Source organism: Danio aesculapii, chromosome 17 (assembly GCF_903798145.1).
Source record: "Danio aesculapii chromosome 17, fDanAes4.1, whole genome shotgun sequence".
NCBI lineage: Eukaryota > Metazoa > Chordata > Actinopteri > Cypriniformes > Danionidae > Danio > Danio aesculapii.
Genome location: NC_079451.1, coordinates 10,995,012 through 11,121,037, shown reverse-complemented (window position 1 = coordinate 11,121,037; position 126,026 = coordinate 10,995,012). Strand labels below are relative to the sequence as shown.

At 36.8% G+C, this 126,026-nt stretch overlaps 2 protein-coding genes and 2 pseudogenes across 2 annotated transcripts; 3 read left to right on the top strand and 1 right to left on the bottom strand.

Moving 5' to 3' along the window:
- Nucleotides 1-52,367: 52,367 nt before the first annotated feature.
- On the bottom strand, nt 52,368-85,207 carry exoc5 (exocyst complex component 5). The gene is made up of 18 exons (XM_056476727.1): nt 85,027-85,207; nt 84,544-84,638; nt 73,403-73,550; nt 70,520-70,714; nt 68,142-68,206; nt 65,213-65,241; nt 65,013-65,122; nt 64,864-64,908; nt 64,613-64,753; nt 63,688-63,770; nt 63,335-63,544; nt 63,103-63,250; nt 62,914-63,022; nt 61,269-61,389; nt 61,091-61,177; nt 60,902-61,010; nt 58,603-58,818; nt 52,368-55,326 (listed from the first exon to the last, which is right to left on the bottom strand). Exons 1-18 carry the CDS (start codon nt 85,051-85,053, stop codon nt 55,138-55,140), a joined length of 2,127 nt encoding a protein of 708 aa, XP_056332702.1. The 5' UTR covers nt 85,054-85,207; the 3' UTR covers nt 52,368-55,137.
- Nucleotides 85,208-85,392: 185 nt separating this feature from the next.
- Nucleotides 85,393-93,806, top strand: LOC130244997 (AP-5 complex subunit mu-1-like). Its single transcript, XM_056477619.1, has 8 exons — nt 85,393-85,678; nt 87,203-87,866; nt 88,920-89,147; nt 91,232-91,371; nt 92,058-92,143; nt 92,654-92,766; nt 92,857-92,953; nt 93,681-93,806. Exons 1-8 carry the CDS (start codon nt 85,611-85,613, stop codon nt 93,761-93,763), a joined length of 1,479 nt encoding a protein of 492 aa, XP_056333594.1. The 5' UTR covers nt 85,393-85,610; the 3' UTR covers nt 93,764-93,806.
- Nucleotides 93,807-104,321: 10,515 nt separating this feature from the next.
- LOC130244695 (N-alpha-acetyltransferase 30-like) lies at nt 104,322-105,115 on the top strand (annotated as a pseudogene).
- A 20,575-nt stretch (nt 105,116-125,690) lies between these two features.
- The window catches only part of LOC130244654 (AP-5 complex subunit mu-1-like), an 8,404-nt pseudogene continuing 8,068 nt past the window's right edge, over nt 125,691-126,026 (top strand).

Below are 126,026 nucleotides of genomic sequence, written 5' to 3'. Positions count from 1 at the left end.
CCCTTTAAGGTTTATATCCATTACAAATGGGTCAGATAAGTGAGACATCCAAAATATGTACTGTTATGTACAAACCCAGAAACAGGGTTGGGAAACACTGCTGTAGCCATTCGAAAAATGTATGTATATTACTTAAGGGGGCTAACAAAATTGACATAATTATTTTTTATTGCAGCCAAAAATAAAACTTTTCCAGAAGAAAAAAAAACATTACAGTAAATAATGTGAACATTTCCTTGTTAACAATAAGTTTCATTAATAGTTGAAAATAAGTATTCAAATTTCTCAGGAGGGCTACTAATTCTGCCTTCAACTGTATGTACTGTCCATGTTGTATTAAATTGCCTGGAGCTGGTCACAGGGCGCTATTTTGCAATCATCACATGGTCCAAACCCTTTGAAACCCACGTTAAACCTCCGCAAAAGCAACAAACACTCCTATTTCAATTTTAGTGCAAAAAGTGCCAGGAAGAATATGTGCAGATCACACTGCCTCTATTTTACCCATCTACGACAAAACACAGGCTAGACACTAAGCTTTATTGATTTTACAACCTGATAAAGTGATTACAGGAGCTCATGGGGTCCTTTTAAAACACATCCCGCTTATAGATTACACTCTATGCTTCGCTGCACCTGACTGACAGTCAGTGTAAGAGACTGAAATAGTACGTTGGTGATTTAGACCAATTGAGTAGATACTTTTAGTCTACATCTGCAGCTGTAATAAGTGGTATCTGTATGCACACACTAATGGAGTATCATGTTCTGTGCTTGTGCCCTAGTGCATGTGATTTTACATTGGAGAGAGCTGAAATTTCGCAACTCAAGCTTGTGAAAAGTATAATTTGTTGGCAAACCACCTTCACTACATTACATCACACAGATCTTATGTAGGTAGCATAATGGGTTTAGACTGCTGAGGGCTACAGGGACTCACGCACACTCTTTCCCCCATCCAAATGTTCCACTCATTTACCAACACCTACATTCTGTGGGTGGGCAGACATAGCTGAGAGACATGACTGTGACCACCCGGAAGCTGTTTGGGAGTCATGTGACAGTTAAACACTTTTTGAAGATATTTATTTCATATATATATATATATATATATATATATATATATATATATATATATATATATATATATATATATATATATATATAGAAAAAAAAACATAAAACATGTCTGTCGTTTTTGCTTTAGAATTTTTTTTTAATTTCCTCTGGCAGGAATATGTGTGTACCAGAATGACAAACATTTCTATTTGTATCCGTTTCAGAAATACATATTTATGCAACTAAACCATTTATGATATTTATAAAATGTTATACATACATTAAGATGATAATTTATATTATAAATTAAGTTCCTGGCACCATCTCTCACTGTAAAAAAAACTTCTAACTACAATAAATAAGACTTTTTTCAGAAGATTAAAAAAAAAGTTTAAGTCAAAAAGTCACGGTACAGCTTCATTTTCTACTTCAAAATTAGTTTGAGCAGAGATGAAGGGACCTGAAAACGTAAATCTTGGGATAAAGGCAAATTAATCAATGGATTTTTTTTAACAGTGCATTAAAATGGTCATAGATTACTAATCAACTTGTAACCAACCTCCTGAAACTTATTGCTGGATGTATAGGCAAATGACCAGTTTGTAAACATTCAGGACGCGTGCATATCGAGGTTGCAGAAAAAAAACAAGAGCGCTAGCGAGAGAATGACATCCAATGCGGTACAGAGTTTGTTGTTAAACAATAAGATATACTGATTACATATTATATATATAATTTACATAATGCTTTCGCCGTATTATAACAGCTTGTCACCCAGTGATAAGAACAATTATTCGGCAAAATTAACGTTAAAGTGAGCGGCGTTCGTCTGACAGGTCCATTTGCCATAGCACCCTCCCAATTGATATTGCATAAGACGAAATGGCCAAACATCCAGCCCGAAATATACAACTATCTCATTGAAACTCCAAGTGACTTTACAAGTGAGAAGTTAAAAGCCTTTAAGTCTTTGGATGCCAACAATTTTGTTCTGTGTGGTCATGTGCAAGAAATAATGTTCCATGATCGCCAGATTCAAAACTTTGTAGTGCTAAAAACCGAGGTTCTGCCTAGCCAAAGACAAGGAAAGAAGACAAAACTGTACAAGCCCTGGGTAATCATCAACAAGCAAAACAACTACATTCTGACTGCACCTGCACAGCAGGGTATGTGAACTTACTTCTTTACATTTCATTCTAAGCATTCAGTGTCCGCAGTTTAATTCACCATATTTAACTGTTTTTGCTGAAATGTGTATGATTCAGCATAGCGTGAACTTACCTGATATGAATTGAGAACTGCATAGTCGAGCATTTTTAATTAGATCCTCACTCTATTCAGCTCTTCTGATGGCTGTTAGCCAAAGACGTCTGCGGTTGGCATTAAAAGCAGTGTTGTATACGGTAAAACTTAAGTTTTCTATTTTTGAACTTTCGATTTTGGCATCCTACCCTACAACACCACATGTTTGCTATTGCAACCGGTCTTTTTTTGCAACCAGTATGCGTGGTTGAACCCATGTAGGTTGGTAATTCCCCAATAGTACTGACCAAAAGTCAGGTACATAAAGGTCATACATACTATTTGAGGTTTTTAATGACTTTAGAAGTAGTTTAATTAAACAATCAAAACATGAGACATAAGTTATATTGGCAAACTGAATACACTGAACTTGGTAGTGAAAGATATTTGAAAAATGTTTGGCAAAAAGGCAGTTCATCACAAAATATGTGTTTTGTTTTCTATGCATAAGCATGCAAAGAAAAACAAATATCTCACATTTTTGACTTTTTTGCAACAGTCTGTGAATGTATTCATTTTACTTCAGCTTTGTGTATATTATGAGAATTAAAATGCATGACTTTAGGTATACTTTGTAGAAATGTAAACAAAACAAAGTATTTGTTATTTTAAAGCAATGGTCTCAAACTCAATTCCTGAAGGGCTGCAGCTCTGCGTAGTTTAGCTTCAACCACCTCCAACCCACACCTGCTTAATAGTCTCTAGTAGTCTTGAACACCTTGATTAGTTGGATCAGCTGTGTTTGATCAGGGTTGGAACAAAACTATGCAGAGCTGCGGCCCTACAGGAATCCAGTTTGAGACCTATGTTTTAAAGTATTTTCACAATATTACCTGTGGCATTGTTTATTGAATCATTGTTTTGTATATTTTATCATTCATTTTCTTTTGGGACTACAAGGAACAAACAAATCAGTAAAGTTGCTTTAGCAATGTAAATTTACCAATATAGATTTTTAAATTAGGTGAAACCAAAAACGCATGCTATAACAATTTAAAATATTAAAATAATAACATGATCGGCCAAACTTGATGCTTTTTCAATTAGCTCAACTCATTATTTCTCATTGAGCCAGCCTGTTAACAGGCTGTTGCTACTACTGAAAAAAATCAGTTTGCTGAATTTTTACAGTGCAGGAAATAAAGTATACATTGACTATACACTACGGACAATTTAGCGTACCAAATTTATCTATAGCACACGTGTTTGGACAGTAGGAGAAACCGGAGCACCTAGAGGAAGAACATGCAAACACCACACAGAAATGCCAACTGACCCAGCCGAGGCTCGAAACAGTGACCTTCTTGCTGTGAGGCCACAACGCTACCCACTGCACCACCGCAACACCTCCCTGCTGAAAAATCCAGCTTAAACCAGCCTAGGCTGGTTGGCTGGTTTTAGCTGGTTGACCAGCCTGGTTTTAGAGAGGTTTTGGCCATTTCCAGGCTGGTTTCCAGCCATTTCCAGCCTGGTTTAAGCTGGACATAGCTGGTTTTGGCTGAGCTCCCAACCTGGCTAGGCTAGTCAAGATGGTTTTAGCTGGTCATTTTCCAGCCTGACCAGCTAAGACCAGGCTGGAAATGGCTGGAAACCAGCCTGGAAATGGCCAAAACCCCTCTAAAACCAGGCTGGTCGACCAGCTAATACCAGCCTACCAGCCTAGGCTGGTTTAAGCTGTTTTTTTCAGTAGGGCTACAATCTAATAATGAGTTATCAATATTTGATTGGTTCTTTCTACCTTGTATCTGATTTAGCAGCCATTCATTTTCATTCTTTTGTAAACATGTTTTATTTGAATCACAAAATGAAATATGCGTTTTACACAACAACAAAATATGCTTAGCAAATTGAAAACAACATAACATATACATAAAAGGGCTACAACATATTTTCGTTTACCAGACAATACTTTTGGCCACATCTCTAGATCCATACACCATCTTTTTCAAGCTATAAAATGCTGCATGTGAGGAATGAATATATTTCCATTATTGTACGGTATGTAAGAATGCAGCAAAATCACTGGAAAGTAATCACGTTGATATAAAGGCCACCTCTCTCCAATAGTTTTGAAAATGCTATAAATATGAAATGCAACATGTGTGGCCACAGCAGTGATGGATGTGAGATGTAGACGGGAGAGGTATTTTTAAAACACTTGGCATAAGTCCAAAATGAAGCCTTTGAATAGTGCTGACTCACCTCACTAAACTTTCAACCCTGTTAATGCAAAAGACAAACTACGAAAGACCTGATGGAAAAATCCGTGAAAAGTATTCTCAATTCACTGTAAGTTACTAGTTTATGTGATTTATGTAATGCAAAGAACTACTCCTAAACCACTAAATGCTACTAAACCACCAGCCAAAAACACAACATGAAGAGTTTTTACATAATACTGTATAACATTGTAAGAAATACTACCCTAAATTTAACCTACAAGTGTTATTTGTAGTTGCAAGTGTGGATGCAATAACTCCATAAAGAAATAATTAAATAAAAAAAAATCATCCCATAATTTACTCACCATCAAGCCATCTTCCATGATTATGGATTTCTTTTTTATTTTAGACAAATAAAGTTGAAGTTTTTATCCTGGCTCTTCCAAGCTTTGGCGGTGTTGGGTATTTGTCTAATTTTAGCTTCCAAAAGTGCACAAATATATTGTAAAACTAACATATACGGGGGTATTTGCATCTTATGAATTGTATTAATGTGTTTTTGAAACAAAATTAATTCAGATTTACAAATTATAAACTCAAAATCACTGTATGTATAATGAAAAACGCATTCGTAGCAGAAGATTCATGTTGAGTTTACATCAAACGTGAGTATTTAAAGTCAAAACTAATGCATGAATAGAGGTGAATCATTGTAGCACAGCATGAATGATGCAGGATGTGTTACCTGTTTGCTGTAAATGAAAGGAATTCACCTCAAACGCATGTTCCAATAATTAAACTTGAGCAGAATATTTGTGTGAGGGAAAAAACATTCCATGAGTAAACTAGATCAAGTGAAAATTTAAAACTACTCCTCTGACAGAAGAAAGTCATATACGCAGAGGATACATTGAGGGTGAGTAAATTATGGGGTGATTTTCACTTTTCTGTGAACTATTCGCTTAAATCTACAGGAATAATCTCCTAGCTAAAGCAACTTCTTTGTTTATTGTGTCTGAACACTGCTATCATCAAATGTTTAATCTAACTAAATCAAAAAATGTTTAATGCTGCGTTGTCACTATGGATGGAAATATAAAAATGTACACGTGTATACACTAGGAAGAGCCAAAAATAAAAAAATTACTTGATGACAAGAAATTGAAAAGAATAAAAATATGGACTAATCACTAATAAGCCACAAAACTAGCAGGCTGTTTTCAAAAAAACAGTTCACACAAAAATGAAAATTCTGTCATCATTCACTAGTTCCAAGCCTGTTTGAGTTTATTTTTTGTCAGCTGAATAATAACTGAAGAATGCTGTAAAATAGTAGTCATTAGCTTAAATAAAATCATTCATTTTCCTGCTATAGTATGATATGCATACACACTACCTGACAAAAGTCTTGTCGTTGACCCTAAGTTGTAAGAGCAACTAATAATAACTTGACTTCTAGTTGATGATTTGGAAAAGTGGCAGAAGGTAGATTTGATCTGTTGAGCTGTATCCCAATCATCACAAATACTGCAGAAGACCTACTGGAACCCGCATGGACCGAAGATTCTTACAGTAATCAGTCAAATTTGGTGAAGGAAAAATCATGGTTTGGGGTTACATTCAGTATGGGGGCGTGCGAGAGATCTGCAGAGTGGATGGCAACATCAACAGCCTGAGGTACAAGACATTTGTGCTGCCCATTACGTTACAAACCACAGGAGAGGGCAAATTCTTTAGCAGGATAGCGCTTCTTCTCATACTTCAGCCTCCACATTAAAGTTCCTGAAAGCAAACAAGGTCAAGGTGCTCCAGGATTGGCCAGCCCAGTCACCATAAACAGTATTGAGCATGTCGTGAGATGAAGGAGGAGGCATTGAAGATGAATCTAAAGAATCTTGATGAACTCTGGGAGTCCTGCAAGAACGCTTTCTTTGCCATTCCAGATGACTTTATTAATAAGTTATCTGAGTCAGATGTATGGATGCAGTCCTCCAAGCTCATGGCATACATACACAATATTAATTCTTTTTCTACTGCACTATGACTATATATTCTATACTGGACATTATTTCTGTTAAGTGACAAGACTTTTGTCTAAGCAAAGTCCTTACTGTCCTAATTAAATCCTCAAAAATCAAGGCATGATCATATTTTATTTTGGTAATTAAGCGTAATCTAGAGGTCTTTGCCTTGCATATAAGCCACTTCTGATACTTCTGAGTAAATGGTGAATAAATTGTAATTCTTTCGTAAACTATTCCTATTGCTTTAATGGAGTCAAACCTGCTATCAAACCAGACATAAACTTGAATTTATCATTCAAACCAGCCTTATGAATCAAATGAACTGATTCACTAAAAACAGCCTGAGGAGATTTGTTAATGTATTAAACATAAACATGCCAAGGACCATGAACGTGCCAGGAAAAGTGAACGTCAAGAATTTAGTAGTCAATAAAGGGCCTGTTTATCCAACAAATATATTTTTGGGGGACTTGGAATACAGCGCATTAGTGGTAATGCTACTGTTATGATATGTTACATGTTTGTAGTGCTTTTTGAAGTTTAAAGAGTCTCTTTTACCTCTAATTTCATGGAAAAAGAGTGACTGGTATGGTGTAGAAACAATCTTATTTTGAGTTTCATGGAAGAATGAAACCCATACGGGTTTACAAAGCAGCTGTGGTAAATCGTCACTTTAAATGAATAAAGACTCGAATATTAAAAGTAGACCTCACATCTTAATAAACGCACGCAGGGTTACGGCAGTGTGGGGTGTACAAATGCAACGCAGCCCTGATTCCTGACAGTGATTGATGTTTATATGGACTGCATCAATAAGTTTTAGAAGGGCCGCAGGTAACGCTGGTCTGAGCTGCTAGGGGTCTGTTTAATTGAAACCTGTCGGAGACCGGCTGCTTTTTTTTTTTTTTTTTTCCCTTTTCACCGCGTGCCTCACCTCATTCAGCAACGCTCACTCTCTGCTCTCGCTCCCAGCATCTCCCTGCCTTTTGTTCCTCAGACCTACCACCAGCCTGTTTATTTTCCTTCTCAAATTAATTTAACAGAAAGTAATTAAATCTTTGCTTCAACAACCAACCGTACATAAAGTAAATGCAGCGTGATGAAAAGGTGTGTGGAGGGAGGCAGCCGAAAATCAAGAGAAACTGGTGCCAAATGCCTGCTGGAGGCTAAATATAATACTAAAGGTTGGAGTCGTAGGGGTTAGGGCTCCTTAATAAAGGAACTGCACAATATGGCAAAAAACAAGTGCAGGTCACATTGTTGGAGGCACAGGCTGTGGTCAGACTGATGGTTTGGGGTCTGTGTGTGTGTGTACAGTCAGCACTGTTACAACCCACAGAGTCCTGCATTTGCCAACTAGCATGTAGAAGAAATGAGTTTTTATGAAAGTTCTTTGTTAAAGAACAGCTGGTCATTACAAACAAAAAGGTGACACGCTGATTGCAATTTTTAAAACAACATGTCTAGCTATTAATGTGTACCATAGAGCCTAGCAAACTTTATACAACATCTTTAACATTTTCAAATTCAATTGCGTGGTTGTGTTTAAAGAGTACAACTTTTGTTTTAGCTCTATATTTCATTAATTGTACTTGTTTAATGCCATAATTTCATTAAAAAGTCCAGCTGTTTTAAATGTTTAAAAACACACTGTTTTGTATGACAGATTCTTTTACTGTTTAAGCAGAATTGAATGCTGACACTGTTGTCATTTCTGGGACAAAAGTTGCAAAAATGTATTTTTAATCACCAGCAACTCAGACAAAGATTCGACACCAAAGGTGGTCCATGCTTTCTGCAGATTACATTGCGACAATTGGTCTGACAGACTTTCAATAATGGGTGAAACACTTCCCCTTGGTGGTCTCATCCATCAGCCGTAGGCATCGGAAATTTAAATCTTCATTTAGAAGTTATTCTGATTAATGTTCCCTGCAAATGCTTTTAAAGACAGTGTTGTGTAAGTGAGTTTTGAGTTTATTGTATTATCAGATTTCATAGCAAAAACATTTTATAATCAACATAATTTATATATATATTTATATATATATATATATATATATATATATATATATATATATATATATATATATATATATATATATATATATATATATATATATATATATAATTATTATTATTATTTTTATTTTTTTTCAATTTCTGCTTAACGGAGAGATTTTTTCAACACATTTCTGAACATAATAGATTTAATAACTCTGATAACTGAATTATTTTATCTTTGCCATGATGAATGTACATAATATTTTACAAGATATTTTTCAAGATACTAGTATTCTTAAAGTGACATTTAAAGGCTTAACTAGGTTAATTAGGTTTACAAGGCAGGTTAGGGTAATTAGGCAAGTTATCGTATAACGATGGTTTGTTCTGTAGACTATCAAAAAAAAAAAAAAATAATTAGCTTAAAGGGACTAATAATTTTGACCTTAAAATGGATTTTAAAAAACTAAAAACGGCTTTTATTCTAACTGAAATAAAATAAATAAGACTTTCTCCAGAAGAAAAAATATTATCAGACATACTGTGAAAATGCCCTTGCTCTGTTAAACATCATTCGGGAAATATTTAAAAAAGAAAGACCTCAACTAAATATATATATATATATATATATATATATATATATATATATATATATATATATATATATATATATATATATATATATATATATATATATATTATGGTAAAAACAAAGAAAATAAAATCCACAAAGCATAATGTACAGCATTTCTACACCCAAGGATTTTAAGAATTAACAGAGGGAGTCAAAAAACTATTATAGTTATTGATAAATATCTCAGATTATTATTATTTTTTTTGCTTTTTAACAATTTCACAGTAAAAATAAGAAAATCTAAATCAATAATCAGTTAATGTGGGAGATGACTTAGCAAACTTCTAACAATATATTCAAGACTTTTGTTGCATTTGTTTTCATAATAAAAAATAAAAATTTCATGTAAAATAATAACTAAGTTTTGTCATTTAAAAAATATATTTTGCTGGATCCTTCCAGAAACTGTTTACAACTTTGCATTCAAAAAATAAATGACAAAGGTTCTCTTTATCTGCAATACAGAATCTACAGATGTCCTCCGTTTCAATGTACTTTGACAATAAAGATTTTACTGGGTAAATTGTATGTAAACACATTTGTATACAAAAGGTTTATAACAATATGACATCATCAACAACAATAAATAATACCTAAAATAAGATACAATCCTAAAACAGCTTTTTAAGACTTTAATCAAAAATTCTAGAATTTTTGAAGGATTCACATTTTGAAATGACTTTATAATATTCACCAGATAACCATTGTTGTCTGATAACATTAAAAAAGGCTTGCAAAAGTTTGACAGTTAGGTTGCCATTGCAATATTGACTTATATTGACACAGTGTTGTGTATCATTCAAATGTTTCATTATGCTTTGGACAGGGATTTCTATAAGCTATAAGTAAAATACACCTCCTAAACTTTCTTTAATTCATAATTTGATGTAAACACATACCAAGACATTTAAAATTATGCCTAATTGTCAATGACATGACATATCAATGTTGGCTAAAGATTTCAGAAATAAAATCTTTCTTAAATAAAAAATACAAAATTACTTACAAAAAAAAAAAAAAGAAATGACTTTTTATACCCAATGACATTCTGAGAAATAAGTTTTTCTTTTCCATACATCAGAAGTGTTTAAAAATGTTTGGTTACCAGCATTACTAACAATATCTTAATAAAAATGACATGAAGGGGAATTAAGCATGACAGAAATTTTCCTTTTTGGCTGAACATTTTTCTTTCAGCATGTCTGCTGTTTGAGTTCGGCAAAGGTGACTAGGGTCTGGTCATTAGCAGACATCTAGAAGGTCTGTTGAGAAGCTGTCTGGGTGGGTATGAGGCTGGAGTTTAGAGGTCTTGCTCGAGTTCAACGAGTGTCTTTGAACTACGCTGTGGCGTTGATTCGGACAGCCATGGCAGGTATTTGCACAGCAAATATTTTAATCCCCAACTAATCACTTGGTTAGACCCCGTGTGTTAAGGGGGTGGGAGCTCGAGGAGGGTGTTAGCATGTTAGCTGGTGGCCTGGCACATTCCTCCTGTCAATGACGCCTTTGTTCTAAGGGGATTGTGGGAAGAGTCAAACATGGTGACCCCCGGAGAGGCACCCTCCGAATGCACCACCCTTCCCTCCTCCCATATCCCACCCCTAAACACATGTCAGCATCCTGATGGACCTGCATGTGTTTCTGCATAACGGCGCCACTAGTCATGTGACATATGGCACATGACACATGCTCTGGCACCGATGCTGGGACATTTAATGAAGCCCAATCCTTCAATGCAGCTCAGTGGAACTCTCATTCCCCTCCACCCCCCCACCTGCCATATATGGCCTGGCAAGTGCGCAATTAGTTTTCCGCACTGCATTAGCACCTGGTTCTTAGAAGTATAGTACAAGTAACCGACCACTGCAAACTGCCAAGCTTCACTGGCACTCAGTTTTTTAAAATGTTCTTGACTATGCTGTGAATATGAATGTACAATCAGATAAAACTTACAGATAAAACTTGATGAAAATGTTATTAATAAATAAATGTTTAAGAAAATATTCATTATGGAGTTTGTCTCTACACTTTTTTGCCAGCTGATTTGACTGTTGTGTTACATGGATATTTGCAAGTGTCGTGACCAATTGCTGCGCAATTATATTCAGTTGTTTGTGTTGTGACCATTTGCTGCGCGTTTCTTAAGTTGTTTGTGTTGTGACCAATTGCTGCGCATTTCTTCAGTTGTTTGTGTTGTGACCAATTGCTGTGCGTTTCTTCAGTTTGTGTTGTGACCAATTGCTGTGCGTTTCTTCAGTTGTTTGTGTTGTGACCAACTGCTGCGTGTTTCTTCAGTTGTTTGTGTTGTGACAAATTGCTGCGCGTTTCTTCAGTTGTTTGTGTTGTGACCAGTTGCAGTTCGTTTCTTCAGTTGTTTGTGTTGTGACCAATTGCTGCTTGTTTCTTTAGTTGTTTGTGTTGTGACCAATTGCTGCGCGTTTCTTTAGTTTGTGTTGTGACCAATTGCTGTGCGTTTCTTCAGTTGTTTGTGTTGTGACCAATTGCTGTGCATTTCTTCAGTTGTTTGTGTTGTGACCAATTGCTGTGCGTTTTTTCAGTTTGTGTTGTGACCAATTGCTGTGCGTTTCTTCAGTTGTGTGTGTTGTGACCAATTGCTGCGTGTTTCTTAAGTTGTTTGTGTTGTGACCAACTGCTGCGTGTTTCTTAAGTTGTTTGTGTTGTGACAAATTGCTGCGCGCTTCTTCAGTTGTTTGTGTTGTGACCAATTGCTGCGTGTTTCTTAAGTTGTTTGTGTTGTGACCAATTACTGTGCATTTCTTCAGTTGTTTGTGTTGTGACCAATTGCTGCACATTTCTTCAGTTTGTGTTGTGACCAATTGCTGCGCGTTTCTTCAGTTGTTTGTGTTGTGACCAATTACTGCGTGTTTGTTAAGCTGTTTGTGTTGTGACCAATTGCTGTGCGTTTCTTCAGTTGTTTGTGTTGTGACCAATTGCTGCGCGTTTCTTCAGTTGTTTGTGTTGTGACCAATTGCTGCGTGTTTCTTAAGTTGTTTGTGTTGTGACCAACTGCTGCGTGTTTCTTAAGTTGTTTGTGTTGTGACAAATTGCTGCGCGTTTCTTCAGTTGTTTGTGTTGTGACCAATTGCTGTGTGTTTCTTTAGTTGTTTGTGTTGTGACCAATTGATGCACGTTTCTTCAGTTGTTTGTGTTGTGACCAATTGCTGTGAGTTTCTTCAGTTGTTTGTGTTGTGACCAATTGGTGAGTGTTTCTTCAGTTGTTTGTGTTGTGACCAATTGCTGCGCGTTTCTTCAGTTGTTTGTGTTGTGACCAATTGCTGCGTGTTTCTTAAGTTGTTTGTGTTGTGACCAACTGCTGCGTGTTTCTTAAGTTGTTTGTGTTGTGACAAATTGCTGCGCGTTTCTTCAGTTGTTTGTGTTGTGACCAATTGCTGTGAGTTTCTTCAGTTGTTTGTGTTGTGACCAATCGGTGAGTGTTTCTTCAGTTGTTTGTGTTGTGACCAATTGCTGCGTGTTTCTTCAGTTGTTTGTGTTGTGACCAATTGCTGCGTGTTTCTTCAGTTGTTTGTGTTGTGACAAATTGCTGCGCGTTTCTTCAGTTGTTTGTGTTGTGACCAATTGCTGTGTGTTTCTTTAGTTGTTTGTGTTGTGACCAATTGATGCGCGTTTCTTCAGTTGTTTGTGTTGTGACCAATTGCTGTGAGTTTCTTCAGTTGTTTGTGTTGTGACCAATTGGTGAGTGTTTCTTCAGTTGTTTGTGTTGTGACCAATTGCTGCGTGTTTCTTCAGTTGTTTGTGTTGTGACCAATTGGTGCATGCATTTTCAGTTGTTTGTGTTGTGATTAATTCCTGCGCGTTTGTTAAGCTGTTTGTGTTGTGACCAATTGGTGCGTGCTTCTTCAGTTGTTTGTGTTGTGACCAATTGGTGTGCGTTTCTTAGGTTGTTTGTGTTGTGACCAATTGCTGTGTGTTTCTTTAGTTGTTTGTGTTGTGACCAATTGGTAAGTGTTTCTTTAGTTTTTTGTGTTGTGACCAATTGCTGTGCGTTTCTTCAGTTGTTTGTGTTGTGACCAATTGGTGCGTGTTTTTTCAGTTGTTTGTGTTGTGACCAATTGGTGCGTGTTTCTTCAGTTGTTTGTGTTGTGATCAATTGCTGTGCGTTTTTTCAGTTGTTTGTGTTGTGACCAATTGCTGTGCGTTTTTTCAGTTGTTTGTGTTGTGACCAATTGCTGTGCGTTTCTTCAGTTGTTTATGTTGTGACCAATTGCAGCATGTTTCTTTAGTTGTTTGTGTTGTGACCAATTGCAGCGTGCTTCTTTAGTTGTTTGTGTTGTGACCAATTGCAGCGTGTTTCTTTAGTTGTTTGTGTTGTGACCAATTGCAGCGTGCTTCTTTAGTTGTTTGTGTTGTGACCAATTGCAGCGTGTTTCTTTAGTTGTTTGTGTTGTGACCAATTGCAGCGTGTTTGTTAAGCTGTTTGTGTTGTGACCAATTGGTGCGCGTTTCTTCAGTTGTTTGTGTTGTGACCAATTGCTGCATGTTTCTTCAGTTGTTTGTGTTGTGACCAATTGCAGCGTGTTTCTTTAGTTGTTTGTGTTGTGACCAATTGCTGCGCGTTTGTTAAGCTGTTTGTGTTGTGACCAATTGGTGCGTGTTTCTTCAGTTTTTTGTGTTGTGACCAATTGCTGCGCGTTTCTTAAGTTGTTTGTGTTGTGACAAATTGCTGCACGTTTGTTAAGCTGTTTGTGTTGTGACCAATTGCTGCGCATTTCTTCAGTTGTTTGTGTTGTGACCAATTGCTGCATGTTTCTTCAGTTGTTTGTGTTGTGACCAATTGCTGTGTGTTTCTTCAGTTGTTTGTGTTGTGACCAATTGCTGTGTGGTTGTTAAGTTGTTTGTGTTGTGACCAATTGCTGCATGTTTCTTCAGTTGTTTGTGTTGTGACCAATTGCTGCGCGTTTCTTCAGTTGTTTGTGTTGTGACCAATTGCTGTGTGGTTGTTAAGTTGTTTGTGTTGTGAAAATCTAAACTCGTCAAACAAGGAATATTTATTAATCTTCTATTGTCCATGCAAGATGTAGCCTTAGATCAGGGGTGTCCAAACTCGGTCCTGGAGGGCCGGTGTCCTGCAGATTTTAGCTCCAACTGGCCTCAACACACCTGCACGGATGTTTCTAGAAAGCCTAGTAAGTGCTTGATTAGCTAGCCCAGGTGTGTCTGATTGGGGTTGGAACTAAACTTTGCAGGACACCGGCCCTCCAGGACCGAGCTTGGACATGCCTGCCTTAGATTTAAGTAAACTTCTTGACAAGATTTATTTTCCTGTGTTTTGCACGACTGTACATGTATTACATATAATGTAGAAATGTTGTCAAGAGTTTCCAAGTTACCTAACAACAATTGACTGGTGCACATTATCAAGCCACCTAAAAATACAGAGTCCCTGAGCTGGAAAGAATTCAGCATTAATAAACCCCTTGGAAAAAGGACAGAAAATAGCCGTTGTGAAAATCTGAGTCTGAATGGAGTAATGATACAATGGAAATAATAATAATAATAATAATAATAATAATAATAATAATAATAAGGAGACATAATAAGGGAAAAGATTCTTCATCCGCACCTCATTGAGAGCAGGAAGAATTAGCCAGAGCAGTGTGCCAGATCACAGCCCACTAACTGATGGAGAGGCCCATGAAGACAGCGCTGTGGCAGTAGATATGCTTCTGAGAGAGGTTTAAAGAGTGGAACTGATTGTGCATGTCTCATTCGAGCTCTTCACAGCCCTCGCCCAGGGGGCTTGGCTTTCAAAGCTGGGTGACGTGAGTGTGCGCACACACAGAAACACACTCCATTGACAAAGCTGCTCCGCTCTCAAATATATGAGCACACAAATCATTTTTAAGTAATAGTCCAAAAATGTACTTATGAGTCCAGCTTTCTTAATTGGTGCTTCCTGTTTCCTGTTCTATGCATTAGCTTTAGTATGGTCTGGACTGGTGTTCTCTACTAATTTTGCTTTAGAATACAGTTGATTAAAATGTAAGTTAAAGGTGCGGTATGTAAGTTTGACACAGTGGTTGAACTAGGTATTGCATTCCTGGATCAAAACACATGCAATCGCAGGAGCAAGCCTGACTATCGAGCCTAAATGCTGATTTAAGGCTGATTTAAACCGTGTTCTATATAAAAGCAATGATATGCAATAGAAGGAATATTTTCCATATTTAAAGGAGTTTTTGTCCTAACCAGAAATGTATATTTTAGAAACGGCTTTTATTTCTTGCAGCTGAACAGCAGAAAACTGACAATGATCTCCTCAGGTACACCTCATGTGCCATTTTACATGACATTCATTGTCATATACTGAAAGCAGCAGCAGATAGTTCACCTCAGATCTTGAAAATAAAATAAACTATTTGAAAATAAACTTTAGAACTATGAAATAATGCAAACCAACACATAAAGAGGATTAATATGTATTACTTAGATTACCATTTTGTTGGAGTGCAGTGAGTGCACTATTCTGTGCTTCTGAAAGGCTGTATTTAAATTCTGTTCTTAAAATTCTGTCATGTTTTGGCTGGTGCAAATAGCCCAACTGCTTATCACTGCAAATCTAGTCACACAGTGTTGTTAGGATACGGGGTTACAATGTAACCTGCTCACCTAATCTTACGTTCGTAGTATTTATATTATTTGCTAAAAAAATAATAACCTCATGTGGAACTCTGAATCTCCATCTCATTTCAGTGTCTGCTACTGTTCATCAGAGGTCTCATGGCCACGGACACACACTTTGAGAGCCTTTATGACTGAATAAATGAAATACGTGGTTTTCCAACAAGGCAACCCTGGGTGCTGAAATTAAACTAGCTAAACTGACATTGGGTGGGTTAAAGAGACCAAAACAAAGACAGCGATCTAGCACGCAAAGGACATTTTCAAAGCAGAATATCGGACTTCAGCATTGTTTTTCAGATGAACAATATGTTCACTTAGCATGTTTCTTAAATATCTGCAAACATATTATGGTATTTTTATGCTTTAGAAGAGTCAGAAACGTACACACAGCACCTTGAAAATGTAGTAGAAACAGTAACAATACATCTTACTTTTGTAGAGTGGATCTTAAAAAAACAACTGGCAGATCCTAAAAGGAGCAAAAGTGTGATTTAGGAAATTTAATAAGAGAAAAGTGTGGTTCAAGTAGACTTAGAGTGTCACCAGAGAGAAATCTGTCATTTTACTGGATATCCAATAGCCTATTGCCAAAAAGACATTGTGACATAATTATTGTAATGTTTACAATAAGACTAATGCACAATTCAATTGGAAAACAACAAAGGTAAATATCACCTATGGCCTAACGGTTAACTCCTAATGGTAAAGTATGCCGACATATAACACTGAGGTGTTAAATTCCGGCTCGAGGTTCTTTACCGATCCTTCCCCATTCTCTACTCCCCATACCTTCCTGTCTATACTCTCCACTATGCAGTCCAATAAAAGGTGAAAAAATCCTAAATAAAAGAAAAAAGATAGAGTTGGGCAGTGGTGTAAGGAGTATAATTTAATGCTGAATGTCAAAAAAAACAAAACAACAACAACTAAGGAATTAATCTTACTCCCAAGATCTGTGGGAAACCATAGCCCAGTGTTCATTCATGATAAGAAAGTTGAGCAATGACATTATACAATTATTTAGAGATTTAATTGGATTTTCAGCTTTGATGGGGTCATCACGTAGAGTATGCGAAGTATGCATTTTCTGTGAAGGGCAAGGGTTTATGGGGCAGATAAAAGTATCACGTTATTGTTGTATAAATCCGCTATTGAATCTATTATATGTTATTCTTTCACAATAAGGTTTGGTAATTTGTTTGTTTAATCTAGGACACAACTAAAATAATGGGGGTGGTGTCATGACATTTCCTTCAAGATATTTCAGAGACTGTAAAAGTATTAGTGACCCAAGCCATGTTCTCCATAATGAACAGGAGTTGATGCCCTCAAGTATAATATAGGGTGCCAGCCTGTAGGCTAAATAGGAACAAATTCTCAAAAATTCCATAATCAATTACATCACTGAATATTAGGAAATAGATTTTTTTCCCCGTCTCAAGGCTCTCTATCTGCCCATAAAAGAATTTCTCCTTACACCACCACCACCAGCCTGAATAGTTGATACAAGGCAGGATGGATCCATGCTTTCATGTTGTTGATGCTAAATTCTGACCCTACCATTCCGAATGCTGCTGCAGGAAATCCAGACTCAGACCAGGCAACATTTTTCCAATCTTCTATTGCTCAATTTTGTTGACCCTGTGTGAATTGTAGCCTCAGTTGTAATGAGTGGTTATTTGAGTTACTGTTGCCTTTCTTTCGGAACCAGTCTGGCCATTCTCCTCTGACCTCTGGCATCAACAAGGCATTTATGCCCACAGAACTGCCACTCTCTGGATATTTTCTCTTCTTTGGACCATTCACTGTAAATCCTAGAGATGGTGCATGGAAATCCAAGTAGATGAAGATAAATCACTTTTCTTCCCCACTCTGAACTGCAGCAGATCGTCTTGACCATGTCTACATGCCTAAATGCAACGATTTGCTGCCATGCTATATATATATATATATATATATATATATATATATATATATATATATATATATATATACATATATATATATATATATATATATACTGTGTATATATATATATATATATATATATATATATATATATATATATATATATATATATATATATATATACTGTGTATATATATATATATATATATATATATATATATATATATATATATATATATATATATATATATATATATATATATATACTGTGTATATATATATATATACTGTGTATATATATATATATATATATATATATATATATATATATATATATATATATATATATATATATATATATATATACTGTGTATATATATATATATATATATATATATACATATATATATATATGTGTATATATATATATATATATATATATATATATATATATATATATATATATATATACATACACAGTTGAAGTCAGAATTTTTAGCCCCCCTTTGAATTTATTAGATTTTTTTTTACTTTTTTTAAATATTTCCAAAATGCAAGTACTTTTTCACAGTGTGTCTGATAATACTTTTACTTCTGGAGAAAGTATTATTTGTTTTATTTTAGCTAGATTAAAAGCAGTTGTAAATTAAAAGGTCAAAATTATTAGCCCCTTTAAGCTATATATTTTTTCGATAGTCTACAGAATAAACCATCGTTATACAATAACTTGCCTAATTACCCTAACCTGCCTTAACCTAATTAACCTAGTTAAGCCTTTAAATGTCACTTTAAGCTGTATAGAAGTGTCTTGAAAAATATCTGGTCAAATATGAATCACTGTCATCATGGCAAAGATAAAATAAATCAGTTATTAGAGGTGAGTTATTAAAACTATTATGTTTATAAATGTGTTGAAAAAAAAAAAAACTTCTCTCCATTAAACAGAAATTGGGGGAAAAAAAATGAACAGGGGGCTTATAATTCTGACTTCAACTGTGTATGTATATATATATATAATTTTTTTTTTAAGATATGTGGCACGTTTTCATCTGTATCAGAAAAACATACATTGCCATGATATGGAATAAAGGTCTTATCTTATTTTAACGTACAGCATCCCTATTGACAGTGCAGCAGTAGAGAGTCAGTGAGTCGGAGAGAGAGAGCAGGCAGCTCTGGATTGAGATCTCTGGCCCGTCCCCTGCTGACACTCATGCAGGCAGATCACAGGCTCATCATGTCGCCAGTGTTTGCCCAGAGCCTCCTTCATCAAATGACGCGTTTGCCACACGTTTATCTTTATCAGATCTGCCGAGAACCAGAGATGAGAGACGGCGAGGGGGAGCAGAGGACGAGAGCTATTGCCTCTTTCGCGCTCTCTCTTTGTAGCCGCCATCGCCTGGGGGCCAATTACCTTCTCCTCTGACAGGAGCCCCCCTCACACTCATCTCCACAGCTTTCCCTTGCTCTCCTGTGCTACAACTCCCAAACATCTGCCCCTGAATATGCAATCAGCTTGTCAAGGAATCAAGGAAACATATATACATACAAATGTAGCGGTAGGTGGAAGGCTAATATTTACTGACATCAAATCTGACCGTACTTACTCGCCTCTTAAACTGCAGCTGGAGGAATCCTGAACTAGACTTGCACTACTGTTCTGAACCTGATGCTAAAACCAGCTTGGACTTCCTCTTGTAAGCTTATGGCTGTGCCATATTAGAAAAACCAAAAAGGATGATACTCATTTTATTGTTAAAAGATGAGTATTATTATTGCTATTTAGAATCCAATGCATTTTAGGCACTGTGTCCCCTTAAAAGGGAGTTGAAAATATCAATTACAATCATATACAGTTAAATTCAGAATTATTAGCCCTCCTGTGAATTTGTTTTTCTTTATCAAATATTTCCCAAATGATGTTTAACAGAGCAAGGAAATTTTCACAGTATTTCCGATAATATTTGTTCTTCTGGAGAGTCTAATTTGTTTAATTTCGGCTAGAATAAAAGCAGTTTTTAATTACTATTAATTAATTTAAATAATATTATTAGCCCCCTTAAGCAATTTTTTTGAACAATACAATAACTTGCCTAATTACCCTAAATTTGCCCAAATGACCTTTAAAAATTGATAATTTCAGAAACAGAAATTGGGGACACAAATATACAGGGGGGCTAATATTTCTGACTTCAACTGTAAATAAAAGATATCTTAACAAATTTGCTATTTTAATATTATTATTATTTTAATTTTTATTTATTATACCTAATATTTTATGCCTTTTACTGGTTTACATTTACATGTATGTACTTATTACGTTTCTGTATAAAACACATGTATACAGTTGAAGACTTCAGTTATTAGCTCTCCTGTGAAATTGTAATTCTTTTTCAAATATTTCCATGTGATGTTTACAGGGTTCCCACTCTAAGTCAAATGTCAAATTCCCTGACATTTCCCTTACTAAAAAGCAGAACTTCCATGACCTATAAAGAACAGAAAAACAGCCAGCTGTTGTGTTAAGCAGCCCCTCCAAAATATTGTGATTATGTGATCACTGGATTTAATAAAACACACACACACACACACACACACACACACACACGCGCGCACACAGTATAGAAAAATACATTTTAAGTAAAATTTTAAACGACAAACAAAAATCCTGGATATTTCATTAGTTTGACAAAAAAATATTAATTTGTGATTTTTCAATATCTGGAATAGGCCTATTAAAATTGCAATATATGACACATGTGAACTCGGTGTTTAAGAGAACACGGGAATTATTCCTAACATATTTTTCTCCTTGAGAATGTTTTATTTAGCTTGGTATTTAGCAAAATGTTTGACTTTAACTACTAAGGTCAATTATTTTTTATTATTAAGCCCCTTAATTTTTTTTTCAAATGGCTACAGAAGAAACACCGTTAAACAGAACTGGGGAAACATTTGAAAAAATATTTTACATTTCAAAGCACGGCTAATCATTTTGTCTTCAACTATTTTTATCTGAATGTATATTTATTTAGGTGACGCGGTGACACAGTGGGTAACGCTGTCATCTCACAGCAAGAAGGTTGCTGGTTCGAGCCTCGGCTGGATCAGTTGGCATTTCTGTGTGTAGTTTGCATGTTCTCCCTGTGTTCGCATGGGTTTCCACTGGGTGCTCCAGTTTCCCCCACAAGTCCAAAGCCGTGGTGTAGGTGAATTGAGTAAGCTAAAATTGTTCAAGGTGTATGTGTGTGAATGAGTGCGTATGGAAGGTTCCCAGTTATGGGTTGCAGCTGGAAGGGCATCCGCTGCGTGAAATATGCTGGATAAGCTGGGGTAAGAAACCTTAAGCTGAACTAAGCCGAAAAAAAAATGAATGAATGAATGTATATTAATTTATATGTAGTTTCTTATCTTGTTGATACGAATGTTGTGTGTCTGTTACAAGCTATTACAATGATAATGTTTATTATATGAACTTAAAAGGTAATATAACACAGCAGTTGTTTTAAACACTTTTAAAAAGGATATTTCAGAACAGGAACATTTCATTCAGTAGCATCATTAGAACCACTTCCAGCCCTGGCTTATGAAACCCTGCTCTGTTAACCTCGTATTGCTCAATATATAATGAAACAATGCAACATAAAATTTTATGGCTAGACGGTACAGCCTCAAATTAATGTGCTTTGTACCATTGTGGAAAAAGAATTATAAAGAAATAGTCATTTAATATGACTAATATTTAATATGCTATCTTCATAGGTTACAAATTCCATTCAAGAAAAAGCTTGATAGCAGCTGTTGGGAATATATAATATGAGGATGCGCAACACCAGAGCCTTTATGCAAACAGACAGTGTGCTGTCTTTTTATCCAATCAATGACCGTGACACCACAAACACAGAATAAAACTTGATAAGGTCCATTTCGGCATAACGGAAACTATAAAATGTCATATGAGCTTAATAATTGTTATACCAAATGTTATATGATGGCATGCGAATTATAAACAGTCTCTTATAATAGCACGAGAACTTTTACAAATCTATATTTCTAAAAATATTATTTGCTTTGGTAAACATTTCCCCATGTCATATTCAAATATTTTGATCAACTTTAATTAATTATAATGACATCCAAAATTATATGTCGGTTTGTACAACAAAAATATCCATCTGACATAAATTTGTTGAGTATAATATGTATAAAAACATAGACAGATATTTAAAATATTAACTGCATTCAAGTTATGTATCTATCTGACAACGTGAATACTGTCTTAACTGTGAAAACTTGAGCTTATTGAGAACATTATAACGTACATAGTCTGTGTTTTCACTTGATACACTTGTGCATTTATCATTCAGGCCAGAAACACACTGCAGCTAAAAATCTGTTGTCATTTCACCTTTTAGTGCTTAATCCTTCTCTTTACACACATTAAGCAAATGACAACCGCACTCCTGAAAATGCAGGTACTGTCATCTGCATTTACAAAAACTCTATGCAATGTGCACAGAACCAAATTAAACAATTAGTTGATATTGACATGAATGAATGTGTTTAGACACCTCTCAGAATTGTATCACTGTTGTGTATTAATGATGGAAGAAATGACAAGAAATCACATCCAGCAATTGTTGTCAAATCTTGCTATACAACAGATAAGATTAAGCTAACAGTAATCTTAAACTCAAGTACTCCATCTTAAAAATAAACAGGATACATGCAAAACATCCCAACATGGACCAGACTACTTTATTAACTCTAAAAAAAAAAAAAAAAAACTAGACCACATAAACTTAAAGAAGCTTAAACTTAAAGTGGAGATGGCAACCTTTCAAGTGTGCTCTTATAAACAAGCAAAACATGACTTATCTGTTGACAGTTATTGAAATGTACCGGGCTCTCAGTGTTTAACATTTATATACCCCAACCCTAAAAGTGATATCACTTGAGAGTGCAAGCCTGAGAATGCATGTGCAAGTCTGCATCCAGACACTACTGGAAAATCTGGATATACATAGGCATTGCTGAATAACAAGAGTTCAGTACATGGTAATATCATACCATGATCCTCAAACACCATCGTCTCCTTGTGTTCATATTAATCCTGTGAGTGTAAAATGACTGACTGTTATGCTGCACATATAGGATCATTAATATGCATGCCCCAGGATGTGTTTTATTGGCCAAAATTGTACCCTATAGTGCGATTACCATTATATTTTTCATTTTATTTTACGTTTATTAAACACACTGTAAAAAATGCCGGGTTCCACACAATTCCTATGTCTCAACGCAAATAGATTAAATTACCTTAATATTTTTTTCAACAATTATAAGTGGACTGAACATAAAACAATTAAGTTGTCCCCCAAAAAACCTTAAGAATTGCGTTGTTTCAACTTATTTTATGGATGCGGGACTGAATGAATCAAAATGCGGGATATGGAATATAAATGTATTCAATCCCACACCAAACACTGTAAAACTGCTGGGTTCCACACAATCGATTTCTGTTTGGACAACAAAGGAATTAAGTTAACTTATTAGTTAGTGCAAATTAAAGTAGATTGAACATAAACAATTATGTTGTCCCCCCAAAAAACTCAATAATTGTGTTATTTCAGCTCATTTTAAACAAGTAGTTTCAACAACCAGCAAACATCATTTTTTTGAGTGAGTCTAAATAAGAAATGGCTAAAGTAGGGCCTGCGTGACAAAGCTGGCCCATTGTAAGCTTTAATTAGGCCCACTATCTCATCTGAAAAGAAAGGGACAATGATGCAAAGGTGGTTGGGACGAACGCCTTTGACAGAAATGGTCATTTCGAATTTAACATAAGCTTTTGTTTTTTTGTTTTATTGCTGAGCTACAAAAAAGACAACTGAAATTAAATGTTTCAATTAAATGTTGTAAATGAATCAGACTTTTAAAATATGAATATTGTCACTTAACAGATAGAAGACACTGCACAAGGCATCGGTAGCAAATCAAGGCAAAGGCAGGAGCAGCTCGACTAGGTGTTCAAATTAGGATTGTTTAAAATGTTACTGCAAATAGTTACTGCATCACTGATTTAAAGTAACATTTTCTAGATATTTTAAAATATTAGCAAATAAATTATGAAATTTAATGTGGTATAATAATGGTATATTCTGCCCACAGCCCTAAGTCAAGGTTGTTTTTGGCCCATCATAAGAAAAAAAAGGGCTCCCCTGGTCTAAATGAATCTTTGTTTCATTCATCTGAATGTTTAAATTTCTCTTTTGTTAGTTTAATGTGTATATTGTGAAATTTGCTATGTAACAAAAATCAGAAGCATGTACTGTAAACTACAGAATAGAAGTGTTATGGACACTATGGTGCATTATGTCATATCACTCAGCTTTTTCGTTGATTTTTCTGGAGTGAAAGGAAGCCAGTAAACTTTGAATTACACATCTGTTAATTTGAAGGATGGAGCAGCAGAGTAGAGCTTATTGAAACTCATGACCCTGAATATGTTCAATAACATCTATATCATATTAGGGTTTATTCTTCAAGTGGGTCAGTCCCTGAAATTACTATGTACTGTACAGTGGGGAAAATAAGTATTCAACACCATTTTTCTTAGAAAACATATTTCTAAAGGTGCTGTTGATTTTAAGCTTTCACTTGATGTTAGTAACCACCAAATAAATCCATATATGCAAAGAAAACGAAACTAATTGGTTTAGAAATTAAGTAAAAAAGTAAGTATTAATAAAAATATCGAACACATGAAAAAAGGGAGGTGTAGAAAGGCAGTGAACGCCCAGACAGCAGCTGAAATCTCTCAGTAGTTCTTCAGCAACCCTCTGTCCTTCGTTAATTTTAAATTAATATTAGCTGTTTCAGTTCAACATCTACATTATCAGGATGATGAAGATGAAACCAGTCTGGACATTTCAGTAATAACACAAAACAGCCAAAGAAACTCTCAAATGCTTTCAGAGAAAGTAAATCAAGCTGTAGAATGGCCCAGCCAATCACCTGACTGGAAACCAATAGAAAATACAAAATAAAGATCAGATTTGATAGAAGAGACCCACAGAACCATCAAGATTTTTACACTGTTGAAGTCTGAGCAATTCATGTGACTTCATTATCCATATGAGAAGCGTCTATAAGCTGCCATCACCAAAATAAGCCTTTTATAAGCATTAAATACATTTCAGTAATTCAATACTTTCTCCTTGTGTCACTTAATCATTACACGCAACCATTTTTTTCAGATTTTTGTTTTGTTTTATTTTTATGCTTGTATTTTTTTTTTACCAGAATCTGGTTCAATTCCATGTCAACAGATCCTTTAGAAATAATATTCCCAAGAATAAAACATGTTAAATACATATTTCCCCACTGTATTTTTTTTTATCATTTACTCATCCTCCATTTTCACGAAGCTGTTCGGGTTTCTTACTTCTATGAAACACAAAAGATGACATTTTTAAAAATGTTGAAGAGAAGCAGCCATTGACTTTAAATTTTGAGCCACTGAATCTTTTGTTCATACTATAGATGTCAATGGCTCCTTTTCCCCCCAACAATCCTCAGAATATTTAGTTTTGTGTTAAACAGGAGATAGACATTCATAAAAGTTTAGAATCACTTTAGTGTGAGTAAATTGTGAGGATTTTTTTCACATTTTTAGAATTTTTCAGATTTTGTATCTCATGTTCAGAAGTGTTAACTTTGATGAAAAAAAAAGTCTAATTTCTCAGACAAGATTAACAGCTCCTAAAAATGGCTTCTGCTTTGACATCGCCAAAAATTAAAAACATCCTGTGGCGAAGTTCCTCTTATGACAACAGAAGAACTTGCAAGTTCCTCCTACGGTATATGGCACCAGACCGTGAAACAAAATTTGGTTAGAATTTACGGTTGTGTTAAACCCACTCTGTTGCATCTCAAACTTAGAAAACCGGTCATTCAAGTGCTGATTTGGGAAAAACAGAAAGTTTGGTTAATACTGTATGTGAACATTGAGAAGCAACACAGTGCGTTCCAGCTTGGAGCTTTTTCCCCCAGCTGTCAGATTGAAGAAGCAGAAGCAGAAAAAGAGGGAAAAGGAAACATAGACAGACATAGATGCAGATTATCCTCTCTCTCATTTCCCATCCAGAGATTGCAGGAGCATCAGCACCTCGGAGAGAGAAAGAGAAAGAGAGGGAGAGACAGAGGGAGGGCTGGGATGACAGGAGCAGCCCGTGTTTTGACAGCTGTCTCTTTTATGGGACCCGTCACAATCTCATCCTGCTCCAAGATTAGAGAAACACAGAGAAGGAGAGATGGGAAGAAACCGAAAAAATTCATATTCTATTCTGGTGAAGAGCATGAAGTTTGGGGACAAGTGTGGAGAAATAAAGGACAAGTGCAGAATGGTACACACATTTGCTGATGACTTTGTTCAAACGAGCTTATACAACACAATTCTTGAGTATTTTTGAGACAACTTAATTGTTTTATGTTGAATCAACTTAAATTTATCAAAATTATTAAGTTAACTTAATTGCTTCGTTTGTGATCAATTGTGTGGAATCCATCCATACAATCCATGTGTGGATTTACTTGTACAATCCATATGTACAATCTTTTTCAAATTTAAGTGGATTGAACATAAAACAATTAAGTTGTTTCCAAAAAACTGTGTTGGTTCAATTAATATTAAATAAGTAGTTTGTACAAGCACTAAAGAAATATATAGTTTTGCTGCTTATTCCAAGTACTTAAAATGACCTGAAATGACATAATTCAAAAAAGTTTTTGTTGTGACAATTGTTTTTTGTTCAATCCACTTAAATTTTTCAAAAAGTATTAAGTTAACCTAATTCCCTCATGTTTTTCTAACACAAATCGATTTTGTGAAACCCAGAATTTTTTACACTGTACAACAGGGGTACCCACACTTTTTCAGCATCCGAGCTACTTATAAAATGCCAAGTCAAAATGATCTACCTAATAGAAAAATGCAAAACACATATTTATTTATGAACATATTAAGAATTCTGTATTTGTATATTTATTTATTTACAATATTTATTATTGTACCTTGCATAACTGTATGAAACCTATTGGGTAGTAGCCTACAACTGTAAATTTTTTTGTCATTACCTTACTCTGATGACTTGCACTGAATGTAACGAGCCAGGGAAGCATCGTCTGGACAGTAGCTGCCAATAGCCAGCCTAAAACACATTATGGATAATCAGTCATGGTAGAATGATAATAGGACGTAACCGCGCCAACTTGTTTAACTAGTTTAGCTGCACTTAGCGAAACTGGCGCGGTTTTATGTGGTTACCTATGCGTCAGAAATGGTCAGATATCAGTCTGGCTGCCCTCTATGTTAATCAAGGGACAAATTTCAGAGAGGATGGATGATAGGCTGACTTATATTTTTTTATGCCATGCAACCTTTGCGATCGGCCAGTAGATCGCAATTCACATATTGGGCATTCCTGCTGTACAACATACTGGGTTTCATACAATTCCTTTATGTCGTCCCAACACAAATTAAGTTAATTTAATTGTTTTTACAAATTTAAGTGGATTTAACAAAACAATTAAGTTGTTCGTAAAAATTATGTTGTTTGAGCTCATATTAAATAAGTAGTTTGAAAAAGCAGCAAAAGTCACTGTTTGAGTGCACTGGAAAAAATATTTTTGCTGCTTGTTCAAACTACTTATTTAAAATGAGCTCAAACAACACAATTCTTCAGTATTTTTGAGACAACTTAATTGTTTTATGTTCAATCCTCTTAAATTGATCAAATTATTAAGTTAACTTAATTCCTTTTGTTTGTGATTGATTGTGTGGAATCCATCCATACAATCCAGCGATTGTGGTTTCACACAATTTCTTCATGTTGTCCCACCACCAGGGCTGTAGCGAACATTTTAAAAGTGGGGGGGACGGCTGTATGAGATCATACGTTCATATAATTATTAATCACCCATTTCTAAATGGTCTGTTTCTAAAAGTGAGGGGGACATATCCCCCCCGTCCCCCCCGGTTGCTATGCCCCTGCCCACCACAAATCGATTAAAGTTAACATAATCATTTTTACAAATTTAAGTGGATTGAACATAAAACAATCTAGTTTTCCACAAAAACCTGTGTTGGTTCAACTCATATTAGATAAGTAGTTTGTACAAACAACAGAAGTCATTTTTGAGAGCACTCAGAAAATATAGTTTTGCTGCTTGTTAAAAGATTAGATTAGATTCAACTTTATTGTCATTACACATGTACAAGTACAAGGCAACGAAATGCAGTTTCAGTCTAACCAGCAGTGCAATAGCAGCAAGTGCAGGATAAAACTACTTAAAATGGGTTGAAACAACACGACTTTTGAGTTTTTGTTGTGACAACTTAATTGTTTTATGTTCTATCTACTTGAATTTTTCAAAAGAAAATACTATTTTTTATACTGTACAACAGGGGTGCCTACACTTTTTCAACATGCGAGCTACTTATAAAATGACCAAGTCAAAATGATCTACCCAATATACAAATGTAAAACATATATTTATTTATAAACTGACAATTCTGTATTTGAACAATACATATAATTGTACCTTGCACAACTGTATGAACCCTATTGTGCAATAGCCTACACTGTAAAACCCAACAGTCCACTTTATGAAATGAAATATGTGTAGTTAACTCAAAATTTACTGAAAGTTAATTCTAATCATTTGAAAAGAGTTTTAAACTCGGTGTTGAAAGTAATGAGTTAATTAAATACCTCATTAATTTAACCTAAAAAGAGCAACTTCACAGTACTCATATAGATTAGTTTTTTAAATCAAATCAAAGTTTATTTCTAGAGCACACTTAATTACCACCTTTGGTCGACCAAGGTACTGTAGCAGGTAAAAACAGCAATGCACTACAATAAAAACAACAATATAAAAAAATAGAAACAACAGTAAAGGTTTCCAAGAAAGAATCAATTTAGTATAGTCTGGAACCGATCAGAAAGATACGGTGGCGCTAGGTTATACAAAGTTTTATAAAACTTAGTTTAGTTTTAAAACTTAAAAGTAAAACTTTTTAACTTAAATGGTTTGTAGCAATCGGTTTCCTCAAATGGTTTAAGTTGCCTTAACTTATTGAGTTTTACAGTACTCGGTTGGTTTGAGTTCTCTTCATGTATTGGGTTTTACTGTGCTCAAATTGCTTCTTTTACTCAAATGAATTAAGTTTACAGTACTTATTAGGATTAGTTTTTCAACCTAAATGGTTTGTTGCAATCGGTTTCCTCATATGGTTTGAGTTACCATAACTTATTGGGTTTTACAGTGTACAACTCGGTACATATTTTTGTCATTACCTCACTTTGATGACTTGCACTGAATGGAATCAGCCAGGGAAGCATAGTACGGACAGTAGCTGCTGATAGCCAGCCTTAAGCACAACACAAATGATCATGAGTGATGGTGTAACGATATTTGAACTAATATAGCCGCTATAGTTTTGCAGCACTTAACGAAGTTGCCACGGTTTTATACACATGCGTGGTTACTCAAGCATCAGAAATGGTCAGATATCAGACTAGCTCCCCTGTATGTCAATCAAGCGACACATTTCAGTGAGGATGGATGATAAGCTAATGTCTATTTTTTAATACCATGCTATCTACCCACGCTACCTCTGCAATTGATGTACTGGGCACCCCTGCTGTACAACATGCTGAGTTTCACACAACTGCTTTATGTCGTCCCAACACAAATTAAGTAAATTTTATCGTTTTTACAAATTCAAGTGGATTTAACAAAACAATTATAAGTTGTTCTTAAAATTTGTGTTGTTTCAGCTCATATTAAATTAGTAGTTTGAACAAGCAGCAAAAGTCATAGTTTAAGTGTGCTGAAAAAAAATATTTGTGCTGCTTGTTTAAACTACTTATTTAAAATGACCTCAAACAACACAATTCTGAAGATTTTTTAGGGAAACTTTGTTCAAATCCACTTAAATTTGAAATGTTAACTTAATGGCCAGCATAAATGAATTATGTGGAACCCCCGCATTTTTACCAGTGTGTACATTGCAGTTGTCCTGTGCAGTTTCTATGGCTTTCATTCAGAGCAGAGAATAAAAAAAACTATATAGAAAAAGAAAAAAAGAGGAAGAGCGGGAGAGAGGAGATATAGAGAGGAAGCATTTGCATAATGTCCTCCACCACAGTCGGACCCTGAGGCTACAGCCCGGGATAACAGAGGGCCAATACTCTTAATTCAATCTCGTTATTTTTTTTTCCTAATACTTGAGAAATTAATAATTCTGGCCCCCGCCTCCGCGAACCACCATGCGCGCTCCGCATCACAGAGCTGCCTAAGTTTGTAACTTTAACCCAAGCAATTGATGTGGGGAGGCCCTTCAGGCAGACCTACTAATGAATGGATTGCATGTGAGAGAGGGAAGTTAAAAGATGGTCTTTTATAAAGTAATTTAAGAAAATCCTGTTAGCTGGATCAAGTACAAGAGTTTAATTTCTCAAAATGGGGGAATAAGTGAAGGTTTTTTTTCCCCCACATGTCTCCTTCAGAGATACGCTGCATAATGTGCACACACAATGCTAATGCACACAGGCGCTCAGTTTTAGTAAATAACAAATTGGGGAAACTATTAATGCGTGTGGATATGTGGACGGTGCATGTTGAAAGGAAACCACTTAGTCTAGTAAACACTGGATCAGTCCCGGCTTACGCTACGACAGATAATAATCAGATCAGATTTATCATGTTCACCTTCTGTCTTGCTCTTTCTCTCACACACAAACACTCACATGGTGACGTTTCTGTATATGAATAAAGCATATTACAATTCGGTGCTTTCCTTAATCAGGACATCCATCGATTCAATATGTCAGTGTCATTACATTTAGCTGTCATTTTGCTCCTCATTTACAAAACATCGTCCTAAATAAATAAATCTAAACTCTATAATACAATAATTGCCATCTATGCAAGTTACTATCATTTAATAATAATACACGTGAGCTATTATAAGTTTCAATTCCCATATTCTTTGATCAAAAATCATTCTAAATAAATAATTACAACACTACACAAACAAATACACATGTAGTTAAATAATAAGCTTAAAAAAATTTGTAAATCCAAGGAATCGTCTTCATAGTATACAGTTACCACATTGTTATAATTTTTGATAATACTTTATAATAACTACACACTATGAATCATTTATTAAGCATTAGCATATAGTGAATTCATTATTTGTTAATCATTAACTCTACATTAATAGACGTCAATATTCAGTTTATAACTGCAACTACAAATGTTCTATTCTTGACTTATAAGTACATTTATAATGTGCTTAATGATTGTAATTTCATCATTTGTGACTGATTGATTTTTCATTATTAAATTAAGTATTGCAATATTTACAAACTATTTGTATTTAAGAGTAGATGGTGGTTTTTAAGATAACTCAGAATGAGTTAGTTAATGATTACTAAACTATTGAAGTCAACGTTTATATATCTTATTATTCAGGCATCTAGTAATCGTTGCTATATAAGTATATAAATGCTATATATATGCTATATAATCTAAAGTGAGGACTATTTATGCTTTATAAATGCCTTATATGTGACAATTAAAGGCTCAGTATCAAATGAACAATACATCTTTGCAAACTTATCTAAAAAATACAATTACTGTAAAGTTTAAACATTGCTGAAAAACAGGAGTGTCAAAATATAACATAAAATTGGATAAAAAAAACAACAACAATATAATAAATTAACAATATAATATGATGCAACATTTCAATGTTATTTAGCGAATAAAAAAAACTGCACAGTAGTTTTATTTTAGTTAAGATTGCAAAGATTTGTTTTTCATTTAACGCAGTTTCATTAGTGTATCTTCAAATGAATAGAAATTAATAAAGTTGTTTATTTTCTTTTTTTCCTGTTTAGAATTTAACTGAACCTTTAATTGTCATTTATAAGGGATTTATAAAGCATAAATAGTCCTCACTTTAGACTATTTAGACTATACAAAACTGGAAGTTGAGTTAATAAAGCATTTATTAACAAACAAATTAACGATTCGTACATGCCTGAATGATAAGAAATATAAATGTTCATTTTAATAGTTTATTAATCATTTACTAATTCTGTATGATCTTAAAATACACTCAACTATGTTTAAATAACTGGTTTGTAAAAAATGTAATACTTAATTTAGTAATGAAAAATTAATCATTAAAAAATATGAAAAGAAAATTATTAAACATAACATGTATATTACAGTACTTGTACATAAGTCAATACTTGAGCATTTGTAGCTGCAGTTATAAATTGCTAACTAATATTTATTAGTTAATGCTTAACAAATAATGAATTCACTATTTGCTAATGCTTAATAAATGGTTCATAGTGTGTAGTAATTATAAAATGTTACCTAATTATTTAATAATTGTACGCAATAAAGAAAAATTACATTGTTTACATTGCATTGATTTTATTTTTGACCAAATTAGCCTGAGGTCATATTAAAATGTTAAATAATTAAAGTTTACAATTATTCATAGTACTTATTTTATAATATAATTATAGGTAGTTGTACTGGCTATTAAAATATTATATCAGGCTTTAATTTAGTTGTTTTTGACCAAACACGAAACAAGACATACATTTTTTTAAATTAAGATCAACTATATTAACAACAACACATATTATTGTCATTATTATCATCCTCAGCTATTGTTTCATGATTAAAATATAACTTTACTATGTTTTCTGACTTCTTCTATAATAAGAGATTTCACTTTTACCTGCTTGATTTTGTGTTTTAAAACTATAATTCAACATTTTATTTTTCAAGCTGCGCCGAACTGCAATGGATAAATCTGTCACAACACAGCGCTCTGTTTGAATGATTGACCTTTTGTTTGAATGTTTGGACTGTAAATGTTTGACCTTCTGTTTAAATGTTTGGACTGTAAATGTTTGACCTTCCCATCATAATATCATACAAAATTACAAAAGTTTTCACACCATGAAAACAAGAGTTGGGCATACGAATTTTGGTCTAGTTTAGCTCCGGAGAAGGCGGTTACAAATATATACAGAGGAAATAAAGGTCAAACAGCATAACATCAATCCTGCTGTTACGGTTCCATAATATTGAAATGTTGTTGTTGTTTCTTTTCATGCTTCTTGCTTGTCAATGCCATACAGAAACTTAGAAATCATCTCCAAAGTTTTGTTATAATCATAATTCCTCAGTCTGTTTTATTCGCAGGTGTCATATGATGTTGGTTGTTATCGCAAATGCCTCATTAATTAAGTTAATGCTAATTTAGCCTTTCTCCTTGTCTCGCTCTCGTCTGTGTGATGTGCCTTGGGACGCATCTTTAGAGCTGGAGGGCAATTGAGAGATACTGAAGTGGCTGGATGGCAAGGACTGACTTTGGTGAGCACACACACACACACACACACACACACACACACACACACAGTTATCCTCACTTCTGGCAGACATACACAAACATTCCCAATTTCTAATCTCTCTCTCTCTCTAATCTAATTTTCATCATTCTCTCCGTCGCTCTTTCTCTCTCTCTCTTCAATGGCAGCCAACTCTCTTTTTCCAAATTCTCTCTCCTCTCAGCTCTCTTTTTCTATCTCCTATTTCCCTTTTTGTTCTCTTGCTCTCCCTCTCTTTTCCTCTCCTCTCTCTCTGCATCTCTTACAAAGGCAGCAGGCAGTTTGCCTCCCCTGAAAATGAGGCCACGCACGGCAAGTATGCAAATGAAAGCAGTGCTGCTGGATTAGAATGGGACACCATATACCCTAAATCATGATTGTCAATCATGGCGAGGGATTAAGGGATACGGGCTTATAGACCTAAAAAAGCAACACTTCCCCCCCCGGGCGCACTTCCATTGTGAAAGAGGGAGTGTGGGAGAGAGGGCTTGTTGGGGGGCTGTTTTAGTGCACTACTGCCCTCTGCCTTTCCATCTACAATACTGCACGTTTCAAAGCAGCGTTCGTTTTGAAGATGGGGTTTGGCTCCGCTTCCTGCTCAGCGGCAAGAACCTTAAAATATGCCACACATTGTTTTATTTTGAGATCAAAGACAGGAAATGAAAAGTGAAGTTGGTTTGTTTTGGGGGCTTTTTTTACATGTGGATTGAACAATTTAAAGTCACTTCAGGCAATGATCATGCATCGTTATTGAATGATGGAAGTGATGAATATAATTTCACTTAGAAATAAATATTATAGTGCATAACATATATACAGTTGAAGACAAAATTATTAGACCCCCTGAAATGCCATGATGACAGCAACTAATATTTTACTAGATATTTTTCAAGACACTTCTATACAACTTAAAGTGACATTTAAAGGCTTAACTAGGTTAACTAGGCAGGTTAGCGTTATTAGGCAAGCTGTAGAAAAAAGGAGGGCTAATAATCTGGAGCTTAAAATGATTTTTAAAAACTTAAAATCTGCTTTTATTCTAGCTGAAATAAAACAAATAAGACTTTCTTTAAAATCTTTTTCTGATAAAAAAATTATCATTAGACATACTGTGAAAATTTCCTTGCTCTGTTAAACATCATTTGGGAAATATTTAAAAAAGAAAAAAATTCAAAGGGGGGCTAATAACTCTGACTTCAACTGTACATGGGTGAAGTTTAGTTTAGAAACGTGATTTTGTGTGCACAGAATTTATCTACTTTGATATTGAACGATAATAATAATTTGTGAAAATGTAACAAGTGTAACAGATGCATTTATTCTGAACTGCACTTTTTATCCCATATATAATTCTTGCAAATGTAATTCTTCATCACAAAAATAATAAAAAAAACTATTTTAATTTACTCACCCTCAGGCCATCTTTGATGTACTACAGGTGAATTTTCTTCAGTAGAACATTACAGATCATTATCAGCTGAAATGGTGGTTCTTCGTGATTCAATAAATGCAAGACAACAGGCACCAGCACTTTATAAGTAAAGGAAAAAAAAAACATACACAGGCAATACAAAATTAATAAGGCTCCTGACAACACATTGAGTTTTTATAAACAAAACAATCTTCTGTGCAAACAGAACATTATTAATATTATTACCTGCAAAAAGTTCCCAAGTGCTTTCATGACAATTTCGGAATGTTGCATAATCACGGCATTAATCTTCAAGAATCTGTGAAAAGTAAAATTTTCTAGTTAAGATAATGTAGCTCGCATGTGAGTTCGTTCATATGCAACAGAAAGCTGTGGAGATTAATATTACATTTAGAAGTAGTAATTTAATAGTAAAAAATTTATAAAAGTTTAAAAATTAAATGTAAAAAAACTCTACTGCAAAAACAGAGAATTGAGCCATTTGAGTTCTGAATGAGCCAAATTGGCTCAACACACCTGTTTACCTTAGTAAAAAACACCTTCTATATTTAAGTAAATTTTTTGTTTCCATGTGTTAAATAAATAAAACTGCCACTTTTCTAATATTTAAACCTACAGGTTAATTCACATATTTCATGATTTAAATCACAATAATAAATACAAGATGACACATGATGTTTCTCTCTCAGTGGTTCTATCACTGTTTTTAATCCTTTCTGTGCAAGACTGTATGGTATAGTTAATGCCACATGCACTGTGGCAACACAAAATGTTTTATATTGGTTGTTAATTTAAAAATTAAAATAGAGAACTGTTCGATAAGAGCTACTTTTTCGAGGAAACAGCTGTGATTATGAGGTGAGCACCGATGAAACAGTAGATGGAAAACCCGATGGCTCCTCCATGACATTGGGGTACAAGTGATACAAGTGTATCTATAGCAAAGAACTGCAAATAAGCAGATATTATAGGCCTAAGTACTATCGTAATCTATCGATAAACACACGTCGTTCACTCTGAACAGCTGTGGTTTGCTTATCTAATGGAAAACAAAAGATCAAATTTATATCAAATTTAAAAGGGACAGAGATGATAATTTCGTGTACAGTTTATGAGCTAATCACAAGTTTTAGAGGGGCGAAATATAGGGGGGCTACAGCCCCCCTAAAATAGGCCTAGCAATGCCCATGTATACAGTAATCTTTACATACACGCATACATACATACACACAAAATACGTACACGTATACATACATTGGAACTAAAACACTGGGCAATTTAGTGTCGGAGGTTTCGTGGCTAAATTTGACCAGGCTGGTGGCCAACCTTCATTGATGGCACATTCCACCAGTAAGAAAAGAGTGTAAAGGATTAATTAACAGAGTAAAGCACAGCTTTGCTTGAAATATTGCAATGTACACAACATTATGGGTGACATATCAGAATTCAAAAGACGACAAATTGTTGGTGCGCATCTGTGACCAAGACAGCAAGTGTGTATCTGTGGTGTATCAAGAGCCACGGTATCCAGAGTAACGTCAGCACACCACCAAGAAGGATGATCCACATGCAATAGGATTAACTTGTTGATGAAAGAGGAAGCTGACTGAAAGAGATGTCAATGTGCTAACCTGGATTGTAACCAAAAAACATAAAATCACAGCTGTTCAACTCACTGCAAAATTAAATGTGAACCTCAACTCTCCCGTTTCCACCAAAATTGTTCATCTGGAGCTCCCAGAGGGTCAATATACACTAGTCAAAAATAAAGAGAACATTAAAATAACACATCCTAGATCTGAATGAATTAAATAGTCTTATTATATTTTGTCTGTACATAATTGAATGTGCTGACAACAAAATTATATAAAAATTATCAAGGGGAATCAAATTTATTAACTCATGGACGTCTGGATTTGGAGTCGCATTCAAAATCGAAGTGGAAAAACACACTACAGGCTGATCCAACTTTGATGTAACATCTTTAAATTAGTCAAAATGAAGCTCGGTAGTGTCCGGCCTCCATGTGCCTGTATGACCTCCCTACAATGCCTGGGCATGCTCCTGATAAGGTGGCGGATAGTCTCCTGGGGGATCTCATCCCAGAACTGGACCAAAGCATCTGCCAACTCCTAGACAGTCTGTGGTGCAGTAGATGGAGCAAGAAATTCAATTCAATTCAATTCACCTTTATTTGTATAGCGCTTTTACAATGTAGATTGTGTCAAAGCAGCTTCACATAAAAGGTCATAGTAAATTGGTAAATTGGTAGTTCAGTTTGTAGTGTTTAAGTTCAGTTCAGTTTAGCTCAGTTCAGTGTGGTTTAAAAATCACTACTGAGAGTCCAAACACTGAAGAGCAAATTCAACGATGCGCAGCTCTACAGATCCCAAACCATGCAAGCCAGTGGCGACAGCGGAGAGGGAAAAAAAACTTCACTAATTGGGGAAGTGAAGAAAAAAAAACCTTGAGAGAAACCTGACTCAGTTGGGCACGACCATTTTAATTTCTTCGCTTGCCAAACGTCTTGTGCAGAGCTGCAATCTCAGCGGCGGAGGTTGGAAGCTGGCCTCAGCGAAGACTCGTCTGTCCCTGGAGCGTCACAGGAATCAGTCTCATGTTCTCCACTCCTACATGACCACCACAGTAGCTGCTCAGGATACGGCCTGGTCCAGGATATGGAAACCTTGGGATCATCTTGTCGTTGGCCTTGGATCGAATCAGTGACTCTGCATAGTCTGAAATGATGTCCCAGGTGTGCCAATTTGGATTTAGGTCTGGGAAACGGGTGGACCAGTCCATAGCATCAATGCCTTCATCTTGTAGAAACTGCTGACACACTCCAGCCACATAAGGTCTAGCATTGTCTAGAATTAGGACGAACCCAGAGTCAGCCGCACAGATTTATGGTCTCAGAAGGTGTCTGAGGATCTAATCTCGGGACCTAATGGCAGTCAGGCTACACCTGACAAGCACATGTACGGCTGTGCGGCCCTCCAACGAAATGCCACCCCACACCATTACTAACCCACTACCAAACCTGTCATGCTGGAGGATGTTGCAGGCAGCAGAACATTCTCCATGGTAAAGTCTAGATTGGATATGTGGCCGGCCGGAAGTGCGATATGCACATTAATATAGCAGCATTTTTTTGACACTGTATAACAATAATTAATATTTTTACAGTACGGTGATGGTTGGGTTTAGGGTTCGGGTAGGAGTAGCCATTGAAAAATACTATTTATTGGGTAATTTAATAGATAACGTAAATAATACTCTGTGCAACTACTGTTTTTCCATTACTGTGGTGGTTGGGTTTAGGGTTGGGGTGGGGGTAGACGTTAATAAAATACAATAAATAGGAAATTTAATAAATAATAGAAATAATTCTCGTTAACTTTCGGCTGCAAACGTATCCGATCTAGCAACAACCATTCTCCATGGTGTCTCCAGACTCTGTCACATCTGTCACATGTGCTCAATCTGAACCTGCTTTCATCTGTGAAGAGCACAGGGTGCCACTGGCGAATTTGCCAATCTTGGTGTTCTCTGGTAAATGCCAAATGTCCTGCGCAGTGTTGGGCTGTAAGCACAACCCCCACCTGTGGGAGTCGGGCCCTCATACCACCCTTATGGAATCTGTTTCTGACCGTTTGAGCAGATACATGCACATTTGTGACCTGCTGGAGATCATTTTGTTGCCCTCCTACGGCCTCCTACACGTCATCTGATGTACTGGCCTGTCTCCTGGTAGTGCCTCCATGCTCTGGACATTATGCTGACAGACACAGCAAACCTTCTTGCCACAGCTCGCATTGTGCCATCCTGGATGAGCTACACTACCTGAGCCACTTGTGGTGATTGTGGACTCCGTCTCATGCTACCACTAGAGGGAAAGCACCACCAGCATTTAAAAATGTGTCAACATCAGCCAAAAAGCATAGCAACTGTAAAGTGGTCTGTGGTCTTTTATTCATTTATTGGGGGTGTCTTGCTAATTGCCTATAATTTTCACTTGTTGATTATTCCATTTGCACAACAACATGTGAAACTGATTGTTAATTAGTGTTGCTTCCTAAGTGGGCAGTTTGATTTCACAGAAGTGTAATTGACTTGGAGTTAGATTGTGTTGTTTAAGTATTCCCTTTATTTTTTTGAGCAGTATACATGGCCGGGCTGCTAGAGCCAAACATCCGGTCACTCGTGCCAATGTCAAACTTTGGCTTCAATGGTGCCTGCACCATGTGGACAATGTATTGTTCTCTGATGAGTTCATCTTCACTGTCTTTCTTAAATGAGAATCATGAGGTCAAAGGAACTGCCTGTTTACTTGTTTCATTTGTGTGTCAAATCCGCTTTGTCTGCGAGTCAAATTCACTTCACACAAGATGCGGGTTCGTGTCATGGGCAGGGCTTCTGTCTGCCCGGTGACTCTAGTTTCAAAGCTAAATGGCTTACGTGGTAGATAGTTTTATGTGCTTAATGAAGGCTAAAAAACAGTGTATCTTTGTCCGGTGCCGTGTCTGAGTTCACTAGATCCTTTCAGGGGTGCACCCAGCTCTGTAACTCCTCCAGAAACTATATTTGGATGACAGGGGCTTTCTGCGGTGCTTCGGGCTGAGCCGAGCCCAGTTTGATGAACTGTCTAGTGTTGGTAAGAGGACACCAGCAACAGGCACTACATCATAATCACGCACCTACAAGAGAAAGCTCCTGATTGATTAATGCAGTGCGAATGTCCACTAAAGTTCAGATTTTTAAATTCGAGCTCTTCACGTCAAACGCATAAAATGCTCAACTCGTGCCGCTTCTTTCTCACCATTCATGTCTATTCGCGTCTTTGCATTGACTTAACATGTAAATCACTCATGCTTGATGCTTCATATGTGTCTGGTGTGAATGCAGCATAAGAGCACAGTAGCCTCTGTAATCCTTAAATGGAAGACATTTGGAATGACCAGAACCCTTCCTAGAGCTGGTTGTCCGGCCAAACTGACCTAACAGGGGAGAAGAGCCTTGGTGAGAGAGGTAAAGAAGAACCCAAAAATCACTGTGGCTGAGCTTCAGAGATGCAGTCGGAACATGGGAGAAAGTCAACCTTCCCTGCAGCCCTCCATCAGTCGAGGCTTTATGTCACAGTGGCCTGACATGTGACATGTGGCCTAAGCCTAAAGCCTGGTTTATACTTTTCCGTCAAGTGATTGCCATGACCCATTGTTGCATATGCTTGTGGTTCTTTTCGCTCCACCTCTGTCTCTGATAGGTTTCATCATTACCGCACAGGTGTGGTGAATCAGGTGCCAGCACGTGGAGGCTGGCTTGTTTGTGAAGACAATTTAAACCAGACTGAAACGTCATTCAGAGAGTCTCCTCTCTCCCGGTTTGTGCTGTTTAATTTGTGAAGTAAAAACTGTGTTGTATTTACTCTGCGAAATTGTGGAAAGTGAACGCTGACTGTTGACTTTAAGATCTATACAGAGACACGTGTGCTGGGAGGGTGCCCTTTGCAAGATTAGAATTCGTAACACCCATGGTGCATGCAATGCGCGTAGCCATGCATTTATACTTCTGCGTGCTGTGTGTGTTGCTCTGCAATAACATTTCAGAAACTCTAGCTGGCAGTAGGCGCTTATGTTCCTCTGTGTTGAGTTTCTTCATTGGTGTTGTTTTTTTTCTGAACGCTACATTAATGTAGAAGTTGCTCAAATTCGTTCATTTTGAGGCTGGAATAGGCGGATGTGCAACATCTTTAATCATAAGGTGAACACAAAACAACAGTTTCCATCCGGAGCTTCTGGATAAACGAGACAAGATGGCGGAGCGGTCACTTCGCGAGGCTCAGCGTCTCTCCAGTTTCTGCAGTTTTGCAGTATTATTCCTCCTCATTTCGGGTCTGTTCGTGCAGAACAGCAGTGCCTTTACATCGTACACCCGACAGGAGATCTTGGATATTGGTTTGTGCATTCCGGACAGTTTTATTAGCAATCTTCGACTCATCCCAGAGATCACCAGAACACCCGGGCCTGAGCGCCCTACCCGGCCGGGTGGAAGTGCTCGAAGGCGGCGTAGAGAACGTAAACAAAGACGGGGGAAGCACGGCAGGCTAAAAGCTAGGCTAAAGCTAACACCACACCGGCTCTCTTTACCCAGCATCTTTCTCGCCAATGTACGGTCACTGGTGAACAAAATGGATGAGATTCCACTGCGCATAAACCACAGCAAAAGATTATGGAACTGTAATGTCATGATTTTCACAGACACATGGCTAAACAGCGGGATATCAGACAACGCTGTATCGCTAACTGAGCATCAAACATTCCGAGCAGACAGAATGGCGGATGACTCCGGTAAGACCAGAGGTGGAGGATTATGCATTTATATTATGCATTTATATAAGCTTGGTGCACAAACTCTGTCATCGTTGGGAGACATTGCTCTGTTAACCTGGAATTTCTAATGGTTAAATGTAGACGCTTTATCTGCAACGGGAGTTCACCTCCATCATAATAACTGCTGCTTATATTCCTCCCGATGCTGATGCCAAACTTGCAATGAATGAACTTCATGCAGCCATCAGCAAACAACAGACTGCTCACCTGGAGGCTGCTTTTATTGTTGCGGGGGATTTTAATCACTCAAACTTAAAGACAGTGCTCCCCAAATTCCATCAAAACATTTTCTGCCACACAAGGGGAAACAAAACTTTAGACCAAGTTTACACAAACATGGCTGAAGCATATGCTGTGACCCCCCTCCCCCACTTGGGTCAATTAGATCACCTTTCTTTGTTCCTCACCCCCAAGTACTCACCCCTCATCAACAGTGTGAAGCCATCAGTGAGGACCATCAAAGTGTGGCCAGCGGGGGTGGACTCCACACTCCAGGACAGGTTTCAACACAAAGACTGGAGTATGTTTGCTTCCCAGGCCACATGTGGCTCTCACACAGACATTGACAGTTACACTTCCTCTGTTCTGGAATATAGCAACACCACCATAGACAGTGTTACAACCCAGAAACAGATCACCACATACCCAAATCAAAAGCCATGGATGAACAAGGAGGTGCGCCTCCTGCTGAAGACATGCAACACTGCCTTCAGACCAGGGGATGCACAGGCCTACAGCACTTCCAGCGCTAATCTGAAGAGGGGCGTCAAAAAGGCCAAGCACTGTTACAAGCTAAAGGTAGAGGAGCACTTTTCTAACTCTGATCCTCGGCGCATGTGGCAGGGCATCCAGGCCATCAGCAACTACAAACCCAGCCAGTCCACACCCACAACCACAAATGTCTCCTTCCTGAACGAGATAAATGACTTTTATGCCCGCTTTGAAAGAGACAATACAGAACCCTACACCAAGAACACTTCCTCAACTGACCACTCACCTTTCACACTCACCTCCTCAGAAGTCTACACCGCACTGAGTCGGATCAATGTGCGTAAGGCTGCTGGACCAGACGGTATTCCTGGGCGCGTCCTCAAAGCATGTGCAGAACAGCTCGCTGGGGTATTCACAGAAATTTTCAGCCTGTCGCTTAACCTAGCAACTGTGCCAACATGCTTTAAAACCACCTCTATTGTGCCAGTGCCCAAACACTCCAGCCCAACATGCCTGAATGACTACCGCCCTGTAGTACACACACCCATCATCATGAAGTGCTTCGAGCGGTTGGTCCTGGCACATCTGAAAGACTCTCTGCCATCCAAACTGGACCCACATCAGTTTGCCTACTGTGGCAACAGGAGCACAGAAGATGCCATCTCCATAGCACTGCACTCTGTATTTACACACCTGGACAATAAAAACACTTATGCACGAATGCTGTTTGTTGACTTCAGCTCAGCATTCAACACTGTCATACCCTCTAAGTTACTGATCAAACTTAGAGACCTGGATATCAACACATCTCTCTGCAACTGGGTTATGGACTTTCTGACTAACAGACCTCAGAATGTTAGATCAGGCCACATCTGCTCCACCACCGTCACACTCAACACTGGTGTACCACAGGGCTGTGTGCTGAGCCCCTTCCTCAACTCCCTTTTTCCGATCGACTGTAGGCCTGTGAACAGATCCAACACCATCATCAAATTTGCAGATGACACCACAGTGATTGGTCTAATCAGCAATAATGATGAGACTGCCTACAGGGAGGAGATACAGCATCTGGCCACTTGGTGCACCGACAATAATCTGCTCCTTAACACTAACAAGACCAAGGAGCTCATTGTGGACTTCAGGAAGGGACGAACAGGCTTACATGATCCCATCCACATTAATGGGATGGCCGTTGAGCCTGTCTCATCTTTCAAGTTCCTGGGGACCCACATCTCAAAGGACCTTTCCTGGACCACCAACACCTCCAGCCTGGTCAAGAAGGCCCACCAGCGCCTATTCTTCTTGAGGCAACTTAAGAAGAACCAGCTTTCATCAGCTGTCTTGGTGAACTTCTACCGTTGCACAATAGAAAGCATCCTGACCAACTGCGTCACAGTCTGGTATGGAAGCTGCTCTGTTGTGGAGCGTAAGGCACTGCAGCGGGTGGTGAAAACTGCTCAACGCATCACAGGGACCACACTGGCAGCCATTGAGGACATCCAGAAGAAACGCTGTCTGCGCCGAGCACGCAGTATTCTTAGGGACACCTCTCACCCTGCTCACAGACTGCTTTCTCTCCTGCCTTCCAGCAGGCGCTTCAGGTTCCCCCGGACAAAAACCAGCAGACTGAGAAACAGCTTTTTCCCCAGAGTTGTCTCCCTTTTGAACTCTGCCCCTCACTGACTCTTTTGCCCCCCCAATACACCCCCACACTCCTCTAACTTATATTCCTCACAATCACTGCACTGTTTAACATTTGCACATTTAAATTTGCACATTCATTGCACTACATTGCACTGATTCACTTATTTGAACTGTACATACCCACAGCACATGGACATTTCTAATTATGTACACACCCACTGTACATATACATTTGTAATTATGTTTATCTGCACACTTCTGATTACTAATAGCAACCTATACATATATTTATTTATTGTAAATCTTGGTTCATAGCTAACACAACCTGTATATAATGTTTATAGTACATCCATCTTTAAATATTACCATAGTTTTTCTATAACTGCACTTTATAACTTATACCTGTATCCTGCACTTGCTGCTATTGCACTGCTGGTTAGACCTAAACTGCATTTCGTTGCCTTGTACTTGTACATGTGTAATAACAATAAAGTTGAATCTAATCTTTATGGGACTCCACACTTGTTAACACTCGCTGCATCGGGCTCACGCGCCTCTCACCTCCGTCCACACTCATCAGCGCTACCAAGCAGACCAATCACAGAGCTTGCACGCATCATTGCGAAGTGTAGTTACATTTTTGAGGGGTGCGCATCAGAGTCGCCAACAAAAGGGTGCTTCTACTAAATACTGAGCAAAGGGCAGAAGATTGTGTTTATGATATTGTTGCACTTGCATAACATTTCATCTGAATAAAAGCACCAATACTGTGTGTTCACTTCAAAATTCTATTTAAAACATGAAAACAAAAACAAAATAAAGCTTTATCAGAAATAGATCCAAATTACATTATCCACAGTTCATACCTGTTTTCTGCTGGATTTTTATATATCCATTGAGTCCCTCACTTAGCATGGCACTATTGCTTCTGGGGGCTTGGCATGCCATAAAAGGTGCAGAGGTGGGTAAAAACAGAGGGCAACATCTGCTGCACAGCAGGAGACAGGACTGCCACTGTATTACACACAGACACACATACATGAACACAAAGACGAGGCCTGCAGAAAAAAAATGAAACCCAATGCAACCTAAGCTCCAAAAAACAGCTCCAAAAATTCATTTAAATTAAATTAGACTCATATTTAATTTTCCATTTCTTAATAACAAGAATTTCGCGTCCTAATCTTTTATCCAATTTCAAAGAAACAGTATTTAATTTAAAAATAACAATATTTACTGTACGTGTACAGTACAGTATGTCTGAACCTCGAATACTGTAACGCACAAGAGCTTCACCTCGAAACAACAAACACACAAACAAACACTAATTGATACGAGTCTATCGACAGGCATAAGAGCAAAGGGCTAATCGTTCAGCATCATTAGGTGAAGATTTAGCTTAAAAGCTTTGAGCTGGCATTAAGCAAAGCTGCTGTTGACATGGATTGAGTGCTGTAATGCTGTATTGTCACTGCTCCAGGAGGCAGAGAGATGGCGATTTGAGAGAGTGATGCGCTCAAGCTGGGATTTGTGGGCTGCCATAACACTGGAGGGCACTGGAGGCAGCGTGGACCAAAGGAACGCATGTGGGAGCTCTAATAACACTGCGAACAATACTGGATTTGCCATTTAATAACTAATTGGATGTGTGGGTAGGCGCGTGTATCCACAAGCTACAGAAAAGTTTGTATGAAGTTTCCTCAAAAACCTGTTGTGGACAATCTGCTGTGTAAGTCTGTTAATTTACTCTCTTATAAATATGATCTAAATATTAAAAAAATATAGAGTGATATATAGTTATATGATTTTAGTTATGTATTCTGATATAAAACTATAAAATTAAAACATCTATATTGACTATGCTATTGATTAATGTTACAAGTATAAAGGATTTTAAATATCAAATATAAGAGAGAGAGAGAGAGAGAGAGAGAGAGAGAGAGAGAGAGAGAGAGAGAGAGAGAGAGCACAAAAAGAGAGAGGAGACCAATAAAAATAAATCAAATTTATTCAAATAAAATTTATATTATTTAAATAAAAACTATTTTAGATTTAGATTATTATAAACGAATCAATGTAAAAGTACTGATTATTATTAATATTATTATTATTTATTTACAGTTTTATCCATAAATGTTGATTGCTAAATGTAGTTTATTCTGATTTATTATTTTTATTTGTATTTTTAAGTATTGTTATTATTATACATATACTGTGTTTACTATGTTTTTTGTAAATAAATAAATATATATATATATATATATATATATATATATATATATATATATATATATATATATATATATATATATATATATATATATATGTCCTTTTTAACATAAACTTTATAAATGTTTTGCCAATACATTTGTAACATTTGTCATGCTAATAAAGCAATTATTGAATAGAATGGAATTTAATTGAGGGAGAGTGAGAGAGATTTTGATCTCACAAGATCTTATACACCTGATTCATAATCTCATATAAACCCTGAAGATTAAGATGATCCTCCTGAACAACAATTTTCATCCAGGTTGACCAGCTGTACTGTCATGTTCCCAAACCATTCCATAATGCCATGTCAATACTTAGTAACTTAATAGGGTACTTGGATAAATCAATCAACCATCATATCCTTGTGTTCTTCATAAAGACAACAAAAAATCATCAGGCTGGTCCTGATGGTCTCTTTGGCTTTTTACTAAAAGTATGCGCAAAAGAACTGTCACCAGTGTGGTGTTCTTTGTTTAAAAAATCTATTAATTTGAAGTTAGTTCCAGCAATCTGGAAAAGATTTCTTATAATTCCCGTGCCTAAAATTGCCCGTCCTGTAGATAACAATGATTTTAGACCAATAGCCCTCACTTCAGTTGTAATGAAATGCTTTGAAAAGTATAAGGATATTAGTACTAAACTTGATCCACTTCAGTTTGCATATAGCAAAGGAGTAGGTACATGTGATGCCATCAATAGTTTGATGCACTTTGTTTAAAATCATTTAGAAGGCCCTGATGCATATGCGCGTGTACTTTTCTTTGATTTTAGCTCTGCGTTTAACACTGTTCAACCACATGTTTTAATTAGAAAACTAAAAAAGTTAGGAGTAAACTCTACAATTATTGAATGGGATCACTCTTTTTTAACAAATCGAACTCAGGCAGTCAAAGTAAATAATTGTTTGTCCCAAGTCAAATACAGTAGTTCTGGTGTCCCTCAGGGTTGTGTGAGCTCATCACTTCTATTTACTTTATATACTAATGAGTGTTCAAGTAGGCACTCACAGAATCTTATTTTTAAATACTCAAGACAATACAGTAATTTTAAGTTTGCTAAACAAACAAGATCCAGTTTCTGTTTATTTTTCTGAAAATGATTCATTTGTTGAGTGGTGTGATGAAAACTTTTTAAAAGTAAATACAAAAAAAAAAAAAAAAAAAAAAGGAAATAATCTTTGATCCCAAGTGTGTTCTCGAGCATTTACCAGTGTTTGTACATAATCAAGAAATCACTCAGGTACAGTCATACAAGTATTTGGAAATTTACATAGACAGGTCTCTAACATGGGACACTCACGTAAACTGGATCTGTGAAAAGCTTCACCAAAGACTGTATTTTCTACGAAGGTTATGGTTTTTTGGTGTTGATAAGAAAATTTACTTATTTTATCAAGCTGTATTTGAAAGTGTTATCAGGTATGGTCTATCTACATGGTATGGCAATCTTTCTGTAAATCTGAAATTAAAAATTTTCAATATTATCAGAATTGCTACAAGACTAATAGGATCTGAAACTTTTACTAGTATACAAACACTCTACGAGCAATGCACTCTGAATGAAGCGAAAAGAATTTTAAGTAACCCATCTCATGTACTCTTTCCATTTTACAATCTTTTACCTTCTGGTAGAAGATACAGAACTTTCCGCTGGAAGCGGAACAGACTGAAGAACTTTATTCCAGTGTCAATCAGACTGTTGAACACTGATCGATAGTGCATATAACTCTTTTGTATGTTGACTTATTTTTAATTGTTATTATGTCAGAACCTGCTGATGTGCTGTGTGAGTCCACAGAAAATTTCCCCTTGAGGGACAATAAAGTATACAAACAAACAAAAAAAAAACTACATACTATCTCTGTTTTAGACTAGTTCAAACTCAATCAAGAACAAACCAAAATTGCAAAAATTTGTAAAAAAAAAAAAAAAATTTAATAAAATTCTATATTCTCACTATATGATACTATAGGCCCACATAGAATATAGGCACAAAGAAATCAACAGATAACACTAGAAAATGACCTGCAGAGCCAGCTTGGTAGAGATAGGGTTACCTCAACTCCAGATTTAGACTAATTCAGTTTAATTTCTTAAACCAGCTTTATTACACTCCATCCAGACTACTACACACATTTAAAATCAGTATTTCTCCCCTCTGCTTCGGCTGTGGTATCGAAAAAGGTACATTTTTGCATTCTACATGGCTGTGTCCTAAAGTGAAAGCATTGTGGGAACAATTATGCAATATCATATCACAGATTCATGGAATTGATTTTCCATTGGATCCAGAGATATGTTTATTGGGCAATTATACAAATTCTAACCTCCAGCATAATCATGCCATTAAGCTTACTGAAATGTTATTGACAATCGCTTAAAAAGTATTCCTTTGAAATGGAAAACTGATCTTTAAGTACTAATTGGACTTTGGATCTCAGAAGTTTGCAACTGTATACCATTGGAAAAGATCACATATTCTTTGAGAAGAAAAGGTGAATTATTTAAAAAAAAAAGGATTTGGAATTCATTTTTGAATTATATTAAAACAGTACCATGTGATTTGATTTAACAAAATAGTTTTTCTCCATTGGTTTATACTGCATCTTCTCCTTTTTATTTATTAAATTATTTAATTGATTTATTTTGATATACTGTATATGTTTTACTTTAGTTTGTTTGTTGCTTAGTTTTGATGTTCTGTATTGTTAACTTTTGAAAAACAAAAATATATAATAAAAAAGAAATTGACAGTTTTTAAGTCCATCATTGAATATTTTTATTTACATAATGAGTGTGTGCGCGCGTGCGTGTGTGTGTGTGTATGTATAATGTATAATATATATATATATATATATATATATATATATATATATATATATATATTCCGTTTTTTATATGAATTTAAGTAATCTTATTAACTAATAACATTTATATGATTTGTTTAAAATAGCTTGTAAAGTAATATTTCCTGTCTTTTAGTAGATATGATAGACTTAATGATAATGATTTGCACTGCATTATATTCTTGGTATTATATTTTATAGTTAAATTTTTATATAGGTCGTTTTTATTTTCGCTTAACTATGTCAGGCTTTATATGGTTAAATAAGTAACGTAAGGAGAAGTAAGAAAAAGCTGGTAAATTCACATTGTATTCACCCTAGCCCCAGATGTTTTTTTTTTTTTTTTGGTCGTCTGCTATACATTCATTAACAAATGTTTTAGAGCTGATTGTCTGAGACTGACTGTAAAAACCTCAACTAGTTACATTTTAAAAAGAAAAATGTTATTATTTTGGAAAAACGTATTATTTAAATGTTTTGGTTTTAAATGAGTAAATATCAGTTACTAAATGTCAAAACCATTGTTTGACACACTAAAATAATAGGTTTGAATGCAAGTGTTGCCTAAAGGTTGAAGAAATATAACCATATGCGCTGTAACTTGCCTTAGCACTGCGGATTTTATTAAACTTTAAAACCGTGACGTAATCACCAAAATGCCAAAAGCATGCTTGGCTCGGCTGTCAGGGGAATAAAATACCAAGTTTAATTTTAATAGTTTAACCTTTAATGCTAAAAGAGAACTATGGAAAGTTAATTTAAGAGTATTGTTCGAAAACATGAGGGGGAAAGTAAGACTAGTTTGTACAACTTTTGAAAACAGGTCCACAAGCGGAGAAAAGATCACCATTCCACATGAGGATTCATCTGTGAGCGTTTTCCGTCCCCCAAACAAACCTTACCTCTTCAGACACGAGTGTGTGAGGGAAATGGTAAAATGATGAGCTCTAATGAGCAGACTGAGGAAAGGGTGAGCAGAGGCTTTATCCAGCGTTCAGTGTTGACAGCAGCGCTAATCCTCGCCACCTGCTCAAACACACACAGGCCTCCATAAACAACAGCAGCGGCCCGCGTTCGCGCTCGCCATTCCCGCGGGAGCCTGCGCGGTCCCGCCGCTGCGCTTCCCCCGCGCGCGCTCGCTCGCTGCAAGCAAACGCTAATCGCCATGCAAAACAAATAGTTGTCAAATGTTTGGAATAGGCCGCGCTGTTTGCACCAGGGCCTAACAAAATAATTTTTACAAGCTATCCAGTTGTGATTAGGGCAGAGAGAATTGAATTTCCCTGGCAGTGATCATATTCATATTAGCCTAATTAATAGTGCTGTTTAACTTTGGCTGTTTACCGTTGCGGAAGCGGCCCGGTGTGGCGGAAACCGCAGCTCGGTTCAGCTCTGAAGCGTTTCTATCTCTCGCGGCCTTTCCTGGCCGTGACGACCGCACACATCTTAAACACTGCCGGGCGGTTAAGCTTTGCAGTTTTCTCCCATTTTGTCTTTTAAGTCGCGGGAATAATTTTCCTCCTTTGGGAAGATATTACCCTAAACCTTCATGGTTACGAATACACGATGAGTCCTTGAGAAGAGATTTCAAAGACCTACTGAGCCTTTATATGTAGACATAGGCCTATATTCTATCTATATATTCTCAACTGAATACATACAAATCAAGTTCTTAATTAAATATTTAGCACATACGTTAATAATTATTTTTAATACTGTTATTCCATTACATAATGTCATTTCCATTATATTCATTATGCTATACATATTACAATGTTTAAAATGAAGGTTCTTTATTGGCATTGATAGTTGAAGAACATTAGATTGCACAAAAGGTTCTTGAGATGTATAGGCACATGCACACACATGCATGAACACAAAAGGTCTTCTTAAATTTTTTTTTCTGAATCCCCTTTTCTTAAAAAAATAATGTAATGGTGTAATATGATAAATACATACAGTTTACTTTTCAACATCACACTGTAAAAACATGTAATGCCAAAAAAATCAAGACAACATAGTTTGTTGATTTAACTTGTTACAAACAGTTAATCAAGTTTCAACTAAATGTATACAAAGTTTAACTTAATATTTTAGTCAGTTTGATTGATGTAAGTTGAGATGGCTAGAAAAGTTCATTTGATTCTAGGCAAGGGCCGGTATTAGATTCTGACGGTATGATAAACTTGGATAAAAAAATTACGGTTTCATGGATTGACGTTATTGCGATTGCTGCTGTAAAATATATTCCTTTTAAATGTCTGGTAAAAACAAAAACTTTTAAACCCTTTGAACACAATATATTTTCTTTTGAGAAACATTTTAAATATTTTGGAACAGTGAACATGTCAGGCTAAAAAATTCAAATGAATCATTGACCTGCTGTCTTCATTAGTTTCAAACACATTGATTTCTTTACAATTTCAAACAGCATTTTTGGAGATCTTTTCTGCTGGAGATACCCTTGTCCTAAAAAAAAAAAAAAAAAAGTAAATGAAAAACATCTTGCATTTACCTTAGGAACTGACTTTTCCAAACCAAGGTATACCTTGAAAACGATTACTGTCCCATGCCTATTTAATGCAACTAAAAAATTAAGTTAGCAAGATTTTTTTTACAGTGCAGTTTTATACATACTGTGAAATCTGAACACTCCCTGACACTATACATCTCTGTATAGCATAGGTCTCAATCTCAATTCCTGGAGGGCTGCAGCTCTCCACAGTTTTGCTCCAACCTTATCAAACACAGCTGATCCAAATAATCAAGGTGTTTAAAAGTCACAAACACCTTCATTAGTTGGATCAGGTGTGTTTGATCAGGGTTGGAGCAAAATTGTGCAGAGCTGCAGCCCTCCAGGAATTGAGTTTGAGACCTATGCTGTATAGTGTGATGCACTGAAAAAAAAGTTGACTCAACTTAAAATTAAGGCAACAAACTTCAGGACATTGTTGAGTTGACTCAACTTCCAACCCAATTACTTCACTTGATAATTACTTGAGTAAAGGCAAGATTGTCCTGAAGTTTGTTGCCTTCAAATTTAAAGTTGAGTCAACTTTTTTTACAGCGTTCAAGTCATATTTTGAAATCATACCTTTTATAAAAATGTTAAAATTAAAGGAAAAGAAACTTCCATAAAAATGACTTTATTTCTAATTGATTATAAATTTAAACAGAAAACATCCCTGAAAGAATTTGATCTGGTTTGTTTTATTAATGAATAAAAAAAATAAAATAAAAAAAAAAGTAGGACAACATCTGATTTATTTTAGGAATGACCACAGAATATACAGTATGTACAACAACATCTGCTCAAAATAGTGAAATTGTTAAGATTTCACCCTTATATTCACTTGATTGTGATATTCTTATTTGTTGTAAATATCTATTATCCAATTCATAAAGAGATGATCTGAATAATACATATGAAAATTGGCACACACATCGAACATGCCAATACCTACAAAAAAAGTCTCTTGGAGAGAGAACCCATCAGGGAGTCGGATATTTTTAACTTCCTCTGCTGAAAAAATGCAGTTTTTGCTATATCCAGGCGTTGTATTTTAACAAACTTCTCCTAGGGATCTTATCAGATCAACTTCAAAATTGGGTATTGTCATCTAAAGGCCTTGGCGATGTTAAGTTGCGAAGATCTACAGTTTTTTTAAAGGGCGTGTCCATGGCGGCCTCACAAACTTTCATGCTTTTCCACGAAAACGGGAAGAAGAATAAACGGACCACTTCCAATAGGGCCATTCCGATGCTCAGTCCCTAATAACAATTAATAAAAATAATAATAATGACCAATTACAGACCACCTTCACCTTCCTTGTTTCACACATTTTATTTTGGGAAATAATGGATTATAATGAGCAGCTTGCACAGATGAATCAGCTCATATGTAGCATTGTTTTGACAAATTCCTGTTTGAAATCCATACAGTATAACAGAATCAAGAATCAGCCCATTTAATCCTTTCCACCAGTCAAACAGCGAGGTCATGCCTAGAGGTCACACATCTTGACCCCTGACTCTTCAACCGAGGATAAGGGTTAGAGTTCAATTAGTCACAGAACATACTGCATTCAGCACATCTCTGTCAGATGAAAGTGTCTTGGTTAAATGCTTTGTCTCCAACATTTCAGATCACTGAGCTTCAGAATATCTATCCAGATGTCAGAATACAAGGAGCATCAATGCTTACAAAGAAGAAAACCCCCCACATCGTGTGACCTGAGCCCTTTAAAACATTGCACAACTCTCAAAGCTGCTTGCTTCATATTGTGCTGTATGCCAATTCTTTGTATGTGAACACCATAGGTGTGTATGCAAATATTACTTTATTTTAGTGAGCAGCAGGCTGTTAGTATGGATGCAATAATAACCTCTGAAATGTTCATGAATGAAGATATATTTTAGCATTGAGTACACTGGGGGGAAATTCAGCAGGTTTGCTTGTAAATCATATAGAACTTAAACATTTTTATATTAGAATTAAGTATTAAACACCATGAATAGTAAAAGTAAATTAATGTAGTCATGTTTAAAACTCACTGTAAACCGTGTTCTTAAAGGGATAGTTCAACCAAATGAAAATGTATTCTCCATATACTCTCCCTCCACTCCATTTAGTAGTTCACGTGAAACTGAATATTGAGTAGGGGCAAGGATTTCTCTTCGCACATCATTCCCTTGTAGCAAACAGTAAGAGGGGCGTGGTTAAGAATAATATGGCTCAAGCTGTAAATTTGACGTCAACAGAAGAACCGTCAATCCAAACACAAAAGCAAATGGTCAGACTTTGTTTGAGGATGACCACAACAAATTTTTTTTGTTGAATAACTGGCATGGATAATTTGTTCACCTAAAGAACATTAATGTGCGCTAGCAAAACAAACATTGCAAATTTTGATTTCACACAGACTTTAAGCCACTTTTCCATTATCATGCCAAATGAATGAAACCATTCCTTCCTATGACAGTCCAGTCAGCAAAGATACGGTTTCAATTCCCACTGTGGTGCTGATAATGGAACTCTTTGGAATGTAATACAAATGCGCCAGTTATTGCCTTGGTAATGCAAGTGCAATTTAAACAGCAAGATGGACGACAACAGATATTTCTTCCTTTTGGACTTTTTTTTTCTGATATTTACTTTGTTAAATGAAAAAAAATAAATAAATAAAAAATGGCGTGCTTCTGCTTAGCCAGCTTTGGAGAGACTGGCAACATCACACTCGATTCCTGGAGGACCACAGCTCTGCATAGTTTTGTTCCAACCCTAATCAAATACAGCTTATCCTATGAATCAAGACGTTCAAGACTACTGGAGGTGGTTGGAGCTAAAATCTGCAGAGCTGTGGCTCACAAGCAATTGAGTTTGAGATCACTGCCCTACACTGTGAAAAAATTATTATTTACTTTAATTAAAAAAGGGAGTAAACCCATTGTAACTGGGAACTGCTAAGTTGATTTAACTTATTTTTTCTAACTATGCTCATAGCTCATTTACTTAAAAATGGCAAAAATAAGGCAACAGGTTTACTCGCTTTTTAAAGTAAGGTCAATTAATCATTTTTACAGTGTACTAGCACAGTTGTCTGGCTAGAATTCCAGGGCGAGAACAGTTGGTTATTATGCCGTGCCTTACCAGGCTCATGTGGAAATACAACTGAAACCTGACAGTGGGAAAAGTGGGTTTAGTTTCTTTTTCTACAGTTTAACACAAATGAAATATATTTTGAACAATATTGAAAAGCGGCAGCCACTGACATTCATAGTAGGAAACAAAAAGGTACTTTGGTAGTCAATGGCTGCCAGTTTCATATGTTTTTCTATTTTCTTTTGTGTTCAACTGTGGAAATAAACCCAAAGTGAGAAGAGTGGAAGACTGGCATTATTTTCCACTACCAGTTGGAATCAAAGCTGGTAATGTGACAACACCATCTCAATCAGCTAGGAAACAAGTGTAGTGAGTAAATGATGACAAAATTGTCATTTTTGACTGAACTATCCCTTTGTATGAAATGAATTAAGGACAAATGTTTCTTCTAAAGCATGGCAACACCTGCATTGTTCCGCTCCAAACAGTAACTGTCGTCTCTGTAAAGCACCTGTGTGCACAAAAGAGTAAAATGAGCTGGACAAACCCCTTTTTTATCCCAGAAGAGCCACACAGGATGAATTTGGCACCAACAAAAATCAAAGTAAATAATTTGAGTCTCTTGACCACCCAAACCCATTCAAGTAGTCGACCTCAGTTCATCTAACATCATCCTCTCTATATTAGAAGACAAAAACATAGGGAAATGTACAAAACACCTCTCAATCCCACGGTGTATCTTCTTCTCACAATAAAAGAAATACATTTCAGATAAAACACAATGCTTGTATTAAAATGTGCATGTTGAACAAAATGGGTAACTTAAAACAGAGCAATCTGAGAAGTGTCGCTCTTTTGTTCTTTAAACACAAAGTTTAATTTCCACACTGAATCATAGACAAAGACAGTTCAAAAGCCACTCCAGATTGGCCACTTGTGATTCTTGCGGCTCTGAATGGACGGCAGTGTGGTAGATGGGGAATTGGGCAGTCATTAGCTGAAATGCCGTCCGAGTCGGGCTGAGCGATAGTCTACTCTGAGCTGGACGAAAGCATGGAGGAGGTTCCTGTCCAGGTTGGTGAGCTGCTCTCCAGAGCACACCTGTTTGAGGTTGTCTGGTGCAACGACCAGGAGGTTACAGAGAGCGTGAAGCGTGTCGAAGAGTTGGAGTACCAGTGGAACCTGTGGAGGATTTTGATGCAGCTGTTAGTATAATAATTTGGTGCATTGATGTGGAAAAGAAAAACTGTTGAATTTATTTAAAGCAACACTATGCAAGTTTCTCTCGTGGTTCCCCCTTGTGGTTGTTCAATGTAATTGCCTATTACCAGTGTTGTAAAAATTGTTGCTGTGCATTTGTTACTGACGTAAGCTCACTCAATCTCATTTGGAAATCATGTCCACCAACCAGGTAAAACAGTCTGGATGTGTCTAAAACTGCCTACTATTAGGATGCTTTCACGCTAGCACTTTTGGTCCACACCCAGGTTCGTTTGACATCAGAGTATGGTATGTTTACCTAGTGTGAACGTGTCTTCTGAACTCGGGTGCGTACCCGTGAACCGTACCCAAGGCAAAATGGCAAAAATAAGGCAACAGGTTTACTCGCTTTTTAAAGTAAGGTCAACTAATCATTTTTACAGTGTACTAGCACAGTTGTCTGGCTAGAATTCCAGGGCGAGAACAGTTGGTTATTATGCCGTGCCTTACCAGGCTCATGTGGAAATACAACTGAAACCTGACAGTGGGAAAAGTGGGTTTAGTTTCTTTTTCTACAGTTCAACACAAATGTAATATATTTTGAACAACATTGATAAGCGGCAGCCACTGACATTCATAGTAGGAAACAAAAAGGTACTTTGGAAGTCAACGGCTGCCAGTTTCATATGTTTTTCTATTTTCTTTTGAGTTCAACTGTGGAAATAAACCCAAAGTGAGAAGAGTGGAAGACTGGCGTTATTTTCCACTACCAATTGGAATCAAAGCTGGTACTGTGACAACACTATCTCAATCAGCTAGGAAACAAGTGTAGTGAGTAAATGATGACAAAACAGTCTGGATGTGTCTAAAACTGCCTACTATTAGGATGCTTTCACACTAGCACTTTTGGTCCACACCCAGGTTCGTTTGACATCAGAGTATGGTCTGTTTACCTAGTGTGAACGTGTCTTCTGAACTCGGGTGCGTACCCGTGAACCGTACCCAAGTCCGCCTGAAAGAGGTGGTCTGGGGTATGGTTAACGCAAACTCTGGTCCGGTTCACTTCTAGTATGAATGCAATCATACCAAATAACGGAAGTGAACCGCGAACAGTACAACAAATTATTGTTTTCGCAACGTTCATTTGTGTGCGTGTCTGTGTATCACGTACTGTACCAGGGCAAGCACAGTGATAATGTCTGCTTGTCTCCTTCAAAAACACCTTCTGCAGACATCGCGTGATGTTCTGAACGTTTTTAATATTTTTGCAGCAGATGGACGCGAGTCGCTTTCTATATGTCCAAAACCAAACGATTCAATAAAAGCAGAATGACCGCGATGTGTGGACGTCTTTCCATTTTGGCACTTTACTTTCGTGACAGTCACCTAGCAGCAGCCGTAAACAAAACAGCAGCTCAATGACGCAAGCGTACCGGAATTTAGAATGAAAAAAGACGGTGTGAACACAAACCAACCGAGAAGGTGGCATAGGGGGTACAATCAAACTTGGGTACGGTCCAGGCAATTGAACCAAGTGTGAAAGCACCCTTAGTGTAGGCACTACCTTTGAATTGACTACACAACCATTAGAAAAGTATGTTCTATACCAGGGATGTCCAAACTCGGTCTTGGAGGGCCGGTGTCCTGCAGATTTTAGCTCCAACTTGCCTCAACACACCTTCAAGGATGTTTCTAGAAAGCCTGGTAAGAGCTTGATTAGCCAGCACAGGTGTGTCTAATTGGGGTTGAAGCTAAACTTTGTAGGACACCGGCCCTCCAGGACCGAGTTTGGGCACCCATGTTCTATGAAGTGTAAATGGAAATTCAGATGAACTACATCCACCATTTATCATTATCACATGACCTCCCTACGTCATGGATTTTTAAATTTATTTTGGATTGTGCAAGCAAAATTCTCCTACTGCCTCCTGATGGTGAAGACCATTGTACTCATGAGCGGTACTATTTGCTAATTTGATCATTTATTTGTCTAATTTTGCCACCGTCAAACGGTTTGAATTTTCGTTTAGTAACAAACAACTAAAACAAAAAATGTTAGTGTTCCATTTGGGACAACACTAGACTCAAAAGCGCATAGGGTATCATCTGGAATGTAACTATGCTGTTTTTCACATATATAGTAGGGAATTATGCCATTTCGGGCACAGCTTCAGTGTTAGACACATGGCAGCCAGTTGCATCTTTAAGTTCAAGCCATCAAATGTAAGCCTGTGGGTGTTCAGCTCATCCCAATCAGTCTCTCTGTAAATGTCCATGGGTAAGGCTGTGTGTACCGGGTCGCTCACCCATAGTTGAAACCATGATTTCAGGTGTCAGGCAGATTTCAACTTATTTCTAAACATAATAGTTTTAATAACTCATCTCTTATAACTGATTTATTTTATCTTTGCCATGATGACAGTAAATAATATTTGACTAGATATTTTTCAAGACACTTTTATACAGCTTAAAGTGACATTTAAAGGCTTAACTAGGTTAATTACTGTAGGTTAACTAGGCAGGTTAGAGTAATTAGGAAAGTTATTGTATAACGATGGTTTGTTCTGTAGACTATCGAAAAAAAAAATTAGCTTAAAGGGGCTTATAATTTTGACCTTAAAATGATTTTGAAAAAATTTAAAACTGCTTTTATTCTAGCTGAAATAAAACAAAGACTTTCTCCAGAAGAAAAAATATTATCAGACACACTGTGAAAATTTCCTTGATCTGTTAAACATAATTTGGGAAATTTTAAAAAAAGAAAAAAAAATAAATAAATCAAAGGGGGACTAATAATTCTCACTTCAACTGTACGTACCTATAAAAAATAGTCTTTTCAGTATGGATAATTTCAGAATGTTTATTAGATCTTTTATTGAATAAATCTTTAGTGGCATTAATGGTTCAGAACACCCTCTACAATTCAAAGGACTCCACAAATAATTCTATATTGTATGTTCTTTACACTAAGAAAATGATGATAATTTTAACAATTGTTCCGAAATGTTCTGTGGGGTCCCAAATATGGTTCTTCTAAGAGTGTATTTGAAGAGTCAAAGATTAGAAGGAATATCTTTCAATTGAAATAATTAAAAATGTAATCATTCTTGTTTTAAAGATTAACAAAAGTCTTGTAGATTTAGACTGACATAAGAGTAAGTAATTAATGACTGAATTAATATTTTGGGGTAAACTCATTATTTAAAATCATAAAAGGGTTAAAATTACACAATGGCATGACCTTTGACCGGTCCTTACCCGAAAATCTTTGGCAGAGCGGCGATATTCTGCCACATCACAGATGGCCAGCATGCCACCCATGGAGCTGTAGCTGAACTGCTGCAGGTGCTCATGGATGAGCCTGTGGAAGCGCACTCCCAGCTCTGTCAAAACAGTGTCCACATTCTTACCATCCATGGACCTCCGCACACGCTCCACCTGCTTGCCCACATAGGCGCACACCTTCGAGCATGCCTTGAAGAAGAGCACAGAAAAGATGGCGTATTAAACACAGCATAATCAGGCAGGACATTGCTCCCTAGGTCTGAGCAATTTTTTTTCAGCCTTGAGTTCATATTTTTTTTAATGGCTTTGCACAGAAATATTTATCAAACATTATAATTGGACATGTTGTTGACAATACTCAATGAGGTTATGTGACACACATTTAACCTTTTTTTTTAAACCAGTCTTTTTAGTTATTTTGAAGCACTGGATTTGCAATTTATAGTTATGCGTTTGAGTAAAATGTAATTTTTGCATTTATTTGCAATTTAAAACAAAACGATAAAAAACATTTACACATGTTTGTATTTATTTTTAGACCAGTGCTTTAACTTCACAAGAGTTAGGAATGTACTATTTGGTGGAACAAATAATAAAAACATTTAGTTTTATCAAGCTCTAAAATGGCCATTTTTTTATCAAGTTAAATTTGTGACCTGACGTTTACAGAATAAAATGAATATTGGCATTTTAATCAAACACGTCAAATTGTCTCTTCTTTTTTCTAATTTTTTTTATTTAAATAAATTCAATAAAGGTTTATTGACCTTCTTCTAAATGCACTCGTTTTCACGGTTGTTTGAGAACTTGTTTCCTATGGGATAGATGACTAGGAATAATAAACGGCTGAAAACAGTCAAACTACTTGCTCTACAAACAAGTGTTTGCATGACTATACAGACAGAATAATAGAATAGGAAAATATCAGTTTTCAACATCAAGCAGTATAATGAGCTGTTTTTAACGTCTAAAATGAATGGAAGTGAATGAAACCGGAAGTCTCGAGCCAAAAAGATTCAAATGGCTACGCTCGCTCGTATGCAAAGATAAAGGTGAATAGCTTGTCCCTCAAATACTCTACCATGTTATATGAAAATGTCCACCCTGTTAAGTAAGAAAATTGTATAATAATAATAATAATAATAATTATAATAATAATAATAATAATAATAATAATAATAATAATAATAATAATAATAATAATAATAATAAAAAAGTTATTTGCAGTAATTTCATAAAACAATAGAGAAATACAATAGAGAAAATATATAAATAAAGGAGTCTAACAGTATTCAGGTACAGAAATAATTCGTTTTTAAAGCAAAAAGGTTTCCAAATGCTTTCAAATAAATGCTTACGCCATCCCAGGTCTTAAAAACACACACAATTAATAAACTTTCACTTTTTGATGGTTAAATTGAAATGACTCCACAATTGTACTAGGTTTAATCCTGTAATTATAATCCTGACTCCAAATTTCACGTCCTGCAATGTGACTATTGTGGATTCACACATTGCGATATCGATGCTAAAACGATATATAGTACAGCACTGGAACAGATTCATTGAATTTGGTTAATAAACGCTTCAATTTAAGGACCCAAGTTTCATTAAACTTTGTGTGCTAAAAAATACACAAAATACACACACAAAGTGCATTCCCTCCTAAGGAAATTCAAAAATGTTGCTTGATTCAGTCAACAAACATTGTGCAGATACTATACAAATAATCCAAAACCATATCGCTCAGCTCTGAACAATAATTTGAAAGGGTTAGTTCACCCAACTATGAAAAATGCCTCTGTTTGAAACAAAGCACAGACGCATCTGAGGTAATACATCAAATGAAGTCGCCCGCTGACATGAACATGCACAATAAACTGACACCAAAGAGAGAAAAAAAAAACATTCAGTACAGTACATATATTTTGTTTTATATGGCAAAAAAGTATTCTCGAAGCTTGATAACATTCTGATTGAACCACCAAAGTCATATGGTCTGTCTTTTGGATGTTTTTGGTATTTTTCTGGAGTCTGAATGAGTCAGGAACCTGCCATCTATGGAGGATTAAAGAGCTCAGATTTCACCTAAAATATCTTCATTTGTGTTCTGAAGATAAATGAAAATCTCAGGGGGGTTTGCAAAGACATGAAGGGGAGCAATTAATAGCATGAATTAGATTTTTGGGTGAACTATCCCTTTAAGTCTCAACATTTCCCCGCCTGTTCTTCAGAGTAAATTACTATACAGAACAAGATTTAAAAATCTTACTGTAGTGTACTGTATCATGACATTGTTCTCATCTTCTGGCTTGAAGTCAGTTTTCTTTTGTTCAGTGGTCAGGATGTACTTCATTTGGCCAATCATGCAATTCAGTGTCCTGAAAGCAAGGAAACGAGTAAAATTCACTAAAATTTCATTCAGTTGTACCAATGAAGTCAAAGATTGCTCTGAACCAACCGATCAATCCCAGTGTCCAGCTTGACTTCCATCTGTTCGATCACCTCTTTTTTCTTATGCAAGCACTCCGTTAACTTAGGAGAGGAGCTACAAAAGTCAAAGTTCAGACAAATGTAAAATAGAAAGTCACAGGGGAAAAAAAATGGTAGAAGCTAATGAAACAAAGAGACAAACTGACCTAATAAGAGGCATAAGATGATCGTTAAACTGCTTATCAAAGAGGTGAAAGATTGTGTTGGCCTGCTGAACCACATCCAGAAAGTAGAGGTTGGCATTTTTGGCATCTGCAGATGGGATGGCTGTGCAAGTCAGAACACAAATCAGAGAGAATAAGTCCACTTTAAATATGTTCTTTTGAATTGTTGTTCAAGAAAAAAAGAAAATAGGTGAGGTAAGATATACTGGTGAAGTACTATTGAAGTACTTTTAGTGACTTGGAAAAATTGTCATGAGGCTGAAGAATAGGGCTGCACGGTTATTTAAAAAAAAGATCACGAAAAGGATCTCTCGATTGGACCCTACACATGATCTTAATTCAGCTTTTCTACGATTCTGCCAATTATATTTTCAAGGTCAGGAGAGAAGCATAAAGGCAGTCGCACAAGTCTTCACAGCAACATGAACACCTTCAAAATTTGCAGCTGCGAAATCACGCGAGCTGACCACAAGCTACTGAGAACGTGCGCGCGTGCACGCAGCACACCAATAACGGCTACTTTAGTAAACAGAACCTGCATATGCTGTGAATAACAAGTAATAAAGTTGTAAATAACGTTCAGTTTGTTTTACAGAGCGATCGCTTGAGAGCCGCGCTGAAAGAATAATTTGCATGTGTGTGTTTTATCACAGTGACGGCAGCCACTGTTCGACACACGCCTGGCCAAACAAATTGCACCAAACTGAAAAATGTACCCCTAGCTCCTTTGTAGATTGGTTTAGTCATAATATTACATTTTTTGCAATGCTGAACTGAATGCTTGGAGTTGTCCTATACGTGGAGAAACAGTGAAAAGCAGATAAAGCATTTTGAATAATAAAACCAGTTATAAGTCAATAACAGGATTCCCACTTTAAGCCAAATATCAAATTACCTGACATTCATGGACTAAAATGGTCAAATAAAAAAAGTCTAAAGATTCCATGACATCTATTGAATGTAAAACAGGCTACTGATGTTTAAATAGTCTAATATTAAAATAATATGTTACAATTAATACATAAGTTTGAAATGGTTTTAGCATTAATATAATTCTGCATCAATTTTAATAGCCACTCTGAGAACCACATAATATAAATGAGCTCAGAAAAAAAACTAAAGTATTTGCTGTTTGTGTGGCTGTGCAGTGATCCTTTTCCCAAGTTTCATAGCTCAACAGTGGTTTTACAAATATTATATTTAGCTTTTCTGTCTTTTTAATACCCTGAAGTTTCTGAACTGGTCATTTTAAAGCCAAAGCTCTTAAAATGTATATTATCCTGACATGTTTGGCTTAGTAAACAGTTACAGTCTGGTCACTGCATTTGACCTAAGTGGATGTATGTTGATTAACATGAAATTAATAAAATAGAGCTGAAAATTAGCCTTAACAACCATAATCAACCGTAACAACAGGTGTGAAATAACAAAACAAGTACAAAATTATTGATGAATGCAAACTAAAATTTAAAGAGTGAAACAAAAATCCCTGATATTCCATGACTTGGATGAAAAAAAAAGACAAAAAATTCCTGACTTTCAATGTCTGCAATATGACTTTTAAAATTCCACAATAATCCAGAAATTCCATGATTGTGGGAACCCTGCAATAAACATTACACTGTACCTGACAGCCCAATCTCAAGGGCATAGTCTATATGGTCCACACACAGGTACTCCACCAAAATCAGGAAAATGGAGAAGGCATTCTTTGGCAGATCTGCTGGGTCTGACAACTGCAACAAAGACAGTCCAATGTTTAAGGTCCACAACTTCTAAATTCAGGTATCCTAAGCAGTGATGAAAATTCCTATACCTTGTTGCATCTCTCAAAGGCATGCCTCGTTTCTTGCAAAAGGTTAACCACAACTTCTTGTGAGAGCAATGTCTCTCCATGTGTGTCAATACTGGGTCCCAGAGGCAAGTTAGTGCGCTGTCTGATTCTCTCTTTTAGCTCCTGGATACTGTTGAAATGAGAAAACATGATGGAAAATAAAGGTAATAGAAATATGCGGAAAAAGAAACCAAAGAAACCAATAATTCCTCACCTCCCAGTGCCTACAGGTCGTTTTTGGTGGTTCTTGGAATCGTAATAGCGCTGAAGAATCATGCCGCTGCGGTTCTGCAGATATTGCCGCTCCATGTCTATGTAGCTCTCCAGATAACAGGAGAAGATATTCTTTATCAGCTTAGATAGAAATGTGTGCTTGTCTGAGCCCAAGTTGTAGTCTGTGAGTTTAGCAGCCAGTGCCGTTGTCCTAAAAAACAAACAACAGTTTAAAAAGGTGATGGCTTAACCAAATAAATTTGACAATTTAAACCTTTTCAGACAAAAGAAGTTGATGATAGCAAACTAAACAATTACAGTTATTGTGAAATAAAAAGAAATATATATTGATACCGTGTGTAGAGGTCATAAAGGTTCTTGAGGTATTGCTCCACATCAGAATTGCGCGTCTCATCTAATCTTTCTTTCACATGAGCCTGAAGTCATAAAATATGTTAATATGGTTAGTTAAATAATAGATGTTTAACAGTTCAAGCATAGGCCACCTATATCTCCGTAAAGGAATTTCAGCTGTCAGAAAGGCAGCCAGCAGTGAGCAGTAGTTGGTTTTTGCTCTGCAAGCATTAACTAGAGCATCTGAAAGCCACATCATGGTCCAGCTGCTAGGCATTACTTTGCCATTCTAGATATTAGATTTTTGTGTCAGCGAGCCTATTTGATGTGTCATTGGGTGGTTCACACAAAGACTGCAGAGCGTTGATTGTCCTCTGATTTTTCAAATCGGGCCAAAAATTCTGTAGTGTAAACTAGGCATAGGGTAGAACGTTGTTTCTTATTAGGATTTATATGTAATATGCTTATGAAGGTACAAAAAAAAAGGCACTAAATTTTTGCAGATTTATTTTTCTTGCCCTCCCGACTCAAGTCAAATGTTGCCAATGAGTTCCAAGTATGATTTTCCATGGGGTTTCTTAATGGCCCAAGTCAAAAGAGCCTGCCCTGACTCTTTAAAATGTTCTGATTCCTAGATATGGCTAATTTGCCTCTTTTAAATCCAGCATGAAATGAAAATTCTCACTATCATTTTATTAAAGTTTTCAATGCATATTAAAGACCTGCATATTCAATGCATATTGAAGTCCATGGTCTACATTTTTTTCATTTGAAATAATCTGCTACACTCAGATCAGATGTATATCACAATATGGAAGAAAAGGTTCTTGTGATTTCAGTTTCATGGTGATTTTATTATTATTTTAATAGACCACCAGACAATACTATCATTTGTTAATGGGTTCATGTTTCTAACTGTACATACCTGTATCTTATTCTCAAAGATGCTTTGAATGAGTTTAGCCATGACTGTTTCTGGACTGCAGAAGACTTCTCCAACCTGCTTATTAACCCGTTGACAGAGAATAGCAATGTCTTCAAACACATCATTCCGCATGTATGCTCCCTACAAACCAAAACACAATAGAGATGTAACAAATCAAATATCAAACCTAAAATTAAATTCTCTTGATAGATAAGCAGCAGCAAAACAGCACAGTTCCAGTTAAATTGCACCTCTTGACACTGCTTGATGTAGACATCCACACAGTGGGCATACCCCTGTAAGAAATCAAATAAGAAATTAGCATTTAAATTATACTTGCAACAAATTTCCAATAAAACTATAAAGATAATGAGGGCGCTCACTATATTTCCAGACAAACCTTAAAATGTAGCAGGACTGCTGCTACTTCACGCATGCGTCCAATCTCTCCTCTTCTCTGAGCTGCTGTGAACTCCTGAATCAGCTGACGCTCAAGGTCATGATATTTACCTGTCAAACAATCACAGGGATTAAAGTTAACAACGCGTATTTAGCAGAAGGGTAAATAACAAATTTCTTTCTTGTTTGGCAACTGCTTACTTGCTATCTTGGCTTTGACATCAGAAAATCTGAGTAGGGAAACAAACATTGAAAAGAGAAGAAAATGTACAATAAATGTTCATTCGGGTCAAAATAGTATACATGACTGGTGAGATAACACACAACAAACGTGCTTGATCCTTTGCTTGGATCCCAGACACAGTCACAATAAACAAATTGAATATAAACGATTTTGGCATAAGCATTTTTACACTTTCACGCTACTTTTCCTTAAAGAGAAAGTTCACGCAAAAAATTTTATTCTGTCATCATTAAATCATCCTCCACTTGTTCAGAACCAGTTTAAGCGTAAGACAAAAAAAGCATCAGATAATTTTTTTGCATAAATCTGTTAACCTCAGTCCTGATCAAACTGCTAAATTGTTTAGAAAATTACAGGATTTTTAACTCTTTAATTGCCAAGTTCACAAATGATGTCACTGATTTGGTGAAAAAAAACACACACACAAAATGACGTATTTGAATATGAAAAGTAATTGTGGACTGGGGGGGGGGGGGGGGGGGGACGCAGTGGCGCAGTAGGTAGTGCTGTCGCCTCACAGCAAGAAGGTCGCTGGTTCAAGCCTGGGTCAGTTGGCGTTTCTGTGTGGAGTTTGCATGTTCTCCCTGCGTGTGGATTTCCTCCGGGTGCTCCAATTTCCCCCACAATCCAAAAACATGTGGTACAGGTGAATTGGGTAGGCTAAATTGTCCGTAGTGTATGAGTGTGAATGAGTGTGTGTGGATGTCTCCCAGAGATGGGTTGCGGCTGGAAGGGCATCCGCTGCGTAAAAACGTCCTGGATAAATTGGCGGTTCATTCCACTGTGGCCACCCCAGATTAATAAAAGAGACTAAGCCGACAAGAAAATGAATGAATTGTGGACTGGATTTCTTAAACTTTTATCACAGTCTTGGACATGTGAATGATCAGTAACAATATTGGCTTTCATGCATTGTTAGATTTTCATTTTTTTCTCCATTTTACTGTTGGTAGCTGTTCTTGCCTTATTGACTTCCATTATAAACACATTTAATGGTGTATAAATACACAGTCTTTGTTTTTGTTTACTCCATGTAGTTCTGAAAGCTGAGATGCATATGATTTTCTCAGACACAACAAGGTAAATGCGTCATTCTCAAGGTAAATGCGTCAAAGGTCACTCTCACACACTCACAGACACACATACGCACTATAATTTGCTGTTATACGCCATATAAAATCCAGAAACTTTTTTTGCACAGGCCTATCTAAAGGCTTAATGCCAACTTAGTGCCAACTGATGATCAACAGTAAATATTACAAATTTTACCTCTTTCCAGCAGGGAATACCACTAACAATCAATAATGCATGATTATATGGTGTTGCAGTTTTGTAATAAAAAAAACTTGGTTTTAATGGAAGTCAATGTGGCAGAAACAGTACCAACAATAAGGGAGAAAAATTTTAATAAATCAAAAACAATGCATCAAAGGCAATATTGTTTTACATGTTCAAGACTTTGATAAAAGGTAAAAAAAAAAGCAGTCCACAATTACTTTTTGTAGACCAGTTCAATGTGGTTCCTGCATGTTATCACACTATTTCATAACTGTAACAAGAGGCAATTCAATCATAACTTGATGTTAAAACAGCTATCATAACATTTTTGATCATTATGTGGCTCTTTTTGGATTCTGCAAAGCTATAGAAAATAAAACAGGAAATACGTTGGGAACATTGTTTATGTTTACATGCCTCAAAATGGTCTATACTGAAAATACGCTATTTTGTGTTGTTTTTTTTTCACTAAATCAGTGACATCATTTCTGAAATTGGCAATTAAAGAGTTAAAATTTTTAAAAGCATTTAGTAGTTTTGATCAGCACATAACAAAAGCGTAGTCAATTTGCCCAGAGAGTCTCATTGAGTTTTTTTTTTAATTCAAAGTATTTTCTCAAAACGTGTCAAAATAACATTTGTCACCACAATTCATTCTGCTAGCTGAGAGACAGAAAAAGTTGTGGCCAAATTAAGACTGGAAACAACCCCAGAGTGGATGAAAACATTTCCAACAGTACATAAGGTTTAAACTGAAGAATGTTGGAAAGCAGCAGCCAAATACTTATATATTTTTTGTTCCAACTATGGCTGATTTTTAATATTTTATTTTTAATATGTTTTGTGTTCAACAGAAGAATGAAATTCATAAAGGTTCACAACCACTTGTACGGTCTATCCATTTATAGAGAAAGTAAAAAATACAGATGGGGATTATTTTGACAGTTATTACAAGTGGCACTGCTAATTGGACAGAATTAACACATGTGGCATACTTTACATGTATGCAAGAGCATTAATGTAGAGCAGTGTTTCTCAACCACGTTCCTGGAGGACCACCGGAACTGCACATTTTCCATGTCTCCTTAACCAAACACACCTGATTGAGCTCATTAGCAGAGACTGAAAGACCTGTAATGGGTGTGATAGACAAAACATGCAGTGGTGGTGGTCCACCAGAAATGTGGTTGAGAAGCACTGATGTAGAGCATGACATGACATACATTTTGTTATACATTAGCCCAATTTTTATACATGCTCAGTTTGCCCACACTGAATCTTTTTTCCATCAACTACTTTTTCCACAAGGTACTGAAGGTAGCAATACCTTGACACAATTTACACTAAATTCTGCAACAATACATACCTAACAATGTGCTTGTGCACATACTGTATACCAACCATATGGTTTGTTCTTAGAGAAATAAATACTGTTTAAAGCTGCACATGTATGCTAAGCAGCATACATATTAAAAACTGAGTTATATTTTGGCCATCAACATGTGTTGACAATCACTGCTGACTGCTTATGTGATAACTTTAACAGCACACCATTAATATAGAATTCACCAATCCTTCGATGAGGCCCATCTGCAGGCGGGTGCTTACCTATCAAATGGCAGCTCCTGAGCGATCAAGTGCAACTTCTGAATGATGTCTGCAGCTTCTTTTATCTGTGTAGGATGAGAACAGACTGTGTTGAGAGACAGAAAATGGTCACTACAGGACAGACATCTCAAAACATAAACAGCAGCCAGAGGCAGGACCCTTAAATCTGGGGATCAGCTTAAGGTAAATCTGTCCCTCTCATGTATGTCCCTCACCCTTCTCGTCCACTACGAGGATGATAAGAGTTCAGCTCAGCCCGGCACACCTGAACCTCATCAAACCTTAACTCCTGTCAGTCAGTCGCGGCCCAGCCAACACTTTACGCTCACTCATGACTATTAAGAATTGACTATGGATAATCCCTCACTAAATCACCTCCCATAATCTGTCCCCATAGGCAGGTAGGAGGTCTAGGCCAAAACAGGACCCCGACAAGATCCCCCCCAACCTCTCCCTTCAAGCCAGATGGACGAAGAGAAGAAAAAGGTGATCCGAAAGGCCCTGCCGTCCACATATCCTCTGTTCCCACTCTCCTTTTCCTGCCTGCCTCAGCTAACATCATTATTGTGCTCCCGTGAGGTGGATCCATCCCTTTTCCACTCTTCTCGCCGAGGTTTTCTAAGTATCTGTCCCCCAGCTAAGATTAGCTAAATCCCATGTAAGTGATGTAGCCGTCTCCCAGCAGTAGGGGGTTTTACCGGCGCTTGTCTCCTTGCTGCCTGGGCCCGGCCCTCCCTTTCACAGGGATTAACCCAGCCTTCGTTCCTTCCATTTCCCTTCCCTCCATTCCCCCCTCTCAGCTATTCATCGGCAGCTCCTCTCACTTCCCCTCTTTTCTCTTCTGGAGGCGTGCGCGTCTTGAGAAATATTGAAAAGTCTGGCGGGTATATTCCCACATGGCTCTCTGGAAGCATGTTGGTGGCCTTATGCTAATAGCATCAGAAGATGTAAGACTTGCCACCCAGGGTTGGCCACATCATTACTGAGTAACTTGAGAGATTAACTTATAAAGTGGCATTTCCAATTAAGTTGGCGTACATCAACATCTAAGCAGGGCACATATATTACCCTAAGGCATCCATTATATCACTGCTGCAAACTAAATTTCAGTAGCTTTGGCTGCAACTGTAGCACCCTTTACAACTTCACATTGGACAGCTGCCGGTAAAGTCCTGCTTTCACAAAATATCTGAACTCTGTGGAAATCAGGGATAAATAGCCACAGTCACTCAACTGGATCTGGCCTATAAACGTAAAGTTCACTCTAGGTGCTTGGTAACAACTAGTTGGTTACTTAATTACTAAAGCTGCATTCTTACACTTCATAGCTGCTAATCGGCCTGGGATAAAACTGAAGTGGCTAGTGGGCTTTCCTAATGGAATTGCTTGGGTAACGTTTATGTATGATATTCATCATTTTCTTGCTGCTAAAAATAAAAAAACTGTGAAGGTACTAATTATAAATGGAATTACAAATATGAGGAAGATTAAAACGTGTGATCTATAATTTTGTCTATTTATCTGCAGCAACAAGTGGTCTATGACTGTCTACAAATAACCAGCTGATGCAGAAGCTAAGAGAGGATCATGTGAGATATAGTGATTGCTCGTATTAACTGTCACTCATGAAAGTCGATCCTCATTTGCACGAAGTAAAGATTCTCAACTTTGTGTCACCTGACATGTCCACATCTGTCGCCAACAGATGCTGTCGCTCATGCAGCTGGAGATCGCTGGAAATCACTAGCTCTCCACTGAAATGAATGGTAGCTGCTTTGTCACAGCATGTTGCTGGTAGTGTGAATGAGGCTTAAGGTAGATCTAACGCTAGTCAATTGTAAACTCTTTCTAAACATATTCAATAGTTGCATATAGTGTTGTTTTCCATCAATTATGCTATAGCAGGCTTCGAATGCACCATTCGTTTAAATATCACAAATATTCATGCTTTTACAATGCTGAATATTAAATATTGATGTGCATAAGTGTCAACATCATGTCTAGGAATTACAATCTGCCAGGTAAAGCATTAGCTTACTCCAGTCTTTTCAATATGATACAATACTTTACATTTCTTGACCAACACATCAGAGGTTTCTGTAAATATTTAGTTCATAACATACAGAATTCCATTTAAACATTTCAAGTTTAATAGTGCAAATAATTACATCTATAACATATAGAATACGTACAGAATAATGTGTAATATTGTGCCCCTGCCTCCCTGTATTTGAAATTAAATTGACTGCAACTGACTTTAACACAGAACATGAAAGGAAAATATAGACCAACAAAAAATTTAGATCTTTGTGACATTTGTGTTTTGAATGTGATCCTTGTCTGATATAGTAAAACTAGGCAGTCTGTCTGAATCTGACCTTTTCGGGATTGTTGAAGACATCACTGCGCAGCTCTCCATCCAGGAACTCGTTGAAGTATGTCATGAGTCTCTGAGCCTCCACTGCCCTCTGTCTCGGGGTATTGACTCCTTCTAGCTGATCTCCCAGATGACACACCTTAGTAGCCACATAACTGATATGCTCATCCAACTCCTGGAAGTGCTGGAAGGCTACCTTTGAATCACAAGAAAGTGAGGCTTATATGGTGTACGTGTACAGGCACATTTACCTTTCCACATTCCCCTAGCCATCAGTTCCAGTGTTCACTTGAAGGGGTGCCCGAATATCTCTTTGGCTTGGATGTGTAGGGGTAGGCCAAAAGTGCTATATAGCCCTTCAAATAAAGATTTTTCAGGACCACACTACAAACTACACCAGAAACTTGCTCCAAAAGAGAGCAAGAAGACCCCCAAATGTAAAAAGAAAGTCATTAAAATAGTTTTTTTTTTTTTTTTTTTTTTACTACAAAATAGCATCTGATTTAATGCATTTATAATGGCATTAATGTGCTATGGTCATGATCAAAGTTCAAAGAAACGTTAAAAAAAAAAATTACATAAGGGCCACCTCTTTTAATAACTGCTGCAAATTTATTTATTTTATTTATTTTTATGCATTCGGCAGATGCTTTTATCCAAAGCCGTGAACCCACACCAGAGGAACAGTTGGGGAATTACCTCAGCCGTGGTATTCAGGTGGAGTTTAAGACCAACAATCCCTGCTGGTACTGCGACTTGAACCTGCAACCTTTGGATCACAAGTTCAACTCTCTTACCATTAGGCCACGGCTGCTTAGAAAAAGTCTGGTGGCAGGGAATTAGCTTTTTATAGCAGGTCCGGTATAACTTGTACTACTGAAAGGTTAGATCCATATGAGCACTGTGTAAATACACACAATACCGTTTTGTGCTTCTTGCAACACGATCCACGTAACAGGGACGCCTAAAGAAACCCAGAGGCTCATACTCTTTCGAGATGAATATGAACAGCGTTCGTCCAAATTCAGTGCAAAACAACTTTCGAGCAAGTCATCTGTTAAACTCTGTGCCTGCACTTCTGAAATTACTACTGCAGACTACAGTTGTCGCGATACCATTAATTAATCTTACGATACTATACCAGCTGAAGTATCATGACACGGAGTAGTATTTACTGTAATTCATAAATCAAATTATAAAGAAAATGGTCAGAAATAGGCCTATATTTTATATTTTATAGGCCTACTTGAATTCCATTAAGGCCAAAATCTATTATTTGAACTACGGTTGAGCGATTAATCGAAATCAAATCGCAATTTGAAACATTGTGATTAGTTAATCGCAAGAGGTTTCAATATAAAATATATATGTAAACAAGAATAACGAATAACATCTGAGATGAAGTGCTTCAAAATCTGTCTGCTATGCTTCAGAAAAATAATCATGCTATTCTGCGATGGTGTCGTGAGGTCAGACATGGTATCGGTTGTCGTGAACTATGCCACATTACATGAGAAGAAATTATTAAATCTTGTGTCATGACGTACATTTGTCATTTTCGACTACCCACGTCACTCTACATCAAAGAAATCATGCTGAAATCGTATGATTCGACCGGGTCTTTATAACTAGCAAATTGAGTGAGCACACTTTCGTTCTGCCCAATCAGAATTGCGCAACTAAATTACGCCCGCAATAAAAAAAAAAGAAAACAAACAGGAAAACACTGACAAGTGGGATAATGGGGCCCATTGTTTCAGAAGCATTAATAGACTAATTGATATAAAAGAAAAACAGCATTGGTAATATGGGAGTATTTTTGTTTCAAAGTCACAAACCAAATAAAAACAGGTTTATTTTAAGAGCTGTCGCAGAATTGTTGCCACGACTTACAGATTGTTGAGCTGAAGCTTGAAATAAATTAAAATCAGCTTGATGTTTGAATTTAATCATAAATCAAACTGCAATATGTCAAATAAATTGCAATTAGATATTTTCCCCAAATCGCACAGCCCTAATTTGCACCCCATTTCACCTAAAATATATTCATTATTTTTGTTTATTTTGTAGATAACTGATGAACAAAAATACATTAAAATGAAGCTACAAATTATACTGAATGAAATTTGATACAAAAGAGCATTTTTTTCAACAAAATTTGGCTATTTAAAGTGGCCAAAAATTGTTTCAATGTTTCCTTTTGCTATTTTGGGTTTTATCAGCTAACAATGCAAAGTAATTAAAAATTTCACTTTGTGAATCATTCTTTTAAAGAGTTGTTGTAGCTACTAAATCATATTAACAGGAACAGAAATGAACCGATTAAGATGTGCGTTTGAACTGAAGCATTAGAAAACGTGCAACAGGCTACCAGAAAGGCATGAATTTTACACAGTTTTACAACCTTAAAGGGCTTCACATACTATTCAAATAAAATGGTTTATTGTTGCACAAACATGTGAGAATTTTAGTGACTTTTTCACATGCAACATTATCTATTGTAGATAAACCATTAATGACGATACTACCTTTTACAAACTACAGTGGCACTGCCAGTATTTTGGAGCAATAGTATCATGATACTACCATAGTACCGGTAAACCGTGCAACCCTACTGCATACAACATCTCATGTGATGTATAAGCTAGTGATGACATACATACGTGTGTGTGTGTGTATGTGTGTGTTCTGTAGTAATAGTCGTGTCCCATTTCTTAGGGGAATATTTTTATTCCTACCCCTTCACACTCTATTTCAAGAGTCAAAGGGAAGGCAGAATTGGGCCTTAATGTAATTCATGATAATGAAACAGTTACTAAACAGTTACTAAAATGCCTATTGACAGGTTAAAAATTACAAATGCAAAAAATGTAAAGCCACTGACTTGGTTGCTCCTTTGAAGGTCTTGGACCTTGTGAGCAAACTCCTTGGCTTCACGGTGGCACTGCTGCTCTAACTTCTCCACCTTCCTCTGGATTCTTTCATCCAGAAGTTTTAGCTCCTCAATGTGGTTCACAAACTCTTCCAGCAACCTGCAACCAAAGATGTGACATTAAAGAGCTGCAGGCAGCAAAAGACAATTTCTGACTTAACAAGCATTTATAATACTTTAAACACATTAAAGCAAATATGAACCTACAGTTCTAATTGTGGTATTAAGTTTTTCTCCGTGAAGTCCATTTACAATGTCATTCTTGCAGCAAAAACCTAATTATGTGTCACAACACCTCTATATTCTAAAACATGTAAGTGCCCTTAAACACACAGTGTACATGAACGCAATATTACCACTATCATTTATTATTACATACACGTCCCATAAGCCTTACAGGTTGGCTTAAACATAACATTTAAGTTTGCTTTGTAATGGATGAAGATGAGTGAAAAACAAGCGACTTCCCTCATGAAGCAAATACGGAAGTAACTGAAACTGCAATTCATTGAAATTCCGCTAGTCCTGGCTCCATAATAGAGCAAATTTTATTGACCTCACAGTTAAAATGGTCAACTTAACAGCAGAAAAAAAAGATGTTTACAGCCTGGTACAAAGAACGATTTTGGTTCATAAATAGCTAGTATTACGCTTCATGACAACTGTGAGTGAGGTAAAACTCATCCGTTTCGTTTATATGAAGTCTGCATAATTAAGGGTGTGGCCACTTGAGTGACAGCTAGGTCGCCCTCACTTTACCTCAGCTGATTCTGGCTGATTATTCGCTGAACTCGGCATATACATCGTAATTTTGTTTTGTTTTATGTGGTTTTACACAGTCAGTTACTTTTTTGGAATTATTTCCCACAATTATCAGATAATATTGCATGCTGTGCACTTTTCTGTGCTCACAAACTGTTCATGGGGCCTCCATTTCCCAGGTAGGCTTGTGCCGGTATTCGGTAATGCGATAAATCACGGTAATGAATATGCACGATATTGTTATCGTGGGCACTTCAAAATACCGTGAAAAATAATAGATCCGAATTTATATTCTTAGAACGTGCCTTAGCTTATTTTCCATCAACCGCTTGAAGAAACACTGCGTATATGCTGCGCAGAACTGATGCGCACTCTGATGTAAACAATCCCCACATGTAGAAGCCCTGTGTGCGCGCCGCCGCTGAAACCGCACTATAATCCTCACACGCAGGGGCGGACTTGCCATCTGGCAGACCGGGCACTTTCCCGGTGGGCCGACGTACTTTTTGGGCCGGGCTGATAATCGTCTTATGATTTGATCGGCCCATAAAAGGCTTAGCAGCCTATCGTTTTTTTCTGCCTTATTGATTGACATTGCTGTGATCTGTGACTCTCTGAAAGTAGATGCTTTTTTCCCGGACAGACAGACCGGGCCGGTCCATGTGACACTCTGCAGCCCATTGGCTCTTTTCGGTATTGACATTGGGCTGGCCCAATCACAAACTCCTATTTTGGACTCTGTGTGAGCGTGCGTCGTCTGTGTGTATTTGTCAAAATAGTCGAGAGTCAGAGAGAAGAAACGCAAGGGAGGCGCAGAGAAATCGCGGGAAATACACCGGCGTTTCATTTAGCGATTCTGAAAAGTTCTCTGTTCATTCTAGTACACGGCTAAAAACGCAAATCACGTGACCACACACTCTCTGCCCACAGCTGCAGCCACTAGTTCAGCGGGTGAGCATAAACCCCAGGTGAGAGTATAGTGCATGTCAGACAGTTCATCTGCTGGATGATCTCATCTCACTATAGTTGTTAAACGTGATATTGAATTCATCTTGTTGTCTCTATCTAACAATTCTTATGTCTTTTGAATCACTTGTTCTCAGTTAACTGTTTTGGCTGAGTGCAAAGATAAGCTAATATATTAATTTATGTAACCACATACACTGATTCTGCACATTGACTGATTGCTTACCTTTATCGTTTAAATTTAATGTACGTTTTACTGTTATAATGGCCATTATTGGTTATTAAAACTGATATTCTGCAAAAGAGACAGTGTAAATCAAATATCAAAATGAAACAAATTTGACTTATATTATGTTTCATTGTTTAGATAGTGAAACAGCAAGCAGGATGAGGTGAAAGGTTAAAATGTAACACTGTTCCCTTTGAAGATTTACCCATGCATTAGCAGGCAGTTTTTGTTATGTTTATTATTGAATAAGCTAAATTGACTGTAGTGTATGAGTGTGTGTGAATGAGTGTGTATGGGTGATTTCCAATATTGGGTTGTGGCTGGAAAGGCATCTGCTGCATAAAACATGCTGGAATAGTTGGCAGTTCATTCCACGATTGCTGATCGAAGACGGTTTCCCTTTGGACATTCACTTTGATATAATTGCTCAAGTTTACTTTTATATTGTGTGTTGTTTTATTTATATTTATTTGTATTTAAATGTTTGAAGTACTTTTAGTTAATTAAAAAGTTTTTAAAGTTACCAAGTTGACGAAACTGAAGTTTTTTGTGTTTTTTACCTGTTTCTCTAGTAAAATTACAATATCGTGATAATACCGTATACCGTGATAAAAGCTCAATCAATTAATCGCAGCATGAAAATGTGATACCGGCACATGCCTATTCCCAGGTGAGTGAAATTATATACTTTACCATCTCTATAAATGTATTTGTTTTATTTAAGATCTATGGTTTCTGCTATATTCATTCTTCCATGGCGGGGCGCCACGCCAAAATTCATCCCGCCACGGCTACTTTACAGCTTCTCATTCAAAACATTCCGTCGTGTTTTTTTTTAATAGCGGGTAATATTCGCACCAAAACATATTAAAGAGTAAGTGAATTATTACACCTTTCTGTAACCGTCCGTTATAGTGCCGTGCGGTATTTGTTTAACCCTTGAAGGTTACGTGCTGCTTGACTGACTGGCTGACTGACAGGTGCGTGATGTGTGAGGCCAGCAAACACGACGTATAGCCGTTTCACTTTACTTCAGGACGCATTAATACCGCTCTGTAGGTCTATTGGAGACGTTCATATATATTCATAGCAAATCTAATAAATGTTGGAGACATACTCGTTACATAAAGGCACTAAATCGCACTTCAGCAGCGTTTAATTGACAGCGCACTGCGCACAAGAAGATCTGCACTTGAGCAGCGTATATTTGAGGGGGCGTGCAGGAAGTTGTGCACGAGCAGAGGATATCGGCATGCAAGCAAAGAGATTCGCATGCTCGTAGGCTATAACGTAAATGCGATCTTGACCTGTAACACTGCGCTCACGACATTTGTCATTGAAATAACGCCATTGGTAGTTGTTAGATCGGTGTAAAAAAGGCCTGCTGCCACAGCTGGGAAAAAAAAACAAGAGGAAACACTGAGATCATTTATCATTTCTATTTTTCTTTAAAACTTGAATGCACTCCAGAATCTGATAGATTTAATAGCTGTAGGCTCTAGAACAGTCATCTAAATGTTGTCATACATTGTTCATGACATGGATTTCATAAATAGCCTTGCATTTACTAACACAGACTATATTTTAAGTGTTTGGAGGTAATTTACGTTTTCCTCCAGTAGAAAAACATTTTAAGAACAATGCTTAGTGACTCAATGTTGTGAATGTCAATCAGTGTGTATATATATATATATATATATATATATATATATATATATATATATATATATATATATATATATATATATATATATATATATATATATATATATATATATATATATAACTGATATAGTATACAACCAAGCACATGTGGTCAGAACACAAACGAGTCGCAGTTAACAAAGTATTAAGCATTCCTTCCAAAGAAATGCCCATCTAAGCAAAATGCAATCAGGCATCTGTAGCTCTGCTCACGCTCCGCCTCTTTGCCCTTGTTTGGTATGATGATTCGGTGCGATGACGCACAAACAAAATGGCAACTGTTGGCCCCGCCTACTTGTAGCTTCTTTTGCATTCGTCAGAAAGCTATGGGTGACGTCACGGATACTACGTCCATATCTTTTACTGTCTATGGTGAAAAGGATTTAGCAAATCTGGTTGGTCAGTACAATGCATTTTGTTTTGCAATTTTTTTTTTTTGTGGTTTAGACTCATTATGTCAGAGAACAATGTTTTGGAAGGTTTAGTAAGATTTGTTAGGAAATAGTATTTAAACAAGATACATCAAATAAAGTTTTTGATAAATAAAATACTATTGAATAACTTTTTCCTTGGGTGGATTTGGTCACATTATTAATTGGATGGGCAAAATGTAACATTATTAATTTGAGACATTACAAAAATAGGTAATTGATTTACACTGTTAGATATTCTTCAAGAAAATGTAGATTTTTTTTCAACATTTCAAACAGTTTTAATAACTAATTTAAAAAAATTATTTCTTCAGTTGTTGCAATGATGACAGTACATAATATTTTTCTATACATGTTGCAAGATATTAGTATGCAGCAGAGATGCCTAAAGTAGGGCCCGCGGGCCAAAGTTGAGGCTTCTCCAAAAGCCAATGATGGAGAAGCGATTGGGGCAAATATCTTGAACAGAGATCGCCATTTGGAATTTAACGTTTTGTTTTGAATCTGATTTTTAAAATGTAAATACTGTCACTTGATGGATAATGGACAATGCACAAGACACCATCGAGCAAACCAAAGCAAAGGCATGTGCAGCTTAGTGTATTCAGTGTTATTAATGCAATTGTTGATATTTTTACTGTAATAAATTCATTTTAATTGTTTTTTTTTAAATACACTGCATTAGTTAATACAAATTAAAAGCAATGGTTTCTAGTTATTTTTAAAGATTAGGAAATAAAGTACGAAAATACTCATGAAAACTTTGATGTAATTCAGCTTGGTATATTTACCTTCAGGCCACAGACCTCAGTCAAGTTTGGTTTTTGGCCCTTCATAAGAAAGTTTGGGCACCCCTGGTATAGAGCTTAAAGTGCAATTTAAATGCTTAACTAGGTAATTAAATTAAACAGGCAAGTTAGGGTAATTAGGAGGTCAATAGACGACAGCAGTTTGTTCTGTAGCCAAACAAACATTTTAATAAATATCAGACTTTGCAGAAGGAAAATATTATAGGAAATACTGTGAGAAATTGCACTGCTCAGTTAAGCTTCACTTGCAAATATTTGAAAAAGAATTAAAACTTCATAGGAGAGCCAATGATGTTGTCTTCAACCGGGTCAAACACCTTTCCAGATAAATATAAAATTATAATATTTTTTAAAAATTTATGAAACTTCAAGCAAACTGTTAGTAGATATAGATTATCATAAAAATTAAGTATTTTCACAATGTTCAGATACTTTTGGATCTTACTGTAAGCTGAAAATAGTTCTGATGGCTATAGGGATACTAGCTATAGCCAAAATAAAAGGGGAACTGCTGACAAAGTAGATTTGAACCAGAACTCTGAAGTCATTTTCATACACAAGTGGAGGCTACGGTGAGCGTTCCAAAGAACACTCTTTGTGTCCACAGAACACTGAAAAAGGATCCATTTCACAGTTTGATTTGCGAGATGTAGGCTTACGTCCCAAATTAAGTTAGCTTGGCTAGCATGTAATCTGTGAGGAAACGTTATATAAAACCTGACCAATCAGATGAAAACGCCTGAAGCTGTTCCCAGCTCCTGAAACCAGCTCAACGGCAGGGATCAGAATATACTGGGCTGAGATTCATTTATCTTTCATGAATACTTCTCCAAATAGACTCTGAAAAAAAAAATAAAAATTCGGAGACTGATCTCAAACTGTGAAGCGAAAAAAAAGCATCCAGGGAGAGCATCTTGTTTGTCGAGATCGCATAAGCACTTACCTCGGCAGCAAATCAGCTAATGGCCTGTTACTATAAATTGTGGTTCTTCATAAAAAAGCGGTGCTGTGCGCGTATATTTAGGAAACCTCACGCATACAACCAAAAGCTTCGTCAGCTGCATTTCAAAGAACTTGTAGGACAGCAAAGTAAAAAGCTCCAACTCAGCAAGTTTGGATTCTCTGGGTGGTAGCAAAACATTCTGAAGTGATGAGTATATAATCTCATATCACCGTAATTCCCTAAACGCTGCTGGCAGCTTAAGTTCTTTTTCCTCTCCATCTTTTCCCCTCAAATTTGTTCTCTTCCATCATTTGTAAGTCAATGGTTTGCCCAGCTCACAAACAGCCTCTTCATGGTTGGTTATTTGAGAGCTGGGTGTAAAATTTGGGGCGATGTTTCTGCTCTGGCAGTCAAAAGCACTTTCGCTTGTGTGTGTTAAAGTAAACTTCTTGTCTTTTTAATGTATTTTTTCCTTAAAGTGACTTGTCAAACTTGAAAAAATCTGATATATTTAGCATATTACAAGATTGACAATTGTTATAAAATGTTTTGAGAGTAATCTTTCATATTTTCAATAATTACTCGCCCTCAATTTTTCACCAAACTTTAAATTTAATTATCATGTTAACAGAGTATATACAGGAATCAGAGAGTGGAATTCAATACCTTTTAAGACACTTTCTATACATTTTAAGACCTTATAACCACTTTAGGTTTCAACCGGAAACACTAGCGAGATTTTAACTTGCACTATAATTACTAAATATTAATGTAAGAAACTATTCCAAAACTAAAACATTATTCATATACTGAATAAAAATCTAATAAATATAGCTAATTCAGCAGGTTGGCGGCTATAGAACTGCAGAAATAATGGTGATGCCTTGGTTTCTGCAGTTAACAAAGCAGCATGATGTCAAATCTAGCAGGATTTTATTGATTTCTTAAACTACAGAGCATATTCGCAGATTTAATTCAGGCAAACTTTAGCATGATTTAAAATTATATCATATAAGACTTTTTAATACTTTTTAAGGGCCTTAAATTTCTCTACATTGATTTATCAACTTTTAATATTTTAACACCCCGCAGACACCCTGTGTTAAACACAATATAAGATATTTTGGAGAAAGCTAGGTAACTGTAACTATTGACTTCCATACTTTTTGTCTTTCCTGCTATTGAATAAATGCTTACACGTTTGTAGCTTTCTTCAAATCATATTCTTTTGTGTTAAACAGAATAACTAAACTCAAAAGATTTGAAACCACTAGGGAGCAAGTAAACTGTGAGTTAATTTTCATTTTTGGGTGAACTATCCCTTTAAGTACATTAAAAACTGAATTGTTGTAATTATTTGTAACAGGACTGACATACAGGTAACCTGTTCACACAGATCCATGAAAACGAAGAACTATATCATGCATGCCAGGCCAGTAATCTCTTTCTCTTTTTTTTTAAAGAAACACTAATCATGTTTGACATGGATTACGCTGTAAAACCCAAAAGGCTAAGGTAACTCAAACCGTTTGAGGAAACCAATTACAACAAACCATTTAGGTTCAAAAACTACTTCTAATGAGTACTGTGAACTTAATCCATTTGAATAAAGCAATTTGAGCACAGCAAAACCCAATGAATGAACAGAACTCAAACCACCCGAGTACTGTAAAACCCAATAAGTTAAGGCAACTCAAACCGTTTAAGGAAACCAATTGCAACAAACCATTCGAGTTAAAAAAAACGAATCTACACGAGTACTGTGAACTTACTCCATTTAAGTTGAAGTAATGAGGTATTTAATTAGCTCATTACCATCAACACTGAGTTCAAAACGCTTTTCAAATGAGTAGAATTAACTTTCAGTCAATTTTGAGTTAACTACACTCATTTAATTTGATAAAGTGGCATTTGATGGTTAAACAAAAATGAAATATTGGGAAACTGCCCTTAAAGTTGAGCAAATTAAGTTCTAAGTAATGCATATTGCTAATCAAGAATCAAGATTGATATATTTATTGTTCGAAATTAACAAAATGTCTAAAAGAAACATGATCTTTACCTGGTAATGATTTTTGGCATAAAAGAAGTCAATAACTTTTTTAAATTTCATTTTATAAATTTTTAATTAAAGGAATAGTTCAGCAAAAAAAGGAGGGCAAGTAAATTATGACAATTTTCATTTTTTCATCCTTTTTTCCCCAAACCAACAGTGGCAGACAAGTCAAAGCCACCTGAAGGCAGCTCTGCAAGGCAAAAAAAAAAAACCAAAAGTTTTGAAGTGTGTGTACCACAGGTAAGTCTTCCGTAGCCAGACAGAGGTTCTTATTTCAATAGGACGACTTTTGATAGGATGTTTGCACTTGCTTGTATACTGAACAAATAATCAGATTTTTGAGGATAAAATTGAAATATATTGTCATTCCATCTTTCTTATTAATTTCATCCAGTTTTTCCCAAGGTAATCAAGAGTGAATGTATGAATTAATTTATCTTCATGATCACAAATCTGTCCAAGCATAGTGGAAGTTTATGAACTTTATGTGCTACTAGTTGTTCAATGTTCAAAAAAATAAATAAAACATTGTCAATAAAATAAAAAATAAACAAGCTACTTTTAGAGAATTGCTTTGATTGAAAGGTTTTATGCCGTGCTATTACTAGAATTTATATTTTGCTATATAAAACATCAAAAAAGTAATGGCTTTATGAAATCAGTTTTTTTTCCCAGCTCTGCTGATAGTTCATGTGTTCATTCATTCATTTTCCTTCAGCTTTCTCCAGTCTCTAATTCAGATGTCGCCACAGTGGAAAAAAACTTAAATATTCCAGCATTTGTTTTACACAGCAGATGCCCTTCCAGCCTCAACCCAGTAATGGGAAACATCCATACACTCTTACTTTCACACGCACTCATACACTACAGCCAATTTAGCTTCTTAAAATTCACATATAGTGCATGTCTTTGGACTGTGGGGGAAACAGGAGCACCCGGAGGAAACCAGTACGAACATGGGAAGAGAATGCAAACTCCACACATAAATGCCAACTGACCCAGCGACCTTCTTACCAAACTTGTTCCTGGAGGTCCGGTGTCTTGCAGATTTTAGCTCCAACCCTAATCAAACACACCTGAACAAGCTAATCAAGGTCTAAAGCTGCGGTCACACTGGGCTTTTTCTCCCATAGACTTCCATTCATACGCACGCGAATGCGTCAGACCGGAAACGCAGGGTCATGCGTTAGGTTTCGCAGTTCGCTGCAGTGCAAAGTTCAAGCTTTGTGAACTCTGAACTGCGAAATCGCATCACTTGACTGCGTGAGACCAATCGAGGATCAAAACAGGACCTCTCTGGACAGAAATTTAAAACATGGACCGATCGCTCGCTTTTTTTAATGTCTAATCATCTTGTTTAATCCCGCCCCTTTTCGCAGCACCGTATGTCAGAATTTCGCACACACAAAGCCCAGTGTGCCCGCAGCTTTACTAGGTATAATTGAAACACCCCGGCAGGTGTGTTGAGGCAAGTTGGAGCTAAACCAGATCTCCAGGAACGAGATTGGTGACCCCTGCTGTAAGGCAACTGTGCTAACCACTGAGCCACCGTGCCACCTTTCATGTATTCATATATCCTCAAATCAAGAGATGCTAAAAAGACCCTGAGCATCACGTGTGCTTGAGTATGTGTAGGTAAAAGAAAACAAGTTTAAAGTATTAGTTCACGCAAAAATTTATTAATTATAAAAGTTATTAATTACTCACCCTCAGGTAGTTCCAATTAAGGTTACGCAATTCAGGAAAAATGTTGCTTTACGAAAACATGCTTTATGTATTTGTTATTAGAGTCAGCAGCATAACATTTTTAGCTTTTTTTGGCACATAAACTTGTTCTTGGAGGTTTGTATAATTACAGTTGTACCACTGAAGTCACATGAAATGTTTTGACATTTGACATGTTTTTGGTTCCTTTTCTGGATTTTGAACATCTAAGGAGAGCTGCTGTATATGGGGGATGAGTGAGCGCTCGGGTTTAATCTGAAATATCTTATTTTGTGGTCTTAGGTGACTGGAAAGATATAAGGCTTGGTAATTATTAGCAGAATTTTTTTTTTTGTGAACTATCCTGAATAGACATGGAACGATAATCGTTTTCAATGTATACCATGGTTTGGAAAGTCAAGGTTTTAAAACCGCCCAAATTTTCTGCTGTGTTAAGTATGTGTAAGATTTTATATTTAAGTTTTTTTTTACATTTTTTTAAATGTTTTTTTTTTGTTTTTTAGGACAATAGTATCTCCAGCAGAAAAGATCTCCAAAGATTCCGTTTTCAATTGTACAGAAATCTGTGTTGTTGAAACTAATGAAGACAGCAAACTGATTGATTGAATGATTTATTTGAATTATTTAGCCTGACATCCCAGCAGGCACACAACATCATAAGACGTTAATATTAGGTTAGATGTTGGTCGTGACATCAGGTGACTAAAATTAAATGTCTAGCCAGCATCTAAGTACAACGTTAATTTGACGCCCAATAACAACGTCAAATGACGTTGATATTTGATTGATTTTAGGTTGTGTTGGAAAGCAGCCAAAATCCAACGTCGAGCTAACATCTTAAACCAACGTCATATTGGCATCAAATACTGACATTTATTCGTCAGGTATGGCAACCAAAAACCAACGTCTAATAGATGTCAGTGGTAACATTCACACAACATCAAGCTGTAACATCATAAAATGCTGATATTTGGTTGATTTTAGACTAGACGTTGGCCTGACGTTGTGTTCTGACAACAACATGATTTTTAATTCCAAACAAAATGTAACATCCCACGATGTTGGAGTACAACATCAATCTGACGTCATGTTGATGCCCTGTGCCTGCTGGGACGTTTACGATTCCAAAATAGTTTCTCAAAATGAAATGTATTTTGTTCAAAGGGGGAAAAAAAGCTTTTGCTTTTTACCCAGACATTTAAAAAGAATACATTTTAGAGTAGTAATCACAATACCATGAAAGCATGATATTTTTAACCAAGATTATCATATCGTCAGAATCTTATACCGGCCCATGCCTAATCCTGAACACATATCGACTTCAAGAAGGAAATTGTACATAAGCAAATCTATGTTTGTTCTCAAAATGAGTATCAACCTCATGAGAAACAAATTGCAAGTCAAGAATGTGTTGACGTTTTACAGCTGGAGTATGTTTATGACAATCATAAAATATTGTGTAACTCACTTCTTAGGGTCAAATGCCTCTGCACCTCCTTTGGAACCTCCTCCAGGTGTTCTCCATGCCAGTCTCTCAATATACTCATCAGCATCAAAGGGCTCCTGGTAAGAAAAAATATGATAAAAATAAATAAAACAATGTACATATAAATCGCATGATATTGAAGAAGACTACGCAAAATGACATGCACACATAAAAAAGAATGACAATGTGGATTGTTTATACGGCGGAAATTAGTTTTATGTTTATAATTTTGCTTAAACAGATGATGACAACACAAAACAGAACAGCTGAAAATTGAAGATTGGTGTTTACTAGTGCATGCATCATTCATTATGTGTCTCAACTAAACGTCAACGTTAAATACAGCACGCTAATAACCAAAAACAGCACGTGACGCACTTTTATAAACTATGAACCGTTTTTTTCTGCAAGCTGTAATGCAGACCGTGACAGCTTTCGAGCCATCTTTAACAAAAACAGACCCACCTCGAATAATTGAGCTGTCGTAGCCATGTTTCAAGCAGGCAAAAAGCAACGGTATATCCGCAAACCCGTCTTAAAACGACGTAGTTTCGAGTTTGCTCCTTATTATTTATATCTATTCTGAAAACAGTTGCTTCCTGCGTCCAGCTGCCATGACCGGGCCGGAAATAGAAAGACGGGATACGGGTGAGGATGCGTAGGCTATGCGCTTGAAAGCAGGTCTGGGATCAGTTTTGATGTTCTACTACAATGCAGCTGAAAACTGTTCGGTTTGTTACCGCTGATCCCATGTCAGCTCTGTCGCCCGGAACGATTTTTTCGACCACGCCTCAAGATGTCACGTGATTGTTAACAAACAGGAAGCAGAAGCTGTCATATGGGAGTAACGTGACAGGAGAGCTCTTCTTTTTCTGTTATTTTCCTTAAACATGTTTCTTAAGAGCTTAAGTTATCGGTCAGTCAGTGCTGTAACTGTGAAAAATTAAATAGATTTTGTTTCATACATATCTTACTTAGTAGGCTAATAATTGAACAGTATTTGGCATGTTAGATTAGTCCAAGACCTCCACAGGGAGAGAAGCAGCAGTATGAGTATACGAGCACTATGGATTGTCTCAAACGAAAAGGGTGAATCTGGAAAAGTGCGGTTTTCCAGGTGAGGACATCGTCTATAATGGACTATTAGCATAACTGACTGCTTTTGCTAAAATGCAATGTTGTTTTGCTGGTGTTTAGAATGGCAGTATTACTAACAAACTTATTTAACTCGTAGTTCACCCAAATAATGATAATTAACCCAAAAATATGTAAAATTATTCACTCACTATTTACTTAATTGGTTCCAAATAGGCATGGGCCGCTATAAGATTCTGACGGTATGATAACCTTGGGTAAAAAAAAATCACGGTTTTGCGATATCACGGTATTGTAATTGCTGCTCTAAAACAAGTTCTTTTTAAATGTCTGTAGACAATTTAACCTACCTAATTCACCTGTACCGCATGTTTTTGGACTGTGGGGGAAACCGGAGCACCTGGAGGAAACCACGTGAACGCAGGGAGAACATGCAAACTCCACACAGAAACACCAACTGACTCAGCCGAGGCTCGAACCAGCAACCTTCTTTCTGTGAGGCGACAGCACTACCTACTGCGTCACTGCTTCGCCTCCCATTTACTTTAACGTTCAATTCAAGCAGTTCAATTTTACTAATGTACATAATTTTTATGCAAATCTTAATATGCATATGAGGGAAATCTATTAAATGAGACCATTTGAATCGAATATTAGCAAAACTATCATATTTGTTACACCACCAGCATAACGTGTAAACCATGAAGAATTCTTTGTACAACAAAATACAGGTGGTATAAAACTGATAATAATCAAACGACCCTTGAATATTTACAAAAATAGAGCACTTACGTACATATATTTCAGTGTTTAAATTATGGAACAAAATCAATGACAAAAGTATTGAATTAAAAAGCTTGTTGACTAGCACAAACTGAAAAAAATAATACACCGAATTAACAAGTGCTTGAATTTTAATGACTTGAATTCCAGGGTTTGTTTTTTTAGGTCCTGAAATTTAACAAAGCTGTTTATTTAAGCTGTAAATATTTCAACTAAAAATATTTTGCACACGTTCTTATACTTATAAATTCAATAATTCATATTCAATTTACAGATTTCACTTAAAAACATTCAATGATCTTTAAAAATACAATGTATAATATTCAAAAGGAAATTTTCAGTTCGTTTTATTTCAGTTCAAATATTCGCTTCCATAAATTCAGTGGTTCAAATTAGCCTGTTAAAATTCTACATTACATCCGGGAACTGCAGGAAAAGCAATGGATTGCAGATTAAAGATCGCTTGCTGCTTTTTCACCAGCAGATGGAGATGGAATAATTTAAGATTTTTAACCCAGTAAATAGGTGAGAAAAAAGCTAATAAAGGCACAAAAATAAAATGAGTATGAGAAAATGAGTGAATGATGTTTTGGATGTTTATATTTGCCCTTATGTAACGGAAGCCAGGTGATTGCGTAAATCGTAAACCTTACTCCTCGGATCTCAAGAGGTGATCCAGTGACAGACGTTGTTCTGAAATCTTTAGCCTTCCTTAGAGCATTTGTGTCCCATGCCGGTATATTTTTTTATTTTCTTCCTTCAGGCGATTCCCCACAGTTGAGTTTCGTGCTAAATCCTTGGCTGGATCTCAGTATGTGGCCGTTCCGGAGGACCGAGTCATTCCTCAGCTACTGTTGACAGAGTTGGGCCTGGTGGATGCTGACAAACCTTACGTAGATACACGGGATGACTGTGCCCGTCAGCACCGTTCATCGGCTGTGGAACTCCTTATCAATGGACAGGGTGGGAGAACCCTCTGGCCTGTGCTCACAGTCACTCAGGGAACGCTAATCCTAGCCTGTCTTCCTCTTGTGGAGGCTCCCCCTGAGCCGCGGCCACCTCTCCCCAGCCTGGCCTCAGTTTCTCAGGGCTTAGCTTTTTTGTCCGGCCTACAGGATTTCCTCTGTGGGTCTGGAGGTAAACCAGAGGCTGATGTGTTGGCCTCCCGCTTGGCGGCCCTTCCATCGGTACTCCTGCAGATTTGCCCTTTGGGGAGGCCACTGGACACCCCTCCTACATCTGGATTGGTGCCTTCTGCTGTAGCTCCAAGCCCTGGAGGGGCTCAGAAACAACCAGCCTGGAAGGCAGGGGTCCATCGAGGAAGGGCGGTCGTAAGTGTTGCCCTTACTGAGAAGGTGAGGTCCATGCAGTACGGCAAGAGTAGTCGACAGGATATCTGGGATGTCTACGGCATGGTCATGTGTAAGGTTAGTTCCCATCCTGTTTGCTGAGCTTACAGTCAAACCAAAAATTTTGCAGACACCAGATTTCATTTTTATAGTTGCAGGTACAGGAGACAATGTAATGTAACTGACACATTATACCCCAAAATTATTCATATAACGAACTATAAATTAAGGAATTGATAAATCTGCTGCAGCGTGTCTGGAAAAATACTGCTCAGTACAGTTCAGGTTTACATGAAAGGTGGTTCTGTGATTAGCACATTAGCCTAACAGCTAGAAGGTTTGAGTCCAGGGTGAGCCAGGAAGCATTTATGTGTGGAGTTTGCATGTTTTACTGTTCAGGTTTTTTATGCTTCGGTTTCCCACACAGTACAAAGACATGCTGTATTGCTAAAAGCAAAAAAGGGCAATAGTGAGTGAGTGTGTGTATGAGAGAGTGTTTCCCGGCACCGGGGGTTGCGCACCATGACAAAAACAAAAGAAGGGAGCAAGCAGAAGGAAAGTGATTGAGTGAGGTTTGTATGTACCTGGTTGACAGCAAAGACTACAGGCTGTCATAGAGGCTGTGGCCAGTTATCAAGTATTGATAGTGTTGCATTCTATAGTGTACATTTTGTCAAACTTTTCTCATATCATCGAGATAAATTTGTTCTGATACAGTTTAAATGACACAAACTGAACAACTTAAATTATGCTGATTTTAAAAAACAACTTAAAAAAAACTTTTATGGACAGTAAAATTTTATTAACCATGAACAAGTAAATGCATAAATAAGTAAATGTATTCATGAGCAGATTATCCACAGAGCAACAAACCGCCCTTGCATGGCACAAGCTATTGAAATGAATGGGTTTCATGGCGCAGTGTTTTCCATGTCTGGCCTGAAAGCCTCTTCGCTCTGAGCAGTGACTACAGCTAGAGGAACAATGAACACACTGTGGTTCAGCATAGCCTTTTTTGGCTGTTTTTCTTTTGGCATCCCTTTCAATTCAGTGCATCCCTTGTTGCATATTTAGATTTGCGCTTGCTTTAATTATGAATTGGTATTAAATTAATGCCTTCATGTTTTTCAGTGTGAGGTTGAAGGCGTTCTACCCAATGTGACCGTCACCCTCACACTCCCTCCCAATGGGTCACCACTGCAGGACATTCTTGTCCATCCCTGTGTGACATCTCTGGATGCAAGCATTCTCACCGCCTGCAGTGTGGACGAAAATGACGGTTCTGCCTTTTCAGGACCATACAAGTTCCCTTTCTCACCACCTCTGGAGCTTTTCAGACTCTGCAGTTACACCTCACAGGTAAATCTTGTTCTGACAGTAGTTTGTCCTATGCTGGATTTGCATCTCAAAAATGTAATTTGGGCTCCAGTTTTCACAATTTTATCAGGGAAACTGATTTTTATTACATGGTATGAGTTCACAGAAGAGCTTCATGCAGTGTGGAAACTTCAGGACCTTCTAGGCCAGGGGTGTCCAGTTCTGTTTCTGGAGGGGCAATATGCTGCAAATTCCACCTCCAACCAGCTTCAACACACTGGCCTAGAATTTTCTAATGATACAACCTTCCATTTAGAAGGATTCGTCCCTATTCCCTAATGCTTTTGAAGAGTTTACCCCCTGGAGTGACTGCTTCGAGGATATTAGGGTATAGGGATGACCCTTCCGAATGGAAAGCAATGAGCAACACCAAACAACTTCCCTGAACAATGGATAATTGGTGTCCGAAGTGTTCATCGATTGTACCTGCTGGGCATACATTGTGAGATTTTTGTGTCTGATTTGGAGCCAAATTTGAACTTGTGCGACTCTTCTATGAATCGGGCCAAATTTCAGCTTTATTATGCTATGTTCATCAAGTGTACAAGGGAAAGGGGAGGTGATTAAACTTTCCCGATCTGTAATCAGATCATTTTCTGATATTTTGGTCCATTGTGAGGGAATCACACAGTTGAATCAGAGCTACGAATCAATTGAGTTAAACTCGGTGTTTGCACCCTTACTGTACCAGCACAAAAAAAGAATCAGACACGTACACACTTCTGAGTTTACAGGGGTACTATGGTGCAGTATTAATGGATATATTCCAGAGTGTACAGAAATAGTTAAAAGTGTATGATATTCTATTTATATATTTGCGAGATACAGCTTTATACTACTTCCCATTGCATGGCATAAATACATCATATGATGGTTTGTCAACCACCATTAAACAGGCTGATGTGGTGATTTCATATGCATTGTGAACAGTCGAATCTCTGCTGACCAGTCGGACTATTTATTGTGAGCACATGAATTGTGCGCTTTGACTTTACATCGCATATGATCTTCCCGTACAGTGTGAGTTGGTACATGCTAAAATCGCATCAAAATCGCAAAAAAGTTGCACCGTGTACTTTGTCCCATCTTAGAAATTCCTCATTTCGAAAGGCCCTTTAAAGTGGCCAGTTTTGAGCACTTTGTTTTGGAACGACACTTTTATTTAGTGGCTATGATTGAAGGGTGATGTGTCCCATTGACAACACACCATGAGTCTGAAGTTCTTAGGAAGCAAGTTTGGACATTCTGTTCTAGACCATCTGAGCCTATTTTACAAACAATATTTTAAAATGTTTCATTGTTTTTTAAATGATTTTTTTAGGCAGTTTAGGGCATCTTTGAGGCCCTAGATCAGGATTTACCAAACTTAGGTTGTGTTCCACTCCACTTTTAGACACGCACTTGCACACTTCCCATCCCTTGTTCCCTCGGGGGAATACCCACCACTATTTTAAAGTGTGTTCCACTTTCTCAATGAATGAGGGAAGTTTACACAGACACACCCTCGATCCTTCGATTTTGACCAAGGGAGCAAGTTGGCTTCATATGTCCACTCCAGCACATGTCCCAGAATGACTTTACAACAGTCTAGTTCCTGCCTGCTCAAGGGTTTAGGGCATTCCTCTGAAACTCATTCAGATGTTCCGTCAGTATTGGAGACTTGTGTGACGTAATCAGTGATGTACATCGGAGTGAACTAGATGGAGGGAAGTTAGTGAGTGAAGGACATAAAAATTGGTCTGGAATTCAGCCTTAGTCCTGGTGGGCCATTTTGCCTCAAGACTCCTGCATGGAAGTTTTAAGTAGTAAAGCCTTGATTAGCTTGTTCAGGTTATTGTTCGGTTCGGCCCTCAAGGACTGAATTTGGTGACCCCTGCCGTTGACAGTTCCCTCTGGTTTCATGACTGAACTATGTATTTATTTGAAATGGATTTGTTTTGTAAAGCCACTTTTAATTATTTTAATCTATCCTGCTTAATAAAAGTATTAATTTCTTATTGACCCTAAACATTTTAATGTTCATTTATATATTTTGCCAATAATGTAGGATCTATAACTTTTTTTAGGTGCCTGTGCCTCCAATTCTTGGCTCCTACCAGCTGAAGGCAGAGGAGAATCAAGTGAAGGTTAATGTTGTCCTGAAGCTTCATGAAAGTGTCAAAAACAGCTTTGAGTACTGTGAGGCACACATTCCATTCTTCAACCAGTAAGTATACAACTCGCTTCTGAGCTACCAAACTATGATGCATCATCAATTTTGTCAGAGATTCATAGTTCTGTATGGATCCATAGTTATTATGTTAGTACTTTTGATAATAAAACATGACAACTTTAATCTTTTAAAAATATTCAAAGTGGATAGTTAAGTGTTTGAAAGGAATAGGGCATAGGGTGGATAACTCAGAATAGAACAAAGCCAGGAACTCTGCTTTTAACCCACAAGATTGTGATGCTGTTTACGAATGTTCGTTGAAATGATGGATTCGGGAAACACAGATTCACGAAACTACAATGTATTAAAACTATAACAATTGAAACAACTAAATTTGCAATCTTAGTTGACTAACAATGGTTTTGGGAAATGCATATGGTTGCTATTCACCTTATTTTTGACATACAAGTGGGCTCAGTCATTGGAATCTTTTTTCACTTCCATTCATTATTATACGTTAAAAACAGCTTATTATACTGCTTGATGTTGCAAACTGATATTTTCTTATTATATTTTTTTTTTTGCTTTTTTATGTATAGTCATGAACACGTTTCTTTGTAGAGCAGGTAGTTTGACCGTTTCTGCCATTTGTTATTCCTAGTCATTTCTCCAATAGGAAACTGAATCAGAAGTTCTAAAAAAATCAGGTCAATAGTGTCCTCCTGCATGTTTCTTCACAGGAATCTAATGGGCAGTGTGGAGGTCAAAGTGAGCTCAGGACAGCTTGAGGTGTCCAAAGAAAAGAACCTACTGGTTTGGGTTTTAGGTACAGTACATACATTCCTAATATGCCATGTTTTTCTTTTGGATTTACAGATATACATTATTTCTAATTATATAAAACAGTTTGAATTATTAGCCTTCCTGAATTATTAGCCCCCTATATTTTTTCCCCCAATATCTGTTTAACTTAAAGAACATTTTTATCCCACACATTTCTAAACATATTAGTTTTAATAACTAATTTCTAATAACTGATTTCTTTTATCTTTGCCACAATGACAGTACATAATATTTGACGAGATATTTTTCAAGATACTAGTATTCAGCTTAAAAGGACATTTAAAGGCTTAACTAGGCAAGTTAGGGTAATTAGGCAAATCATTGTTTTGTAGATAATCAAAAATAAATAAAAATATCTTCTCCAGAAGAAGACATATTATAGGAAATACTGTGAAAATTTTGTTGCTCTATTAAACCTAATTTTGGAAATATTTGAAAAAGAAAAAGAAATTCACAGGAGGGCTATTTGTATGTGTTTTTTTTACCTCCCCAGGTCAGAAGTTTCCAAAGTCTCGTGAAGCAACTCTGGAGGGGTCTGTTCATTTTTCAGGGACTGTTGCAGGACCAACAGACCCTCTTTGCACAGGACTCACTGCCTATGTAAAAGTGAGGGTGAAATGATTGATTCATTTTGTGATTATTAAATTGTAACTCAACTAATGTGATGTTGTGTATGTGTTACTGTTGTCTTTTCAGCTTTATTTCCGAGTGCCAGATTTGACTTTGTCTGGCTGTTGTGTGGACCAACACTCAGTGCAGGTTTACTCATCCGCTAAACCACGGATTGTTACAAGTGAGTGTTTCTGTAACCTATGATTAAAGCTGAAATAAAATATTAGACACAAATATTAGATGATTATTAGATGTTGCCTTGGCATATAACTGAATAGATAATGAAGAAAACTAATTCTAAAGCTAAAAATAAAGCTAAATAGAAATGCTAAATAGCAAAACCTAATTAAAATGACAAAAGCACATTACATTCCCCCCAACATAGGGAAAAAGTACATTGGAATGTGTCATTTAGTTTTATAAAGAAATTTAAGCAATCAAAAAAAATAAAAGATTGGCTATCACGAATTTTTACTAATTTTACAAATTTTTACTAAATTCAAACTCTAGTTTCATTGAAAAAATTTGATATATCAGCCTTTTTTTACAATATCATTTGATAACATGGTAGAAAACTTAGTTAACTTTATTTTACTTACAGTATATAAATCTAATAAAAATTTGTATGATCACTTTGATTATACTAATTATAGTATAAATATGTTGTTTTGTTTTTACATCTATATCAACAAATACAATAAATATTGAATATTGAATGACAAATATTATTTTAACTCATATTTTGACATTTTACTTTCTCAGAAGTTCTATAAAGCATTAAAACAGAAACTTGAATTTCATATTATCTTTATAAAAAGACCATTTTGATATTTTACTTTCAGAAAAGTTCTATAAAACATTAAGACAGAAACTTGAATTTAATATTTTCTTCATTTATTTCCATCTAGCCCGAGAGCTGGTCTCCTCAGAATATTACATTTGGAACTCCACAGGCGATGCTCCTGTCTCTTCTGGACTCACTGTTCTGTGACATGAGAATATTCTAATAAATTACTGCAGGTATTAAACAAGAATCAGCCACTAAATCATATTTTCTACAAAAGTGTTGTCTGTGATAAATTAATGTGATAAATCTGTTATACAGCGTTAGCGTTCATTTACGGTCCGACTTTCATAAACTGGATAGTTTTTCAAACCTGTCAAAATAAAATATTAAATGTTTCTTCTTATTATAAAATATTTACTTATTTAAATATACAAATAAAGCTAAATAGAAATACAAAAATGTCAAAAGCGCATCACAAAATTACAGAAAAGTTCATTTTAAAAAATGTTTATCACTGATTTTGAGCAGAAAAAATTGTTTATAATAATTTTTTTTACTAAACTAAAATGCCTTTCATTGGAAAAACATTGATAAATCAGACTTGTCAGGCATATTTACAATACTTGTATAGTTTTTTAAATCTGTGAAAAATTTAATATTAAATGTTCACTGTCTGACTATTTGTTTTTTGTAGATATGACTTGTTTTATAGGCTGAAAATTAGCCCGATTTATAATGATATTGTGATAACAATGTATTATAATATACTCAGGACCATATAATATGATCGTCCACTGAAGCTAAGCAGGGCTACACCTGGTCAGTACTTAGATGGGAGATCACATGGAAAAGCTAGGTTGCTGCCAGAAATGGTGTTAGTGAGACCAGCAGGGGGCGCTCAACCTGCATCTGTGTGGGTCCTAATGCCCCGGTATATTGAAGGGGAATCTAAACTGCTCAGTGAGTGCCGTCTTTCGGATGAGACGGTAAACCGAGGTCCTGGAGGAGATTTCCCCAAATGTGTAAAATGCATTGAGTATCCAGAAAAGTGCTTTATAAATGGAAGTAATACAATACTATAATACTAGAAAAAATATAATAATGTTATACTGCATTTTAAAAGATTTTTTATGGCCAGTTTATTTTGACCCCCATGTAATATAATATATTCATCCATCCATTGTATATAATATAATATAATATAATATAATATAATATAATATAATATAATATAATATAATATAATATAACATGCAGCGGCAGCAGTAATGTGGTTGATGTACCAGTCCGTTGTGGTAAAGAAGGAGCTGAGCTGAAAGACAAAGCTTTCGATTTACCAGCTTTCGATTCTACATTCCTACTCTCACCTATGGTCATGAGCTTTGGGTCGTGACCGAAAGGACAAGATCTCGGATACAAGCGGCCGAAGTGAGTTTCCTTCAAAGGGTGGCAGGGCGCACTCTTATGAATAGGGTGAGGAGCTCTGACACCTGGGAGGAGCTTGGAGTAGAGCCGCTGCTCCTCCACATCGAGACAAGTCATCTGAGGCGGCTCTGTCTGTTTCGGATGCCTCCTGGACGCCTACCTAGGGAGGTGTTCCAGGCATGTCGCACTGGGAGGAGGCCTCGGGAAAGACCCAGGACACGCTGGAGGGACTATGTCTCTCGGCTGGTCTGGGAACGCCTCAGGATCTTCCAGAGGAGCTGGAGGAAGTATCTGGGGAGAGGAAAGTCTAGGGTTCTCTCCTAAGACTGCTACCCCCACGACCCGGCCCCGGATAAGTGGTATAAAACGGTGGTGCAGTGGGTAGCACGTTCGCCTCACAGCAAGAAGGTCTGGGTCAGTTGTCGTTTCTGTGTGAAGTTTGCATGTTCCCCCTCGTGTTCGAATGGGTTTCCTCCGGGTGCTCCGGTTTCCCCTACAAGTCCAAAGACATGTGTGGGTGAATTGGGTTGGCTAAATTGTCCGTAATTTATATGTGTGAATGAGTGTGTATGGATGTTTCTCAGTGATGGGTTGCAGCTGAAAGGGTATCCGCTGTGTAAAACATATGCTGGATAAGTTGGCAGTTCATTCCGCTGTGGCAAACCCTGATAAATAAGGGACTAAGCCGAAAGAAAATGAATTAATGAATAATATAATTATCAGTATTATTAAAATCTGCTGCATTGCTTCTCAAATGCTCTTTCAACAGTTCAATAAGAATTAATGAAGACTTAAGATTCACTTACCAGTTCTTTCATTCTGTCTCAGCCCAAGTCCTGAGTGTTTACTGCTGTTCAGTCTTTGCTTTTCTCCATTAACCATTCAGCTGCTTCATACTGAAGCTCCTTGAGTTCACTCACAAGAGGACTTTGGCCCTGTGTTTGTTTGATGAGGCTGAAAAGAGTGTATTTTGATGGCAGAGGAGGAGAGAAGGCAATTGTGAAACAGAAATACCAAACTGGTATCCAAAGAGGTTCTTAATTAGTTTCCAAAGTGACCCACAGACGTCCCACTTAAGCCTGTCTCGGTCTCCCTCCTGCCCAACAAAACAGTTCACGGAGACTTCAAAATACTATTCTTCCAGCCTGCAAAAAGCTAGCAAGTCTTTTTTATTCTTATATGAAATCATTTATGAATTCTACAGTTGAAGTCAAAATTATTAGTCGTGATTTCTTTTTTCTTTTTTTAAATATTTCCTAAATGATGAGTGTTTTGTATAATATTTTTTTATAGCGAAAGTCTTATTTATTTTATTTAGTCTAGAATAAAATGTTATTTAAAAAAAAAAACATTTTAAGGTCAATATTATTACCTCCCTAAGCCATATATTTTTTGGGTTGTCTACAGAACAAACCATCGTTATACAATTATTTGCCTAATTAACCTAAATAAGCCTTTAAATGTCACTTTAAGCTACATACTAGTATCTTGAAAAACATCTAGTAAAATATTATTTACTGTCATCATGGCAAAGATAAAAGAAATCAGTTAGGAGAAATGAGTTATTAAAACTATTATGTTTAGAAATGTGTTGAAAAATCTTCCGTTAAACAGAAATTGGGGAGAAAAAAACACAGGGGCCTTCAAATTCAGGAGCGCTAATCATTCTGAATTTAACTGTATACACCTGACAAAAGTCTTGTTGTGGATCCCAGTTGTAAGAGCAACAAATCATTTGACTTCTAGTTGATCATTTGGAAAAGTGGCAGAATGTAAATTTTTTAGATGAATAATCTGTTAAACTGCATCCCAATCATTACAAATACTGCAGAAGACCTATTGGAACCCTCATGGACCCAAGATTCTCAGAGAAATCAGTCAAGTTTGATGAAGAAAAAATCATAGTTTGGGGTTACAGTCAGTATGGGAGCGTGTGAGAGATTTGCAGAGTGGATGGCAAGAGGAGAGGGCAAATTCTTCAGTAGGATAGTGCTCCTTCTCATACTTCAGCCAAAGTTCCTAAAAAGCTAAGATGGTCATGGTGTTTCAGGATTGGCCAGCCCAGTGACCAGACATGAACACTATTGAGCATGTCTGGGGTAAGATGAAGGAGGAGGCATTAAAGAGGAATCCAAAGAATCTTGATGAACTCTGGGAGTCCTGCAATAACACTTTTTGACTTTCCAGATGACTTTATTAATAAGTTATTTGAGTCATTGCAGAGATGTATGGATGCAGTCCTCCAAGCTGATGGGAGTCAAACACAATATTAATTTTTTTTCCACTGCACCATGACTTTATATTCTATACTGTACATTATTTCTGTTATTAAGTGACAAGACTTTTGTCTAAGCAAAGTCTGACCTTACTGTCCTAAATAAATAATTAAAAATCAAGGCATGATCGTATTTTATTTTGGTAAAATAAACGTAATCTAGAGGAATAATTCATTAAAACACAGGGTCTGTGCTTTATTTGTATCCATTTTGAAAAAATGTAGGTATTTTTAATGTGAGACTATCACATGCATATCAGAGGCTGAAGATCTTTTGAGTTCAAAGTGTTTTGTCCTCGAGATTATTTTTTTATTATCTTGCCTATATGTCTGTAATGTTGGCACCAATAGCCTAGTGTGTCCGAGGTGAACCTGAGTTCAATTTCAGGCTCGAGGTCCTTTGCCGATCCTCCCCTATCTCTGCTCCCCACACTTTCCTGTCTGTACATCTCCACTGTCCTATCAATAAAGGTGAAAACCCCTAAAAAATAATTCTATAAAAATGAAATGTCTTTAATATTGTTGTAAAAGAAAGTGTTTCAAAAGTTTTTTAAGTTATTCGTAATCTGCTGAAATTCATTTGTTAACTCTAATAAGTTGTCTTTACTAATAGATGGATAAACAGTGAGGAGAATAAAGATGTCATTGAATTTAAGAAAAAACATTTCACTGGTTGTTCACTTAAGTTACTTGTATAAATCACACTGTAAAAAATCTGTTGAAACTGATAATGTCTTTGCAGAAAAAAATTGATTGATTGATTAACTGACTGATAGATTGATTAATTGACAGTACATTATGATAGACAAACTTGTAAATAAAACAACTTTAGCATGTACAGGATTAAACAAGAATTTATAAGGTGTTTATGTTAAATATAACTTATAAAACTACATTAATCATGTTTCTTATGTTTCTAACTTATTTTATGAGGTTGTACAAGCTATTTTAAGTGCATTTAATGTAATTATGGTGGCTTGAGAAAGGCAATATACTGTTATACTACATAAACTTAATATTCTTCTGTCTTCTTCTTAGACTAATTTACTGTGTGCATCTCCTCCTAGACCGTTCATACTACAACCACCAAACTAACACCAAACCCCCAAACTGGTCTGACTCGGGTTGCTATATCTTTTCCAACTGATCCGACTTGTGGTTTTCCGAAAACTGACCTGGAAAATTCAGAAAAGTCCCATTGACTTAACATTGGACTAAACTTTATGTCATACAGACTTAAGTTTGAGCTCATTTAACTCGGACTACCAATCTGCCAATCACTGGTGACCTTTCAACTTATCAGCCACACCCTAGCAATCACTTATGGCACCTTGGCAACTGTCCCATAGACTTCCATTGTAAAAAAAACTGCCATTGACTTTACACAATGAATACCCTAGCAACCATCTAGCAACACCTTAAGAACCACCTGGAACACCCTTGTAACCGCTTAGCAATCACCGAGCAACCACTCAGGACACCTTAGCGACCACCTAGCAAAACCTTTACAGTCAAAACACCCTAGCAATGCCTTAGCAACAGCCTTGCAACTACTCTCCTTAGCAATGACTCAGAACACCATAGCAACATCTTAGCAACTACTCACAACACCCTAGCAACCACCTAGCAAGAAACATGCCAATCCATACTAGAAACATGCTAATATGTACTTTTCTATATGTCAACAGTTTCAAACTTTACACTTTTAAACTTCAAATTTTAGGCTAGTCTTTCTTAAGCCACCATGAAGTTTGTCTACGAAATTTACTTTTCTAGTTTAAGTTCAAATTAACTTTAAATAGGGTTAACTTTGAGGCAACCAGGAATTTTTAACAGTATAGTGACATCTTGACACTATACATTATGCACACACACTTTTGATGTGGAGGTTCCTTTTCTGCTGAAGTTGCCCTAAAAAATGAAATAAAATAGTTGTGAAAAACATGTAACAAACAAAAACAAAACAAAAAAATTATATCTTTGGAACGGTAAAACAGAAAACGTTGGCGGTTTTAAAACCTTGACTTTTCCAAACCTTGGTAAACCTTGAAACCAGTTATCACCCCATGCCTTTACACACACAGAAAATACTGGTCATTTTCTGACTGGACAATATCCGTTTTTTTCCGACTGATTTTTAACTATTTTTACAGTATGTAAAGTATCATAGCAAATAGGAAAAAGGGTGGATAAAAAAAGCTAAACATGCAGTTATGAGCAGCAAGTAGCCGTTTTCTATCTATGTACAGCTGCTGGGCCGCATTTGGCTGTCAATTAACGGCTGTGAATTCCTACGGAGAAGATGATGATAGTTCTGCTGGAGCCACATAAGAGCCCTTTATACTGAAGTAAAGCATTGTCTGAGAGATTAATCGTCTGCCATGTTTGCTGATTGCCTTGCGGTGTCTCTGTAAGAACAAGGCAAGTCTGCATTCTCACAGGGATTTCCTCTTTAGGGCACTGAGCGTGGTCAATCTTATAAGTGAAGCAAGTCTCCAATAAGGTCCTCTTCATTCTCTTTATGCTTGTCTTAGGATTCTCCACCTGTTTTAGTCAGTCTGGCTCCTCCAGTCATTCGGCAGATTCCATGTCAGACGTTTTCTAATTGGTCTTTTTTTCTAAAGGAACAAATCTAAGAATGTATTATTAGAAGTTATAATTAGGAACCAAGCCTTGGAGAAAAAATGTTTTAGGTTGTTTTATTTGAGCGGTATGGCGGCTCAGTGAGTAGCGCTTACAGCAAGAAGGTCGCTGGTTCAATTCCCGGCTGGATCAGTTGGTATTTCTGTGTTGAGTTAGCATGTTCTCTCCATGTTGGCGTGGGCTTCTCCCCGGGTGCTCCGGTTTCCCCCACAGACGTTTTGTCAGTTTAGTGGCTAATTCGTACGAGTTCAGTCTTACGGAATTGTACGATTTTAAAAAGGAGGCGTGGCACCTATCCCCAATCGTCATTGGGGGATGAGCAAATAGTGCTAAATTGAATGAGTTTGATCGTACGAATTCATACTAATTAGCCACTAAATTAAAAAGTTATGAATTGCCGTGAGATTGTGTTGCTGTTTCCCAGTACTTGGTTGCAGCTGAAAGGGCATCCACTGCATAAATCATGCTGGATAAGTAGGCGGTTCATTCTGCTGTGGCAACCACTGATAAATAAAGGGACTAAGCTGAAGGAAATTGAATGAATCAATGTTTTATTTGATTATCTTGTCCTTTTGTATATTATGTGCACTGCAAAAATATCTGTTAAATAACTGTTGCATTTAGTTTGTAATTCATGGGTGTTTTAATTGCATTATGGGTCCTTAATCTCTGCTCTTACCAATTTTGAAGTTAGAAATTTTAATAAAGTGACTCTTTACATTTTTTATTGGTTAGAAATAATATGGGCTTGAGAATCTAGATTTATTTCTATGTATTTTATTTCTCTCTATTTATCTCAAAATCGTGTTTATAATGAAAAATATATAAATAAATAACAAATATAAATAAAAAACTATAGTAGTATCACAACTGATGTCACAACTGCTAAAACACTGTTTTGATTACACAAGCATTAGAATTCATATGCTTATTTCAAGCTATGGCAATGAACTAGCAAGAATACTGTTTAATACAGCTGTTTAAGGACTGAATATGCTAACTCATAATTGAAAATACTTTCAATTTCATAAAATATTTTCAAATTTTCACATTAAAGTCAAATATTGCTCCATGAGCATACTGAATTGGCATACTTAACAGGCAATACTAAAAGGCTATTTTAGCATGCTAGCCATAATTATTAGGGAGTTTTATTTCATTAAGTCAATATTGCTGGCAGGGCAATGGAAAGTAACAAGTCACATTTCAGGCCTGTAGCCAGCCTGGTGAAAGGGTCTTTCGTTTTCTCAAAAAGTGAAAATTTTTGGGGTTGTTTGCCTCATTTTCTATTCAATAATGAGATTTAAATGCTGCATTTTTGTGACATTTTAAGCACTACTTTTAGCTGGATTAGCTTGTCGGTTAGTAATAATAACCATGTTTTGATGTACCAAGAAATATGAATAAATACATTTTTAAAAATAAAAATTTATCGTATTACATCATTAGAAAAAATAGCAATCTGTTAAAGTTTTAAATTAAAACTGTAGCCTATTGTCTAAATAACAAACTGGCCAGCATATTCAACTGTCCTCAATCAGAATTTGGCCATCTGATTAATAAAAAAAAAATAAATAAATAAAAAAATATGGCGACGCAGTGGCGCAGTAGGTAGTGCTGTCGCTGTCGGCTGGTTCAGTTGGCATTCTGTGTGGAGTTTGCATGTTCTCCCTGTGTTCGCGTGGGTTTTCTCCGGGTGCTCCGGTTTCCCGCAAGTCCAACGACATGCGGTACAGGTGAATTGGGTAGGCTAAATTGTCCGTAGTGTATGAGTGCGTGAATAAAATGTATGTCTTTCCCAGTGATGGGTTGCAGCTGGAAGGGCATCTGCTGCATAAAACAAATACTGGATATGTTGGTGGTTCATTCCGCTGTGGCGAACCCAGATTAATAAGGCACTAAGCCGAAAAAGAAAATGAATGAATGAATAATAATGTAGAGCTTAACGATTTTTATAGCCTCTCTTGAAAAATGTACACTTGAATATTCATGGATAACAACATTAGCAAAATTAATATTGAAATCTATTTTAAAATTGGCCGCTTTTGGCGCTTCACACCTTTTTATTGGTCAGTTTCAGGAACAAGGTCCAAGATTTAGAATAAAAGTTACCTGTAAAATGTATTCTCTATTTAAAAACAACACAGTTGTGAAAGACGACTAGGTCAGATTGTATGTTTTATTGTACTGCTGCTGTTAGACTCCTGAAAGATAATAGTTTAGCTGAAGTCACTCCGAAGCAACAGCCAATTCAAAGCGTTATTTTCCCTATTTATGATGGCATAGCAGTCAAAATATAGTACAAATGAGCACATGTATGAGGCAAATGTTGGACCTTTGTCAGCAATGGGTGGGTCTTTCGAACCACCAGAACCTCCCTGGCTATACGGGCCTGCATTTGGGATTGATACTCTGCATCCATGAACACCCACGGTGGGACCCCGGGAAAACATCTCACATAATTGGATGTCTGGGTCCATCTAGTGGCTCTTCTTGGAAAAAGTATTTAGCATTTTTAGCTGAAACAATAAGCTAATGAACCACAGAACTGTCTGTAACCAGGAGCTAGTTTGCGAAGGTCATGGTTTAAAAGTATATGGGTTGAAATAATGGTTTTAAATTGTTTTAAAGTTAATTAAAGTCCGTTTCTTTAAAAAGCATTACTCGTTCTATTGTAAATAAATGCTAGTAGCGTACACATATTACATAAGAACATGGGAATCTGTTGTTTTAAAACCAGTTACAAGGACAGGTCTTGTGACGTCAAAATAGCATTGGGCACGAGTTAGTTATTTTTAACCTAAAAAAATAAAACTTGATTTGTAAACGATTAATGTAATTGTAAATGAAAAAAAAAAAAATGATTAGTAACAGAAAGGCCGTCACATTACAATATTCACAAAGACAGCTTAATTAAAAATAATTACACATGACCTGATAAATTAAACCACTAATCAATCGATCAATCAAACAAAAACAACAACAAAAAAGGTTTAACCAACAGACAGTTGCAAATGTTTGCTTTATGACTTTATATCCATCTCCTTGGCTAAAATATATATTCCTCTTTTAAAATATTTATCCAGAGGGATAAAAATACAATTTACAATTTAATAAACTAACAGGTTATATACACCATGCATGCATTTTTTCTTTGCTTCAACAAACTTATTAACATCCATTTAAACTGTCAGTTAAGCAGGAATTGTTAACTGTTAATTGTTAATGTACTCATCTGAAACGAATGTACGTGTTGTTTATACATGACCTTGAATTACATTTAGTGACATATTTGACATTTCACGAGACATTTAATGATAATTGTTGTTAAGAATTTATTCGACGTATTAACATTTTTTAAAATTATTTTATTTTATTTTTTATTTAACATTATCAACTTACAAACTCAAACGGGGTACAATACGGCAAATAACAATATATACACCCTTCCAATCACATTTACATTATACAGTGCATACACACATTTTAATGCATAACATTAAAAAGAAAAAAAACTTCTAGGGGGGTTACACAAAAAATATTAAATAAAAATTAAATTAAGTTAAAAATAAATATTCATTTCCAAAGGAAAGAGACTTAGCCATAGTTTTGTATAGTTTATCTGTAGCCACATTTTCTTAGGATATTACTTTTAAGACTCTAAATAGGTTTTACATACATTTTTAAAGCAATTAATCGAGGGTTTACTGTTATTCCATTTACTTTTGTGTATTTATATTTACTATAATAATAATAATAAAAATAATATTATAATAATAAGTGGGGTTAAACCATCTGCATAAACCAAAACCTTAATCAAATTTAGGGATGGAATGTCAGTATCTAATTGTTGCAACTGCAAAGGTCCTGCCAAAACGTTTTTCAATGGTTTCAGGTTTTTCTGAACAAAAAACACAAGAATCTACCTCAAATCTGATTTTTTCGTAAAATATCTGCTGCTGGATATGTATTATTGATTATCCTGAACGTCATCATTCATTTTCGGTAAAATTGTCCATTTAAGATACGAACGACGTATTAACATACTAAAAATACATTGTGCGCCTTGAATGTGTGAAAGCCATAGACTGTAAAATATATTTTGACAGCCTAACCCCTAAACCCCCAAAGTCATCCAGGAAGTACCAGTTTTGACACATTAACAACTCAATTTCCCGGCAACCTTTACGCCAAAGCACCGACATAGTGTCGTAAATCATCCACCCTGCTTTACGGCAGATAATAGGCCAGTGTGGAGTGAATTGAGTAATGGCAGGAACAGACACGAGATAGTCCACGAACTTTACGTGATTCCTAGATTTATCAGGTACCAGCAGCCGGACGGACGCCTGTCTTCGTCGCCGTTGGTAGTGAGAGGCTGATTCCCACCCCGTTTTCTGTCAACCTAGCAAACTGTATGCAGTGGAATGGCTGAAGTGCCGCCTGGGCCTAACGCACTGCCTTCATCCCCGAGCGAGATCACACCGCTGCCCGTGGACGGGTGCACCTTACTGGGCAAAGATGACGGACGGGACATCATCGGCCCCGGCCGGGACACCAGCACGCCAGCGAGCATAAAACGATAGTCAAATCCAACCAGAACAACGTGCATCCCAACGCAACAGCCGCCCAGTTTCACACAGCCCAGCTGAACGGGGTCCAGTGCAACCACACTCACCTCCAGAACCACGTCCAGCAACACCGGCCGTCCGACAATCAAAACGCTGCTTCCGATCACCACGGCGAACCGGAGGTTGATCACACGGAAAACAACAACTGCACGCGAAATAAACGATGTAGTGATCTAATATCCCAGAGCCAACCGCCGCCGAACAACGGACTAAACTGCACGGGCGGCATGGCGATCACGGAGAGCAGTTCTTGCCGACCGGAGAACGATGTAAGTAGTAGGACTGGTGCGGCGGATGCGGCGGCGCTGGTGCTGGACGGGGCTGGATCAGGATCAGGCCCGGACACGCAGGCCGCTGGAGTTGAGCAGGCGGCGGCTGACAGCGCTCCCGGTGGCGGAGATGTCGAGATTGGCGCTGGAGGAGCACGACGAGTCCATCCGATACGTGAGATACGAGTCCGAGCTCCAGATGCCCGATATCATCCGACTCATAACGAAAGACTTATCTGAGCCCTACTCCATATACACCTATAGGTACTTTATTCACAACTGGCCTCAGCTCTGCTTTCTGTATGTATCATGACATTCGCTTATCTTGATGAGACTGAAGAGCTCAGGACAGCTGTAGCTTTCAAAACCATCTCTGAGATAACAATGTGTGGGTTGTGTATGATGGTGTAATGGTTAACGTTAACAAGCGATTATTCCTGGTATACTACTCTGGTAATTATTTGGTAATGTCTAAATTAGTGTAAGTCACGAAATTAACGTGATACGGAATGTGTTAAAAACACGACATGATCATGTTAGCATTTTAGCCTGACTGGAATGAGCATGACATTACGCTACATTTTCACCATGGTTTTTGTCAAACACAAAACATGATGACCATTTAGAAATGTAGTCGCAGTACTTGCCATTTCATTGGAGGTAATACGTTTGTTTTTATATGCCCTGTTTGTTAAAGGGATAGTTACCCCAAAATGACAATACTGTCATCATTGAATTCACTATTTACTTGTTTCAAACAATTTTCTCTTTTTCTATTAAACATAAAATATATTCTGAAGAATGGTTGAGGTAAAGTAGATTTATATTAGCACATTCATTCAACGGCCCCTATGTTGTTTACCTATGCTACTTTAAATATTCGGTCTGAATTAGCATGCGAGTACTACTTCAAAATAGCATCAGTACCATTAATTTACTGTGAACAATGTTGTATTTTGATACTTTGTACTTTTGAATATCTGAATGCTAGAATAATATAAAACCAACGTTACCTTTATTGAAGACTGTTTAAAAACCTGTAACCATTGACTTCCATAGTAGTCAATTGATACATGTTTCCACCATTCTTCTTCAATATATCTTCTTTTATGTTCAAATAAACAACAAAAACCTTTAATTGTTTTGTAACAAGTAAAAGGTAGTAAACGATAACATAATTGTCATTCTGGGTAAACTCTCCCTCTAAAGTGATAGCCAAATTTAGTTTATGTACATGTTTTACCACATTAGACCCCATCTCTAATATTTACCTTGTTTCCTCTCTTACTAGATACATGGTCTTTATAAGATATTGTTTTTTTATGCAAAATGGTTTATTATTAGGAAGGAAAAATATAATATCAAGTGTTACTAATTGATTAGCATGGTAATTTACTGTGAATAATATTCCAGTTTATTATTATTATTATTATTATTAGTTTATTATAGGAAGGAAAAAATAATATCAAGTGTTACTGATGATTAGCAGGGTATTTACTATGAATAATATTCCAGTGTAAATCAAAGAATAACATATTACATAATGCATTGCACCTGTTAAACATTATGCCAAGATAAAAAAAGAAATTACCATATATGTCAGTGTGTGATTTATTAAAAAAGATATATGGAACCAAGGTTTGTCATATAGTGAAGTTTTTGATTAATTCATCTTGTGAAGTCATTTGAATTATTATTTTAACAGGGATTGTTCATGTAAAAAAATGCTATCAAAAGGTATTCTGCTGCTGATTGTTGAGTACCAAAATTGAGCCTCCATTGACCATATTGACTCCATATAGAGTTTGCTTTTACTTGTTTGATGTATAAAATGCTTGATTGATTAGCAGTTTCATAACACTTGGAATTTATAAGTGGATGTTAAAGTGTAGAACATGGTATTCTCCAAAAACACGACATGACTATGTGTCATCTCCAAAGACATTCTTTTCCATTAGCATTTTTAAAAACCTAGTTGATTCTTCTGAAATGTAGTATGGTCTCTAATCTACGTTGACATGCATCATAATTCTGCACTGACTGGAGTCACTCCAATGATTGTACATGCTCAATGAGTTGTGGAGGGGAGTGCGGGGTGTTGTTGAACTCTTAAGCATTACAGTAAGCGCTGAATACAAGTTAAACTTAAAGGGTTGTACTGTAAATTGTTGACTTCATTTTCATTCTCAGTTTTTTAACTTCTTGCAAATTCACTGGCTTCTGTGTAAAATATAGTTAATTTTAATTTTAGTGGTCTTAAGAGAGCTTCACTTTTTTAAATAACCTCATTTAACAAGTCGCCTAGAGTTAAGCAGTTGAGTTTTATCATTTTGTTTAAATCCATGCAGCAGATCTCTGGGTCAAGAGGGAGAACTTTTAGCTTAGCTTAGCATAGATTATTAAATCGGGTTAGAACATTAGCGTCCTGCTCAAAAATGGCTAGAGTTTCAATAATTGTCCTATTTAAAGCTTGACTCTTCTATAATAACATTGTGTACTAAGATGACTGAAAATGAAAAGTTGCTATTTTCTAGGCCAAATTTGCCAGGAACTGTAATGTTATTATGCACAGCGCTTGTTTATTTTGAATTATTTTGAATTGTCTCTCACAAGTGTTATATTGATAAAGTTAGCTGATTTTCAGCTGTTGTATGAAATATTGTGCCTGTCTGCACCAGCCATGGTATAGCAACAAAGTTCCTTAATTATACCATACACTAGATATCACATACAGACCCTGAGCATGCGTTAATAGTAGAGGTGTGAACCTATACTGGTATCATGGTTTCGGTTACGATTATCATGCCATCGACCTCGGTTCAATTCGATATTTCGGTGCATTGACGATGCTTTCCATACACAGTGTTGTATTTTGGGGGTGGCTATAACAAGCAGTCTGTATAAACAAACACATGGACACACAGCACCACACTGTCTCTCATTCACACACATACACAAGCATAGACCGCACCAAACAAATGCAACACACGCCACACTCGCTTGCTTGCTCGCTCGGAGCATTATTGTGAGACGGCCCACTCCTGTTTAAAATTACACCAGAGTTATCGACCGCTCCTGTGCTTTATTCAGAAATGTATTCCCGCGCCGCATGTAATCTGGTCGGGTCCCCGCGACAATGCACAGGTACAGCCGCGGGAATGCATACAGCCGAGAGGGAGGAAAAGTCACGCCAGGAGGTGAAATGGGCCACAGTAAGAGAGAGAGAGAAATGGAGTACTTTCATTCCCTCAATTGCAGAGAAATAGGGGCTTCTGCTGTAAGTGCCAGTGAAAGACTTCCAGAAAACACACACACAGTGAAATTTTTAAGCAGTTGGCGCCTGTAGTGTTGTAAATGCCCGCCCTCGCCTCCCTGCGGACAGAGCGCATATGAGAAAAATCACGTCAGTACATAATAAACCGGTTATGATTATTACTGAACCGATACCGAATTGTTTGCGTCTGCATCACGGTGTACCGAGGAACATTAGTTTTGACACCCCTAGTTAATAGTGCGCCACATTTGTACAGTGCTCCCAGGACAAATGTCATTCAACTGCACTAACATAAAGCAAATGTAAAGATGCTTGACTTTAGCACTGCATACGAGTGTAGTAACGAGCAAAGAAAGAAAACAAAGCACAAAGGCAGAACATTTCATAGGTAAGATTTTGTTTTGTATGTATGAGCTTTTGTGCTAAACAAGTAAAGTTACTGATGATAAAACAGTCACTTACTGCACTGATCATTAGGCAAAGGAGCATCAACTTGCACTAAATTCTCAGCTTATGGCAGGTTTTGTGGAATAAAATCAGCAAACCATGCAAATGAAACATGACAAGATGCTGGTGCCAGAAACTTGTATTATTGTTGGCTAAGTGAACGAGTCGTTTATAAAGGAGATTCAATCACAAACGAATCGCTCCTTCTGTTCGCATTAGAAGTGAAAGCAGGCGAGGGTGTGTGTTTCAGGACAGGGATTAGATCAATTTAAAAGGGAGGAAGATAATACATTTTCATGCACACAAACACATGCTCTTTGTCAACAATGCCCGTGCGGTCCTCTTATCCATCGATGTAGAAAAGTGATGTTGTAAATTATAATTTTCGTAATTCAAAAAAAATATTTGCATACTGACCACTGGGAAAACTCCTGATCATAGATAGATATATGCATATGTGTTATATATCTTGGCTCTGGATGGCCAGTCTCCACGGCATCTTGGTCCCATCATTCATTTCAAATGAGCGCTACCCTGTACTAAAATGGCGGCTCTATTGACGCATTCCTTCCAATAGACAACGACAGGGTAGGCGACATCTAATGTTAAATATCCTATGCATTATTACACCTGAATCAAAGTATAGCCAAATTATAGCAAAATTGGCCTATAAAATAGCAATATTTCATTCTAGTAATTAAATTTTAGTACATTTTCATGTTAGTCCTACACAATGTGTAGTTACTAAAGAGTCAAGCTTTAGGAAAATAGGAAAAAAAATTATCAAAACTCATCTTTATTTTCGAGCTAGCTCTAGTCTTTTCTGATTCAATGATCTATGCTAAGCTAAGCTAAAAGTGTTCTCGCCTAACCCAGATCTGCTGAATAGTTTTAAAAAATGTGTTTAAGTGTTGAGTACTTGTTAAAGAAAAGGATTTTCTTTATTATTTACCTTTGTATGGTAGTGTGTTGCTTGTGTACTTGTAATTGTCCTTGTGCACACGAGGGTCAGTCATTACCATAAATGCTTCACACTGGAATCAGAGTTTTTTTTTTCTGACCACATAAAAAATTAGCCAAAGAATGTAAAACAGCCATACCAAAATACTGTTTTGTTGAGATGTAAATAGAGCACTAAAGCTTGTAACTATGAAATAGTAAAGTTCTGTATCGGTACCATGGTAATAACATGCATTATAGACATAGCACTGTCATAGTATTGGAGTACACTGTCTTTTTACAGTGAACCGGGCCATAATTAATAACAAAAACATTAATTTGTTCTACAGAAACCATAGAACTAACATGTTAATGTGGTGTAGTCCACATCCCTACTGTGATGTAATATATTAATAATCGGTGGTACATTTTAAGTCAATAAAGCATATTAATAGCTTTATGAACGCACATGGGGGTGTTACTCTCACAAATTGAACCTACTAATAAGATATTGTCATTGTTTTGCTCCTGTTTCTCAGCACAAAAGAGGGTAATTGCAGTCTGGATGAATCTTTCTCTGATGTGTCACAGGCAATGGTTTGAGGAAGGACTGTGTTGGGTGCCAGCGTGTTGTAAGCTAGACATGCCTAAGAAGATGTTTCGCTCGCGGGTACACTCGCCATGCTGCCGTGGCACTCCAAATTCACGCAGGAAAAGGCATCGGTGGAAGTGCTTTGCTAGTGCGGTAACCCTCACCTCAGAATGGCAACAGAAACGGATCTTTTTTATAGGACACGCAATCTGCTTCAGTGTCCAGCTCGCATTAAGTGTCTTTGAATCCTGTGAACTGCTATGAATCCAGGGTGTCAAAGAAGCCACCTATTTCCTCATGTGCTACTCCATTCATATTTTATTTCACTTGTTGAATGGGTTTACAATTACTACAGAAGTGTTTTGAAGGATTAAAAGCTGTATTTTTTCTTTGTTAGGCACCAACCCTTGTGAAAAAGGCCATTTATGCTATGGTGGAGGGGGGACTGTGATGAGGTAAGAGATTAATATATCTTAATATTTCATGCTCTGGGTGCTGTTTGGAATGAATAATACTACTGCATACTTAATATTGAACATTAGAGATGTCAGACACGTTGAACATTAGAGACGTCAGACACGTGGATTCTCCTCGAGTCATATTGAAATAGGTTTGTAAATGTAATTAATGTATTTAAAATGATTTTAATTAAATGTTAATTTTACGATTAAAAGTATTATTGCTGAAATTAATGCTTAAATCATTTTGTGAACTAGATGTTTTTCGTCTTTTACGCAAAAATTGTTTATAAATGTATATTGTGATAGTTAAAGTTTTGTAGTGGAGTTCAAAATTAGGAAACAATTATTTATTATTGTTAATATAATATTCTTTTTCTTTTGAAAAATAAAGTATTCTTTAAAGATTTGGAGGATTTTTTGTGGCTGTAGTACAGTGCTAATATAGTGTTTCTAAAAATATCCCAACAACTCTTTGGAGAAATCACAGTGAAGAAAATTAGAAAATGGCAGTAATTGTAGCAGGAATAAAGGCTGTAATCAAAATATCCAGTAGTTAAAAATGTACAGTAGGAAGTGTAAAGGCCCTTGCTTTAAATGACACCACATGTCTTTTTGTCCACTCTTCTTCCAGTCTCTTCCAAAGCTTTGAGACTGTAGTGTTTTTTTAGCCATAGCTTTGTCACCAGTGATTTTCAATCAGGTTTAGTTCAGGTCTTTGGGTTGGCCATTACATTATTTAAATATTTTAGCTTTAGATAGTTACTTTACCTGTTTTGCTGTGTTGTGGGGCTTATTGTCCTGCAGGAAAATTGCTAATTGGGTGAAGGAGAGCAGGGACTACATGGTGCTGAAGGAGCTTCTGATTACATTTTCTAAATTAAACTCTCTGTCATCACTAAAGTGAACTTTGGAGAATTTCTCGGTCCACACAACATGCTCCTCAGTGAATATAAATCTAGTGTTTTGATTTATTTCTGCTGATGAGTTTTTGGTCACAACAGGGTAAACTTTCAGTTCGAATTTTCTTAAATGTTGAGAACAGATCCTTTACCCTGTTTAGAGTTGAAACAATTGAGCAATTCCTGCTGCAGTGTTGTTTGGTGTAGTTATTCCCTCTTTTATACATTGCTTTTAAATATATGTAAATCATAAAATATTCTTAAGAATTGCCATGTTACCCCTGTTTTGAATAGCTTTAAAAAAGAACGAGCGGTGAACTCAAAATGATAGATTGTCGAATTTTAAACTTCTATGTTTTCACAAATTATGATTTAATTTAATTAATATAAACATTTTTAAAAAAAACAATCATTAAAAAAAGTCCAGCAGACTATACCCTTGAGCAATGATATCAAACTCAATTCCTGGAGGGCCACAGCTCTGCATAGTTTAGCTTCAATCACCTCCAACTCCACCTGCTTAATAGTCTTTAGTAGTCTTAAACAGGAATCGAGTTTGAGACCTATGCCCTAGTGCAGGGATCACCAAACTTGTTCCTGGAGGCGCCAGTGTCCTGCAGATTTTAGCTCCAACCCTAATCAAACACACCTGAACAAGCCAATCAAGGTCTTACTAGGTATATTTGAAACACCCAGGCAGGTGTGTTGAGGCAAGTTGGAGCTAAACCCTGCAGGACACACGGCCCTCCAGGACCGAGATTGGTGACCCCTGCCCTAGAGTACTTGAAACAATTCCCTGTCATTTTAAAAGGTTCTCTTAATGTACCACCCATCCTTGGGAGCATATATAACATAATAATGTAGTTTCTGCCACATGCCAAACATAATTTTTTTGTTCTTTGTATTTTGAAAAGCTTTTTTTTTATTACCCCAATATCTTATTCCAGAAGCCTTATTCATATTATATGATTTTTTTTTCTGATTTCGGCACCATTTGCTTGTAATAGAATGTCATGGGCATTTGTTATTCTCATAGTCCAGCATGGGTACTGTCACATGAGTCAGGTAGACCAATAGGTGTACAGAATCTTTTCTGCTTTACTGCTTGGTTGAGTTATTGCAACAGTTTGCTTGTATGACGTGTCAACACGGAACGACCATGGCAGAATAAAAAGATAAATGTTGGAGATCGATAGCCTAGGTATTTCTGCAGCCTAGGTATGTGAATAACAAATCACAATTACAGAGACATTTAAAATGTATGTGATTTCTCGATGAAAGAATGCTGATCGTAATCATCATGTGATGATTGATGTCTGGCAAATTTGGTACCCATGACACATCAAGAGTTTATCTAAACAAAATCTCACACAGTGACCATATTAACTGACAATAAAATTTTGTAATCTGAACGAGGTGTCCCATGAAATTAAAATAAAGTTTTTTTAGAACGTTATCATCAGTATTATTGGTTTTAAGATATCTTTAAGCTAGTGTGCATCAACAGTGACAAAATGTATATTTATGAAATATAGAACAAATGTAAACATGTAAAGCTTGAAGTTTGTCACTACTGCCCAAATGGATCAACTAGGCATGTGCCGGTATAAGATTCTGACGGTATAACCATGGATAAAATTATCATGGTGTCACGGTATCATGATTACTGCTCTAAAACATATTCTTTTTAAATGTCTGTGTTAAAAACAAAAACTTTTTACCGTTTTTAGCGCAATATATTTTATTTTGAGAAACATTTAAAATATTTTTGAGCAGTAAACATGTAAATAAACATGTAAATAAAAAATTGTGCACATACCTTTGAAATGCTATTGCAGAAAATGTTGATGGTTTTAAACCTTGACACTTCCAAACTGCGATGTACCTTGAAAACAATTATTGTCCCATGCCTAGGATCAACAGTTTTAATCACGTCACCTCATGCTTCAGTCTCTCATCAAATTGTGACCAATCAAATGCTCTCCTAGTATCTGACATGCCCCGCCCACTTCAAGACGCTTTTCATTTGTTGTGCTAGATCTCAACCACTCTCACTGTCAGAGCAGGGATAAAACAATATACTATTGGCTGTTTTTTTAAAGGGGGAGGGGCTACACTATGGCCCACTCTCTCTCTCATATATTGGTTTAGATTACATCAAACATTGAATAAAAATGCACATTTCAAGGACCTTTAAGTGATGACCTGAATTTTGTCAAAGTCCAAGGTTAGCTTCGTTCAAAAATAAACAAGAAAGCAGTATGTGGTAATATGCCATTCCAAATATGCTGCATTTTCTTTCCCCCTCTTATATATTTAACCTGCAAGATTGTATTACAAAAACTAGACTATGCATACACAATGACCATATCTCTTTGTTTTCATCCTCAGGTTGTGCTAGAGACGGAAATCACCAACAAATCAGCCCTGAAACTCTATGAGAACCTGGGCTTTGTCAGGGACAAGAGGCTGTTTAGATATTATTTAAACGGAGTGGACGCACTTCGACTCAAACTCTGGCTTCGCTAAATCAAACTTCGGGGCCCTCAACTCTTTCTTCATCCCTCTGGCCTCCTCTTCTTCCACTTTCCCCCAGCCCTCCGGCCTCAGATCACCCGACTTCCTTCAATAGAAAGATACTAACCTATGCTGAGCCACGAAGGGGAAGCTCTAAGGGAAAAATTCACCAATCATAATAAAGTGTTTTAAGAACTTTTTTGTGTGAACGAAAGAAAGGTCATTGCAAAAAAAGAAAATGATATACAAAGTCGGCTACTAATAGGACATTGACACCCAAAGGAAATGTGCTGGCGTCTCTGCTCAGGTGTCAATAGCCGGACTTTAAGAACTCTGTGTATTTTTGGTTCGGGGAGTGAAGACGGGTGGGACGAATGTGTCAACGGCATCGGCGAAACGAATCACGCCGAAAGCTAACAATGCGCCACAACTCTGTTTAGTTATTTTTACTTCAGAAACAATCACAACCCGAAGGATGGAAATTTCTTTAAACCAACTCAAAACTACTCACATCAATTTTTGTTTTTCTAAAAGAGGGTGCACGGGAGCATCGCAGGTTGTGATTGTGTTGGAGCCTGCTGCTTTGCGTTGTTTTTTTTGTGCGTACGGGGGTCTGTGGTTTATTTTGTGTTTTTTTTTAATGTTGTTTTGGAAAACACTGAGCAGAGCTTTTGCCCGCTATGAAGTTTGAGCTATGACAAACTAACACGCATACAGAAACACTTTAACATGAATGCTGCAAAAATGATGCAGATGGGCATCTCTGCTCTTTAAGCTTGGTTATATTAGTTCACATTTTACCATATTGGGTTTATGTGGCTTGTGATTCTGACACGAATATCATCTCACCGAACAAGATGACTTCTCTGTGAGTGTTTTGTACAATTAGATTGAGAATTATTTACTAAATGGGTCTAAAAGGAGAGTATTCTAATTTCTTTTTATGACTGTCTTCTTCATAGAGTCCCCCTTCCCATATTTGGACATTTCAAAAAGACGCACTTCTCATTTTTGCACTGATTAGATAGGGAGTATTGCTCAGTATACTTCCCTTATCCGCCACTCGCCTTTGTGGACCAGTAGGGGGCAGAATACAGATTTCACCAGCCCAGTCGTTCCTTTGGACTCATGCAAATAGTTGCTTTAAAGTCAGGAAACGGATTGATTATATGCAAGACGACATTGTTTAGAGGTTGTTTTAAAATTTATGGATGAAATTTCCGAAGGTTAGTGCTTTTATCGGTTTGTGTTTAACAGTAGTGTGCTGTGACAGCTTGATCATCACCCACGTTGTATGTGTGCTGTTCATTGCCAATAGACCCCCATTTGCTTTGCTGCTGGCTCATGAGCTGTTGTCGGAAAAAAAAGTGTTTTGTTTTTAAAGTTTGGAGTGGGAAACAAGTTTTTTTTTTTGATTTGCTAATTGTACATATGGAGGTTTGATTTGTTGTTTTGGATTGTCAGTGGAAAAGTTCCCCATAGAGCTGCTCCTGCTCAATTGTTGAGAAGACAAATAATTTGCTTTATAAATTTGCGCTGAAATACACCGATATTGCTGATTGATTTATGGGACGAGGAATTTATGCCTTTTTTAATTGTTTTATTTGAAGCCTAAATTGTAGTCCATTTCCAGGAAATGTAATGGTCCCATCAGTCCCTGTTGATGTACAAGACCGTGTGCTGTCTCTCAGTAAGGCTCAGGTGTTTGGTTTCTCTTCAATTCTTATTTCACTTGTCAGAGGCTCTTTTCAAGGATTCAGTGGTTATTAATAGGCAACTTGTCTTTGTAAGAATTGGATTCTTTTTGATTTGCAGATTAGGCAATTTTCAAAAGAAAGTTCGATTCAGCCTTTGAGTAGTTTTCTTCCCAATGGACCATCAAAGTCAACTTTTCGATTGCAAATATACATTTATTTTGAAGTCATCGGATAGCTTACATTCATGTCCATTTATTCACCCTTATGCTGTTCCAAACCTGTGCATTTCTGTGGAACACAATTGAAGATATTTATGTTTTGTTCTATCTGAGTTTAAAAAGGCATTGACTTAACATTGACCATTGTATGGACAAAACATTTTATGCTAAACAAACAAAGAACAAATGTTTGAAATGGCATGAGGGTAGAAAAATTCTATCAAAGTTCTCTAGCATTAAAATAAAATTCAGATCTTGTAAGAACTCGGATGTAATGGATTTCCAGCTATCAATCGTTGCCATTCAATACTGCGCATATTTTCGTATCGGATATTGTTTAAAGTTGTGGTTGGCACGATGATGTTTTTTGCACTGCCAATATCTGACTTTTGTGGTTTATTACTGCAAGCTGTCCATTCAACATTATGGCCTTGAACAGCTTTAGACGGAACAGCTGGCAGGTTCTAGCTGGTAAGATCACATGTTCAGATGTGGACACTAATCTGACCGGCTTCTGTTTTGGGGAATCATTCAGTGATGGGACTAATTTTGACTCTGCACTTGTGGCTAATTCTCACCCCTGTGAACGGTGGTGTTTATGTTGTAGTTAGTGTTGCTCTTGTACTTTCAGCTGATGATTCGGACGAGCGAGAATTGCACCTCAAAACATGGACACATTTTGTCGGGGAAAGAGCGACCGTTTGCATGTTGATAAAATCTTCTCCAACCTTCTTTCTCCCACTTTCAACCCTGACAAAATGTCTTGCAAAAAGTTTCTTTGTTTTCAAGTGAACAACAGACCTGGTTTAAAAATTATAATAAATTATTTGATTTTTAATCAAATGTTGTAGCTTGTTTTTTCCTTCTTCCTGAAAGGAGTGCTGTAAATTTTAGATTAATGGTGTCGTGGCTTTGTATTTCTTGGATATCATTATTCAGTCCATTTCTAGCTCCTGGTTTAAGGGTTAGTTTGCAAAAAACATTTAAATAATGAGCAATTGAGACCCCTTCATTCATCTTTGAAGCAGAAATAAGGATACATTTAGTTAAAATTTGACAGCTCATCCTTCATACCATCCTCCAAGATTCCTGATTCATTCAAAGTGCAGAACGATAAAAAAAACAGACCATATGCTTTTAGTCAAAGTCCCTTTAAGGCAAGTAATTTCACTTGGTGGCCATCTTTGAAATGCCTCTTGGGCAGCATGCTCCTCAGGCATACTGTTTGAATGGGGAAACATCAAATTCTCCAAAACTGCTTGCCAAGCTTATGATTGAATTTTACATTAGGAATCGCCAAAAAACTTAAACAACAACTCTCACTTGAGTTTCATTTCTAAACGTCCAAATCACAAAATCTGCAGAAACTCACTTCTGGTCCAGGCCCCTCCCCCGGATTATCATCAGTTCATATTGTTGGGTGTTTGGCTCCTGTAGAAGGCGGGCTTTGTTCACCATAAATCAATCGATGATTGGCTCCTGTACTAGTAGGCAGGGCTTCATGCTCCTTATTGACCGTTACACTTTTTATTCAAAAAGATGAGAGTGACATGTCTTGTGTATTCTAAAAGGCGGCCATTTAAATGGATACACCTTAATAAATAGAAATGGTTGGTGATATTAACATCCTGTTTGTGGCACATTAGTATATGTGAGGGGGCTTGTAAATAACTCATGAAAGAATAAAGTTACGTTTAAAACCAAGCACACTATTGTTTTTTCTTGTGAAATTCCCAATAAGTTTATTAGGGTGTATCCATTTAAATGCTCAATCCTATTTCTGGAGATCTACCTTCCTGCAGAGTTTAGCTTTTAAGGCTGATTTATACTTCTGTGTCGAGTGATCGATGTGAGCTACGGCACCTGCCTTGAGCATAGTTGTGCATTTATACTTCTGCATGCTGTTTGTGTTACTCTGCAATAACACTTCCGAAATGCTAGCTGCCAGTGAGGTTTTTATGTTCCTCTGTGTCGAGTTTCTTCAGGGGTATTTAGTTTTTTTTCTGAATGCTAGCTTAAACTCGCTCATTCAGAGGTGGAACTGGTGGACGTGCAACTTTAATCATAAGGTAAACACAAAACAAATGTTTCCATCTGGAGCTCCTTTACGCGACTCGACTCTTGTAAACACTCGCTCTATTGGGCTTGGGACTCTCAGCACTGCCTACGCTCATTCCCACTACCAAGTCGACCAATCACAGAAATTGTGCTACGCATTGCTGCGACCATAGACTGTAAAATATATAGATGTAGTATCCATGATGTCACCCATTAATTTCTGAATAACACAAAAGCAGCTACCAGTAGGTGCGGCCAACAGTCAACAGTCAACAGCTACTGATGCCTGCTAGCATTTTGCTTAAATGGGCTTTTCTTTGGGAAAAATGCTTAATCCTTCATCACCTGCTACTCATTTGTGTTCTGACCACATGTGCTTGGCTGTGTACTATATCAATAAAGTGTTAGACTAAAAACACTGCTGTAATACATTGAGCCACTAAGCATTGTACTTATGGCGTTTTTCTACAAGAGGAAAACGTGAATTACCTCCAAACCTCAATATAGTCTGTTAGTAAATACAAGGCTATTTATAAAATCCAGGCATAACACTGTATGACAAAGTTTCAGATGACTGTTCTAGAGCCTACAGCTAATCAGTCTGTCAGATTCTGCAGTGCATTACAGGTCTAAAGAAAAATATAAATGATAAACGATCTTAAAACAAATACATTTATAGATATGGTATAAGTATATAATTTCACTCACCTGGGAAATGGAGGCCATGTGAATGGTTTGTGAGCACAATTAAGTGTACACAGCACGCCATATCATCTGACAGTCTTAAGAAGTAATTCCAAAAAGCAACTGACTGTGTAAAGCCACGTAAAACAAAACAAAATACGATGTATATGCCGAGTTCAGCGGCTAAGCCGGAATCAGCTGAGGTAAAGTGATGGCAACCAGGGAGACCTAGCTCCTAGCTGTACCACTCAAGTGGCCACACTCTTAATGCAGACTTAATATACCTAGTATAAAGGAAACAGATGAGTTATGAAAAAATCACACCCCTCAGTTGTCATGAAGGCTAATATTAGCTATATGAACCAGAATCGTTCTTTGTACAAGGCTTTGTAAACCTTTTTTTTTTCTGCTGTAAAGTTGAACATTTTAACAGTGGGCTCAATAGAAATTTGCTCTATCATGGAGCCAGGACTAGCGGAATTTCGATGAATTGCAGTTTCTGTTACTTCCGTATTAGCCCCACGAGAGAGAGCGGGAGGTTGCCGCTTGGTTGTGACGCGTAGTTAAATTTTTTGAGAGGTGTGCGTCAGTCACGGCGAGATCTATGTGACCGCATAAATGCTGAGCCGGACCATACACGTGCACTTGTCGCAGAACTATGAATCAGCCTTTAACCCTTTACTGCTGCCCTATACTGACACTGAGGTGAAGAAACTGTTGAATAAAGATAGTTTTTTTTTTATGTGCACATGTGACACGAAAGTATTCTTGTAGCTCGAGAATATTTTCTGATTTAATCACTGAAAGCATATGGTCTGGTATAGTTTTTTTTTTAAATTATTATTATTTGGGGGTTTTCACCTTTATTTGAGAGGACAGTAAAGAGTATTGACAGGAAAGCATGGGGAGCAGAGAGAGAGGGTAAGGATCGGCATAGGACCGCGAGGTGGAATCGAACTCGGGTCGCCTTGAGCACCGGAGTGCATTTGTCGAAGCATTAACCACTACACCACTTGTTTTTTTTTTTAAACAAGTTGGAACCTTGGAGGATGACAGAGCTCTCAAATTTAATGTAAAATGTCTTAATTTGCATTCTGAAGGCCTCAGGGACTTGGAACGACAAGAGGATGAATAATCAATAACATCGTTATGATTTTTTTGGTTAGGGTGAACTAACACTTTACCTGTGCATTTTTTTCATCTTCCTAAGCAAATATACCTCATGTCAGATAAAAGAGAGGCATCCAAAATATGGTAGGTTGGGGGTACATGTACTTGATATCCAGGCTTTCATAATTCAAATAATTAAAAATTTAAGTGTGGACTATTAGTGTCACCAAGCAGACTTGTAATCTGTGTGCATGTGCAAACATTAGTGGTATTTTTGAGGGGGCAACAGACCAAATTTGAATAATGGAAGCCTGTGAATTACTTGGAACTTGTTTGCAGCATCATTCTTTTTCTGTTTGGGTCTTCCAGTAGTGCAGCAATTACAAGCTTGACTTTTAAACTTTGCTTACTTCAGTTAAATAAAAGGTCATTGCGGCAAAAAGGGGCCGTGACTTCAACATTAGCTGTATTTCAATGCAGCGCCTTTTCTGTTATTTACAGAAATAGAGGCACTTGATTATTCATTGTTCATGTTAATTGAAGTGTGCTAATTTCTGTTCAAATTCGTTTTTGTTGTCAAGAGGAGGCAGCTGTACACAAAACCACAACAGTGTTTATTTTATCATGACAACTGAAGAAGACTCGCATGACAAGATTTTTTTTTTTAATAATCAGACTACAGACAATATATTGTAGAGGCAAAATTCCAAACATAACACAATGACTTACATTTTTTATTTATTTGTTTTGCATAATACAAAGGGATGTGTAGAATTTTTATTGTAGGTCATGTTTTTTTTATTGATTTAATACTTGGAACAAATGCCTGCTAGTTTGTCGGAAAAAATTTTGGAAAATCTTTTAATATAGTAAAGTAATGTGTGTATTTATATAGCGCATTTATCATGTATGGCCATACACCCAAAACGCTTCACAATCACGAAGTAGGGGGGTCTCTTACACCCCCACTAGTGTGCAGCATCCATTTGGATGATGCAACAGCAGCCACAGGACAATGACGCCAGTGCGCTCACCACACACCAGCTATTGGTTGAGTGGAGAGACGGTGATGGAGCCAATTTGGTGGATGGGGATGATCAGGAGATCATGATGGGTATGGGCCGATGGAGGAATTTGGCCAGGACACCGGGGTTACACCCCTACTCTTTTACGAGAAGTACCATGAGGTTTTTAATGACCACAGAAAGTTAGGATCTTGGTTTAATGTTTTATCTGAAAGACAGCGCTCAATGACAGTATAGTGTCCGCTTCAATTTACTGGGGCATTGGAACTCACACAGACCGCAGGTTGACACCACTTCCAACAGCAACCTAGTTTTCGCATGTGGTCTTTCATCCAGGTACTGGCCAGGCTCAGCCCTGCTTAGCTTCAATGAATAACTGGTCTTGGGCTGCAGGGTGATATGGCTGTGGCCATGTAGGGGAAATGAATGGGTGGAATTTGGTTGTGATCTGGTGACAAATTCCTTGGTTCCTCTGATTGGTATAGTCTCTCAGCAAGTCAGCCCTTAGTCTGGGTAGCAGATAAGGTCTGGGACACACTGGATACTCCCCACTGAAAATCATCTATACTTGAACAGACTGTGAAACCACACACATACTGATTGTAGGACACACTCTCAAAGCTGAGACTGGTTGTGGCCATTGCATTTGAGGCAGCCTGAATGAGATTTGAGAAAAGGAAGGGGGACTTCGGAACACAAAAATAACGTTAACGGCACCAGGCATTTTTTTTTTTTTGTTTTTTTTTTTGGTTATTTTGCACAAAAAGTTAGTTGTGACCAGCTTTGAAGCGTTTAACATTTCCCTGATCTTTGGGAGTCTAAACGGAGTCTAAAATTGGAATCACTACAACTGTACATAAGGCAAAATATTTGGAAAGTAATTAAATAGAAGGTGATTGTAACTGACTTTGCAAAGTTTATTTTAGCAGTCCCCGTCCAAGCCAGATGTAATGAATTTTTTGGCATAAAGAGTCTAACTTTTTTAAATTTCATTTTAAATTTTTAATTAAAGGAATAGTTCAGCAAAAAAAGGAGGGCAAGTAAATTATGACAATTTTCATTTTTTCATCCTTTTTTCCCCAAACCAACAGTGGCAGACAAGTCAAAGCCACCTGAAGGCAGCTCTGCAAGGCAAAAAAAAAACCCAAAAGTTTTGAAGTGTGTGTACCACAGGTAAGTCTTCCGTAGCCAGACAGAGGTTCTTATTTCAATAGGACGACTTTTGATAGGATGTTTGCACTTGCTTGTATACTGAACAATAATCAGATTTTTGAGGATAAAATTGAAATATATTGTCATTCCATCTTTCTATTAATTTCATCCAGTTTTTCCCAAGGTAATCAAGAGTGAATGTATGAATTAATTTATCTTCATGATCACAAATCTGTCCAAGCATAGTGGAAGTTTATGAACTTTATGTGCTACTAGTTGTTCAATGTTCAAAAAAATAAATAAAACATTGTCAATAAAATAAAAAATAAACAAGCTACTTTTAGAGAATTGCTTTGATTGAAAGGTTTTATGCCGTGCTATTACTAGAATTTATATTTTGCTATATAAAACATCAAAAAAGTAATGGCTTTATGAAATCAGTTTTTTTTTCCCAGCTCTGCTGATAGTTCATGTGTTCATTCATTCATTTTCCTTCAGCTTTCTCCAGTCTCTAATTCAGATGTCGCCACAGTGGAAAAAAACTTAAATATTCCAGCATTTGTTTTACACAGCAGATGCCCTTCCAGCCTCAACCCAGTAATGGGAAACATCCATACACTCTTACTTTCACACGCACTCATACACTACAGCCAATTTAGCTTCTTAAAATTCACATATAGTGCATGTCTTTGGACTGTGGGGGAAACAGGAGCACCCGGAGGAAACCAGTACAAACATGGGAAGAGAATGCAAACTCCACACATAAATGCCAACTGACCCAGCGACCTTCTTACCAAACTTGTTCCTGGAGGTCCGGTGTCTTGCAGATTTTAGCTCCAACCCTAATCAAACACACCTGAACAAGCTAATCAAGGTCTAAAGCTGCGGTCACACTGGGCTTTTTCTCCCATAGACTTCCATTCATACGCACGCGAATGCGTCAGACCGGAAACGCAGGGTCATGCGTTAGGTTTCGCAGTTCGCTGCAGTGCAAAGTTCAAGCTTTGTGAACTCTGAACTGCGAAATCGCATCACTTGACTGCGTGAGACCAATCAGGATCAAAACAGGACCTCTCTGGACAGAAATTTAAAACATGGACCGATCGCTCGCGCTTTTTTTAATGTCTAATCATCTTGTTTAATCCCGCCCCTTTTCGCAGCACCGTATGTCAGAATTTCGCACACACAAAGCCCAGTGTGCCCGCAGCTTTACTAGGTATAATTGAAACACCCCGGCAGGTGTGTTGAGGCAAGTTGGAGCTAAACCAGATCTCCAGGAACGAGATTGGTGACCCCTGCTGTAAGGCAACTGTGCTAACCACTGAGCCACCGTGCCACCTTTCATGTATTCATATATCCTCAAATCAAGAGATGCTAAAAAGACCCTGAGCATCACGTGTGCTTGAGTATGTGTAGGTAAAAGAAAACAAGTTTAAAGTATTAGTTCACGCAAAAATTTATTAATTATAAAAGTTATTAATTACTCACCCTCAGGTAGTTCCAATTAAGGTTACGCAATTCAGGAAAAATGTTGCTTTACGAAAACTGCTTTATGTATTTGTTATTAGAGTCAGCAGCATAACATTTTTAGCTTTTTTTGGCACATAAACTTGTTCTTGGAGGTTTGTATAATTACAGTTGTACCACTGAAGTCACATGAAATGTTTTGACATTTGACATGTTTTTGGTTCCTTTTCTGGATTTTGAACATCTAAGGAGAGCTGCTGTATATGGGGGATGAGGGAGCGCTCGGGTTTAATCTGAATATCTTATTTTGTGGTCTTAGGTGACTGGAAAGATATAAGGCTTGGTAATTATTAGCAGAATTTTTTTTTTTGTGAACTATCCTGAATAGACATGGAACGATAATCGTTTTCAATGTATACCATGGTTTGGAAAGTCAAGGTTTTAAAACCGCCCAAATTTCTGCTGTGTTAAGTATGTGTAAGATTTTATATTTAAGTTTTTTTACATTTTTTTAAATGTTTTTTTTTGTTTTTTAGGACAATAGTATCTCCAGCAGAAAAGATCTCCAAAGATTCCGTTTTCAATTGTACAGAAATCTGTGTTGTTGAAACTAATGAAGACAGCAAACTGATTGATTGAATGATTTATTTGAATTATTTAGCCTGACATCCTCAGCAGGCACACAACATCATAAGACGTTAATATTAGGTTAGATGTTGGTCGTGACATCAGGTGACTAAAATTAAATGTCTAGCCAGCATCTAAGTACAACGTTAATTTGACGCCCAATAACAACGTCAAATGACGTTGATATTTGATTGATTTTAGGTTGTGTTGGAAAGCAGCCAAAATCCAACGTCGAGCTAACATCTTAAACCAATGTCATATTGGCATCAAATACTGACATTTATTCGTCAGGTATGGCAACCAAAAACCAACGCTAATAGATGTCAGTGGTAACATTCACACAACATCAAGCTGTAACATCATAAAATGCTGATATTTGGTTGATTTTAGACTAGACGTTGGCCTGACGTTGTGTTCTGACAACAACATGATTTTTAATTCCAAACAAAATGTAACATCCCACGATGTTGGAGTACAACATCAATCTGACGTCATGTTGATGCCCTGTGCCTGCTGGGACGTTTACGATTCCAAAATAGTTTCTCAAAATGAAATGTATTTTGTTCAAAGGGGGAAAAAAAGCTTTTGCTTTTTACCCAGACATTTAAAAAGAATACATTTTAGAGTAGTAATCACAATACCATGAAAGCATGATATTTTTAACCAAGATTATCATATCGTCAGAATCTTATACCGGCCCATGCCTAATCCTGAACACATATCGACTTCAAGAAGGAAATTGTACATAAGCAAATCTATGTTTGTTCTCAAAATGAGTATCAACCTCATGAGAAACAAATTGCAAGTCAAGAATGTGTTGACGTTTTACAGCTGAGTATGTTTATGACAATCATAAAATATTGTGTAACTCACTTCTTAGGGTCAAATGCCTCTGCACCTCCTTTGGAACCTCCTCCAGGTGTTCTCCATGCCAGTCTCTCAATATACTCATCAGCATCAAAGGGCTCCTGGTAAGAAAAAATGATAAAAATAAATAAAACAATGTACATATAAATCGCATGATATTGAAGAAGACTACGCAAAATGACATGCACACATAAAAAAGAATGACAATGTGGATTGTTTATACGGCGGAAATTAGTTTTATGTTTATAATTTTGCTTAAACAGATGATGACAACACAAAACAGAACAGCTGAAAATTGAAGATTGGTGTTTACTAGTGCATGCATCATTCATTATGTGTCTCAACTAAACGTCAACGTTAAATACAGCACGCTAATAACCAAAAACAGCACGTGACGCACTTTTATAACTATGAACCGTTTTTTTCTGCAAGCTGTAATGCAGACCGTGACAGCTTTCGAGCCATCTTTAACAAAAACAGACCCACCTCGAATAATTGAGCTGTCGTAGCCATGTTTCAAGCAGGCAAAAAGCAACGGTATATCCGCAAACCCGTCTTAAAACGACGTAGTTTCGAGTTTGCTCCTTATTATTTATATCTATTCTGAAAACAGTTGCTTCCTGCGTCCAGCTGCCATGACCGGGCCGGAAATAGAAAGACGGGATACGGGTGAGGATGCGTAGGCTATGCGCTTGAAAGCAGGTCTGGGATCAGTTTTGATGTTCTACTACAATGCAGCTGAAAACTGTTCGGTTTGTTACCGCTGATCCCATGTCAGCTCTGTCGCCCGGAACGATTTTTTCGACCACGCCTCAAGATGTCACGTGATTGTTAACAAACAGGAAGCAGAAGCTGTCATATGGGAGTAACGTGACAGGAGAGCTCTTCTTTTTCTGTTATTTTCCTTAAACATGTTTCTTAAGAGCTTAAGTTATCGGTCAGTCAGTGCTGTAACTGTGAAAAATTAAATAGATTTTGTTTCATACATATCTTACTTAGTAGGCTAATAATTGAACAGTATTTGGCATGTTAGATTAGTCCAAGTCCTCCACAGGGAGAGAAGCAGCAGTATGAGTATACGAGCACTATGGATTGTCTCAAACGAAAAGGGTGAATCTGGAAAAGTGCGGTTTTCCAGGTGAGGACATCGTCTATAATGGACTATTAGCATAACTGACTGCTTTTGCTAA

Coding starts and splice junctions, on each gene's coding strand:
- exoc5 (XM_056476727.1), bottom strand. CDS start 85,053: ATGGCTACGACAGCTCAATTATTCGAG. Junction 63,545..63,687: donor CTTTATGACCTCTACACACG/GTATCAATATAT, acceptor TTTGTTTTTTAG/GACAACGGCACTGGCTGCTA. Junction 58,819..60,901: donor TCATGATACAGTACACTACA/GTAAGATTTTTA, acceptor CTCTTCTTCAAG/GCATGCTCGAAGGTGTGCGC.
- LOC130244997 (XM_056477619.1), top strand. CDS start 85,611: ATGAGTATACGAGCACTATGGATTGTCTCAAACGAAAAGGGTGAATCT. Junction 87,867..88,919: donor ACGGCATGGTCATGTGTAAG/GTTAGTTCCCAT, acceptor CATGTTTTTCAG/TGTGAGGTTGAAGGCGTTCT. Junction 91,372..92,057: donor CACATTCCATTCTTCAACCA/GTAAGTATACAA, acceptor GTTTCTTCACAG/GAATCTAATGGGCAGTGTGG.